The sequence below is a fragment of the Toxotes jaculatrix genome, chromosome 10 (genome assembly GCF_017976425.1).
Source record: "Toxotes jaculatrix isolate fToxJac2 chromosome 10, fToxJac2.pri, whole genome shotgun sequence".
NCBI classification, from domain to species: domain Eukaryota; kingdom Metazoa; phylum Chordata; class Actinopteri; family Toxotidae; genus Toxotes; species Toxotes jaculatrix.
The window spans coordinates 17,622,417-17,762,793 of NC_054403.1; the positions used below are offsets into that span (position 1 = coordinate 17,622,417).

The window sequence follows — 140,377 nt, forward strand, 5'->3', positions numbered from 1 at the left end:
TCTCATAACACCACGTCACAACAGGGTGGCACTGTAATCAAAAATGCCTGTTTGCCTTTCATTATGGTCAAATGAGAGATTAAAACAAAAGAAACAGGGGTGACGGAGGAGAGGGGAGGGGAGCTGCGAACAAACCAGAAGGACATTAGGGACACAGGGACAGCGGCATGGATAAACAGCGACAGGAAGACAATGAGAGGTTTATATGAAAAATAAGACATTTCCTTTAATAACATCTGTAACATCATGGTTGCATCCTGGTATCATTTTCAATATATTTGACGACGCAGTATACACTTTCATGTGGACATTGAATCGATTAATTGGCATTTATATACTAATACAACATAAAACTGCATTGTTTTCTACAAAGACATCATTATAGGGCACAAATGGTGTAGCAGCAAAAAAAAGTGTAGGTTTTTTTCTTTATACATAAGCTACAGTAGTACAATGTATTTGCAGAGAAGAGATTCATTGCAAAGTACAGCTAAAACGAAGTTACAAATACATTTCTAATGTATGCTGTACGTCATACACATGGTCATGGCTGAATATTAGAGATTATAAAATGTTATATAGTTAGTAAGTGGTCTCTATAGGCTTCTAAGACACTGGAGGCAAGAACAGGGCTACCTTTACACTGGACTGTGCGGACACAAAGCACACTGATGTTTGATACTGACACAAGATCAGGACATTTGAGTAGTATATTAAGCTGTATATCTTAAAGAGTTGTGATGCAGAATTAGTACTTTAAAATGAGAAAATCTGGTCACAATAAGTAACAGTCGGAGCCCCAGAGGCCCCCAAAAAGTCATCTCAGCACCACAACTCTTTTGGTGGAATGTCTTTGATATGTCATGCATGTCTGCATGAGTGGAGCTTTTCAGTCCAAGTCCTTCAGTTCTGCCCTCAACAGACATTTTTTTTTCCCACCCAGTGGACTAATGTTCAGTATGTGCTTTGCAGTCTCAAACACAAGTGCAATCTGTACTGAGGTTCATGGCTTCCCAAAACATTTGTTTGCTTGTTCATGAAATGCAGTATTAATAAGAAATGAAGCTTGGAAAATATTTACACATCTCATTTTACACAAATAGGTGCATGTGCAGAAATGGCTACAACTGAGTAAGAAAAACCTAAAAGAACAGTTGAAATTTTGGGAAATACATTTATTCACATCCTCGCAGAGTTAGATGAGAAGACTGATACCATTGTCATGACTCCATGGTAAATATGTAGCTTGACCAGCTATCGGTTAGCTTAGCTTTGCATAAAGACTGGAGACTGGGGGAAAATGCTAGCCTTGCTCTGCCCAAAGGTAGAGAATAGAAGGTAGAGAGCAGAAATTCTGCATACCGGTAACTCTAAAGATCACAAATGAATGTGTTACATCTCGCTTGTAAAATCTGTGAAAAAAACTGAAGTGTAAAAATTACAATAAACTGTTTTACAGGGGACTATGAGCCAGACTATTTCTTGGCTGAGAGCAGTGACTTCTTGGAGCTTTTGTTGGTTGCAGGTTTCAATTAATAATTTGGCATACAACCTCTGCAAAACCACAACTTGTCATTTTTTCCACTTTGGTCTTAATACAGATTAAGCAGAAGAGACATAACATGTTAACTAGAGGTGAGTTTTAGAGGTGCTGCTACATAGATTTTGTTTCATTCTGACCGAGCCACACTAGCTGTTATTCTCTGTTTCCAATCTTCATTCAAAGCTTAGCCAACTGACTGCTGGCTTCAGATTCATATTTACAGTACAGGCATGGCATTTATATCAATCTTCTCATCAACTCTCAGCAAAAAAAGCAAATAAGTGTATTTCCCAAAACCTGTAACCATTTCTTCAAAGCCCAGGTTGGTCACCAATAGTCTGGGGCAACATAGGCTTTGGGAAACCATCTCCTGTTCCACATTATCACACAGTGTCTGGTCTATACTCAGAGGACCAGGTCAGCTCTCCTCTTGTGAAAAATGCTTCCCTTCAGATTGATAAGAAGCGCTCAGAAATCTCCTATAGGTTCCTCCAAACCGGTGATCATCAATACATATCTGCCGCAGCTCCAAGTCTCCACACTGGAGACTGCGCTTATTGCTAATCTCAATCATCACTATCTTAAAAGAGGTCTGGGATAACGCAGAGAAAGTAACAACAGTGCTCTAATACTTGGTCATTATTATGTTATGATATAGAGGTAGTGATTGAAGCATTGATTGACAGTAATAACAAACACTGAACAATGAACTTCAGCATGGACAAAACTAATCTCATCAAGGTTGACACACACATAATTGAGACTCTGGACTGCACGCAGTCTCTGAGTGACTATTCTTCAATCAGCAGGATGGCACAAGTCCCAGGGGAGAGTATGGATGTGAATCATGGAGTTTAAAAGCTACAGTTTCTCATGCAGCTAAAATTTAACACAGGCTCTGAATGAGCATGTCTAAAATGGGTTTCAACTCCCTGACCTGCCATAATGGGTCCTCTTCACGACAGTCATGCTGACTGACAAGCTGCTCTAGACCTCATCCTTTCTGAACCAGTCACAGTTCAAATCCCAGTTCCCGCCCCAGCAGCTGAGCAGCTGCGAACCAATGTGGAGTTAAACCGCGAGATTCAGTCAGAATATAAACAAGTTATGTTCCAGATGAATAACACTCTTTCCATCCCGGCTCGAACATGCAACAACAACAGCCATGTTTTCCTTTCACTGCACTGGGAACTGCTATTTGCTTGGATTCTGAGTGCTGTGCACAACACTGGCCCACTGATTGTTTGAATTACACATTATAATGTATATAGTCTCCCATTTGTGGCCTGTGTGAGCCGTCTCTGTTTAAATTCAACACATTTGGGTGTCGGTTTAGATGCTGAGTGTGTACATAGCTGGCCACCCAGCGTGACTCTTTATGCAGATGGATTAAGGATGAACAAAAACAAAACAAAGACACATTCTGCAATATAGAATATCTGTTCAATCAACTTGACAGAATTATAATAAAATATAAAACACAGGCATTTAACACAATACTTAATGACAACTTTGCAAATATAAACAACTGACATTTAGTTGCACACTTGGTGTGGCATGAACAAAAGCTTATGGCTACCTGCATTTATTTCACATTGCATGTGTGTGCGCATATACATGTATGTAAGTGTGTGCCTGCTGTAGCACAGAGTGAGTGAGGTTGTGTGTGTCTGAATGTGCAGTGTCGTCTGTGTTCCTGGTATTATAAGTGTGAATGCTTGTGTGTGAAGTAGTGGACAGCCGCCAGGCCCTCATTATTGTCATTCTCCTCACTGCCTAAAAGAGAGGCAAAGAGAGGCAAAGCGACTGCTTTCAATCGAGGTGCCGAGAAAAGATGGAGACAAAAGGCCCAAATTAAACAAATGCCGAAAAGCGGCTTGGAGAGCCAGCCCGTGGACATATGCTTTGAATGAGAGAGAACGGCTGCAGGGATAACCCATCTGGGTCTTTCAGAGGGGAGACCACACAGATACACTCCATCCCAGCATTCAGCTCAACTAAAGGTCCGCACACACTGGGGTGCCAGTTCATGTGCATGTCCTATGTCCTTCTGGTATGTCTGGGTGTGTTTGTGTCTACCAATAATCTGTTTCCCATGTTTTCCAAATCCTCTGCACAAACATTGGCCTTGACTTAACATCTCCGTGTGCAGTTTCCTTGCAAGCAACAAGTCACAACTTCCACTGAAGCATCAACACAGAAGACACCTGATTAAGACCGGTCCACTTCATCTCTGCTGTTCTTGTACAGTATGATCATTCCTGTTTCCATTGTTCTCTTGTATTTAAACTGCAGGAGAAAGAACTTCTTGGGTCCAAACTCTTTCCCACAGCAGGACAGGAGTATGTTCACGGTGGGTCTGTGTCCACTGACAAATTTTTTTTCTGGTTATTTCCACGTCTCTCAGTTGCCATTTTTATGCCACTTTCATCCCTCCACTCGTGGGATGAGCTTTGTGACTCTACACATCTGTACATGCACGTACATGTGGACTGATGGAAGCTTTTCCACAGAAGCACGGAGGTGGTTAGATGTTTGGCTGCAGACACGTACACACACCTACACACAAACACACGTAGATCTACAGTATATTGAGGCCGTAATGCAGCATGTGTTGCTTTAATAGAGCACTACTACAGGTTCTTGGGTGTGCTTCTGCTAATATTTCCTTCACTCTGAGATACTGGATGTCCAAGCGTTTGTATGCTCCATGGCAGTGAAGCTGAGAGTCGACAATGAATCAGCAGGGGCAGGTGGAGAGAAGGAGGTGAAGAGAAAATGGGTGGACACATCAAGTCCTCATGGCATCACACCTGGAACAAAAAGCAATAAAGAGAAGATGGTTTGGGCGTAAAATGTTTTATCTTTTTTATTTTTGAATTCTCTCATGTGTGATGGATTGTGCAGCTCTGCACAATAGGAGTCTGGTTATAACTTGAGCATGTACATGTATTTTTCTTGGCAGAAGCGCTTGACTGAAATAGCTTTTTTTTTTTCCATCAAATACATCCACACAGAAGAAGAAGAAGAAGAAAACTGGGGACACTCTAGTTGTAGAGTCAAAGTGCTGACCCTACAACTAATAGCCAGCTCTACCACATTAGTAACGACTGCTTCTAGAAAAGCTTTCTCAGTGCAACAAATGTTCAAGCAACTGATCAACCGACCAGAATCTGTAGTTATATATTTTTAAATGTGCATATAAAATTATTTTTGGATAAAAACAAAAGAGCAATTAGAAACACACTGCTTCAGTTTGTACAAGACACAGCCTGATACAGTACAAGTAGCTTCACTGATTGCATTTTTCTAAAGTTGAACTCTGTGTATTGTGCTTCAGTTATATACCTATATGTCAAATTTCCCCAAGGGACCTCCCAAAGGGATTAATAAAGTATATTCTATTCTATTCTATTCTATGTTCAAAAACCAATAAACAGAAGTTCAAGCAACAAGTTTTCATTTTTTGGTTGCATGTGGACTGACCTGCAGCGGTGAGGGTTGAGCCTCCTGCCTTTCCTGCTGCAGTTCTCAGCTGTGATGGTGCAGCGGCACTGACATGACGTTGAGTCCAATGCCCACTTCCTGCCTTTGCAGGGGCGGCAACACGGCCTCGCAGAGGAAGACGGAGAGGGAGAGGAGGAGAAGATAGTGGGAGGAGGTGATGGAGGAGGAGGAGGAGAAGATGGGGGCGGAAGAGTTCGGGGAGCAAGGGTCCTGGATGAGAGAGGGGTTTAACCAGTGATGATTGTTGTTTAACAAGAGTCTTCAGCTGCACTTTAAAGTATAGCAGAGGCTTTTGGGAATGTTATTAGTTTTTCAGGTATTTGGTCATAAAAGAAAAGTATTGGACAAATGAAAATTTTGACCAGATGGTGCGAGATAGAAAATTAAGGAAGTTTTTAAGTTATTCTACATGAATGTCTGAACCAAATTTTGTGACAATCTACCCAATGATTGTTAAGATGATTGTTAAGTCTCATTTAAAAACCAACAATATCCACTTTTTGGTTGGGCTACAAGAAAGGTCAGGGGATCATCAAAGTCTGTAGGCTTCATCATCTGGGAACAATGAATGTCTGAACCAAATTTCATGACAATTCACCCAATAGTTGTTGAGATGTTTCAGTCTGGACTAGAGCGATGGACCATACAACGCTGCTGAATGAGCCATTCTCAGGGATTAATACAGGTTCTAAAAGATTTTGCTGTTTTGCTGTTGATCCCACACCACGTCACTAGCGTGGCTAAAAATGAAATGCAAGGCTTGTTTAAACATGCACAGTGCCAGTCTGGATAAAGCCCACACAACGCAGTGCGTGGGAGATGTGTGACTAATGTGGGATACTGTTTCCTTAACTACTGACAAACTCTCTGTCCGTCTGTCTCTCTGTCCATGGCTGTGGCTCTAGTCTCTTAGCTTCCTGGGAGACCCTCTGTTTCTCTTCCAGACGCTATGCACTTCACTCTACTGAGTCTGAGAAAGTTGCCTGCATCAGTTGGTCCATTAACTGGAGCTGGTTCTGTCTCTGTATTCCCTGGAGGCTGGCGGCCTTAATGAAGTTACTTAATGAGGCAGAGAGGGGCCATCTTTGTTCAGATCCCGATGACCACGCCTGCCACTGGCATGGACAGAGGAGATGGCATTCGGAAGCAAATTACACAGATTTCACCCCTGCCAAAGTCTGAATAAAGCCTCTTCTGAGTGATGGATGGGTGCCGGGGGATATCACACCCGAACCAAGCCACCTCTGGCCTCCAGGGGGGATGGAAATGACTGACAGCAAAGTGAAGGGGAAGCAGATGAAGGAAAAAAGTTGCAGGGAAAAGAGTGCTAACCCCTTTGTCCTTCATTGGTCTGCATTGAAACATGGGAAATTGTGGCACATGTAGCTGCACGTCTTCCTCTCAGATCCCAGAGTAACAGGTTAACAGTTGTGTGTGTGTGTGTGTGTGTGTGTGTGTGTGTGTGTGTGTGTGTGTGTGTGTGTGTGTGTGTGTGTGTGTGTGTGTGAGGTAGACCTTGACTGGTGTCACTGTAAAACAAATTGTCCTTCAGTAATAATGTAGACCAGATAACCTTTTTTTTTCTAATCCAAACATTCACACTGAGGCTGACAGTATCTGAAAAATACTAACACAAATAAATACTTAAACTTGAGGCTCGTAACTGAGCTAAAGAAAAAAAAAATTAAAAAAATCAAATGTGTATACTGAATATTAAACATACGCAGCTCTGATGGCTCCACTTGTCTTCTGTCTGGACTTCCCCCTCTCCTTTTTCTTGCCTTTTCTTGTTGGCTTCAAATATGGCCTGAGAACATCAGAGACACAAAATGTAGACAGAAAGAAAGAAAGTGGTCACAAGTAAAATTTTTAATGTAACACACCGAATTAAGATGAGTCTCCCTGTATCTATTCAGTGAATATGTCAACTCGATCCTTAAATGAATCCATTGTACTGAATGTCTTCACTGACCATTAACATTTGTATTATTTACTCATTCTTTGATCAGAAAATGTCTCATTTAAATCATAATTCTGCCAGTTAAGTCTGTATTTTATTTTATTTTAGGCAAAGTTATAGTCTTATACAGCTGATAGATAACAATATTTGATACGTTTGTCTTCATTTGTTAAATGAGAGTTTTGTGGAAAAACGTTTATATTTTTCTTCTTCTTTATATAAATATTCTTCCACCACTGTGTGGGACAGATTGCTGAACAGGAAGTACCAAAAAGCGTTGATTACTATCATCTGCTCTGGTTTTAGTTTTTCCAGCTTTAACTTCTCTATCTTGCTGCTCAAATCCCATTTGAAGTAAACTGTATTAAACTACTTTCAATTATGGAAACAGTGTTTACAAGCTTAGCCCTGACATTATTAACAGAGTCTGCTGTTGTTGTCTTTGTAGCTCAAAGTAATTTACTATCGTGGATGCGTGACTCTGCTTCGTCAGTCTGTGCGAGAGCACATGGCAGGGGAGATAAAATTATCACTATGGTGACAACAGGATGAGGGCCATCCCAGGGGATGCTGGGAGAGAGTCACACAGATGCAAACTAGCTGAGGGACAAACACTCATGTTTGCACATACCACACAGAAACAAATATTCACACCCATGAAAACTCTAACAAACATTTTTACTAATACACAAAGTATGTACACATGCACAGATACATGAAAAGATTCATCAGAACCACACCCACACACAAACCCTGGCTGAGTTTTAAGAAACAGAAATGTACACACACATACATTGGAATCCTTTTATTTATGTCCACATCCTAACAGGAAGCAGGGGGACATAAACATTAAAGATGCGATCATATGATTGTGTGGTTGGACCTGCCAGTATGAGGCACACAAACAAACATCAGAGACCCAGCAGCAGAGTGTGTTTCACAGTGCACAGCTGTCAGTCCCTGCTGACACTCAACAAAACCTGAACAACACTGTGGCTACCCCCTGAACAGAAAGATTTCTTTACTTGCTTTAGATTTTTTAATGTAGCATGTTTTAATGCTTCTATGATGTTTTAGTCCACCACTCAAATATCTTGAGACAAATCACTCATCACTACATCACATTATTATTTTGCATCATGGTTTGCCAGCTCTCTAAGACCCATGGATCCACAATTTGCCTGGTTTGATTCCATATTTGTTATAGGCTAATGCAGCTGCAACTGTTTTGTAGACTCTGTTGAACACTGACATGTTTCATGGACTGACATGACACTGAGGATGTGAATTCACTAAGTTCTTGCATTTAAAAGGTGAACTACCAGCCTGTGATTTTGGACTTTTGAAGCAAAGAAGAGTTTCAGAAGTGGTCAAATCAACCCATACAACAAAATGTCTGAAAGCAATTAACACATGCTGGCGTTGGATAATGAATACTAGAACAAGTAGCTGAAAAGTGTAACCTCTTTTCAGCATTATTAAACCACCTGTGGTTACTTGGGTTCATCCGGAAACGCTGTTTTTGGCTGAAACACTCCTCTGAACACCTCCTCCTCATTATCAGTAGAATTATAACAGCATCAGTAGAACATGGACATGAGTTTATAGACAGGGTTTGATAACGTTCTTCGATAAGATAATGAAAATAAGATCTCACTAAAACAACTCACTAAAATTTAATTAAAGACAAACAACAAGAGAAGAGACAGAGAGACAGAGAGAAATAAGATGAGGGAGAGAAACTACATGCGTTACCTTGTTGTAGGTGTTGGCTGGAACTGTTCTTTTAATCTGCACACGGGTAAAACAAACGGCGTCAGTATGAATGTGCAGTGAGGTCAATGAACAGCAGGTACCTTTGTGCACAGACACTGAAAGTGCTTTTATTACCTGCACTCACACTGGCTGTGCTCCACAAAGGGCAACTCAATGAGCTCATGCTTCATGAAGGAGGTCCTCATCAGCTGCACACAGATTGGGAAACATCATGTTAAACCATAGACATCCTCTCACTGTTTCATTTAGTGTGTGCATGTCTGCACGGATACCTCCATGGTGAGTGTGTGTGTGAGCAAGGGCACACACTCCAGGGCCTCGTCAGCACAGCAGCCGCCACATCGCCTCACTGACACGCAGGACGGGACAAAGAGGTGGTGGGTCTCCCCCGGCAACTCCCGCCAGACCTCCACCAGAGTGTCCCGAGGCTCGCATCCACTCCTCGAGTACACCTCCAACCACCGCCGCACTGTTGGACCCACACAGACAAATAATGTGTTTTAGATATTTTACTCCTTCAGCTCTATGAAGTATGATTCTCTGTAGGAACAGGGAGCTTACCTTCTCGACCCTCTCTGGATTTGGGGGAGTCTGCAGGCCGCCAGTGAGCAAGCTGTATGGAGAAATAAAAACAATGAAAACATTCACGTGAAAAGCATGTTTTTAAGTAAGTTTATGATTTTGTGATCAAGTTGACCTGTTAAATAGCATTCAGCATTTCACTTTGGAGTCATGACAAGTGGTTTCGTTTCAGTTTAGCAAATACCTGACAAAAAATGCTGGAAAGTAAAATAAGATGTATGGCAGTCATTAAAAAAACTGATAAATTTGTACTGTGGTAACTATTCAAAAGATCCAAACAATATTTTCTATACCTTAAATATCCTCAGTGTTTTTGATGCTGACTCACCTAACCCTAAGAATTTGTTCAATAAATAATCATGTTGACCTAAAAACTTAAATTTTCATGTCAAAACCAAACGTTTGGCAGTCTGAATTGATCTGACTTTAAGTTTCACCAAATGTTTTACAATTAAACCAGAATATAACAGTGTTTTGCCAATTAAGAGCACAGAAAACTGTAAAAACTTTTAGGAAACTTAAAGGAAAACAGTTTTTTCCGTTTTTACCTATTGAGTGTTGTAAAATTCTTCTTACAATGTGTTTAAATGTGTAATAGAACATGGTCGGGGGTTGTTTTTTTTTATCTGAATTAAACCACTGTATCCCAGTTTATCTGACTTTTGAGTTGATGCCTGCAACCTCTAGTTTAACATTGTTGTGAAAGGGCTACTGATACAACAGATTTCCTGTTAATGAACACCACAATATTTCACACCTGGCATATGTTTATGAAAAGCTGAATAATGTTTGGTGGTAAGTGACAGGAAGAAAGTGAAAACACTGAACTTTGATACACACATACACATGCAAGAGAGTAAGAGCAGGCTTCCTTTAGTGTAACACCTAAATTAAACCTGCTTCATTTTAGGTTCTATTATGAAATATTTACTACACACGAAGGGAAAATTGGTCCATTTGAGCATATGACTGAAAATGTCATTTTCACATCCAAAATTCACCCGTATTTTCAAACTCCATGATTGTCTGAGGGAGGGAGCTGTAGTTGTACCTGCTACCTTTGCCCTCGAGTCTATCACATGATTATGGCGTCTGAAACACTTTCAGTAGCCCCGCAGAGGTAGATAGTAGAGACAGCCTGCCACTGGATTTCTCAACAATTAACTGTCACAGTCAGTGTGTAGGTGGGAGTCGGCCAGCAGGACAAATAGTACTATTGAAGTACTATGAAGACAACATACTAGCTCATTTTAATACAGGTTTTGTTCTAACAGCAACCTATCAGTCCAACATTTTTCAAGTCATTTTTATTTCACCTCATGTTTCCCAGATGCAGTTAACTCTCACATCCCGTTTCCTAAAATCACCTTTGGGAGGGAAAAATACAAGTTTTTACTTAATTACTTAGTTACTAAAGTACAACTCTGAGGTACTTGTACTCTACTTCGATATTTCCATGTTATGCTACTTTATACTTCCACTCCACTGCATTTCAGAGGTCAATATTGAACTGCATTTGTTATTATTCATCTCATTATGCCTCAGATTTATCTTGTGACCCTTTGGAGGGGCTAGGCCCCTAGGTTGGAAATCTCTGGAAAAATTTGCCAAACTGTATGTGAAGTAGTTAAAACTTGCTTCACTTTGTACTGCCACAATAGTAAAATGCTACTCACACATTGATGCTTCAGCATTAACAATCTAATATTGTCACATATAATAATAAATCAGATTTTTTTGATAGAGAACAAGAAATTTAACTTTTAGTAGTTAAAGTACATTTAGCTTATGATACTTCTGTACTTTTAGTTAAGTAGGATTCTGGATGTGTGACTTTTACATGAAATGGAGCATTTTTACATGGTTGTATTTGTACTTTTACTTAAATAAAGGATTACTTCTTCCACCAATGAAAAACAGAGAAAAAGAGAAACTGGATTTTACAGCCGTCTGTTTTATTTTCTGTAACACACACAGCTTTTATTGGACTTATGTGTGTGTGAAGACCAAGGCCACTAGTAAGGGAATGTAGACTTTGTCCAGTTGCCCCCCTTTAACCGCTCCACCCCCTTCAACACACATGCATACACTCACACACACACAGACACACTGGTTTGGCCCACATTGATTCTGACTTAAGCTGGACTGAAGCCATTTTGTGAATGGTAGGATGTGAGCTGAAGTAAGTGTGTCGTTTCTGTATAGGTCTCTGAGACTGGGCTAAGATTACCTCCTTTTGGCAGCAACATCTGTGAGGAGCTGACACACACACACACACACACACACACACACACACTCCTGAGTGCCAGCCCAGTGCCATCTGCACTGGTATTGCTGTCTGTCTACTGTCTAACAAGTCGAACTCCCAGCCACTCCCAGAGCACACTATGCAGATGGGCCAAGTGTGTGTGTGTAAGAAACCCTGCCCTACAGCTATACAACGCTTCTCGCACACCCACACCGAGCTTTATCACTACAGGAGGAAAAGGATGACCCCTTTTTCAAACAGGCAATCAGAGAAGCAGACAGCATGAGAGCACAGAGTCTCGGGTGTGAGACAGCAGCTGTGAGCAGGTGAAGAGGCTTTTCTGTGCAGGTTGCTGTGTGCCATGTAGTGTCTAGGATGACGAATCACTAAAACATACAGTATAAGCCTCACAGAATCAGGGCTGGATCCCACACAGCCTCTGAGTACTGCTTGTTCCTGATAGAAGTCTCCAGACATAAATAAAAAACCAGCACATGCAGGACTCTCCATGTACGTGTGCCCGCCGCTGTGTGTGTGTGCAGAAAAATGAGCCCATGTGTCACATAGGAGACCACATCAGTACAATCAATCAACATTTCTTATTAATTATAACTCTAACAAGCCTTTACTTAACTTACAAAAATTTGATAAAGATTTATGGGTACCATTTTCTAATAGCACCCTTCATGAAGTATTATAAAAGGTGGCAATTAGAGGCCTTAGAGCTGAGATGATTAGACAATCAGTCAGGTGACAAAGAATTAATTGCCAACAATTTTGACACTTGAATAGTTGCTCAAGTCATTTATCTTCACTGTGAGAATGTTTCTGATTTTCTTCTGTTCCATATCACTGCTAACTGAACATCTTTGGGTTTAAGAGGGTGAGTCAGACATAAGCAATCTAAAGACTTTACCATCAGCTTTGAAAAACCGCAATGGGCTTTGTTATACTATCTGTCATTTCACAGACCAATGAACTAATCCCTTAGGCTATATAATAATCCAGAAAAATCGATAATGAAAATATTGGCTGGTTGCAGTCGTAAATGGCTCTGTTACTGGTTAACAAATCCTTCACTAATACTTTGTAGATCACAAAGTCATTAATCAAGACAGCAGGACATTTCCTTTGTCTTTTTAGCTAACTAGCTCTTTGAGTCATCAGGAATACCTCAAATGGACTTATGGCATATGTTAATACATAAATAGTTATATATATATGTATTAATATAGTTTGATTAATTAATAGTTTTACATTTTGGGAAATAAACATATTCACATTTTGCCAAGAGTTAGATGAGAACACCGCTTTCGTGCCTGTTCAGTGAATATGAAGTAAAAGGTAGCAGCAGTTAGCAGTTAGCTTAGCCCAAAATCTTGAAACAAGAGAAAAGAGCTAGCCTGGCTCTGCCTAACTAAAAAAAAACAAAACAAAAACTCCTGCCAGTATCTCTAAAGCTCACGGACTAACATGCTATATTTAGTCTGAACAAAAAGTATGTGTAAAAACAATATTTCACTGTTTTTACAACTGGTTTTGTGCCACATTATTTCTTGGGCGGGAACAGTTACCAAGCAACCAATGGAGCTACTGGTCCCAGCCAAAAAAAAAAAAATTATTTAAAACCATACAACAAATGTTAGAAGCGCTAGCAGGGAGATTTTGTTAACTCTGGACAGAGCCAGACTAGTAGTTTCCCTGTTTCCAGTCTTTATGCTAAGTTAAGCTAACCAGCGTGTTATGTTCACTTCCACCTCCTATGAATAATGTGAAAATATATGCCTATATGTGCATATTGTCTAAAATGTCAAACTATTATTGCATTAATGATGTTATTGATTGGAGTTCAGGTCCAAATACCCTTGCAGATTTATTTTTTCTGTGCCTCAAAGAGTTGGCTAAGGAGACAAGTGCCATGCTGGTGGACAACCTGGCAATCCAAAAGACAGCCTTACCAAGCTTGTAACTGATCTACAAAGCTTCAGTAAATTATTTATTACAGCATATAAACTCTTTATAAAAGGTACCTCATTAGAAAGTAGCACTGAATTAGTCTATGATGGAGACGGGGCTCCATAAACAATGTAATAAACACCATAATGTGACTATAAAGCAATTACTGAGCAACAAAGACAAACAACACAACATCCAACATGGGGCCTAAAGTGACAGGTGTCACTGACCTGGGGGATAACTTCCACAAAGCCCCACATGATCTCCACCAGACCAAATTCATTCAAATTCAAAAAAGGGATGTTAAATAGCCTAATGCCAATGAAGTGACTATGAATATAAACTAGAGATAAATCTCACAAGCTGTCACCATGTCTGGTGGAAGGCTGACCACCTCAGACATGCAGTCTTTTTGGGTCAAACGTTCAATACATTCATACCTTGGCATGGGAGGTCGGTATTCTGGTGAGCAGCAGGAACTGAAACATTCCTAGAATAACTTGAAGCATAATCCCCATTGTGCAGGAGTCCAAAGGGGCACGCAAAAAATATTTTTTGGACCAATCCAAAAAAAAAAGAAAAAGAAAAGAAAAGAAAAGGTGACTGTCTCCTTGGTTCGCCTCAATGTCCGGTTAAAGGCACAGATATCCCGCTTTCATTCTCCAGTCTCCGTTCCCTGAAAGGACTCCCACGGTGGCATCCTCAGTGCTGGAATAATAACTTTATTTTGCTCCATTTAACCAAAATTATCTAAACTGGCCTGTATAAGGAAACAGTTCTCAACCTCAAACTCTATTTATAGTTTGTAATATTCTCTTAATTAGCGATCCAGTAATTTTAACATGTAGACAGACAAAATACGCCTTTCCTAAGTCATTATTTAATATCTAATCGCGGTACAATAACCACAAAATCCTACTATTTTGGTGACAGTTGAATAAACTTTGAGTGATGCCGCCTTTTATTTATTCTAGGGCACCGTCAGCCTTTTGGTCCTCATCCCATGAAACTGGTCTGGGGGGTCCGGGGTGGCGTGACTGGAGGATCATCCAGGTTCCCGCTGAAACGTGGTGCGATCATAAATCCTCCGTGTGGCCGAAAAAAAAAGAAAAAGAAAAATCACATCATCCAGCTACAGGACGTTTATCCGGTAATGATCCAACGCTTTGGTCCGACGTGCGGAGGGAGAGTGCCGCATATTCCGCTCCCCGGCTCGGTCACAGTCTCTCCACACTGTCGCTCCCACTGAAAATGTGACGTTTCCCCTCTAGGCGCATCTTCCCGTTTTTTTTTTACCCTCTTATAAATAAACCTAGAATAACATCCTCCACTGACATGGCAGAACAGCTACAGCAGAGCCGGTACAGCAGCGGGTTAGTCCGCAGACAGAGGGAGGTCTGGAAAGGTGGGAGTCTTCATTTGTTGTGATCGGTTTCCTCATTTCCTTTGCCCTTGAGACGCACACAGCGTAACCATTGCGCTGCCAACTTTTTCCAAATGGGACAGGCGCACTGGATACAGGTGCAGCGTCTCTATTGGTCCCAAAGTGGGGAGCCGGGGGGCCTCCAGGGGCCCTTCACATGTGAGGAAGAGGGCTGTAGCTACCACAAAGGACACTGAGGTCATGTCCCCGGTATTTTTTTCTGGAAATCTGGGTGTTTTAGCAGCTTAATTCTACAATTAAAACATGTGTTGCTGAGCATTTTATACGATGATTCTTGCTTTTAAATAAGAATCTAAAGCTGAAATAAGTCAACTAATCTATTAGTAAATTGACAGAAAATTAATATGAAACTCCTTTGATAATAGATTCTTAATGACATATTCTCTTGACATATTCACTCAGTGCTCACCTGTGGGGAACTGACTATATTTGTTTTTAGATTCCAAAACAGGCAATGTGGAGATGTCACCTTGGAAAGTGCGATGGGAATCATTCCATATTTCTGACATTTCATAGAGAAATTGATTATTTAAGAAAGAAATCGACCATGAAAATAATTGTTAGTTTGCAACTTGTTATGAATATATTTAAATTTGACTACTTTTGTCAACTCCTGTATTGGCAGTATCAGAAAGAACGAACCAAGCAAACTCTAACTAAAATAACAGATCCCTGTCTCTATAGGTTTTTTTCACAGCAGACAACACAGCAGTAAAAGCACAGGTGTTACTGATAACACTAACAAAGACTGCTCTGTTATATTCAAGTGTCCCACTAAGTCCTGACAGTGTGACACAGAACCAGCACGTACAACACCAGCTAAATGGAATACAAATATCATTAAGTTTATTACTTAGACCTGTGCTTCTCCTGCTGTGACATTTTAAAGTGTCTCATGTAGAAAAAGCCTGTTTGCCCTTTGATTGGTACTAAAATTACATCTGGATACCTCCAGATATTTTTCAGAAGACAGAGAAGAGACAGAACCACATCAAATAAGGCAGCGTGGCGTAAAAGTCTGAGGGTCAATTTGTTTTCGACCGAGTCAATGATTTATTTTTCCACTGTGTACCGCTATCTTATTGTTTTCCAAATAATAAATCACAGGGCACACATCAGACACACAGAATGTTATGTCAGTGCGTGATCTAACACACTTTTCCTCTGAAGCTCATTAAGCTAAAGATAAAAATCAATTAAATTTGTCTCTATAGCTGGTTTTCCTGTGCAGTAGCCCCCTCTCCCATGAGTCTTGTCTTCCACCAGTGTGTGTGTGTGTGTGTAGTGGAGGCATGCTGACACCAGAATCTCAGTCATTATGGTGTGTTTGGGTTATGACAGGGCACTCACACGCCACATGAGGGTGAGGGTGTCTGTATGCTATGCGGGGATAAGTTATCTCCTGCTGCCGTCTCAGGACAGGGGGCCGCTGGTGACAAGAGGACAAGATTCACAGTGAGAAAGAAAAAGACAACATCTTTTACTCAACAACAATTTACAGATATTCCTAGTATTGCATAAGTTCAGTCAATACTTGCGCAAGTATTCCTTAAAAAAAAAAAAAAAAAACTAGAAACTAAGCCTGTTTCCCATGATTTCATTTGCAAATGCTGTGTACGCAGGGAAAATGTATGAATTGTTTCACAACCAACATGAAACACATTTCATGTTAATGTAAATCTGTAAATAAACATAATACCTATCTGCGGAGTCTGTTTTGTTTTTCCCCACAAAATAATCTTAAATTGAGAAAAGATATAAGCGAGTAATAAGTAAAGTCTGAAATGCAGCGTCACAAGTCTGTTCTGTATCACAGAGAGCGTGTGAGACTGAGAGATGAACAGAAAAACAAACAGGAAGTAATGATTGATGAGAAAAAGTTGATCTTTTAATCACTTCTCAGTGACATCCCTCCAGGGAACAGATAAGGCAGTCACAAACAGAAAAACAACAACCTCTAATATCTAAAAACTGAAAGGCAAAATAATGGTTAAACATTGGCTCTGGAGGTTGAAATAACCAGTGAACTTTCATTCATAATTACGAACCATCTTTTCATTCAATTTACACATTTTCATAGTCTCAATGTCTTCAAAATATTATTAATATTCTTATTTGACCATAAATAAAAGACAAAGTGTCCCTTTTTTCAAGTCGTAATATTGATCATAAATAGTTTCCGTCTCAAACAAATGTATAATTTTGTTATAGGTTGGCTGTAAATAGAGAAGAGGAGCTGGGCTACTATGTCCCAAAATACAAGAACTGGGAATTTTAGACAAGCCCAGTAAAATGTCATGTTTCCACCACACAACCTGGAAAAAGATTCATGCTGAAAATACTTTGCATGTGTCATACAGCGTCCTTCATGACTGTGTCCACCTCAGCAGAGTGAGGCTCAGAAAACCCAGGAGGACGTTAAATCACTGTCCTCTTGTTTGCAACCCAAGACATGATCTCAATTACTGCCAGTTTCTTATAGCACCAAGAAATGTACTGGCATCACAATCATGACTGAATGAACACGCCTGCCATCACGTGCCATTAACTCACAGACATCTGTGAGCCCTGCACACTGTGTACCACTTACACATAGAGGAGGCTGAGGACAATAACTAACATGTCCCTGTGAGTTCATTAGAGGCAGTTTGACAGTGTTCATTATGGCTCCTTTGGGCAAACAGTGGAAAAGGTCTGAGAACATTCTTCTGACTGTCCAGCCGACGCAAAGCTGCTACCAATTACAAATGGTTTAGTCCAAGCTCATGTACAGCTCAGCTTGGTCAGGACTTTACACCTTTGCAACCAAAAGAAACCCTCCCACATCACACCCAAGCTCCTGTGCGTCTTCAGCTCCTCGATATCACATCTGAAGACAAACACAGATTCTTTAACATCTTTAAATAGGCAAGAAAAACTTTAAAATCCTAAAACTAGCACCACATTCAGTCTGACACCTTCCACTTGCTGACGGTTCAAACTCCATCATCAGAGAGAAATAGCTGGAGACTCTCCTACTTGCTGTCTCCACCTTTGTGGTTTTTGTATTTCTCCAGGAACTCAGCATGTTTGTGTCGGAGGATTTCTGTCTGTTTCTTAAACCCGTTGATCCTGAGAAACAGCACAGAAGACACTTTCAGACTCAGCTTCATATTTGGGCATCAGAAAACCAATTTACGATTACCAGCCAAATGTACCACCAAAGGGAAGAGACAAAAGAAACTGATGTGAAGGACTCACCTTGCCTTCTCTTTGGATTCATTATAAATCTCTGTGATGATTCGATCTTTCTCATCCATGAAGTTATTGTGAATGTCTTCCAATTTACTGAAAGAGCCAGACAAACACTCGAGTTAAGAAAATCTTAACAGAATAACTTTGTTTAACCTAAAAACTCACGAGCTCAGCAGGTGTGCCGTATGCTCAGTTGTATTTATGAGTTTGTACAGCTGTTATAACAGCTCTTCAGGCCATGAGGAAGTGAATCTCCACAAACAGAAGTGGCATCGCGTCAGTGTGTGAAAACAAATACAGCGACAAAAGCCCTGAGCTTGTGTGCAAACAGAAGAAGAATTTGTGCTCACACCATTTTAGAGAAATTAAATGTCAAACTTTTAAGCATAACCCTGTTCTGCCAGCACACCATTAACACCAGAATGACTCTCAGTGGTCAAACAACCTCTCTACTGTTATCATTATTTATTTATCTGATGTTTAATGCTCATAACTTGAGAATTAATGAAGTAGAAACATTTGTTTGTCTTGCACAAATGGGCACAAATGATGCACAATCAAATGAAAATGGTTTCATTAATACCGTGATCATATAAGATGCCAGCTTCAAAGAGGTACAAACTTAGCCTGAACTGGTGCAACTTCCTGTCCTGTACACTTATCTTATTAGTAAAATTATGTTTGGAGTCTGACAGCCTATTTTTATTTACAATCAATAAAAATAATGTTAGTGATTTTCTGTGTTGAGGGATTTCATTCTATGGTCATTTAAAGCTAATCCTCCACCAACGGGCGTAAATACGGGCCCTGTGTTGTGTGTTAGTGGGAAAAAAAAATCCTGGGAGAGCATTTGACAAACCATCAGTACAGCAACAGTTCAAGAACAATTACTACAAACTTTATTGTTGCATTATTTCAGACTAATGTTGTATTTTCTGAGATTTATCTTTGAAATGGACTCTAGCTTTTGTTTCAAAAAAAATTATGAAAATATGGTGAGCACCACAGTATGTAGGGTTTTTTTTACCTGAAGAAGATCAAGTGGGCTCCTACGCTCAGCACCATGGTTAAGATACAGTAGCCCACCAGGCGAAAGTTCTTCCTCCTCCTCTTCTGCTTCTCATCTGGAGTCATGTGATCTGTGCGAGACTGATGAAACTGCTCCCAGTAACTGTTGTCATGGGTGTCCATATTGGGGCTGAAGGAGAGGATCATGAGTGGTGATGTTAAACACAAGTCAATGTGTTACCATTAAATACATTTATGCATTTTATAACTCAATCATTTGCACATATTTGCACTTCCCTACTTGCTGTGCAAACAGGGAGTTTATTTATCTGTATCTCTGTGTATATTTTTGTTTTGGACTATTTGTGCATGTTATTATTAGATGTGAACTGTGTGTTTTTCAAAAAAACTTTTCAGATTCTTCTACCTGTATGTTGAAAGAGACGGAGATGAGACGGTTCCTCTAAAATTATTATACAACCTGCTAAAAAGCGGTTCATACAAAGTGTCGGGAGCAGAGTTTCTGGATTTGTGCTCTTTTTTCTTTAGGAAGGTACAGAGATGTATTCGTTCATTCAGCGTTACTGCAGAGGTAGAGGTTTCAGGTGTGCAGTCTTCAAAGTGCAGTGTGTTACAGCAAGCAAACACACGCCACATGCTCAAAGTCTTGAAATTAATTACACGCCTTCTCCTGCATTTATTGCTGCAGAACAGGTTTTTACTCTGCCCACACTAACAGTGTTGGATTGTGGAGGAGGGTAAGAATACTAACCAAGCACAAACTGACATGTTATGTATATTCACCTGGCTCTGTAGACAGTGTTACTAGAGGAATATCTGAAGACCTGGTCGCCACTGAATTGGTGTCTCATTTTGAAGTCATACTCCTTCCTGCTCAGCTCTTTGCTCAGCACTCGGTATGCTTCGTTCAGCTCCACAAACTGGCTGTGCAGCCCTGGGTTCGATGGGTCGCTGTCTGGGTGCAGCTACAATGACATGGGAGGATCAGTGATGATCAGGAAGACAAAGAAAACCATTCAACCGTGAGCTGATCTGGACACAAATACTTGCATTAACACACAAAAAAATGTCTTACTTTCTCTGTCAAACAAATGCATGCATATGCACGCTTTGCATTCTCAAAAGGGTGAGCTGGCTCACCCTTCAATTACGCCAAAACCACAAGGTAAATACACATGTCGAATCTTATTTACACTGGAAGCCACAACATGAAAACAAACAGTCAGGAAGCCCAGTGTGGGAACAGTTTACAAGCAGAAAACAGGCTGTGAAAGGCCGCCCTCAAGTGGCCAGACAATTTGTTTAAATGCACAGCTGGTTAACAAACAAAGCCCATTTTCACAAACGTGGTGAAAAGAATGAGATCACAAAAATCAGTAAAATGAAAAAGTACAGTTTCTCATTGTTTTGGGATGATAAGTCAGTTTAATTATAATGACTTACAGGATCTTTTTTTTCCAACATTGCTATAAACAGGCTTCCATACCTTACCTTCTTAGATTTGTCAAAAAATGCCTTTTTAATTTCCTCCAAGTTGGCATCAGATTTGATTCCCAGGAGATCGTAGTAGTTTGCAGCTTTTCTGTGGCGAGAAAACAAATAACTCAAAACCAAACAGGCATTCAAACCTGTGTAAAGCAGAGTAAATAAACACAGTCACTCAGTTGTTTTCAGTAATTGTAATTCTGATTAAATTCAACACACAAACATGCACAAAGTCTACCTGTGTACGTAGCTCTGAGAGAACAGACGCAGTCCACTCTTACAGCACCAAAGACAACTTTGACACAGTCGCAGCTGAGCCTCCAACTGCATGATGGAAAATGTCTGAGGTTCCACAGAAGGGACCTATGCAGAGATTTTGAAATCAGCAATGACAGAAGCAGAAAGAAATGTGAAAAGAAAATATTAACTTCTAAGTGGGCAGACTGCAAACCCAAGTCTTAAGCCAGATTTATTGTGATATTGCACTCAGACTATACAAATCTTACATATCTACTTCTGCTGGAAGGATATAATCTGGCATCTTATGACTCTTAAGTTGAAATTTATACACGGGAGCTCTGACTCTGGAGACAGTGCACTTCAAAAAACAGCTCATCATTTTCACATTTTCTGGACTTGCTTGTTAATATGATCATATTGGCAACAGATCTGAAAATATTTTTTCTCTTCATTTTACTTGGAAAATGACAAATGATTAATCAATTATCAAAATAGTTGCCCGTTATTTTTCTGTTGATTCACTGACTGATTATTGAACATATTATTTCTGGTCTAATTTTTACCATAATTGTATATATAGATATAAGTGATAGCAGATATCATTGAAAGATCCTGATCTTTCATAATTGTTCTGTTAGCCATGTCAACCCAACTGTTTTAACTGTTGAGCTTTAAAAGAAAAGATGTGCCATTGTGCTTGTTTTTCTGTCTTTACCTTTCACTGTGTTTCCATTGAAAATACTGGAATCAGCAGCTCATCTGTGGCCATGTGACCTGTCTGAGGCCCACAACAGAGAAGGAGGTGAGTGAAATATTTTTTGAAGAATTCCTTTAACACTAACCAATCAAAAATACCTCTCTTATTTTCCGCTGAGAGGCAAAGCACAACCTGAGATTCACTTTAACACCATGTAGTTTTGCTTTGGGGGCTGTGTTGACCCTGTAAAGTTTTACACAGTCTGGATTAAAACTCACTTTCATTAACTACATTGAATTTCATTAACTACACCGACATCTGCAGACTGTAAGCTTTGCACAGGTGTTATTATTTGATCTGTCAAGTTAAAAGCAGACGGATCATATGAGTTTCCAGGAGGAACACATTGTTCTGCTAACTGAGCAAACAGGCCAGTGCTAGCCGGGCTTAGCTAGTAGTCATTCTGTGCTACTGTTAGCGCGCTGATGATTATCCAATGAAGCTAGAAGTGTTCTGGTGGACATAAAAAAGCCAAATGTGCAACAACTATTAAAAACTATAGCGAGTATAAATCCAGAACCACCACTTAAAGGAAGAAATGTGACATACCACCAAGGCTCAGTTTCATAACAGTGTAGCTGTGCTGAGAAGCCGTTGCATAAACTCAGCGGCTTCAAGCTAGCCGAAGCTAAACCGGAAGACGTGAGGCTAACCTTCAAAACAAAGTCACCGACTTTTAGTCACAATTCTAAAATATAATAGGTAAAAAAAAATGCACTGTGCCCAGGGGCTCCCAAACCTTTACATACAACTACATAGAGCCTAAGTTATTTTGAAAACAAGACATGCTTAATTGAGAGGTGAAATGTTTTATTCCCCTTGCATTTGCTTCGTTAGTGTGTAGTACTAACAAACTGTTGTGGCACAGCAATAAAGTTTTTAAGTTTTTATTCAGACCGGAAATTGTTGTTGTTTCCAGAAAACTTGACAACACACAAACACGCCCCTTCACGTGTTTGTTTTTCCAGGATTTTAACCCTGTGGTTGCCGTGTTCACCTACAGAGGTGAAATAAAGGATTTAAGCAATGTCCTAAAATCTGCCTATGTGTCTTGTCTCTCGCTTTGACAGTAGAGCATCAGTAATAATAATCTAATTATATAACAATGTATAACACTCACAGGGGACATTTCAACGTATAATGTATTTATAATGTAATTATTTAATTACATTTTCTTGATGGCTTTTGTTTAAGTAACATTTTAATACAGGACTCTGGTAACGGCGTCTGTTTACAGTGTTTTATTTGTACTTCCTCCACCACTGCAGTTCGTGCTCCTTGTCACTGGGTGGTGATAATTAACACCTTGTGCAATGAGTCATAAAGCAAGAGGAAGAAAGTATTGTTTCTGTTTTGCGGACTCTTCCTCCTGGTAAGGTAAGATAAACTAAGACATTTCACCTTTTGTGTCCAAATTTGACAGATTGTGACCTTTGTCCAAGCTGCTGTAGAAACGCTGCACGTCACAGAAGACTGGAGGCATTTGAGGCTTTTACATGAGAATCTGTGGTTTGAACTCAGTCTGTGGTCCCGCGGTCAGAGCTCAGCTCCAGGATGAATTAAAGTTAGTGATCAGTTAACAAGTTCAGCAGTTTACAACATTTAGACTGAGTAGCCTCTGGCAGGTAGCACCAGCACTGTCACAGTGAGGTGTCTCTCATTTCACTTTTGTCTGTTGACTCTTTTCTCAAACCTGAACAACTCTAGTCCTGAATAGCTGGATGATCTATTCACTATTTTTTAAACCTGAAAATAAACAGTAAACCACATTCTGCTGCTCTGTGGGCTGAAAATTTCAACATGTCAGCACTTCTGGTTTCACCCCAGTTGGTGGGTGCTGTTGTCACTGCTGTCACTTCCTGACATGAAACATCATGTACAAACAAGACAATTTATACCAGGAATACAGACAGAAAATGTAAGCAAATACATATAAAAGGACTGTCAATCAGTTAAAAGTAGAGAAAAAATATATATATAAACACATTAAAACGCTATGCGTTCATACCATATTTATCAAAAGTACTACAGCTCTTCACTCGCCTCATTAAAGCCTATAGACCTGTAGACTGACTGTGTGTGCTCTTGGTGTGTCTGTGTTTGAGGAGGAGAAGGAGAGGTCAGGAGAAGTATACACCTACAGTACACAGCAAATTTCTGCATTCAAATGTCAACAGATTTGTATGTTTTGTGATAAATATTCCCTGTGTTGTGTCTTTTATATAATTTCCTATGTGAATTAGTTACACTTTGCCTTTTACTGTTTGTCCAGTGGTTCCTTTTTTATCATTGGTTATTCTTTTTTCCCTTTTTGACATAAAGTATATTCTTAGTTTTATCATCTACTCGTTTTCCCAGCATTGTTTGTACTTGTGTTTGTCTGTTTGTTGCTGCCTGTTATGAATATGTCTGTTAGTATATGCATTCTTGGTGATGTTTAATCGACTAATAAGCTGCTAATCATTAAAAAAGTTTATAGATTCAAATTTTTGCATGCGTTCTTGGTTTGTTTATATTTTTATGTGTGTAATTTTAATAAGGGAACATGCAGAAGTGACATTACAGAAGTGCAGTGCTGGGAGAGAAGAGATAAGCGAAGACTTTGATAATAATCCAAAGAGATGATGGACCCTGAGGTGTCTGTGCTGCTGCACTGTTCTGACTGGAGGGGGCTGCTGCAGTCTCAAGTACAAGTGGAGCTTTCTGAAAGGTAGAAACGTAAATCAAGGCCTGTGAACCACAGAGTTACAGATCTAAAATCATTTGTTAGATGTAAAAATGTTACAGTTCAAACCTGTTATGAACATTTGGGGGGGAAAGAAGTGTAACCTTTTGATCATTAATGACATTCAGTGTATAGCAGGGGTGTCCAAACTGTTCCACAAAAGGCCGTGTGGCTTCAGGTTTTTGTTCCAACCAAGCAGCAGCACACCAGACTTGACTCATTTAATCAACTGATCTCAGTCTTCAGACAGCTGATTGGTCAAACTGTGTGCTCTTCATTGGTTGGAACAAAAACCTGCAACCACACCGGCCCTTTGTGGAACAGTTTGGACACCCCTGGTGTATAGGAACATACACTATGGCTGTATCAGGGTAGGAAAGTGCGAAACAGCATATAAATACGATACACCACACATTATATTAGGGCTGCAACCAACAGATATTTCTATTATCAGTTAATCTGCATATTATTTTCTACATTAATCGGTAGTTGTAGTGACTTGATGAATTTGTTTTACTTCCTTTTTCCTCTCCTAAGATTTAACAGGCAGACTGATCTGGCTCTAGAGCGCCACATAGAGGAGGTGTGGACAGAGCGGGTGTCCAAGGAGCCGTGGCTTTTCAACGGGGCCAAATTCAGACTACACTCTTTCTGCTTGGCCTCCACTGAGCGCCCCTCATCATCCTGTGCTTCTCCTAGATATCAGTCCTGTGCTCATTCCTCCTTAGACTGTGTGGAGGATCAGGAAGGCAAATTGCCTAACAGAGAAAGACAGGAGGATTTGTGTGACACTGATCCTCTGCATAGTGCTGCTCAGAACGGTTTGGACCAAAGAAACAGGTGTAGAAATCAGACAGAAAATGTAGATGGTGTCATCCAGCAGACAGCTAGTGCACCGGAACAAGTTTCATCTGCTTGTAGAGCAGCTGAACTTTCTTCTATTTCTGATAAAGACACAGATGATCAACACACCGGGCCGCTGCTCACTCTGAGACTCGGCCTTACATGCTACAAGGACTATCTGGGAACCAACTGGTCGTGTCAAGTGGTGGAGATCCGTCAGCGTGGAGAAGTGGAGTTTGGTGACCCTCTGGCGCTGCTGGCTCAACCTCTGGGTGTGGGGGCTGTCCTGTGTACAGATGATGGTCAGGTGGTGTTGATCAGGAGGAGCCAGAGGGTGGCAGAGGCAGGGGGGCTTCTGGACATCCCTGGAGGACACCCAGAACCAAAGGTGAGGTGAAATAAAATCAGTGAATTAATGGCACTAATGTCCTCAATGTGTCGTTTACACCATCACTGCTCTCCTCAGGCGGTGTGTGAGGAGGTCAGTATGGCCATGATGCAGCAGAGGCCGGAGGCTGTCATCTCGGAGCTGTTCTCGTCTGTGTGCGCTGAGATCAGAGACGAGGTGCGTTTGTCTGCATACACCTCAAGAGTCAACTGCAAACTTGTTAATCAATGTCTAGTTAATATGTAGTTCAACAGCAAGGCGTGGCCTTTTGGCCCTGACAAAAGGGATGCGCGCTGCCCCTTGGTGATAGAGTGATATCACTTGTTTTGTCTGAGCATCAGTCAAAAATCCAAAAGATTCAATTTACAGTGATATAAAATAGAGAAAAGCAACAAATTCTCACATTTGAAACCTGAACATATTTGGAGATTCACTATTAGATTAGATTATTTATTAGATATTTATTAATAAGTCCATCTGCCTGCAGGTGAATGTTCCTCTGAGCTGCCTTGGAGAGCCAGTCCTGATGGGAGTGGCTCTGAATCACACCAGCGCTGGAAGACCGAGTGCTGAGTTCTACGTCAGGTTCTCTTTCCTCCCATTTTAAACCTGATAACAAACTGTAGCACTGTAGGTTTGTTTGTTCATTTATTCGTTTTAACCTGAATTTAAAAGCCTGATCAGGAACAATTGGAAAAATGTTTTTCTTGCTCTCTGGATTTTCAAAACAAAACCCCTGGGTAACCTCGCTGTCAGGCCTGTGAATACAGACTGGTTTGAGTTAAGAATGTCAAAAATGCAAACATACCTATTTTTAAATGACATGACATGGCAATATCAGAAATCTTTGCCTGTTGTCCTGATATCTCTTGATAGGAAAAGTGTGTTTGTGTGCCCTCAGTTGCTCACTGACACGTGATGAAGTCAGAAAGATGTACTGGAAAGGAGGAGCAGAGGCCCACGAGTCCACAGACATCGTCTTCCTCAGCAGAACGGTACATAAACTGTAGTTACAGATGTATAATTGTCTGCATAGCAACTTCAGAAAGGAAAATACAGTTCATGACAAGATGTAGGCACACAAGTTGTGTTTGAAGTGATGGGATTTAAGATAAATATCTAATCACACTGGAGTGATATCTGGCATTTTATGTTCTTTATGTTTTTTACAGGAAGTTTTGCAGCTGGACAGGAGCAGCCCTCTGTGGTCAGAGCTGTGTCCTTCAGCTAAAGGTGCTGTGCTGCTTTATCAGACAGTGAAACCTGACGGAGACTGAGACCAGAGCAGGCGACCTGGCATTCAGTTGATCGCACCAAGACAAGGATCCAATATGCAAACACAAACCTTTTGATTAAAGTTCAGGGATTTATTCACACTTTGACTTTAAGCACTCTCTGACCAATACAGGTGTCAAAACTGTGCAAAAATACTGTTGTTGTTTTTTTTTTAATTTCTCCACTGTACAGTAAAAACTAATTATAAAGTTTTTAAAATGTTTTGAATAAAAATCCTAAAAAATGTTTTTTAGTGTTAAAATGATTAAATACTACAAACACTGATTGGTCGAAGCAGGGAGTTCAACATACATTCAGTAGTACTCTTGATCATTTAGCCAGCTTCTTTTTTTTTTTTTTTTTTTTTTAAATCAGCTGACTGATCAATAGACCTTTTGTCCTTGTAAACACAGGTAATGTAGCAGCACTGGTTTCTTCACCAGTAACCCTCATAACCGCTGTAACCAAAGTCTCTGTTGTAGCTGTAGCTCTGGTCCTGATAAGCCACGTTCCACTGCAATGTAAATGACACAAAAGGACAAAGTGATTTTGTTTAGTCTGTGAAATCAACTTGAACAGGCTGTTTTACTAGCTGAGCTGAGGCTTTGAACGGGATCAATTAAACCAGAACTTTCAGCAGTTTTAAAATGTAATGTAACATTAGTTTGACACTTGTGATAGTTTTTCTTTCATAATGAAAATTTTGAACATAAAGTAACTGCCCCAAGGAGAAATATTGTTTCAGTGAGGTTTGGTTTGTTTTCTATGTTTTGTAGGATTTCACAGCTGCATGTTACTCACGTATCTTGGGTGCTGGTTCCATGACTGCATGTTGAGTCTTGGGTCGTTCCACCCTGCAAACACAGAGATGGAAATCATATCAACAATCATCTTCAAATATCAAGTTTCCCAAAATCCTGTCCATCATTTTTCATGCTGACCCTTTATCCCAGTCCACTGGATCCTATGTGAAGATGGAAGGCCGTGAGGGTGGGGTCTTTTCTTGTGAAGTCGGGGTTTCTTCTTCTCCTGTTTGGGGATGGGGGGCAGCAGTCTGCGAGCACAGTCTTTGTATTCCTGCAGGAGCGTCTGTGCCTGGTCCTGAGGCAGCTCAATGTACTGCAGATCCTCCAGCAGGTCAGTCTGTGGCTCTGGAAGACTGCAGCTCACTGGGGTCAAAATTCAAGTGGCATTACATAGATTATGTCCATGTAATGTTCAACTGACCATGTTTTAACACAATTTTATACATAAATATAGATAATTCCAAAGGGTTCATTTTCCACTGTTATTATGTTAATATGACCTGGATCCAGATAAGAGGCTGAAAATGGATGGACAGAATAACTATTTACAATACATAATTTAACCCATTACCCACAGAGAGAAAAGAACAGAGAAATGTTTTCATTCCTAATAGAAATGCCTTTCAGATCAACTGCCAACAGCAGATTAACCCACTTCATTGTGTTGGTCTAAATTGGCACTGACCGCTCCTCTTTTTAATCACTGGGACGTTATACATCCTATAAAAAAATGCAGTCAGAGTCAGACCTTGGAGCTTGAGTAGGGCGATTTCTGGGATCTCCTCTCTGTTGTTCGTCTGGTGCTGTGCCAGTCGTCTTTTCCATTCGTCTGCAGATGGAAAAACCACCACCACCACCCGCCTGAAGCCTGTGAACAGCTGCAGCTTGTGACGGCGTGCCGAGAAGAGGATGTTACACTGGAGACAGATGACAAAGAGAAAAGAGAAAATGGTGAATGTAAACAAGTCAGTTTCACAAGTCAACAATGTTACAACTGAATTTTCAGAGTTAAAGTGACACGTGAAAAATTACCTGGTCAAGGATATAGTTGCCAGGAGTCTGAGCAGCTATCTTGATTAAATCAGTTAGACACTGAGAGGCCTGCCGCAGCCTGCTGTCCCTCTGTCCACCACTCTACACACACAAACACATACAGGTCAAATGTATTTGGATCAGTTGGTCAGAAGCTGAATATCATCCCTTGACATGCAAGTGAAGGCTGGAGGTTTGACTGACAATCATACACGCGAGCAGCTCCTCTGTGCCCAGCAGATTGTAACGTTTCTCTGAATGCTGCTTCATGTGAGTCCTGGCCCAGTGGCTCTTCCCAGAACCAGGAAGACCCACCATCAACAACACCTACAGGGAGGAAGAGCAAAATTAAAATAATAATTGTGCCATTCAGCCCTTATATAATACACATACAATATACGTTGGCATGACCTTCATAGTAACCACATTTCCATCCTTCACATTTTTTTTTTTGTTTTAATTTATTTTGTTTATGTTGATGTTTTGTGTTCAATAAGTTGAAGTGGGTGGATGGGTTTATATGTATGTTTTTAAGAAGTATTAACATTTTAAATTCATTGGTGGAAAAATACATTAGATGGAAACCCAGCTATTAACCATGTTTCTCACCTCACACTGTGCTCTAGAAGAAGGGCCCAGTGTAGAGCGCACCCTCTGCCCAGCAGGGAGAGCTGCCAGAGGTGTAAAACCTGGAGGGCTGGGGTACCAGGGAGGAGTTGTGGGGTCCAGGAGGAGTCTGACTGAGCAGCTCTTACAGAGCACGTGAGGAAACAGGGGACGACCCAGCAGCACAGAGGCACTCAGGGAAAAGGCTACACCCATGAAACGACCGTTCTTATGGAAAGACAGTTGAACGGCACCATCTGTAGAGAAAGACTGTGGGTGTGCAGGTGTAAACATAACACACATGCATACACAGTTGAGATGAAAGAAAACACTCTAAAACTAGATCCCAGAGAATCTAAAGAGATTCTCTGAGAAAAACTTAGGCGAAAACTACAACTCACAGCGTAACAGCCAATGATATCCCCCTCTGAGAAAGGTTCTCCAAACTCCTCCTCCTTGCCACCTGTCACTTTTTTACTGCACCCATCATAAGCAAAAGAGAGTTCATCCTCACCTGGTGTGAGACACAATGAAAACCAGAGGAGAATACAGGAGCACATTGCCATTAAAGGCACTTTACCAAGAACAAAAACATCTCTAGAAAAGGTGACTGTTCATTTAATTTATACTGGAAAACAGGATGAAATGATGATAAACCTTACCCAGCAGCAGAGAGGTGTCGGCCAGTGACCAGCCCACTCTCAGACCAGAAGGCTCCATGACCTCTTGTTCTTCTAGCTGTGCAGTCAACAACTTCCTCTCCAGCCTGACTTCAAAGCCCACCCTGCCCTGCAGAACCCCGTGGGTGAGTCTTGAGCCTGACCACAGTGAGGGGAACTGATCCCAGAACCGCGGCTGCCCACAGGATCCATCAGGACCCACCTCAAAATGGAGGTGACTGTCATCTGTGGAAATAACAAAGAAAGGTTGAATGTGCCTGTGTGCTGCTGTTATGACTTTAGATTTTATTTCATGACACTGCATCTTCTGGGATCACTTTCTCGACAAAATCAACTTATCATAGTTCAAAATACTGTAGCTAAAGGAGGGTTGTTTCAGGTTTCTCCACCAGAAAGTATTGTCCAAAGACTCACATGGATCTAGTCTGACTTTATCCTCATCCTTCTCCTCTGCCTCCTCTGTGTCCGGTGGAAGTTGTGGTGATTTGGCTCTGGTTGTGAAGATAGACAGACAGACAGACAGATAACCCTATGAAAATGTTGTTTCCCGCTGTGTCTGATTGAAGAATCCTCACTTTACTTTTACTTCTTGAAAGTTTTGCACAGAATCTGCTTTAAGTGTTTTTTTCAACTGAACCTGAAGCCAATCAACGACTTCATCTCCTCTGTGGGTGTTTATTCACAACGCTTCTAACTACTGTTTAGCTTGCATTACCTTTTGTATCGTATCTCCTCTTTGAACTCGTAGAAAGCTCTCCCCCTTCCCGTCTCCTCTGATGACAGAGCTCTCCTGTCCTCCCCAGGACCATCCCCTTCTCCTCTCTCAGCCTGACACCCCGTCACGGACTCCGCAACAGACTCAAAGCCGTGTTGGAGTGTAGTTACACCGGTATCAGTCTCAGTCTGTGTACCGATGTCCGTATACTCTCTGGTGCGGCCTGGGAGATGTGGTGCAGTAACACACGCTTCGGTCGGTGGTGATGAGGGCGGAGTGCGGACCTCCACTGTCTCCGTCAGTGCTGAAGGTGTCGGTGAGCTGTCATGTTGTAGTTTGACCCGCGTTTCATCGTCTTTCCCACTCTGTCCTCTCTCTAAAGCAGTCCACAGCCTGTCCACCAGCTCAGCCTTCAGTCCTTTACTGTCCAACCCAACTTCTTTAAGTCTGGACCGCAGCTCCGCCACTTTTAACTTTTTGATATCCGTTAGCTTCATTGTTACCGTCTGAGGATGGATTCGGTCTTCTTATTCAAGCTGTGGCTTCTTTAATCAGAAAAACAAACTAGTAAAAGAACAAATGTTTGGCTCAAAACAATGGTTCAATATGGTGCCCTGGTTTCTGATTGGCTCGTTTTCTTCTTCGTTTGTCTAATTACTGGCAGAATAACCACTCGGGGAACTCTTTACTGCCACAAACGGCGAAAAAAAGGCACTACATCTTATGTTGATTCGGGGTCCACGTTTTTTGGGCTTTCTCTTTGTCTTTTTTTTCCGGAGCTGCAAGAAAAAAAATCAACAATAATTAATTAATTATTTTATTGGCATTTGATTGAAATGATTAAACAGAAAAAAAAGAAAAAATCAACAACTTAACCAATAATAAAGGAAAACTGTCAATGTGTGATGGGCATTTTTCACTGTTTTTTTTTTTTTTTTGGTTTGGTTTGGTTTGGTTTGTTTTTTTTTGACATTTTAGACCAAATCATTAATCAATCATTAAATTAATTGATGATGGAAATAATCTCCAGTTGCAGATATATTTTAAAAGTCATCCAGTCAATATTGATGTATATGGATCCACTTTGTTGAGTATGTATGAGTCAAGACAACATTCTTTCATAATGGAAAGATTTTTATTCAATGAACAAGACAAATGCAAAAGCATGAATATGAATAAGCACAAACAGATATAAGAGGTAAAAAGCAAGATCACGATCGGGTATAATACAAAAACATTTCATATGTTAGAGTTTGTTTCCAGTGACAATGCTGACTCATCTCTGTTTTCTTCAGATTTCTTGCTCCACTGTTTGTGTGTCATTACAACCACTTGGGTCAAAGAGAAAGAAGTTTAAACACAACTTAAAATCATTTGTTTACAGAAACTCAGCAAAGTTAGTAGCTTCTTTCCTCTACACTGACCCTTTTGGGCTCCGCACAAATCTCTCTCATTAGGAAACTATCAGAGTTTGTTGAACATTTACCTCCTAATTGTTATAATTATCCTCTACAGACTTTAAATGGATCATTAGAGGAGATTTGACTGCTTCATTAACGCCCTGAGAGCGACTGTGTCCACACAAACAGCATCATAATAAAAATCGTCACAAGAAGGGAAACGGTCAGTAGCCATTCTTCTGTTACACAACAGAACATTCAGGTCATGCTCACACAGTGAGCCTGTTTCACATACACGGTGGCTCAGTCACACTCTCACCACATGCTTCACAATAAAAGCGCCTCAGTGCTACATCTGAATATTAGACTCAGAACATGTAAACAAAAATGTATTCTCCCTGATGAGGACATCTCACAACTGTGCAAAATGTTAGACTCCAGCAGAACTGTAAACAACCATGCATTTTAAATATATTGAAATCAGACTGTAGGATAAACACCATCTGAATAAACTGTATTAATTCACAAGGGTCAAATGACAAAGATAAGCTATAGCTTGAAAATAACACTGTGGCTATTAGATCACTGTATACATCTGGTTAATTATCCAGTGTATCTTTCTTTGCATTTTTTTTCTTCTGTAAAATCCCTTTTGTACCAAGAAAAAGTTGAGAATAGTCCCAGTTTGTGCCTCATATGTGTTACCATTACAACCGAGTCACAGAAGTAAGCCACAGATTTTTTGAAAAATATGCTCCAGCAGGGTTTTAAAAACCAAGCAGCTTGTTCGACAACACATACTGCTGTTCTGAAATCCTTTAATTTTCTTTGAACTCTAAAGATAAAAAAAAAATCATGCATCTATCGATTTTCTATCAGCTCTCTCTATCTAATTATGCTCTAAATGATATGACACAAACGCGACATATCACGACTTTCCAGTGATCTGGACGGGAAATCCAGGAGTTACAATTTGCAGGGCATAGAATATCTTTAAGGATTTTAGAAATGGGTTTTTGAGTTTTGAGTTAAGATAAACTAGTGTTTATCAGAAAAAAGGATGCTTAATTCTGTGACTCACAAACTGATGCTAAGTTGTGGTGTCATTGAGGTAATGGGTGCTTGACTGAGGCAGTGCAATATAATGAAAGTGATGCTGGCCTTTCTTAAACATCATTTCATTATGTAAAAAAGCCTGTTTGATAGTGGATTTTTTTAAGCTGGGCCTGAAAAAATCATCCGGCCACAGATTCACAGTTTGCCATAAACAACCACCATAAAAAAAACATAAGGATCCCTTAAATTTGGTTATCAAAGTATTTTAACCTGCTTTACAATTGAAATATAAACTTGCAAGTACTCTCTGAAGGACAAACCGCCTCAAAGATATCTTTGGCATTTGCCTGCTCCACAATTTCTTGTTACTTATCATCTGATATATATATATGCTCCTATGTGACCTACTGGTCAAAATCTATTATGTAAGATGCTGAATTATATCAAAATATAAAGATAGCTTTAATAGTATGTCTTAAACCATACTTAAAACATTCATATTCTACATGCATTAGTAATAATTGTAGAATGGAGATTATCTGTAGTTATAAGGGGGAAAAAGGTTTAAACTTCATTAACATAGTGGAGTTATGTGTAACACCTTATACCACAACTTCATTCACTCTCAGACTAAGATGGTGGGTGTTGCTGGAGGATGTGGAGGTGAGGGGGAGATGCTGTCTGATGGGCTGTGTCCCAGCAGTAGCTCCTTCTCTCGGGGAAGACAAGGCCCGCTGATGTGCTGGCTGTGGGAGTGGTAGAGCCGCAGGAAAGCCAGGATAGACTGAGCCAACCACAGAGCTGTCACACACCACAGAGACACCTGAGGACACAAGGTGTGAGTCAATCTTACAGTTAACTGACAGAAAAAAAACTTCAGAATAAACTTAACAGCTGCTGTATGAGCACAGTAAGTAAAGGCCAGGGGTGCTGTTATGCTTACTGACCGCAGTTTCACAGGTTTGGATAATGTTAAGAACAAATCAGAGTTTTATTGGATGGATTAAGAATGAGGATGTCATATTTTTTTGTTAGAAGAAGTTTCATCCATGGAATGGATGCTATATTAAGTTCTCCTGGCAACAGCTACCACAGGCTCTGCATCAAGTGAAAATGATGTCAGTGGGAAGGACACGTCATTTGCTCCTGACTGACCGTGGTGAGATAAATAAATAAATAAAAACAAACAAAATCACTCTCCTCCCACACCAAAATGAACACAATGTAAGACTGAATGATGCAGCAAAACAAAATGGGAATTCAGTCTGATTATCAGGCTAGTTTATGTACGGAGTAGAATTTAAAAAAATAAAACACAAAGCAGCACTAAAATTAAGTTTTTCTGTTTTCTGGTTCATGTGCAGTGAGTGTCTGTGTACAGCCAAAGATTTTGACTGAACAGACATCTCACTCTGTAACACCACTGTACAACGGTGAGTGGCACAAACAGTGGCGACTCTTCACTAGAACCTTGATCAGTTGATCCCCTGTGTATTTAACATACATAGCATTAGCTGTATATCTATACACATAGTGAAGGCAGGAGAGCTAATGGCCTACTGAATACAAACAAGGCCTGAAATATAGTCAGAAAAGCCCAGCACTGTGTCTCAAAAGTGGGTGTGACCTTGGCTATCTATGGTTCACAATGTGAGTGTTTGCGTGCAACTGTAAGCACTCCTACCTGTGCCAGATTGAGGTCTGTGTAGAAGGAGGACGTGTCCACATCCAGGTAAAGTGGGACAGACTGGGACTCTGCACAGCTAAACACAAACAAAGGAGGGGATGAGAAAGGATTCCCAGCCACACTAGAGTACAATGACCCATGAGCGCAGCACCAAAGAGACTTGGTAGTACCAGACTACTAACCTGTATGGCCGTGTGTTATCATCAGTCACGGTATCACACCACGAGACCAGACCCAGAGACAAGATAACACTGGCCCCTCCAGACAGGAAGAGCACACACACGCTCAGCAGCACCGTCAGGAAGGACGAAAACAGGGTGCTGGGCACAAACATACAATACACAAATTAGACATACTGCACATACTTTTCGGTTATAAAGCCAATAATGATTATTTTCATTATCGATTATTTTGTTAATTATTGTCTAGATTAATCAACTTCTTTTTCCAGTCTATAACATGTTAGAAAACAATTAAAAGTGCCCATCACAAAAAAGCCAAATCCCATGGTGACATCTTTAAATGAAAATATGAATAGCATTTTCTGCATCACAGTTTTTGACATAATTAAAGCTCCAATGACTCATCATACGCAAATGAATTGTGAAAAAGTTCACATGAATATTTCTCAGAGTCCAAGGTAATTCCTTCTGATTGTACTCTGAGAGTATTTCTATGCTGATTTTCTTTGTTATGTATCATTGTTTTTGTGCAGTTAGTTGGGTGAAACAGAGCATCTGAAGATACCATCTCGGGCTGTGAGAAACATTAATATGCACTTTAACACAGTTCATTTTCATTTCTTAAACAAAAGATGTAATCCCGTAACTAAATGCATTAATGTTCAATTACTTGATTGCGCGTAAAGGTTCTGCATTCAAAGTCCAACTAGTTAAAAGTACAGTAGAATTTTTTAGCAAAATGTACTTAAATTAAGTAAAAGTACTGGCTCTACAGAAAAAAAAGAAAATGTGAGAAATGTTTTGTTATGTATAACATTATTACTGTGTTAGTCCTGATATCTCCATGCAAAAGGTGCGTTTTACAGATGTAGCTGGTCGAGCTGGAATTTTACTTTCTTTACATATAGTTTGGTAGTTTAAGCTGGATTTTCTGGTCAGTCCCGTCGAGAGGGCTACAAGATAAATCTGAGGGGTTGTGATGCTTAATAAAAGGGGAAACCAAAAAATAAAGCTGGGCTACTCAATTTTTTTTTAATGTTTATGGAGTTTTCTGTTACCTCTTTGGGCCTCAAACAGTTATTTAAATGAAATCAAACCACCTGAGGGGATTTCACTTTTTGGTGGAGCTGTTTGTCTTTAAAGTTGTGAGAAACACTGCTTTAATCTTCAATAACATGTTTTATTTTACACACTTATCCTGTGTTTACCCGTAAAATATTAAATTGAAAAGTAAGAGGTTAATAAATGTTATGTTGTGTAGTAAAATTATAAATATAAAAAATACTCAAGTACAAGTATCTCAGACTGTTCTTACAGTATTTGAGTACATGTACTGTGTTGTTGTCCTGTAGTTTTCCACCTCTGTTTATTTGCTGTTTAGATTGTGTCAGTGGACTCACTCGTCATGTCGTCCGTGCAGATAAAAGAGGCTCCTCCATCCCTGCGCTGCACCGTACAGCACCGTGAAAATACCGACAAATGTGGCGAACTGACAGGCTGCCGGTGGGCCCCACTGCTGCACCACCAGGTGAGGCACGTCTCCAGCCTGTCCTGTCAGCTCGGCCCGGTTCTCGGTCCTCCAGTAGCCGGTGGAGAAGAGTGCGCAGCGGCCTTTGAAAGCGGAGCCGTTGAGAGCCATCGGCACGACAACGAGCAAGCCAGCCACGATCGACAGGGCGTGAGCCGCACAGTGGGCCAGCAACAGCCGCCGGTCCAGCTCCATGTTAGAAGTCAGATGAAACTAAACAGTAAACGTATTCACGCTGTAAAAAAATATTTAGATACCATGTAATATCAGCACATCCCCACATTAATGTCCCATTAAACTGTTCATCGGGATGGTGGGTATTTAAAGAAGTCAGGGCGGGGACCGACCGACCTACTCTCTCTGAATTCCGACCGTTACACAACGGAGGAGGAGCTTCCGCTGAGGTCTCACTCTACCACTATCCCCAGGAACCAGAACCAAAGAAGAGTCACCATCGCCATCATTAGAGATAAGATAATATTTCACAAGAAACTATAATATAAAATAATAAATATAATATAAAAATATAAAATATAAAGTAAGTAACAAATAAGCTAAAATTAAATATAGAATATACAGAATAACCATAAAATGAAATGCCCAGCGGTGTAATTATGTCCTACTTTATGGACGATGTTAGGCCCATTTTAGAGGGGCTTGACCCCCCCCTAAAATATCCTTAAGCCCCCCCAAACAATCTGGGTGGAGTCAACAATAGTTAACCATATTTCTGGTTGTTTCTATCAATTAAGTGTAAATTCCAAGCGACACACCAATCCAATCCGCTTTTTCGCTGAGAGAAAGCCGATATCAACGAAAATCCAGTCCATGTTTTGCTGCTCCCTTGAACAGGAAATCAAGGCGATGCGCTGCTTCAGCGAATCTGATACAGTCTGTCTGCTCGCCGAGAAGATGCCCGTGTTAATAAAAAAAAAAAATCCACTCCACAGTTTCACTGCTACGCTGCATAGGTGTAGGGTAGTGACGGTACTGACCAACGTTTGTTATGGTTAAAATGAGCGCCACCGCAACGAAATGGATATTCGGAGGTTTCTAAAGAAGGAAGTTAGTCATCGTTGCTGGAGGTAATAATTAGTTAACTCCAACAGCACAGAGTCCCTTGTCAGTAATAAACCAAAGTATCCTCCCTATTCTGACAAATAAAACCTGGCCATCAGCCATCATGTTACCAGGTGCTTGCCTAGGCAAATGGCCAGTGGTGTTTGCTCTAAAAAAAAAGAGCTAAGCTCCTTCACTGGCTGTTATCATTATCATCAATGGAAAAGAATAGCACAATAAATAATAATAAGCCCACCACCCACTCCCGCTCTTCTCCACATCTAGGCACTAGATGTGAGAAGTAGATGAGAACATGTGGCCAGTTTGAAAGGACAGAGTAATGTTGTATATCTATATGTATAGCTATCCCACACTAATTTGTATAGTGAATATGTATTGTTTTGTATTTCATTATTAGAATTAATAAACTATACACTTTGCTGTAATAGAACCTGGGTTCATGAGACATAAATAAGACATTACTGCATAATAACAATATATTGTAATGCAACAAGTAAAAACAACAGCCGCTGACCAGATACCCGGTACTGCTGTGTTTTTAATTTACGAGATACAGTATTCTATTCTTGCTTTAACGCCGCCTCCAGGACTGGGGGGTACAACGGGAAACTACAGAGTTTGTTCGCGGTATCAAAATGCCGAAACCCGGGATCGAACCAGGGACCTTTAGATCTTCAGTCTAACGCTCTCCCAACTGAGCTATTTCGGCGGTGAGAGTTCGACGTTGTACACGCCCAATTTACATAAACATTATAGCAAGCACTGTGCATTTTATGTGTGTTTACTTTGTTTATCGTTAGTTAACAGGTACATAAATGGTAGCAAATCTCCCGTCGGTCGGTAAGTTGACTTTGTTTCCCCGTGGCTCTGGGCGGGCAGCAGGACTCTACACGGTGACGTAACTTCGCTCCCACATTCAGCGCAGAGGCTGCTGGGAAGAAAGGTCAAGAATCGCTGGCTCTTGAAGGCACGGATTTACTGCTACAACAAAGACTATGTAACTAATACCACTGGTAAAACAAATCTGTTATTTCAAAAGAGACCGTGAGTACTAAAATGAGTACGTTTTGCTGCTCATAATACAGCAAAATTAGCCAAATTAAATACGCTATCGTCCGTTTTTGTGTGACTCAGTCGCCGACACAGTACTCTGGCTAGCTAACGTTAGGCGGCTAGCAGCTTCATTTATTATTGTTTTCGCGTTATTTAGCGGCTATAGAAATACGATTTGCCGAGGTGCCCCAGCCGAGGCAGGGGTCTGGACTGCCTGAGTGATGTTTTTCTGTCCATCCCGGGAAGATGGATGAGAAATCCAGCAGCAGCAGCCACCACCGGCTCCTGATCGTCCTGCTCATGGTGTTGCTCTTTGGCGTCATTATGGTCCAGTACATGTGCCCGAGCAGGTCCGAGTGCCAGATGCTGCACCAGGTGGGATCCTGGTTGAAGGTCGGCAGCGCAACTGGTTCCCGGAGTAGTGGCAACGAAGTCCAAGACGGGCTCCCAAAGGATCCATACATTGCTGAAGACGGCGCTCTGGTCCGCTTTGTCCCTCGCTTCAACTTCACCAAAGCCGATTTAAATCGTGTTGTAGATTTCAACATAAAAGGGGATGATGTTATAGTTTTTCTGCACATTCAAAAAACGGGTGGCACGACGTTTGGTCGACACCTGGTGCGGAACATTCAGCTGGAGAGGCCGTGCGAGTGCCACGCAGGTCAAAAGAAATGTACCTGTTACCGGCCAGGTAAAAAGGAAACCTGGCTCTTTTCCCGTTTCTCCACCGGCTGGAGCTGCGGGCTTCATGCGGACTGGACTGAGCTGACCAGCTGTGTGCCGTCACGCATGGACTCACGAGAGGTTCCCAAGAACATGCCCAGGTTGGTGAAAGCGGACGGATACCATATAATCATTTTACATTTCTCATAATAATGGTTATATAACTGCAGGCGATTCAGCAGTACATTAAACGGCAATATTAGTCTGTGTCCTCAGTTTTGCATAAATGTATACACTGCAGGTATGCAACAAAGTGAACTAAAGTGTAATACAGGTCAGACGTTTTGACATTATATGTATACTACAGCTGTTAACATATCTATTTAACGAAACAGAAAAGACCTGTTCGATGTTTTATCTGTTTATTTGTTAATTTGATGTAGCTGTTTACCCTCATCTTCAGCGTGAATTTGTTTTAACACTACAAGGAAGAGGTGGTCAAAATCTGGTTTTAACGTGATCTCTGAGTATGTACTGTGAGATTTTGAAAAAGAAAATCAGCATCAAACGTCGTGCACAAGTGCTTCTAGTCCACACGGCAAATAAACAGACCACATAATTGCAGGACTTCTGTTTCCCCTTGTAAATCAGAACCACTTAACTATGATACAGCTAAATTAAAATGAGTTTCTTTTATTTAACACCCCCTGTTCTCCCTAGTGTACATACTGCTTATAGTCAGCTGCATCTATTTATCCAAATGCTATTTTGAATATTTTGTAATTTTTTACATTAAGCAGTAACTGCCACACTGCCATCTTGAGATTTTTTTGAGTTAGCTTGTTGCAGACCTAATGTTCTCTTTTTCTCTCCAGTAGGAACTATTATTATATAACCATCCTAAGGGACCCAGTGTCACGCTACCTGAGCGAGTGGCGTCATGTGCAGCGTGGTGCCACATGGAAAGCCTCCTTACATGTGTGTGATGGACGTTCACCAACACTGTCTGAGCTGCCAAGCTGCTACTCAGGAGACGACTGGTCAGGTTGCTCACTGCAGGAGTTCATGGACTGCCCCTACAACCTGGCCAACAACCGGCAGACCCGCATGCTGGCTGACCTAAGCCTAGTGGGTTGCTACAATGTCTCTGCCATGAGTGAGGAAGAGCGCTGGGCAGTGCTTTTGGAGAGCGCTAAACGTAACCTACGGGGCATGGCCTTCTTTGGGCTGACCGAGTACCAGCGTAAGACCCAGTACCTGTTTGAACGAACCTTCAACTTGGAGTTCATTGCACCCTTCACACAGCTCAACGGCACCCGCGCCTCCAGTGTTGACGTACCTCCTGAAACACAACACAGAATCCGCCAACTAAACCGATGGGATGTAGAGCTGTATGAGTACGCCCGTGATCTTTTCCTGCAGCGTTTCCAGGTGGCGAGGCAGCAGGAGCGCAGGCAGGCCAGAGAGAGGCGGCAGCAGGAGAGGAGGCGGCTCCGTGGAAGGCTCACAACAAAGCAAGGGAGGCAGCTGAAACCCACAGAAGCACCCCTTCAGCCGGACCGCCACTTTGTTGTAACTGAAGAGCAGCAGAGGGAGAAGGTTGGTGGAGACAATGTGGAGTCAGAAGTGCTATTCCCAGAATGGTGGGATCTGGATGAGAATAGTACCATGGAGGACTACATGGACAATGTGGAACAATGGTAGTGATGGGAACAAGCATTAGAGTCTTAACACTAAGTGTGCCATGTTCGGCCTTGTCTGTTGTTAATGAATCCAAGCTATTTTTAGTATATGCCTTCCACTATTTTTTTTCTCACATGAACTGTTTGAAATGCTAAATTTATTTATTGATACTGATTGTATCCCTTTTCCACAACTGACATTCATAATGGATAATGGATGGAATTCTTAACAGAAAGAAAGGCTGCTGTAGCTACCTGCAATCCTGTACCTTTCAATGTTCACACAAGCCTTCTAGACTGTTCTCCTGGTTTTTAAACACATCTGAACTCTTTTTTATTTTCAATCTAATACTTGTTTATCTTAAAAAAAAATATGCTACTGTTTGTGATAAACTAGCTATATGTTGGTCTTGTACGAAATGTGTACATTTTACAATGTACCTGTGTTTTTAAGTGTCTCTTAAGTGATATGAAAGGAGAATCAAATTTTCATAGATACCTCAATGTGTTGCATTAACTAATATTGTAAAATTACTGAATGTGTCACATGTCTCAGTTTTTATATAAAAATCCTTTTACATTTACTGAACTGTTTTTTTTATTTGTGCCATACCCCAATATCTTCTCTCTGCCCGTTCTTTTGTCTGATCATGTGCACAAAAGACTGCATGCTTTTGTGTTGTACTTGCAAACCTCTGGAACACCAGCAGGGGGCGCTGAAGTACTTTCAATGAAATCAAAGCTTCCTGAGAGGTAGTCTCAGATAGTGAGGTGATAGTTGACATCACAGCTTATTTTTAAATTTGGTTGGATAGGATTTGAACCATTTTTCAGTCTGATCCTCGGATGATTAAATAGAGGGATCAGCTTTGACAGCTGCTCCTAAATTTTGAAGAATTATTCTGAAATGTACTGAAAATGCTCAGAATTTTAAGGAGGTTTTTGGATTTTTAAAAGGAGGGATTACTTTTTTTATTAGTACAGTTGCATTGCAAAAAATGCTTGAGGGATGATATGCTTATATGCCATCATTTGTCTACATCATATTTGCTAAAATATGAAAACTAAGTTTTAGTGTTTGTTTAAATTTAGACTAGAAGTATGAAAACCCTGAATCCTGAGGTCAGATTTGTTGTTTATTGTTTTGTTTCTGTCAAATTTAGAATATAAAAAACGGAAAACCCAACAAGAAGGCACATACAGTATAAAACCATTACTGCAACCACGTAGCCTAACTCTGGTCCTTGATTAGAAAGCATGTTGCTTGGCTAACTTCATTTCATGTTTTAGATTAACCTATAACAGAACCCAGGATTACAGTTTAGAAACCCCTAATAAATGGTGCCTTATCAGAGTGGTACTTATTGTCTATCCAGATAAATATGAAAGAAGTGTGCTAGCTGGTTTTATTGTGAAAAATCATACGGTGACCGGATGTACGATGTTGGTATAAAAGCAACTTACTAGCATCAGGTGGTACAACTGAAGAGCGCTCCTCTACCTGCATATTTTGGCTGTCATCTGCATGTAAGAAGCGAAAACAAATACTAACTTTATGTGTCATTTTTATGTTTTAAACCGCTAAAATGATGAGAAACATGCACACATCACCGCCGTGGTTTACATGTGTACGGTTCTGAACGGGTTTTGAATTTTTCGTTTAGGCGGACGTTAAGTTTAAAAATTTGACCGTTAGTTAACGTTAGCTATTTTAACTCTTAACGGGTCACTTTAGCCCAGTCGCTATCCAGATATTTCAAATACAGTTAAACTGAGTTAGCCTTTAAATTATATCCTTAAAATGACAGCACGCACTTTGATCTAACCTTATGGCTGGATTTTTTGGCTATCGTTAATCTGACCCGGTTGACAGAGGGTGAAATATCTTGGCGGCACTGAGCGTCAGTAATAGTGAAAGGGACGTCTTTGATCCGCCTTGCATGTGTGTAAAATAATGCACACATGCCTATCATGTAAGGTGTACCTACCTGAGACGTCTTCACGGCAGCCTACCTTCATGTCGTGACCTGGTCGTGACTTTGATTTCCCCCCCAAATGTTATCTAATAAACGTAGGCAAACACACACGCTCCCTCTCTCCCAACTCCTCCCTCACCATTTTGCCCTGCCTCTGATTTTTTTTTTTTATCTGTTATTCTGCTGTGTGTTGCAGCCGAGCAAATTTAGTTGCAGCTAACATTTCAGCTGCCAGGCAGACCCCCTCGCTTGTTCTTTCTTTCGCTCCTCGGCGGTAACACGTTTTGTTTATTTGCTTGCTTCGATTTTATTATTTCTATTCAGCGATAACGCGCTTTTTTCTCACTCTTCTTTCACTTCCAGGTAGTGTCGAGTGTATATCAGACCAACAACGCGTCTTTGTGGAAAATAACCACCAAATAAACATTTTACCCGACGTTATTTTTGGGGAAGACATTTGAGTCTGAATCCGATTGGACTACAAACGGGTAAGAGGCTGAGCACAGTCTGGCGCAGTTTACTTTGCACCAATATTAATACCTGACGCATTTAAATAACTAAGGTTAGCTGTGGATTTTACATTTAATCCATGTTACAGTCTTTAAAATGCCTTTTCCAGTCTGCCTGTTGCGTGGAAGCTCAATGCTGCCTTTGTTATTGTTAAATACGGGCGTAATTGTGGTGTTACACATAGGCAAAACATCAATAACATTTACATTTAACATGCCCTGGGAAGGTCTGCTGAGAGCTGAAGCTCTCAGTATAGATACAAATAATATTGCAAGCAGCTGTAATATTTTAGTCATGGATCTGTATACAAGATTTCGCTTGAATATGATATTTTGGCTTTTCTTGTCCTCACAGTGCCAGTATTTTAAATCCAAGTTAATTTTTGTTACCATGCCAGACAGGAAAAGAAGAGAAAAAAATCAATGTAAAATTACTTTCTGAGTCACTTTGATCACTGTAATTTTGAGTTCAGATCTAATAAGTGAAGAGCCCTTGCAGGTTGCCTCTGGGTTATCAAGATGTATGTGTGCAAGATTTTGCAGCCAAAATCCATGCATGTGAGCAGTCAGTGCAGGAGGTTGGGTCTCGTCCTTGTTTACCTTAAGGGGGCAGACACTCAAGCCACCATGGCATACTGTGTTGTCAATACTTGCCTACACTGTATGCATTTCCAGTGGACGTATTGCCATCATCTTGTCCTAGTTAACAATACAGCCAGTCAAGACAAGTTCACTCTTCCTTCAGGCTGTGGACTCTGCACCAGTCTAGCTAGTTTTTCTTTACTTAATATAAACACAGATAAACTGACACACTCACACACACACACAAGCAAGCACACAGCTGTATTTCCCACATAACCTGTTTTCATTTTCCTTCTCACACAGACACACATTAACTTCACAGGATGCCCCATCTTTTATGGTACAAATAAAACGCTTTACCAACAATGTTGCATCAATAACAAATCAAAAATGTCACACTGACAATACATTATCGGTTCAGCTTTAATATCTAATTTTTCCACACAGTTAACTTTCATTATCTCACTACAGGGACGTGAAACTAACATCTCAAACCAGTTTTATACTGCAGTAAGATTAAACCCACACTTCATTCAGTCCTCTCTGAAGTAAAAAATGTAAGTGCAATGGCAAGTTATACTGTATCATTCCAGGTGTTCATGCTCTGTGTAGGTTATATTGTCCTGTATAATGGAATAGGGTTGTTGTATGTTTGCTTGAATGGGAGCTGTGGTGCTTTAATGAGCTGAAAGGATTATTGATACTTAACCTAATTACTTCACTCCCTCCCTCCAGGCTGCTGGCTTTCACTCTCATTGTGATTTAGGGTTCTTTCACCTTGTGCTTTTTAATCAATCACCTGGTCAGTGATGTTTTCCTGTTTTGCACTCGACCTTGTCACTGCTCTCAAAAGGGTTGTCTGTTTAGGGAACGGTAACACAGATATAATTTAGATGGCGATCAGAGTTGGGTTTTCACAACTTTATTGCTTGTTCTAAAACTACCTGTGCATGAAAAATGGAATTCACCAAACTTATGGGAATGGGGAAACTCCAGGTTAAAAAAAAAGTCCCACAGGAAACACCACAGATTCTCTTGTGAAACCAAACTGACACACAGGTCTGAGCTTAAGTGTTTTTTTCCAGTGTATAAATACTAAAATCCCTCACTGGCTTTCCCCACACTGAACTCAACAGTTTTAGGATCCTTTTGTTCTCATTTTAGACCCCCTGTATTACCCTATAACACTTCACATTTGCATTTTACACATTTCCGCAATAATCTAAAGCAGTTCACTAAAAGTACAACAGTAAATCAAGCTTAAATTTCTACATGCAGGCATTTCAACTCGTTTTAGTGCTTGAAGTTTGACTGAATTTTCAACTCGTTTGGCACTTTCACTTCAGCTACTTCACCTTAAATCAGTGCTCACACTTAAAGTGACACTTTCAGCTCCTCCATTTTAACTGTTATTTAAATAATACTTTAAGGATTTGCATTCAGTCAACTTCAGTCAGTACTTAGTGTTAAACTGAAATTTTAACTTATTTCAGTACTGTTACTCAACTTTTTCAAGTACAGTAACTGTATTTCAGTTACCACTTCAACATCTTCCCCTATTTCACCTTTTTCAAATGTTTCAAGTGTATTTTTTTTTGTAGTGAGCACACATTAGTATAGCTTTGTAATTGTTTTGTTCTCTTTGCTGTATTAGCCTTTAAGACTTTACATTCCCATTTTATGTTTTACCTCTTCACTTTCTTTTTATTGTAATTCTTTTATTCTCTCTCAGCCTCCTCTATTACTCTGTAACACTTTTACAGTTTCCCACATTCCCATTTACTGCATTTGCCCAGTGCTCTTAATCTGGTGGAATCCAAAATAAATGCATCAGCAGAGCAATCTAAAACTTCTAAACCACCAAAATTGCCATCAACCACTGGCAAGTAATTAATGCACAGACAGGGCACTTCAACTATTCCCCTGCCCATACAATAATCATGCAAAGGAAAGGAGCAAAAATATGCTAATAGGAGAAACAAAAGGGGTTTAATTTTCCTTTCATTGAATGCATGTCCGATACTACAGTTTTGTTGGTATAAAGCTATCTAAACACTAGCTAAAGTGTGAGCAGACAAGGTGCAGGGCAGTGTGTCAAGGTGGCACTCAGCCTACACACCAGCCATAATGCAGACGTCATAGCTCCAGTGAAGGTTACAGTGTCAGTTACCCTTTGGTGCACTGTGTTTGATGAGGGACGCAGTGCGCTGGAGTCAACAGCAGCCACCCCTATCTGTCCTCCTTATAAACGCCCCCCCCCCACACACACACACATACATCCTATTCCACCTACATGTTGACCCACACCTACTGACTACTGACTGTTGGAGCCCCTCTTCTCCCTGACAGACAGGCAACAGCATGAGGCTGTTATAACCGGGGCACTCTATATTTATTCACCATTCTGCATCCCTGCATATGACTGTTCATGCTGGATTGTAAACGTCGGACAAGTTCAGTTGGCCAAAATTATTTCTGTACATGTACACTCTTTAATACAGCTGGCTTCATAATTAAGCAGGAATATGGTTGAGACATTTCTAAGTAGATCTGTGTATTAGAGCTGAAACGATTTGTTGATTAATTGATTAGTTGACTGACAGAAAATTAATCAGTGGCCATTTCATTAATCATTTTAGTCTTTTTTTTTCATGCAAGAAGCAGAATAAAATCAGAATTTGCTGCTTTTGAATATCTTGGTTTTAAGATGTTGGTCAGACAAAAGAAACTGGTTCTTAGAAATTGTGAGTGGCATTTTCTCATGTTTGACATTTCATAGAAATAATGAGTAACCGATTAATCAAAGAAAAAATATAATGAGCAGATTAATAATGAAAAAAAATCAATAATTCCACCCCTGCTGTGTATATTGGAGCTGTAAGGATTAGTTGATAATGGATTAATCATTCCAGTCATTTTTTAAAGTGGAAATGCCACATTCACGGCTTCTCCATTGTGAGGATTTCCTGCTCTTCTTTGTCATATATCATATATCTTTGATTTTTGTGATGCTGGTCAAATAAAACAAGCAATTTAAATAAATCTCCTTGTGCTGTGGGAAATCATCACAGGCATTTTTCTCTATTTTCTGACATTTACATTTTTGTCTGACACTTTATACAGTAAAGAATTATCTGATTAATCTAGAAAATAATCAGTCTGTTGATTGCCAAATGAAAGCCTTAGTGTCCACCATGAGGTTTAATGACACTTTTTTTAATTTAATGTCCTAGCAGCATGGTTAAAGCTTATTTGCATGCTTTCTTATTTATATTTTGTTTCTGAAGTGCTGTAATCCATTCATCAGTCTTGCAAAGGCCAACAGTGAGATGGCTGTGGTGTGTGGGCTGCAACTGCACAATAATGTGGCCTCAAGTTCGTAGCATCGAGCTTTTGTCTCTTGAACAGAGTTCTTGATCAATATTTTGCTATAAGAGCACTTCAAGCCAAACGTCTCCCTTTCTCTTTTTATCCCTCCTATCGTTTCTTCATCTGCACCTTAAATAGTTGCTTCTCAGCTGTTTGTGAGGCTCATGTGTCTTCTGGCCTCCTTATGTTTTAGGTCTGCTATGGTAGGTAGGTAGTGTTGTGCAATTTTTCCTCTTGGCAGTAAATGTTTCATTACAGCATGAAGGATCTGTATTTCTAAAGAGTACTGTCTTTAAAAAAAAGTGGTTATGAAGATGTAAAACATCAAATAAATGAGAGTAGGCATATTTTGCTTAATGCAGACAATTCATGTGACCATTTTGGTGCATTTTGGGGGACTGTGGCTACGCTTGTTGGGTTTCTTACAATTTCCTGACATCTTTGAAGACAGTCATCTGTATGTTTTTTTGTCCTTAACCCTGAATGTTGGGTTACGTTAGGTGAATTTGTTGCACTTTAGAATGAAGTTTTCTATTTTTGTAAAGATGCCATGCACTGTTGGATTCACTCCTGGTGCTTATATTTACCTCTGCCAGGGAGATTATGTTTTCACTTGTCTGTTTGCTGGTTTATTTATTTGTCACCAGGATTACGCAAAAAGTACTGAGCAGATTTACACCCAACTTGGGATGGGACATGGACCAGAGAAGAAGCCATTAAATTTGGGGAAGATCTGGATCATTCACATTGAATTTGAGTCTAATGTATGGTGTTTGACATTGGCCTTGGCAGAGGTCTGTGCTCTCTGAGTGCCCTTCTAGATGCCTACTGCTGTTACTGAATTATTAATTGACTAATGTGCAGATTAGTGACAAGGTCTACTTGCACAGCAGAGTCCATCAAAGCTCTTGGTGGTGCTTCTTAAACACAGTAGAGGCATGGGTCTTTGGATGGCAATGTCAGGGTGCTGGTCTATCAGTCTGCTTTGGTTCAGATTAAAATGTCTCAGCAACTTTCATATGGATTGCCATGACATTTTGTAGAGACATTCATGGTCCTCAGACGTTTCATCCTAATCACATTCATGACCCTCTGACTTTTCATATGGTGCCACCAGTAAGTCAGAGTTTTTACTCATCCTGTGTAATATTTACTTGATAGATTGGAAAAAAATTGGTACATTTATGACATTCATGGTTTCCAGATGTTACTTACAATATTGGTAAATATTGGTTAGATTTCTGTTGTGATGAAAAACTTGTGAACTGGTTAACTTATGATGGAAGAAGTTTCAGGTGACCTGTCTAAAGCAGATACATTTATTAAAGCTCAATCGAGGAGACTAGAGATGAGCAATACAGGTTAATACCAGGTAATGTCATCCAATTCTGAGGGTTATCTTCATTGCAGGGTGTATTTAAACCCATACAAAACTTATTACATGTCCAAATAAGGACATAAGAATGAAATGAGATTATGTGATAGTTGATACTGAGGACAAATTTTGTACAGTGAGTCATCTTTCCATGGTCATCTCCCTACATCTCTGCATTTGGAGATAAAGTGGCTGCACCCACTTATTAGTAACTAATTAATAAAAACTTGCTTACTTACTTACTAATAGCTCTCATAGGTTTCTCTGTCTCTTAATGAATGTGTTGTAACAAACACAACCCCCAAGATAGGCATGTCACATTTAACCCACTTACACATTATGCCATGGTATGATTTCTCTATTTTTAACTGTCCCCATTGTCTTCCATTAGCCGTAAAGGCCCTGACAGAGGCCAAAGGCATAGCTAACACGGGATTCTTGGTTAAACAGTTGGTGAAATTTTTGGTGGACGTGGGGGTGAAACTCCTGGAAAGCATTTATCAGTGATGGGTCATGACTGTGCATATTCAAAGGTACAGGGTGCAATAAAAACTGGAATGGCTTTGGCACCGAGCCAGCACTGCTGCGTAGCTTTCCAAGAATGGTGGTAATGGCAACTGTACGCCATTTGGCGTCTGGTGTGGCGAGATCAAGGAGAGGAAGCGAGGAGCGTTGCTGAGGAGCATTTTGATGATGTGGTTTGCATATTGCTGAGCTGCGTCGTCAGGGCGTGCGTAAGCAAGAGCGCTTGACACTGATGTGGACGTGAATGCAGGGCAGGCAAAGCTGCAGAAGGCGTGCTTGTCTTGTCCCCCTGAGAAAAGTTTCTATCGATCTGTAGGTAGGCTGGCAGGAGGAGGAGGCACAGACAAGCATAATGGTTAAGCAAGCAAAGCAATTGCTGTACCTGCTCATCTCTCATTCCTGCCTTTTTTTTTTGGGTTGGGACGTGTCTTTGTTCTTGTGTTTGAAGGTGGGTGTATCAATTCAGTTACCACCTCCCTTTATCCCTCCTTCTCTCACTCCACTGCAGTGTGCTCCTACAGAGCTGTCTAGCTGCATGCTCTCATATACACACACTCGTTCCCTCACACTACCCCCCCCCCCCCCCCCGCTTCCTCCGTCTGTGTCTGCCACCATCACACACAAGGACTGATAATATCTGCTCCAACCCCCCTCTCCTCCTCCTATTTTTTTGTACTCCTCCTCTCCTGCATCTCGCCTATTGTTTATTCACTTTGTGCATTCATGTACTACCATGTCTCACACAAGGTAGCCCTCCTTTCTCTTTAATTTGTCTCATGTTCGGAATCCAGTTTGGACTTTGCTTTTCCCTGTGAAGCTAAATTGTAGTTTCTTCTGTGTGTGTATGTCTTTATTGAGCCACCTCACTGATTGCTATCTGTATTCAGTTAGTGTCCGGACACGTCACTCTGCCCCCTCACAGCATGCATCTTCCTTGCATCACACTGCAGTATAGTCCAGTGTTTGAATAAGATAACTTGCTCCTCCTTGTCTGTGAAAAGACAAAGCTGTTCAGAGTCATCTCAGAGTTGTTGTACAGTTTGAATATTAACATGTGGCTGAGCCATGACTGTGCTGTGCCAGTGAAAAAAGCCTGGGAGGAACAAGGACGGGCTCTGTGGAGGGAGGAGCTGCTGTGGAAACTGCCCTGTCATTGGTTGGTGATGTGTTCTGCCTGCCTGCAAAAGTTTGCCCGATTGGCCGTTGCTTTGCAATGAGCAGAGCAGCTGCAGTTGTGAAGAACTACCCCTTCTCTTTCTGCCCTGTCTCTCTCTTTGCTGCTTCTTCCCTTCGCATTAATAACTGTCTGGGAATCATCGGTGTCGACCACATGTGCCAGCCAGTGCCACTTCAAGGACACTGCTTTTCACAGTATATTGCAGCATGATTCATGTCAAGTTAGTCAATTACTTTCTGCTCCGTGGAGCTCAGGGGAGTTGAAGTGACGTCTCTGTCCTGCCTGCAATCTCCATCCATCCCTTTATTCCCTCTCCCTTTCTCTCTCGTATCACTTAATCAAGACATAGCTTGCCCTTTGCCGTTCATTGCTGCCTCCCTCCCTCCCGTACACTCTGCTCTCCTATTTGTTTGTCCTCGCTTTTTTCTCTTTGGCTCATTCCCTTCCACCCTCCTGCCTCGTGGTCCTCATCACCCTCCGCTGAAACAGGCTCCACACGAGGTTGTAGCTTTACATTAACAACATTTTCTCTTCAACAGGCTTCTGGTTTGTTAATGCTTTGGATTAATGTTTGCCCTTCTGTTTTTACAGTCAACAGCAAGACAACAAGCAAGGACATGCAGAAGAGAGGTCAGTGAGGAGGATGACAACAGAAGAATAAAGGACGGCAAAGGAGGGATGAGAAAGCGGCCGAAGTAAAAGGAGGAAGTGGAACTCTGAAGTGCCTACTGTGAGGGGTTGTCTGCTGCCTTCTGACTTTGCTGGATGAGAGCAGGACGGGGCTCAGTGTCTGTTTGGCCTTGAATGGAGGCTATGTTTTATCCTGACAGCCACAGAGTCATCCATCCCATGTTCCAGAGACGCAGTCCCCACATACCCTGAGCTGAGCAGCCACCTCGTCTGCAAGGAAAGCATCCCTATAAGGTTCTGCTTTTTTTGTTCTATAGACATCTTCCTTTTCAGGCTGTTCAAACATAACTAGCTCAACAGAGATTGCTACAGCCTTGGCCATGTTGACGTGAATGTTACAGTGACTTACGGTGGGCGTCATTTGATTCAGGTAAAGACGCAGATGCTCAGCGGCATATCCAAGCATTCCAGAGTGATGTCCTCAGAGTAGTTTCTGTTTTTTTCCTTTTTTTTGAGACAGAGCTGGCCTCTGCTCACAGCCAAACCCCTCTATCTCACCCCAGTGAGACCTCAGCTGCCAAATTTCCCAGGAAGAACTAATAAACATCCCCTAAAATACATTGAGCAAAAGGACTCGCTGTCTATTTGTGCTGAGGAAAAACTGAAAATATTCTTTGCCTCTGTTTCCTCTCTGTTTTGTTGGGGACTCTTTTTCTTGCGTCACTATTAGTCACCCTTGCACTCGTCAGGCAGTTTTCCGTCCATCTGCCCCCACCACTGTTCAGTGTTTGTGAGCATCTCTGATGGCTGTCAGCATGACCATGGGACGGGACACCAAATGGCTGACCCTGGAAGTGTGTCGTGAGTTTCAGAGAGGTACTTGCTCAAGGTCTGATGCCGAGTGCAAGTTTGCCCACCCCTCCCGGAGCTGCCATGTGGAGAATGGCCGAGTCATCGCCTGCTTCGACTCACTGAAGGTAACAATGCAACAGACATTTCACTCATCATCAATCCTTGCCATATTACATCATGTTTGTTTAGACACATGTATTATGGTTAACATCAAGTCAGTTGATGCCTTTTGACTCTGCGTAGTATTGTATAAATACTAAAGGTAAAGTGACGCCCACTTATTTTATACACAAACACACCCACACATACACACAAACCAGGGTTTCCTGTAGTGTTATATAGCGGAGCTGATCTTGATTTCAGGTGAAGTGACTCACCTTTAGGGAAACAGCAGAGGTGCTGTTTCACACATCAAATGCCAAATACTTAATGAGTGTGACTGTGGTGCAGGGCGTCATCTGCTAATTAAATTGTTCAAGTTGTTCACAATTGTTCGCAATCAGTTTAACAATTTCCTGGGGGAAACCTTTCGAACTATGTCAGTTGGTCAGCTGATCCACTCTTTTTACAGCTACTGAAAATTTTAAACACGGTTTTTGTCAGAATTTTTCAAACTGCATCTATATTGCCTTGTGATTCTGGGGCTGCGTACTACGAGGATAGTTATCTTTATGTTTTGTCCTAGTGATTGTGTTGTGGCTTTTTAATATTGTGAATTATGATGAACAAGTTTATTATCTATGTTAATCATTAAAAGAGTCGCATTCATCCCAGAATGATTTTTAAATTGTTGAGAACACAAGCTGAAAATTACAGTTTTTACATTTATTTTTAATTTTTTTAAATCAAAGTTTAAACAATTCAATTTCATGGTAGCAGTATATTTTACTGTCATGATGTTGCACATTTAAAACCTGTAGAAGAAATACCTAATTTGAATGTACTTTTCTTTGAAGTATTTCTTTAATGTATTTTTGCCTGTTTACTGCTGAGAGACACGCAACAAATGTGGTTAGAGAGATGGGGGATGACTTACGAAGGCCAGATTATAACCAGTAACGTTGCACCTACATGGTATGTGTCCTACACCACTAGGTTACCCTGACGCCCAATCAAGGTACTTCATTGCACGGATTAAAAATCCTGTAAATCTATAATATTGCCATAAGGCAGTCTTGTTCACTGATTTGTAACATTGCCTGCAATGATAATAACAATAGTAATACAACCACTTGTATTACAGGGGTAGTTACCGTTGTATAAATGTTACTGAAAAGTCTGTAATGGTGGACAAATTTTGTCTCATGGTACAGACTCAAGATAATATCCAACACATTTGGAATTAAATTTTCATCTCTCTCTCTGTGCAGCTATTTAGCTGTCCTTTTTTTTTTGTTTGTTTTTTGATTACTCAATTTACCCTAGCGCTAAGCTCTTCAGCTAAACCTCAGTATTACTATGGCTACTTATAGTTTAATACTGTTTCATTAATTTAGAACTGAAATCAAACATGTACATCATAGCTGTCCACTTAAACTGTTTGGTTACTAAAAGTTACTCCACACCTTTCAACCAATCAGTGGCCACAGTATAAATTGCCATATTCCCCAACTTTAATTTAAACCAGTCAAACTGACATAGGCTTCTCTATACCTAAACACATACAGATGCATAAACAGTGTCACACAAATGTCTTCTGTTATCAAGATATTTATTGTTTCCATTTTTCCAAGTTGCAATCTGCTGCTCTGCTGATGGTCGGTTTCTCCACCACTGATGTGGGCTAGTCGGTCGTGCTGCTTCAGCCTCGCTGCAGCTGCTCTCCTGACTCTCATCCTCCACCACAGAACCACAACACTAGCACTACTCATACGTAGCGGAAAAACTAACAGTCTGACAAGTGATGATGCTTTACTGTATTTTAGAAGAGCTCCGACTATCAATGGCCAATTGTGCTAAAATGGAGAATAGACTGTTGCTGTGTCGGCGTGTGTGTTTGCGTCTGGACGCACGTGTGTTTGCAAGAGGTTTTGCTCGACCAGCTTTCCTGCAGTGAAAAAGTGAGACCCAGACAAGGGGCTTTCTGTCTGAGTGCAGCTGCTGTCTCCTCGTTTATTGAGTTAGAATTTATTATTCAGCCATTTTTCTGTGTTATGTCCTCCAGAGCAGGAGGGAGATGGAGAGGCAGAGAGAGGGAGAGAAAGAGAGGGGGCCTAGCAACAGCACAGGAGTGCGTACCCATTGGATAGTTTGATCTTCCTGAGTGGCACGGCTGTTTTTAGCACAGAGCAACAGCCTGGCTCTGTACTGGTTGCATTGATGGGAAAAGGAGGCGAGCTGCTTTGTACCAAAGGCAGTGAACAAGCATTAAAGGCCACGTTGGGCTGTTTGAAGCCCCGGGGTCAGGTTGTTAGTCTGAGACAGAACTGAAGTTGGTGACAGTTGAAGGTCAAAGCGGCTTTCTTTATCAGGAGCTGCAGCAGGGCTGCCAGTACAGTGTGACAGCAACCACCTCTTTACAACAGTGTTTCTATCCTCGTTGTTCAGGATTATACTCAGCTGACAGTGGTTGTTTTTGGTCAACTGACTAGAAAAAACGAAGCACCACACGCTGTCCGTAACAGCTGCCCTGCAGCATCACTTCTTCCTCCTGCTCCCCGCCCAAAGAAGGGTGTTTGTTAATTTCATGGATTTATCCGCTAATGGCCTCCCTCCTCACCATCCCTCCCATATCTGGCATCTCCCTGTCCGAGCCAACCGCTGTCATTCCCTATTGCTCCTCCATTAGCTCTGTGTGGTTGGTCTGAACCTGCTGGGAGGGGGGGGGGGGGCTCATCGCCTAGTTCTCTTTTACCTTGTTAACTGGAGTGCTGCTGTCATCTCACATGATTGGTGTGGACATCACATCTGTTCAGCATACAGATTTAAGAGCAGAGTCACTTCTGGATGACATCATAGTAAGGCCTCCAACTGCAACAATTATTTTCATTATCTGTTAATCCACAGAAAATAGGTAAAAATGGCCAGCCCAAGTTACCAGACCCAAAGGCAACTAAATTGCTTCCTTTGTCCAAATAACAATTCCAAACCCAAAGATACACAGTTTACTATCATTTAAGACAAGTACAAACTGGAAATCTTTACACTGGAGAAGCTGGAACCACCAGATCAGTAGGATTCACGCTTCAGGGACCGTGAATGTCTGAACAAAATTTAATCTTATTCCATTCAATAATTGTTGAGAAATTCAACTAGCTGATTAAACAAGTATTTTTTTGAGCTCTTCGTCATTGTCATATGAGAATGAACCTATACTTGAGTGTGGTGATCCTCTAACTGCAGAAAAATATACGGCTCCAGAATTGTGTGTAAAGGTTTGGATCTCTGCGGTAATCCTGTTTATCAATGTCCCATCTCTCTCTTCTCACTGAGTGCATCAGCAACACACTACTGTACTTACAGGGACTTTCTCCGTGTTGTGTAGTGCGTTGCTATGGCTACCAAAAGGAGATTCCTGACCCAATATTCTCCTCAACACCATTTTTCATTGGCCTTCTCCTCTTCCCCAGATTTTATAGCCTCTATAAAGCTGTTGTATCTGTATCAATGCTCATGCTACCAGAGCACAAAATTAACATTAATTTGGTCTAACATTTGTGTTTTGGAGCACACAATGCATAAAGTTCATCATTAGGCTCATTAATATGTACTTTTCTTTCCCTCTGAGCCTGAGCAGGCTTCCTGGGCTCATGGGCCTCACTCCTCATTACAGCCTCATCCCTAAACACACAGCTCGCTGACGCAAACTTGCTCTCATCTCCAGTGTAGGCGAGAGTGTTTGTGTAAGCCTGTGTACCATCCTGACCATTTTTCATGCTGCTACATGTTATGTGCTTGTATGCTTTATGTCTAGTGTGTGAGGTCGCGCAAATCCCTCCTGGGTGCTGGTATGGGAGACACTGCGGTTTCTTTCTGTCCTTAATACATAGTTCTCCTGCTGCCAAACCCTTTTTTTTATGTGTCCTCATCTCAGCACGACATCATCCATCATCGTCAGAGTCTCTGCACCATGACGTCAGTTTGTCTTCAGAGTTTTTCATTTACCGTTGCTTTAGTGCTTCTGTCAGTTGTGCGGCATGCTCATGATCACCTAATGCGAGCTGTCTTGCGTGGGTGCGGTTTGATGACGGAGCATGTGGCTGATGCTCAGTGGAGGTAGTGTAGTTGGTTAACAGCTCATCTGCAGGGGCAGACAGCTGCTGTCGGCCCAGGGGCTTAATGGAGACTGCAGTTCTTCCTCTGAGTGTGTGTTGACCTGCAGTGTTCCTGCAGCACCGTCTTCACCTTCACCACAGACTCAGGCAGGGATGAAGGACACTGCTTTAACAACATTGTGGGGCAAAATGAATTGCTTTTAGATGCACGGTTCAAAGTCTGATGTACCATTTGTCAAGAAGCCAAAAATGATGAGTGAAAAGGAGCATGAAGAATTACTTCTGATCAAAATGGTTTGTGGCAGTGACTGGTGATGCCCGAAAAGCTTCAGCTGACTAAAATACAGAAATATATCAACCTAAATTAGTATTAAGTCATTAAAGCATTTGTTTTAGATCCAAAATTTCATTCGGGGTGTAAAACATTTAGAGCTATAACAATTGCTGCATTATTTTATCAACAAATTGGAAATGAATCAGCAATTATTGTGGTTACTGATTAGTTGTTTAAGTTAGCTTTCAAGCAAAATGCCAAACATTCTTTGGCTCAGTGTAATGATTTGCTGCTTTTCTTTGTCTCAAATTTGCTTTTAGAAAATTGTCATTTTAATTTTTGATTGATCAAGAAAATCAGAAGATTATTGTGTAATGGATTAATTGTTAGTTGCATCCCTAAAAACATTGCATTGCTTGCAGTGTTTAAATACAGATTCCCATATCATTGGGGAAAATTTGAGAGTTACAGTCTCACCACCCTGCATTTTATGGTTCTACGTTGTTCAGCTTTATTTCAATAGTCTTTTTAACTTATAAATCAAAATATTTGCTCACTGTGTGTCCTCTGGAAATGTTTTTACAACCATGTTTTGCTGCTTCATCGACATTTATTCTAGAGTTCATCTAGTTTGCTCGTACATGTTTTACTTTGGTTATAGTTATTAGGTTATAGTCTGTCTGCTGTCATTGTTAAAGCTTGCATGTGTTGAATGAAGCTTTGCATACAACTCAAACAGAAGCCTGGACTATGCACATAAGTCCAACAGGAGAATACTGACTGTTCTACTAACATGTCTCATGCTGCGTTTTATATATATATATATGTAGAGAGAGAGAGAGAGAGAGAGAGAGAGAGAGAGAGAGAGAGAGAGAGAGAGAGAGTTATGAGTGGTTCTCTGTGCACATTAGATGAGCATGTATAACAAAATCATATTAGAGCAGGAATTTTGATTATCTAATAGTAGTTACAGGGACACATTGGGCCAATAGAAAGCCATGACAGCTGTTTGTGTGTGTGTTCATTTAGCAGGACATTTCCAGCTTCAGGTGTTTTGTCTAACCTTGTTCTGACTTACAAGAGGTGAGGAGTGATTAAGATGATGAACAGAGTATACAGTATTAAATGCTGATGTAATAATACATTTATTATGAACAAAGTAAGCTTACTGGTCTCTGTTTTCCATTTAATCCCGTTTTAGCTCTTCTAAGAACTAAACAAGTATGTGCTCTGCAATCAGACACAAATACTTTGAAACTTGCATTTTCTCTTTCTAGAAAGTAGGTTATTTGACTACTATCTACCAGGTTGAGATACAGAATCGGTCATACAGGACGGTGAGAGTCGAGCATATGTTTTCACTCTCCAGCTTTATCTCTTGTCAGTGTTGTTTATTTGATTTCTGCTGCACCACTGTGGAAAATCTAAAGCTGGCTTAAGTACTACACCTGTCATTTCACATCACTTTGAAAAAAAAGACTCATTAATAGTTATTTTCAAGTTAAATGTACAAATATGTAGTTACTGTGTATTTGTCCATATAAATAAGAATCTTCAAATGAGTACTGGTTGTTGGTGATTCGAGCATAATAGACTTTTAATGCAATAAACATTTTTAGAAAGTGTTGCATGAATTATGCAACATAAAATCTTCTGGGACTTCATTAGTACTTTATTTCTTTATAACATAATTTACAAGACATAGTTCTTAGACTGTTTGCAAAACACACTTGACTCTTGGTGTTTAGTTTAACAAATTGTACTTGATTATATGGACGAGGCTTCACTACACTTAAAGGATTGATTTAGCTTCTCAGTCACGTTATTTTCACCTCCCTGTTCTGTGACTTCATCTCATTTCACTAAGACTGTAAAGCATCACCCTGTCTGTCTGCTCACACGCTCATCTTTCCTCCTTCCTCTCTCCTCCTCAGGGGCGCTGCACACGTGAGAACTGTAAATACCTGCACCCACCTCCACACCTGAAAACCCAGCTGGAGATTAACGGGAGGAACAACCTGATCCAGCAGAAGGCTGCAGCAGCCATGTTGGCTCAACAGATGCAGTTCATGCTGCCTGGAACACAGCTGCAGCCCATAGTGAGCAGCCCACACTAAAGCTATGACTTTTTTTTTTTTTTACTTTTACTAATTAATGCAAGTGCCCCCGGTCTTGCCTTCTGTTCATTTACAGTGAGAATTACATTTAGAAGTCCCTGCCACATACAGTGAAATAGATAATCAGTTAAGGCCATATTGCATTTTTTGTGTTTTTTGTCATGCTTTGTTTAAACGTTTGTTGATCAAAATCACTTTGGATGGTTATGATTTTATATTTGTTCAGCCATAGTGAAGACTCTTTAAAGAGAATGTGGAATTGCCTGAATATCAAAAGTGACATGTAAAAAAAGTTCTGCCATAACTCCTTGTTTTGTTTTTCTTGTGTCGGCTGTTCTCTTCCTCCCTCAGACAACATTCCCGGTCACGCCCTCCCTCACAACGAGTCCAAGTATGGCGTTCAGTCCATATCTGAACCACATGGGCCCAGGCATGGGCTTGATGCCTGAGCTGCTGCCCAGCACTCCCCTGCTGGTCCCTGGGAGTCCCACCGGTCTGGCAGCCATGGGCAACGGCACCTCTGCACAAAAACATGTGCGCACAGACAAGTTGGAGGTATGCAGCTTGGATGCAGTTGTTGTGGTTCTATGTTTGGCCAAAGTATGATGAAAGGTAAATGTTGATCAGTGCTCCCACTTGGTCCTGCCAGGTTTGTCGAGAATTCCAGCGCGGTAACTGCACACGGGGTGAGAGCGACTGCCGCTACGCTCACCCCCTGGAGGCGGGCATGGTGGACTGCAGCGAGAACTCAGTCATTGTCTGCATGGACTACATCAAGGGCCGCTGCAGCCGAGACAAGTGCAAGTACTTCCATCCGCCTGCTCACCTGCAGGCCAGGATTAAGGCTGCACAGCACCAAGCCAGCCAAAACACAATCACCAACACAGGCTTGGTGAGTCCTTCTCAACAATGTGACAGAGACAAACAATTAGAATGCTATTTGTTTTTTACCAGAAGCTAACATTAGGCAACCAAACATTTTATCAACTGCTTTTCTATGATATGTAGAACCCTACAACAGAAACACACAGGGGTAAATAAATATTTACTTTTATAGAGGTTACATGTCAACTTTCATCATATCTGCTTTACAGAAATGGTTGACTTTCTTGTTCTCCTCTTGGATATTATTTACTGATGCAATGAAGGATCAAGGTGTCACACTATCCCTCAGGCAGCTTGAAATTTGATAATGTAGTCTGTGGATTATGTTTTTCATGAATGTCCGCTACTGTGTGTGTGCCTGTGTCAGTGAAGCAAGCTACAAGGGCTGAAGTTAACAATGTGAGCAGCTGTAACAGAATCATATCTATCTCCAATGCTGATGCAGAAAAACAAGAAACACAGTTTTGGAAAAAGATACGGAAATACAAATGAAAATGAATTAGAAACAAAATGTGCCCAAGGCTGCTGTTACTTTTCACATATTTAATCTGAAACAAAGATGTTTAATTAAAAACATATTTCTGCATCAGTCTGGTATCACATCCTACAATTCTGTACTGTGCGTTAAAGTTTTTTCCCCCCAGATTTAGGGGGTATTTGTATGTTAGTAATATGAGTCAAACGTTGTCTTGGTATTCTTCCTCTACAGTTTGATGTTTCAGCACTGGGCCCATTAGAGGATGAAATCATAGCAATCTCATTTTGCTCTTGGCCTGACCTCTGGGCTGTCCCACATCAACTCAGCTAATCTTAGATGCTGCAGTGTCCTCTTGTGGTGGTAAACAGAAACATGCACATCAACTGGATGTTGAGTCTAAAGAGCACTTAGATATACAACAGTATATTTACTCTTTACGATATAATACCAGATAGGTTTTTTAAATTCATTTATATAGGGAGGTTTTGTAGTCTGCAAGAGCCACTGCTAAAGAAAAAAAATCTGTTTTCCTTCCTCTGGTTCTCCTTCTGGCCAGCCTCTGCCGCCAGGGGTCGTGCAGCAGCTACCAAAGAGGCCGATCTTAGAGAAGAGCAACGGAGCAGCTGCCGCTGTCTTCAACCCCAGCATGTTCCACTACCAGCAAGCCCTGGCTAACATGCAGCTCCAGCAACCAGCCTTTATCCCCACTGGTGAGTCTCTATACATGAGCAACACCGAGACACAGCCCATCCTGTGTTAACATATATATATGGGCTAAATTATCTTGGAACTTGATTAAAAAATGCTACGGACCGACAAACGCAAGGGTTTTTGTGTTAGACGACTAGGTAATATTGTGGTATACAGGGAGTTACACCTGAGGCCTGTACTACAAAGCAAGTTCAGCATACCCAGGATATCTTTTGGTTATCTGGCTTCACTGAGCCTGACATTGGCAGCCCTGGACAGCCTATATTACGAAGCTGGTTATCAACTAGCTCGGCAACTGGCTCGGTTTATCTACCTGGCTACAAGCGTGTTCATGCGAAAGAGTGTTAATTACAACATCATTAGAACCATGAATAAAGTATTCAATATGACATGAAACAAACGGTGATATGTGCAGGCGACATGCAGAGGTGATATTCAACAAGGTGAAATGTAAACAGCATGAATACAATTGATTAAGTCAGGCTAAGGATTTACTGTAAATGAGTACAAGAATTATTAGGTTTCTTATACTGAAATAGTAACAAATTATGAACACGTGAAGCAGGTAAAAAAAAGTTCATAGAATGTCAGACTGTTTCTTTTAATATATAATGATGGGAAATATTTAACAGTGTGTGGATCATTTTTCTAAAACATCAGAGGGTTTAGTTTTAATGAACAATTATCCTCTCAAGGTCTCCTCATGTTTTTCTGAGCTGCAGTGATAAAAGCATCAACACTGTCAGGTGTTCTGTAGGATTAAAGAATCTTTATGCAATTAAAATGAAGGTATACTATTTATTATCTTGTTTTAGTGATAAAGTCTCCCTCCATTTGTTAAAAGCTCTGTTTTAAAACCAGAGTGGACACAAGGAAAGCCCCCAACAGAAAAACAATTTTTGTCCCTGTTGGGATCCTGTTGGAATGATGACTCTGTTTTTGCAGTGATCTGATTGGTCAGTAGTCGGGGTGGTGACAGGTTTTGATCTGATACTAGAGCAGGTTACCCCAAATCTGGGTTCGTAGTACAGGCTTCTGTAGTGGTAACAGTATGCATGCTATGTCTGTGCAAGGCTTGCTTCTCTACGGTGTAACATGCTTTCCTTTTCCTCTTCTATCACACTCTCTTCTTTCTTCTGTCTGTTGTGTTGCTTGCATTCAATTCGCTCTTGCCTGAAATGCGATGAGAGTTGTTGAAACACGTTACAGTAATCAGTACAAACACTATTGGTGCATGCATTGCAGGATCATGGAGATCTTGGTTGTCCTTCTTTTTAAAAAACAAAGTTGCATGTGTTTTGGATGAATGTAGCAGTTAGCTGTGCAAACAAACAAAATAAGACAGAACAAACGACAAAGCCAAAATAAGCCCTAATGTTCCTAACCACATTAAAAGTCCTGTAATTTTGTTTTGTAATTTTAGTTCCTTAATCTTTTTCCATGTTTTTTATGTTTGTGTATGAAACTGTGTGGATGTTACATAACAAATCAGGAAAGACTTTATTTGTACTGTTTGGTTTAGATTTGTAGGAGCACATAATGGCTGGAAATGTATTATCACATTTTATTTGATGAAATTGGTGCTGAAACGATTTGTCAATTAATTCATCAGTAGAGAATTAATTGCCACCAGTTTTAAAAATTACTTAATTGTTTGACTGGTCAGATACGAAATGCAATTTGAAAGTGTCGCCTTAGGGTGTTGAAATTTACAATTCACATATTTTTCGCTATTTTTGACCTTTCATCAGTTTAACAGTTAATTAACTAGATTAACAATTACTGTATTAATTTAAAAGACAATGAAAATAATCAGTTGCAGCCCTAGATGAAACTTTTCTATACTAGAAGATCATTTAAGATTTAAGAGACATAAAACCGTTCACAAAATGCTTGAAAATGAATTTTTTTATCATATACGTGGCACCTAATGTCACAAGGGAAACCAGTGGGTATTAACACTGAAAAGACATTTTTCAGTTCATGGGAACTGCAAAGAAACACTGCTTAGTCAAAGGCCTGAAGGCTGTCAGACATGAATTATTGATATCCCACATGCCTAAATTATACAGCATAGAGGTCTACAGCCAAAACTCCCACATACTTTATGTGTTCTGTTCTGAAGGGAGAATATACTGAAACCTCTCGCACATGTAATATACACAAGTTTTCTGTTTATTTTTTGCTGCTTGGGTAAAACAATACTTCACTGATCAGGGCTTCAGTGTATTGTCTATGCAGCAGCTGAAAGCAGTTGGCTTTTGTGCTCTTATCTTTCACTTATCAACAACTTGTTTTTGTGTCTGTAACTGTAACTAACTTTTCCTGCGCTAACCTTGCCTTTATCTGCTGCAATGCCTGCTTCTTTATCACAACTCTTTGTCCTTGTTTTCCTTTTGTTTTCCTCTTGTTTTCTTTCTCATCTGCTCTCATCACCTTCTAGTTTTTAAACCCATGTCTGTACATAATGTGACAAGCTCTTTTCTGTGCATGTTGCCCTCCGGAGCCTTTGGTAGGTCAGCTATATTACAGCTGGAGATCAGCAACTACAGTGCATGTGTTAGTGGACAGAGGCCTTTATTAAATGATCTTATATGTACTCCAAAGTCATAGTACATTAAAATGTTAGTGCATTTTTCTTGTGATCTAGGTAATAGTTTGTTTTAATTCATACATATAACGTGTAATTAACATGAGGAAATGTGACACTTTCCTGTGATAGGTAACGTATCACAGTGAATCATCACATTACATTATTACATTTTCCCTTTTGTCACTTAACTGGTAGCGTCTGTTTAGGATTGTTTGAAATGATATTCTTTTGTGAGAGACTTGGCAGAATACATGGGGAGAGAGAGACATGGGGGATGAAATGAAATGAACATGCCTGGTCAAACTCATCCTGGGATTGCAGTTACATTGTCTTTGCCTTAAACACTTAGTCCATCGGGCATGAGATTGCGTAGTTAGTAAAACTCTCTCTTAAACATGCAAGGAAGCTCTGACACTCACAGTTTGACTTTTGACTGAAAAAAGTCTGAAGCTCAGAAAATGACATTCAGAACAGATGATACTAAAATACAGATGCGGACACATTGGTGTTTGCTTTCATATCATTGATTTCTCTAAAACAAACCAGCAATGAGGAAGTCCTTGCTCACAACTGCATTATGAGACAATAATGTTACTGTTATGGAGAGTAAAGGTGACTGAATGTTTGCTGTGATGGTTTACCTCAGCTGATTTTTACAGTATTCTGTACTGAAGAGAAACTAGTAGAGACCAATAGTTGGTCTGCAGAAATATGAAGTATATCATATTTTCAGATAATGAACTTGAGCTGCTATGGTCCTTCATGGTTGTTGACATCAACGTACATTTGCTTCTTCGGGAGAACATACAACAGATTATCATGTTAGCTTCTGAAGACCATATGATAGACATTCATTTTTGACATTCCTGTTTGATTTTTTTCATTGCATCATGTCTGCCTGTCTGCAATCACATTAATGTGATTTGTTTAACGAGTCGTGCTCTCTGTAAGCGGTTCATTAATGAATTTCAACTCTGTGCGAGCATGCATGGTGTGTGTACTGTATGTGTATGTGCAGGTTCAGCCAGCTCAGGTAGCTCAGGGAAGCAGGATGAGGGGCCAGCAGTCAGTGTTTGTTGTAAGCCTTCCTCCTGTCTCTTGTAGGGCTTATGAAAACCTTTGAAAAAATGAAACTTTGAGTTCTGCGTCCACAACACGTTTACCATTGCTGCGGCAGGCTGATATTATGAAAATAATATGCAACATTTTGAAAATAATTTCACTGTCAGTAAAACTACAAACTCAGGAGAAAAAATAAAGGAAAAAATGTTTTCATGTGTCTCTTGCAAAAGAAGTTTCCAGGATGGATCATTCTGCTGTTGGAAAAACGGAAGATTTGCAACTGCTGTGATTATTGTCCAGATTTATCTTTCATTTGTCCGGTTGGCTAAAGGGTTTTGTACTCCAGTGACTTTGCATTTCACTTCCATAATGTTGGGCGACTCACAGACACTTATATGGGTCTAGCTTCAAAAACACTAGATCCTACATTTCCCATAATACAGCCAAAGGCATAATTTCATTAGACTCTCGATACCTGGTAAATGCACACATCTAAAGGTTCACCACACACACACAGGTGTTTTCAACCCCTGTGGTTGATTAGACCTCTAGTTTGGAGTAAGTTTGCTGGAGCTGTGCTGGGACTGACAATAATGTGATGTGTCTAAACCCTTTGTCCTAATAAAGGATAATGGTGCATTAGCGCTGTCTTTATCCACAGCACCCTCACCATGGGACTTTTACGAGTTGAATGCAAAGTAAAAGGGAGATGTTGAACTATGTCTTGCAAAGCCGGTCACTAAATCTTATGCAATCACAAAATTATCAGTGAATATAGGTCACATTCAATCTGCAGATTTCAATCGATATTATCAATATATAGTACAATTTCTAAAGAGATAAATTAGTGTCACGTTGTAGCTGTGACGTTATTGATAAAGTTTTTGTTCTCTTATGGATCATTTGCTCCCTCCATACACATGCTTCGTCCATTGAATACAATTATCAGATACTCCAGTCTGATTAGATTGTATGACTGTGTATTGCCTTGTTTGTTTAAGTACCATTTGTTGGTGGACAATGCATTTTTTTTTATTTTGTAACTTGTTGGTTAATTAAATCTGTAATTTTCTTTGTCTCTTATTTCGTTTGCATGTGTCTTGATACTTGTTCAAATTCATCCTGGCAATATCACTTGACTTGTGCCATGACTTTTGATCCTACACATTTTGCCATGGTAACCATATCATTCCTGTTCCCCCTCCTTCCCGCCCACATCCTCGTCCTCTGTCTTTCGTCTGACTCGCCTGAATAAAAGTTCCCATGATGCACGGTGCCACCACCTCCACTGTTTCGTCGGCCTCGACCCCAGTCACCAATGTTCCTTTCGCTGAATCTGCCGCCTCGAATCAGGTTTGCTCTTTCATTTCAGTTCTCTTTTATTTTAGCTCTGTAGTTTCTGAGTCTTTTTTCATCTGGTTAAACACCTGCTTGTAGTGTGACAGGTATTCTGTTCACATTTCATCTGTCTTCATCACTTCTGAGTCTATTGTGATGTGAGCAAATGAAAACAGAATTTATTTTGAGTTGTATCTTGAAATAGGTAACTGTAATTGAACCATATCATTACTCATGATCTGTTCCCATCCTCATTGTTGTTCTGTGGAATCTACAGACATAAAGTGTGTGGTCTGGCAACCCTGCTGTAATTTAAATACAATAATTCTTCTTTTTATTTCAGTGAATTTCCCTCTACATACAGTCTATAACATTTCAGCAGGGGAATTTAGCAGCTGAGTTACAGAAGAAAATACTTGCAGTAATCATTGTGGCATTTTTAAAGACAAAAGGTGACATAAATTACCCATATATAAGCAGCTTTTAAATTCTAAAGCTCTATTTGAAAAGAAACAGCAACAGGTTATTTCTTTTCAATGCATTTGACTGTTTGTTTCATCTTATTCACTCACTCCTGAACTAAATGTAATAATCCAAAATAGACTGTTGACTGTGTTTGTTTGTGAAATGGTCTGGTCTGAGAAGGATTGTGATTGGTTATTTGTCAAGCAGAACGAATGTCTGCTTTTAATATTAGCCATTAAAAACTAAAGCCTGTTAAATTTTATTTTCTATCAAGCAGCAAAATTTCTATATACTGTAAAATACAGTGATTGACCTTAATACATAAAAAACACTTTTATAGTGGGGCTCGTTTTTCCTCCATTTAGAAAGCAACTTTATCTGCTGTTCATTTTTGTATGTTATGACAACTTCCACAGACTTAAACATTGGCCAAGCTCCATGATGTATCACAGTAAACATGCAAACAAGCATCACTTTTGTTTTTGTCAGTATTTCTGTTATCACAGGATTTTACAATGCCCACTCAAGCTCACTTACTGCAAATGACCTGAAAACCACAGGAGATAAATCAGGATTTTTGTGTATTTGCTACAACGACAAATCCAGTTGCAGTGCAAAATGGTTTTGCATTTTTTATTCTGTCTGCCTAGGGTCTGAATGTTTTCTGTCCTAAATGAAGAAACAATTGTTTTTTTTTTTTTTGGGGGGGGGGGGGGGGCACTTGCTTTGGTCATAATTTTAAAAAGTGAATATGGTCATGTTTAAACCGAATTGTTGAAATCTGGAAAAAACTGGCTTTTTACTTTGTGAATATTTTTCACACTAACTTCATCTTATAGAAAAATCTCCTGCTGAAGGTTATTAAAAGATGTTTGTGTCAGGTTGAACTTACCGCTCCTCCTCTCTCCCTGCTCTCTCTCTTTCTCTCTCTGTCTCCTCCAGTAGATCCCTCAGAGCTTCTGACTTCTGATCCAGTGGGGCTCCAGTGCGTTCCAATGGAAACCCATTTCTGTCCCGTCCCCAAACTGCTGATGGCGGCTCCAGTGGCGCTCAACTCAGTAAGCCTTTCCCGAAACCCCAGTTAAAGTCCCTGAAACGTGCGCAGCACCAGGGCGGTCATCTTTCTGAATGCAGCAAACATGTGCCTCACCTACAGTGCACACTGACTGAGTGGCAATGTGAAACTTCTTATGAGATGTTATGTAAGTAGTAAAGCTGCGATGGTTCACGCAATACAAGCCTGGACGTATTACTGTTGCTTTAAAACAGCCATCCTGATGCATATTGACTCGATCAGGCTGAGCAATAGAGCTCCCTCGTTCTTACAGCCATACATGCCCACACCTTAAGAGTGCAGCAGACACATGCACACGAACACACACACAAACAAACACATACACATTTAAGACTAAAAGCCCTTTATGGGTTGGAGCCATCACATGCGGCGACCCAACACATTTGACTGTTCCAAAGTCAGAAACTCTGAAAAGTAAATTCTGGAAATTCAGACCATTCAGGCGGCACCTGTGGACCTGCTGCCTGGTCTACAACCATTACGTGTTGTCAAAATGAAAGCGTGTTTCATATCATGTCTTGTTTACGTTTCAAGATGGCTACAAATGTAACATTCGTGTTGTACCATGTTATACCATTCAATTCGTTCTCATGGTCTCATCTTGCCTGATGAAACGTCAGTGTGTTGTTAATTTGTTTGTGCCTTTGATTTGTCAGCTCAGCTGCAGAGGAGACTTAGTTTCCCAAAATAATTCAATACACTTAACAGCGTACAGCAAAAGATGTTATTTGCAATTAAAGGCAATATCTGTTGTAACAAAAATGCTGTGGAGTAGCCCTTAGTTCCTGTTGTAAGAAAATCTCGTAATTACAGTGATCACCACTTGATATTGTTTCATAAGTGCTGAGTATGATTTAAATCGGTTTTTGTCCCCAGTTTCATAGTCAGTATCTAGTACTTACTGGATAACAGCAGCAAATGAGACATTACTTTTGTCATTACTTACATTTTATGCAATTACCTTAAAAAAACTGACAGGGTGACATAAAATTAGGATACAGTCACACCTATCCTAAAGGAGATGAGTTGAGAGATTTTTCAGAATGTGGCTCTTAATTTGGATTTATAATAACTGGATTTAAGACACAAACTGCCTTAAAGCAGGTGAGTTCTCCATGGGAAGGTCAGGCTCTGTATAACTCCACTAGTAATAGACCAGACAGCTCAAATTATTAAAACTGTTGGATTGAAGTGATGAATTATCTTGACTCATGACGTCTGATCAGTAATTGTTTCCTGCCTGTGATGGGTAATTGTCTGATGACTGAAAGTTTGTTTGTCCTGTTTTAACCATGACTTGATATCCAAACAAAACAAAAACAAAAAACAAAACAAAGAAAGACAGGCACATTAATCTTCACTTTTTTGTCATAACAATGAGTCTTGGCTTCAGCCACAAACCCCAATTTTCTGTGTCCAACTTTCCTGAAATCAAGACAAAAAGATATTTGTGAGGGTCAGAGCTAAGATTACAGACTTTTATAATTGGCACTTCTTAAACTTTCACACCTGATGTCAGAAATGGAAGCTGGATTTGTTTCCTGATGTTGTGCCTGAAGTCTGTGTGTGCCAAGTGGTGGTATATGCAAGGAGCTGCCCCATTCAATGCAATACCTGAATAACTCCTCCTAAGAATTGTCTCCCTTTTAAATGCAGATATGTATTTTAAAAAGGCAGTTTGTTTGTGTAATTGTCTCCTTTCATGCAGCTTTTGGATTGAATGAGTGGCACAAGATTTTTATGTTTTATGGCTCTTCAGGGAGAAAGCTTAGAACTTGAAAATGTCCTGTCTGACTTTAAAATGTGTCGTCTTTTCTACTGATGTCTCCTTTTTGTCAAAAGTCGTCAGACTCTAAAAATTGCAGCGACAGTTGCTATAACCAGAACTGGGTTGTGGCAAAGTCAGGAGATGGAGGAATAAATCATACGTTTGATGTCTGATGGTAAAAAAATTACAAACCAGTTGGACTTCTGGTTTTCAAATGTCCGCAAGGAATTGCTCTGTTGGCGTGTAAAATTGAACGTAACGGCTTTGGAAGCTGGGCTGAAATCACTTTTATCCAAATTCAAATGTGCCTCTTTCAAGTCTCCTCAAACCACAGCTGTGAGTACACTGTAAGAACAGACCAGTGCTCAAAGATAGATGTGTTATTTGGTACATTATTATAATAGTCAGTCACATCTGTACTAGTTTCTTCTCTGAGACAGCTGTGCTGTCTTATTATTAATGTAAAGAAATAAATCAGTGAGTTGTGTGAATAGTTAAGTGTGCTGAAAGAGACAATGAATCACATGTTTGGTTAGTCGGTAAATGTAGGTAAATGCTGCAGATATTACGACATTTCCCACTGAACATTATTCATTTTAAATAATGTCATTGTGTCGTGAATGTATCTAATGCAAAAACTCTATACGTGCCCTCTGAAAGACAGGCATGTGGAAATGTAATGATTCACTATATATAGACTATTTCTGGGGTCACACAGGTACCATGCTGATACTGTGTTAAGACATATTAAAGTATGTGTATTGTTATATAGATTTATATTTAATGTCAGTGGGTGGTGTGACTACTTTTAGAAATATCTTTCACTCTCAGAAAAGGTTGAGCTGAGTTGTACTTTTTAAAGTACAAATGTACATCGTTCAGGTACATTACAGTACCATTTCTTGCTGATCAGCTTTTGTACCCCAACCTTCGAAAGTAGCCAAAGTGCCCAAAATGCACCAATAAACAATGATATAATCATTGGGCAAAACTGAGAAAATCAGCTTGCTACCCTTTTTTTTTTAACACGTTTTACTTTTACGCATGATGTGGGTTGGCCAGTTCTCCCCTGTGCTGCAGTCCTTGTTTTTGCTGACTCCAACTCTTGTTCTTGGGAGACAGTTTGCAAAAGTAACTTCCAACTGTGTTCAGTGAGGGCAAGTTGGAACCGCCACTTCAGCTGAACCATTATCAGTGTGTGTCCCTTAAAGGAACAGTATGCTTATTTGCTTTGTCTTTGTAAGTTAGATGAGAAGATCAATATTGCTCTCATGTGTTAAATATAAAGCCAATTAGCTTAACACAAAAAAATGGAGGCAGGAGAAAACAGCTAGCCTTTAGTCTAAATATGACAAAATACACCTAATAACACCCCTAAAGCTCAGTGGATAAAACACTGTATCCAAGAACAGCAGTTTGTAGTTTTAGGCCAAGTTTTGTGCTGTAGCTGTTTCCTGGGGAACAACAACCAGGCGCAGTGACGTTCTGGCATCTTGTTGTTGCAGTGAGGTTGCCAGGCAACCAGCACTAAAGCTGGAGACGCTCTGCACAGAAGTCCTGGATGGTGGGATAAATTGTTGTTTGTGAAGAAAAAAAGTTACAGGATGTAACTCTCTCTAAAACCATAATCTGTCATTTTGACATTTAAGTTTTTATAAAAAAGTAAACAAGATTTAATGTGTTAATTAATGAGCCAGTAGGCCAGGACTCATTTTGAGACACAAACACATAGCATTATATTTTTATTTTGAATGTTTTGTTTTTCCTTCTGTTTATTTATTTTTCTTTTTAAGAAGAATTGAGACCAGTATTCATTCTATGTGGGACATTTCATAATTAGAAAATCTACTTGTCAATGCTCTCTGGCGGGCAGTTTGGCATCTCTGTAATACAGTTTCTTTTTACTTATTGGCCAACGTGTACAGTGATACAGATTCTATAGTTCAACCAACATACCATACAGACATGAGAGTGATATCAATCTTCTCTTCTAATCCTCAAAAAGAAAGTGAATACACGTATTCTCTAAAAACAAAAGCTGATAGATTTATTTAGAATATAATTTACTTTTTATCTACATGTGTATCAAACAGTATGTAGCCTGTTATACACCTGGTAACATCTGTAAAGCAGTATATGCTGCTTTATGTTACGGACATACACTTCTCCTTTACCTCTGTTTTTGTGAGTGATTAGCAGCTATGTTTTCTCAAGTCTCTGAGGAGTTTGAATGGAAATGTTCCTCTCCTGCTCAATGACATTGATTATTAGAATGTCCAGACAATTTGTCTAAATCTTACAGCTTTGAAAGCCTAGCTTTGTCCAGCCAAGAAAACTCCTCCCTCTAGCCTTCATCTCCTCCCCCCTTCACATCATTATGCCTTCACAAACCACCGTCCAGCTGGAAAAAAAAACAATACTTGATCAATAAACGGTGCCTCTTGAGGGCATTTGAATTTTTAAGTACATTTAGACCTATATGGATAAAATGCACAAGAGCGTGTTAGTTAGGGGATCTGCGGTGTGGCACGAGAAAAATTACGTTTTACCTCTTTCCCTTTCTCATTCTCTTGTACTTGATTTCCTTATATGCAAAATGCTCTGATCACTGTGTCTAGTGACCAGATCCTTTAGCATGTGGACAGTTAATTCAGTCCTGAGCATACTTTTGTTTCCCGGGGCACAAACAAAGGGCCTTATTTCTCGATCACTGTATAAAGATGTGATAGCTGTGTATAAAAATGACATGTATTAATGGTAAGTTAAGCTTTTTTTTTTAAAAAAAATCTGACATAAAAAAAACACAGCATGAAAATAAAAAAAAGACTCATTTATACATAGTTAATAGTTTGTGTAGACCAACAAGGAAAAAAAGATATGAAAATCATTTGTATACAATGATGGAGTCATTGTTAATGGTAATAGTTGCTGTTGCTATGGCAACAAAATGACAACATGGCTACCTTTCTATTATCCTAATTGTGAATTTTTTTCACATTAATTGAAATAACATACAACACTAACTTATTAAAAAGGGAATGTCTAATTAGTTTGTCTTGTTATTGCAACGTGATTAAATATTTTGTATGGAAAACTTAAATCCTTGTAATATCCAAAGGTCCTTAGGGGAGATCAGGTGTTTATTTTGTTTTGTTTATTTGACTTTAATTGTTTTTGTTTGTTTTTTGTTTTGTTTTGTTGTTCTTGTACATGGTGTTTTTGAGAAAAAAAGAATGGACTTTGGCTTTTAAAGCAAACACCTATCTGTCAGGGAGGCAAAGAGGCTTTTGGACTGACTGAAAGATCTTCATCTTTTTCTGTAAAATCAAACTAGTCAGCAATCCTCACAGTTCACCTCCTGCCTGCAGACTGGACAGCCCTCGCTCAGTTGTCCCTGTGTGGAGGTTTGAGTTTTCATCAGTGAGTTTTGTTTCAGTTTTGGCCAGGAGGGCGGTCCAGAAGTCTCTTCCTGCCCAGCTGTGCTGGGTGATGTTGATCCTTACTGAGGTGTAAATGAATGTGTGACGTTCACCTTGTTTGCACTTATGTACATACTGTCAAAATACTCAAAATTTATTTTGAATAAATATAGATAAAAGAGTTGATTAAAAAATCAAATCAATGTATTGTTAATGATATGTCTTATCATTTTATTACAGTACAAATGTTCGCTTTGAGGGGTCTGTTCTTTTGTTTGTTTGTTTGTTTTTGCTAGAGCCCTGTTCTTCCCCAAGCATGACATTGCCTCGCTGTAAACCATGAATGGTTTGCTTTAAAAAAAGCTTTTTGAGTTCATTAGGGGCGTTTTCTGTTCAGTAATATCTGACACTGACATCCAACAACTGAGGTGGGTCAGAAGAAATAATCAATCTGGAATATATGTAATAAACCAGTACTAACCTTATACTTATATACTCATCATAACACAAATGCAGGTGAATTCCTCTCTCCCATAATGCACCAAAATAAAGCACAGGGTAGCTCCACCTGAAGGCTGCAAAACAGCCAGGAAAAAAGAGGAGCAGATAAAAATCAAACTGTAGAGGAACATGGATGTGAGAAGTGTCCACAGCATTTTAAATTCACTTTAATTTCTGTCATTTTGTGAAATGGGTTATTCTTTGCTCCCTTGTTGTCATTATCCAAAACAACAATAAATCTGAATTCTCCTCAGGATTGTCAGAATTGCAAACAACCTGGTTTTCCAATGTTATTCTTGCATCAGCAACAACATCCTTACGCAACTTTGTTCCTGCAGATTTGGACATTTGATGCTCTTCAATTGCTCTCAAAGCCAGCGATTTTGTTGCCATGGCACTTGTCCTAGTGGTGGACTGACTGAGTCATCCTTGGTGAATCGGTTCACAGCCCTCTGACTGTTGAATATTGACTTTCAAGTGTCTGTTCGCAGAGACAGGTCTCTGTACGATGTGTACCCAAAGCTCACCAAAGCTCCTCTACTGTGAGTCACCAGCTTCCATTATCACTGCAGCATCAATGCACAGTATGGGGAAAAGTACATGTGGAGTGGTCTTAACATACTGTGGGTTTCCAGTCATCAATAATGGAAAAAGATTTTGTTTTTGTTTTGAAAATGATTTATTGTTGCCATTGTTTCAAAACAGTTTGGTTGTAATTGTGCCTTTATCATGCAAAATGTAGTTTTCCTTTTATGTTCTACATTTGAATCGACTCATAACATCACGTGTTGAGTGTGTGTAAAACATATCCCTTTATTTAAAATCCTCTGTTGGTGAGTCGTTAATACATTGGGTACAGTCACAGACTGAATGGCAACCTGCGGAAGGTGACGAGGGCCAAAGACTTGTTCAGGACTAAGCCATATGAAAAACTCTCTCTGACACACTAGGACAGACTTGAAAGTGACTGCTGTTTCTTAGTCACCTATTGCTTCACTCTGTTTTCTGCTTGTGGTGCTTGTATGTGCTGCTGTGCTACATGCCAATTTATTTTGCAGTGTATCGCTATTAAGAGTAAGTTACTGTGCCTATGATGAGTTCTGCGATTTCTGTTTGACCTTTAATAAAACACATAATTGTGAATCCTCTTGTAGTGTGATTTGTTTTTTTTTTCTACCTGTATGTTTATGAATGAAGGTTACATTTACAGTGTAAACAAGGGATTTATAATGAACATCTATAATGAACATAAATTGAAACGTCACTTAAAAAAAATCCAATCAGTTAAAGCAAGTGTTTTGATTGTTACTTGTTGAAAAGATGTAGACCACACCTTTCAGAGCCTTCCAGCTTACTGACGTGCTATAAACACCTCACTACTGATGACTAACACCTGCTACACTAGTCTGTGTTTTTTATTTGAATGAGAGACTGAGAGTCTGAGAATGAGAGTGAATGAGTGATAGAGCCCAGATCTATGCTCTTCCAAGAAGACACTGATGAGCAACAGTAACATGAAGCATAAAAAAAGTTTCATAACAAGCAACAGCAGGGGTCGCCACTAAGCACTGACACATTTGCACATACCACTACCATTTAACTAATTTCTTTTTTTCCCTTTTTTTTTTTTACCGGACCAATGTAAAAATTCATTGTACTAGATATGATTAAAACCTCATTTTCATCTGTGGTCCCCCAAGAGAGCTGTGGTGAATTAAAGCCTTACACCTTTAAAAACAGATACGACAAAACAGAAAAACAATAGTAGTTTACAGCTAAGAAACATGCCATCAGTAATCGCAGTATCAATTAAAATTTTATTGAGTTTTAAAATCAATTTTATAAGTTCGTTACATAAAAAGTAACAGTGCTGTAATGTTTGAAGAAACCCTCTTTTTTTAATGTCTGTTTGCTGTGAGGGGCTGTATTTGCTCAGACCCCTGTTCCTAAACATCTCCCTATGTACAGGCTCGCAGAAAGGAAGCTTTTATTCTGAAACAGTCCCACCGGACGTCTCGCTCTCGTTAGCGGAAGCAAAGCTGTTAGCTTCAGGAAACCCGCTGGTGGAAAAAGCTTTTCTTTCTGTAATCAAACCATCACAGCACGGAGTCTACCACACTCTGGAGCCCCAACAAACTGCAGCCAATGGACCCTCGGAGTATAATAGTGAATCTGAGGGTGGTCCGTCGATAGCACGTCTGGCTGCCGAGGCACCGGGCCGGAACCAGAACCAGGCCCGGACCGACGGACAGACATAACCAGCACTGCGTTTCGCGACGCCGGCGGGCTGGTGTGTGTTCGTGTGTCGGAATTGGCATGCTGTCTGTAGGGGAAGTGTAACGTGTATCACCGTGACTTGCTGTCTGTAGATAGGCAGCAAGTCCCCGCTGCCGGTGGTCGATGTAGAGGCTTGAGGCTCGAGCATGGGACAGCAAGCTAGCTTTACTGCTAGCTAACACCGGAGTCAACGGTCATCAACTTCTACCCGCTAAGTATGAGCGGTAGACTTGGGTTTAGTGAGTGAAGAGGGGTTATTTTACATCGTGTAACATTTGTCAGTTGATTGCTCTTTTAGAAGCCTGATAAATGTTTCTGGAGCGAGTACAGCAGTATAGCTAAGTCGTTAGCTGCTAAGTTAGCCTGCCTCCACCGCCCCAATGAAAGAGTACAAAGTTGTCGTGCTGGGCAGCGGCGGCGTCGGCAAGTCCGCGCTGACCGTCCAGTTTGTCACCGGCACCTTCATCGAGAAATACGACCCTACCATCGAGGACTTCTACCGCAAAGAGATCGAGGTGGACTCGTCGCCCTCCGTGCTGGAGATCCTGGACACGGCGGGGACGGAGCAGTTCGCCTCCATGAGGGATCTGTACATAAAGAACGGGCAGGGGTTCATCCTGGTCTACAGCCTGGTCAACCAGCAGTCATTTCAGGTACCTGTGTGTGGCAGGACACTAAACCACGCAGACACGTGGAAACATTTCATAGCTATAGGCATTTGTGATTCACTCAACGCATATAGTCAGTGTTGCTAATCTGAGCCCAGCACCATCCACATCTAACTTTACAACTCAAAACCATAATTTGGCCAAAAACTGCATAAATATAATCTAGCATCTCTCTCTACATTAGGCTGCAACTAACGATTATTTTCTCAATTAATCGATTGGTCATTTAGTCTGAAAAATGGCACAAAATTGAGTTTCCCAGAGCATAAAATGATGTGTTCAAACGTCTTGTTATATCCGATCAGCTGTCCAAAACTCAAAGTAGTTTTATTGACCATCATGTGGCCTGAAAAGGCATCAGATCTTCACACTGGAGAAGCTGAAACCAGCAAATATTGGGAATTTTTGTTTGTTAAATGGCTGAACCGGATAATTGATTGCAATTTTTTTTCCGAATCAGAATGAGTTTTATTGGCCAAGTTTTTGCATGCAAACAAGGAATTTGACTCCGGTTTTTCTTTGCTCTCAGCCAGTACAGAACAATTCAGTGCTTTATTAATCTTATGATAATATGATGCTGTCACTGTAAATTGGCAATTGACATAATTATATAAGCAGTTTTGTTGTACTTGGTATATTGCAAAACAATAAATGATTACATACTTCAATGTATTTATAACTTTAGAACTTTTAAACTAGAAAGTAGTTCTAAAAGGAAGATGTATTATGGGGCTTAACGTCTACATTATTTGTATGTCTGCATTTCCTTTTTTGCATTGTGTTTTTGGAAAGAGAAATCATCAGTCTGTATGTGTATGTAAGCATGTTTCTGACTTTTTTGCTTATACTTGGTTCCACTGTTGTTAGTTTTACCACTGATAAGACTTTCTTTGTAGTGGAACTGGGACACAAATTTAGTGTTATACTACTCCTGTTTTCAGGACATCAGACCGATGCGAGACCAAATAGTGCGAGTGAAGCGCTTTGAGAAGGTGCCGTTGATCCTGGTTGGGAACAAAGTCGACCTGGAGTCTGAACGTGAGGTTGCCGGGTCGGACGGACGAGCTCTGGCTCAAGAGTGGGGCTGCCCTTTTATTGAAACTTCTGCTAAGAGCAAGACCATGGTGGACGAGCTGTTTGCAGAGATCGTCCGACAGATGAATTATTCCACGCTGCCGGAGAAGCAGGAACAGTGCTGCACCGCCTGCGTGGTACAGTGAGGAAGAGGTATGAGGGCTTGCATCCATTCCCATCTTCTTTAGTCAGGCTGCATTCATACTTGGGTTGCTCCAAAGAGCTCACAAGCACAGCACAGTTGGCCACTCACTAATTTTACAAAATGTGATAAAATGTCTCTGCAGTGCCTGTGTAAAAATGGTTCACGAGCTGAGGAGAAATGTGACACATGGATGACTGTGGCGTTTCAGTGCAGTGTGAGGGAGAGGAAAAATTCGGCTGGAAGTGCGAAAGATGAGTGGGCGGTGCTGCACCGCGCAAACTGTTGGTTTAGTTTGTTATCATAAGATCGCAGAAAGTATGCGCCACGAAGAACACAACTGTCTGAGCAGCTCAGGGTCTGGAGAGGAAAAAGACCCCGAAGAGCAAGAGGCTAATGAAGCAGACAGTCCTGTGAGCCCAGCTGTAGACAGAGGAAAATGTAACATCCTGAAAAAGAAATTATGTTCCAAAACAGGAAGTTCACTTTAGATGCTGTCAGAGATGTTGCCTATGTGAACCACTTCCAGCACAGATGCCAGTTTTGGCTGTGTAAACCTGTTGTATTGATCGCTTGTTTTGTATTTTTCTTTCTCTCTCTCTCTCTCTCTCTCTCTCTCTCTTTTTTGTTTAATAGATGTGCCGTTTGTCTGGATCACCACAAGCATTTTGATGGACCTTGAGACAACCTGACTTTGACCCTATTGACAAAAACTTACCACTGCTGGTAAAGTTTCTGTTCACGGTGGTTTCTGACTGTCGATCACAGAGCATCTGACAGGAAAGACGTCAGTCCTATTTTTGATATCATAACTGTTAGAAGACGTTTCTGCTGCAACCTTAACGGCCTTTGCAATGACCCAGAATGGAGTCAGACAGACAGACTTGGCCACCTGTGAAAATTTCTTTTTCTTTTTTTTCCCTTTTTAGTCAGAGGTATACCAGAAATAATAAGCAGGAGTGTTTGTGAGGTTGCAGCTTCTTTCTAAAGCTGCTTTAATCACTATTATATACTTTATTATTACTTGTATTATGTCTGAAGTTTGGAATTTGACAAAGTATTTCATAATATTGAAACATTTTGACTTTTAAGCGTGCATACTTCGACCAGTTTGCTGCCCAGGTGTACTGCTTGCTTTATACTGAAAATCTTGTCAACTGACACAAACCACAGCAGTATGTATTATGAGTTTCTTAACTTCAGGAAACTCAGACAGGATGTACGACTTTGTGTATTAAACGGTCACTTTATCCAGCACTCTGCTCCACTGCCCTGTGGTTCTAAAATTGACCATTTTTCTTATTGCAGTAGCCTGAAGTAGCTAAACTCCTCTGAAAACATGGATGCTCAAAATTGAAAATGTTCCTACTAAATCAACTTGAAGTGATAAGAACGAGCCATTTTACTGTTTTTAGCCTGAATTCTGTCAGTCTCTCTACGAGGCACGAACCGCGTGGACGCAGGTCTTCCATTTTCAGTTTTCCCGAGGAGTCTCTGTAGGAGAATGATTTTGGAACGACCAAAGGAAGCTCACATTGCATATTTGTGTTTGACTACATGATGTGTGTTGCTTTAAATCTGGGAGACGCTGATTTCTTGTCATTAAATAACTCCCGCTGCAATGTGGTTTGATAAAAGTTCTGGCACACTTAATCAGATTTAACTTTGTAATGTTCTTTTTCTTATAGTAACCTATTTATTAAAAACTAATGACATGGGTAGCCAGTTTTAAACTTTTAATTTTATACTAGTTCTTGCTTTTTGTGACTTTTCACAATTCATGGTATATTTGTTTTTTGTTTGTTTTTTTTGCTTTTTCTGAAGCTGAGAATTTAACAGAGCCTTAAATAATTTCTGTTGCACCCTGGTCTCATGTTTCTTTTTTTGTTTCCTCACAGATAAACAGCTTTCATCATTTGGTAATAAACATTCTGGCCTTTCTGCTTTTGTCATGGGACAAAGTTAGAGTATTATCTTTGATTGATGCGCAACCAGTTCTGTGTTACTGATGCAAGTTTTCCTCCTGTCGACCTCGAAACCAGCAACAAAAAGACCCAAGTTCAGTTTTTGCCTTTTTTCATCTCCCCCTCAAAGTTGCCTCATGCTCGGGGGAAACCATGAAAGACATTTTTAATCATTTTCAGGCACTTCGAACAAATCGATTATTTGGGGAAGTAATTGGCAGATAAATCGTTGTTGACGATAATCATTAGTTGCAGCTGTATCTACATGGCCATGCTGCTATGACAGATGTAAATCCTTGTGTTAAATTAAAGGATAGGTTCACATTTTTTCAGTTGTCTGAAAACACTTGCTTCCCCTGCTTATTTTTCCCAAAAAGTCTGTCAGGAGAAAAGGCAGAACTCCAGAATCACGTTTTGATGTTTTGGGCGAATTTTACTTGCAATTAATGAGCCAATATAAAAATCTAGATGTGGCTGTTATCGGAGGCAGAGCATCTAAGTAAAGTTTAGTGCAGGAGAAATGCACCTGTTTCCTCTTAAGAGCTCAATACTCATGTGCCCATTTGTATATTGTATATATGTATATTTTTGGTTGGTGTGAGTGTTAGTCCTGTCTGTACTGTCTGCAAAGAAATCCCTTCTTACCAAGATTCAATTGTAAGTGATGGGATATGAAGTTTTTAGCAGAAAAAAAGAGAATTTTGTCCAAAAAACGCAGTAACTGAAAGATGCTCAGTTCATACGGTGAGCTCTGACTTCTTAAGCCTCAAGTTCATTTCAACAAAACTTAAGGTTGATTTAAAAAAAAAAAAAAAAAAACTGTTGATTTCAACTCCCATTAATATCATGATATGAAGTGATCAATTTTTGTCTGTGACCAATAACTTTTTCCATGTACGTATGAACATGAGTATCATTTTTAGACAGGCTTGAAAAAATGTGAACCTATCCTTTAAACTGTTGTTACCTTATTTTTTTTTTTTGCAATTTTGTAAAATTCCAGCAACTAAAACAGTACATCCACATCTCATTTCACTTCACACTGTTCTGTTTGAAATATAACAAAAATGTATTATTGTTAGTTGGATTACTAGTAAATACCGATATATATTTATAAGTTAAATGTGAATATGATTTTGTTTAACTACCACGCATAGAGTAATATGAGCCCACGTACTGATGTGATGTTTCTGGTTATATCTGGGGAAGAGAAAACAGAACTTTAAAATGTTTTCTCAAGCTTCATTGTCTAAAAATACCACCACCCTTTCCACTTCCTTGTAGCTTTATTTGTGTGTGTGTGTGTGTGTGTGTGTGTGCGCGTGTGTGTGTGTTTTCATGCCCCAGTCTGGCCAAGTGTGGCCACGTTTGTGTGTGCTTTGCAAGTTTTCTTTTCTTGTATTTGTCGCATGTTAAAAAACAACAACAAAAAACGCTGTAGTTTTCACATCCCACAGAGCACGGATCAGGCTCCTCTTCCTCTCGCTCTGCAGTTGTCAGGGCGAGCTGCTGGGTGCTCGCTGAGCCTTTGCAGGGTTAGGTAGTTATAAAGCATTTCATTAACTGATCTCTAATTGGACAGTAAAAAGAGGAATCATACACTTTACAATTGAATTAATTCTAAAATAGACGTGTTACTTAAGTTATATCAGTGATAATGAGAAAACTCTTAAAATACATACAAACACATGAAAGATTAAATCAGTGGCTCCTCTCACATAAAGGCAGTGTGTAGTTGGGCCCTTTGTGATGTGATGTTTCAGATGTTTATGACTAAACTTCTCGGGTCACATCAGAGAAAAGATCAGAAAATTCCACGACCTCTCAGATTTATCATGTTACCCTCTGGAGGGCATTTCATTCCACGATGAGTCCTTTTAGTTTTGGTCTTTTACTGATACTTTAAGTGTACCAAAGACATATGAAGTCAAAGTACTACCAGCAGTGATAATGTGACCCTGGAGCCCAGCTTTCATTGTCAAGCACAAACTTTAATGCCCTGATTCCCCTCTGGAGCTCCATCAGCAGGTTCGCTGCTCTACACCTGCATGTTCCAGGTACAGGAAATAGACTTTCATGCTGTATTTGCAGGCATGCTTGCTTGGCATAAATTGAAAGGACAGTAACTCTTTGAAAGAGACATGACTCTTTTTCACTGTCGCAGTTTGTCTAATCTACAGTGGGCAAGAGTTGTGTCCCAGGTGTCAGAACAATTCACTCTGTACATGATATGAGACGTCTGGAGTGACATATTGACCTAGAAAATTAATTCTGTGAGAAACTGGTTTGTGGTGAACTGAATCCTGGATCTGTACACATCCTCGAGCAACCAACAGTCCAGTCAGAGCTCAAAGATGAGTACAGTTCACGTTCCTCTGCTCACCTGAGTCACCACCAGACATTTGTCTCTTTTCCATGTTGCTATTTGTCATGTCAGACATATTCTTTTTAATGCACTCGAGCAGAAACAGCTCAAAGCTGGACTTGATATAAACAGCATTAGACATGGCATACCTTGTTAACCTTGGAGTTGATGTAATAATTTTTTTTGTTGTTGTTGTCATGGCTTTGTCTTATAGTTGAAACCTCCCTTTACACCGTAGGAGGAGCCTCTTTCTTATCATGTGAATGCTGCTCCTCAAACTGCTCATAACATGGATGAATTTCAGTTTAGTCCTGAGCTTTGGAAACATTCATCTGGTCCTATTAACTTTTTTTTCCCTCTGCTTTTCCCTTCAGCTATGGATAATTGGAGCTTCCACCCCCCATTCCCTCTACACTGTGTTTGTTCTCTGTCACCTTAAACACAGTAAACAGCCGACTACACAAAGCAGCTTAATCATAGTTTGCCAATAGCTGCAGGAACCAGCCGGTACTCCCAGTCTAGTACTTGTCTGTGATCATTTAATTTAACATAAATTAAATTAGAAATATCCAGCACATGAGCAAAATATCAACTGGAATACTAAAGGTCCTCAAAGTCAAGATATGAATAACAATGAAGATCTGAATAAAGATTTTCTGTTTATCAATACAGCCTTTTCACCATGTGCCCAATGTGCTTTCTGTAATTTTAAATGTTTTTTTAAGAAGCCACAATGGTCATGAAAAGGAAGCGACATCCACTGCAGTTATTTTAAACTGTAGATTTCTTCTAAATTATTTACCAGAGATTTCATGAAACCAACTTGTCTATCTTCAGGAGTATTTGATTTTTATTATATGGTAAAGACGTCTTGATTCTTTGCTATTATATTTCATGTATGACTGTGACTCTCAGAAGCATTAAAACTGTAATTATAGGTGTACTGATGCATAACAGCAAGCTGTAAACTGGTATTTTTCCCACGCTGCTTCCTCTAAAACACATCATACTGCGGATGAAATGAAGTTACACCTCCTGACCTGCAGGTGGCAGCATGACAGCGGAGTGAAGCGGAAGCAGCTGTCAGAGCCTTGGCTCCAGGGTGGAGGCGATCTCTGAGAGGAGTATACAAACTGTTTAAAAAATAAACAAAGAGGCTTAAAAGTGACATTTTTCACTGAACAGACATGAAGACAGTGTTTGTCACTGTCGGCACCACGTGTTTTGAGGAGCTCATTGAAAACATCACGTCCTCCGAGGCCGTTCAGGTGAGAGAAGTTAACCGGGAACAGTTTGCTGCAGAGTTACTATTCTTTAAACAGTCCCCGTGTACACCTGTGCTGAGTCAGGTATCAGGTTTTGAAGATGGTTTTAAGGACGTAATTTTAGTGAGTCTGCGCAGGTGACTCAGACCTGCTTTTTCTCACGAGAGGAGACATATTAATGTCTTCACAGTGGTATTTAATTTTTGAATTATCCCAACAACCCCTGGATTTTTCTTCTGTGAAGTATCAGTAACATAGTTTTATTATCTAATGGGTAATTTTTTTTTTTAACTCTAAACTTGTTTTATAACTTGTTTATTTTTGTCTCTCCCCACAGGCTTTAAAGGCTCATGGATATGAGCGTTTGGTCCTTCAGGTTGGAAGAGGATCTCTCCTTCCAGCTGCTGACAGCTGTCCACACATCAGACTGGAGGCTTTTCGATTCAAAGACTCTATAGCAGAGGACTTCAAGCAGGCTGACCTCGTCATCAGCCACGCAGGTGAGCAAAACATCAGAAACCTACAGCATGTACCACCCAGACATTAATGTCTCTTAAGTGTTTAATACAGCAGAGCATCAGCAGCAGACGGGTACAACATGAAGGCGTCAGACGGCATGTAGCTGAGGATTAAAAACAAGATGACATTCAAGCTCATAGAACATGCAGCACACGATCGTGGATTGAAGTTTGGGCCTGTTATTGTTTGACTGAAGGCTATAAGGATCAGTCATTTTCATTATCAGTTTGTATACTTCTTGTATTAATGATTGGTGTAATGTGACACTGCACATGAATGTGTAGTGGGTCTGACTCTGCGTTTTGTTGTGTAGAAGGTAAGGATTGAACTTCCCACTAACTGTACTTGTGAAGAAACAAACAGGGTTCTTGAATTGATCTGAGCCCTGCTACACACGTCTCAACAAACTTCTCCACTAATTAGCAGATTTATACATGAAAATAAATAAAACTGTAGATCTGAAATCTAAAAATGTCAATACACTGACTTAACACCCATTTAAAGTAACTTAACACAGGGGTTAAGTCAGTCTAACAACCTCACACATGCACCAGAGGATAATGTGTACTTTCTTAGAGGAAAGTCCAAAATGATGGGTGACAAGTACAGTTCATAACAGACAATTGGGTTAAATCCTATTATAACAGAATATTTCCATTCACCATATTTACTCCCGTAAAACATGTTCACAGCACATTAACAATATTTTTTAGAAACGTCCTGTTCATAACACAGAGTAACAACTTCACATTAATACAAAGACCTTTTTATAAATCCTTCATTAATTCAACCAACACTAGAAAGTAGTTTCAAATATCTGTATGAATATCAAAGTTTTATATTTTACTCAAATTAATAGAAACCACCTGCTGCAAAAAACGCAGACTAACTTTAATTGTAGTTGTGAATGAGGATCTTGTTTTTCTCCTCAGGGGCAGGAAGTTGTCTGGAGGCGCTCGGTGCAGGGAAACCTCTGCTGGTCGTCATCAATGACAAGCTGATGAACAACCACCAACTGGAGCTGGCCAGACAGCTGCACATGGACTCCCATCTGTTGTACTGCACGTGCAGGTATGTGTTCCTCGCAGACCTGCTACAGTTTACACACGTGAGGTTATTTAGCAAAACAGAGGTTACAAACTTTTTTCTCTTGATAAATCTTTCAGCACGCTGACAGAAACGCTGACGACCATGGATCTTTCTGTTCTGCAGCCCTTCTTGCCGGGACAGCCAAAAAAATTTGCAAACTTTCTAGACAAAGCCCTCGGTGTTAAGTGAAACTTTCCTTTTAAGCACGTGTTTTTTTTTTTTCTGTTACACTTAAGTGAGATGATTTTTGAATAACATGGTAGTTTTTGACACTGCTGAACTTTTGAGTCTTTTCTATTTCTGTATGAGATGATTACATATGTCTTAATTCCAAATCTCAGTGTATGTTGTGAATTATTTGCTTGTGTTTATTCTAGATTTTTTTTTTTTTTTACACAAATGAAAGGAAAAAAAAACCTTTATCAATCTCAGGACTTTGAGTCATAATACATAATGCATAATAATACACAGCAGTTTAGGGAGTTTAAGGCATCACTGCACTTTTAGACGGAACAAAAGCTGCACTGGATCCTTAACTCTTGACATTGATAATCCACAAGCTTCAAGTTTTCCCAGCGATTTTCATCCTCATCAGAGTGCAAGGCTAGTGACTCTGCTGTTGATCCCCTTTTTTATTCGTAATGTCACTTGTAATTTGGGTTTTTATTTGAAGTCTTCCTCCAAACAGCTGATTTGTAAATCTAAAGATGGAAAACTTCTGCTCATTGCCAACTTCTAATTTTAGACAAAACAACTTATGGCATTCGTCTAATGAATATGAAGATGTGTATTTGTGTGAGACATAAAGTGGTGGAGTCTCAACAGCTCTCTTCCCAAGAGGACTGACATCTTGACTCAGACCAAACTTGCTCAGCCTGTAAGTTTGTGATTTTCCATTTCTCTAATTCTTTTGTTTCTCTCTAATTCTATGCAGTCACAGTTCTTTTGACCGTTCTTTTACTGTAGGACAAGGGCTGTGGCTGAGCACAAGCTGGCTGAACGCAAAACTACATAAAAATGTAGATTTATGCAAATAGAGGTCAAGGAAAATCTGAATAATTTGACCTTGGCTTTCTGAACATAAAGTCACATCACTTTTCTCTTATATAAAATGTAAGCAAAAAGCCAGTTTAGTGTAAATAGTGCTGATTTGCAGAAACAACTTTGCTGCGTCGTAGTGAGACAAGTGGTACCAATTCTTGCCACAAGGGTGAGATGATGTTGAAGTCTCTGACCTTGTAGGCTGATTACCATTTGTCCTCCCAGCACACAGTGGAGTGTGCACCCAGCACTCCAGTTTCCATGTGTTACCAGGTCCTGTTGCTCTTATCTCAAGTAAAATCCAATAACACTTTAAGCCTCTGCGTTTATAAGCAGTATATAAAGATTTAATGGTTTATGACACATTATAATTACAGCTGTAAGCAAATATAAGGATATTTTAAATGTCTATTAAACTACAGTATTTGTTAGCAATTATAACCTCTCCTATAAAGACATATATTCAGTTATTATACTGTGTTGTCATTCATTATCTGTTTATACACCAGCATCTACCTATAAGGAGCAGCTGTAGTTGTTAACAAATAGATTAAAACACTTAAACCCGCTTACAGCTACATCATAGTGTGTTGTAAACCACTTATTAAATGTTTATACATTGATTTTAAATGCTAATTAATGGGCTTAAAACGTTCCCTAAAATCGCTCTTTATGTTCCATGACTACCCGTTTTCTGCCAAGTCTGCCTCAGTCTGTCTGTGTATCTCTGCAGACCGGCGGGAGGGAAGATGGATAAGAGACGCCACCATCTGTTTCAGTGATCAGTGTATGAGAGGCTGTCGTAAATCATCTAAGGTGCAGCGTATACTGTGTTTATTTGAACAGCCTGGGAACAGAAATTTTAAATTAAACTCTGCTAGGGTTTGGTTTTTGGTTTTTTTTGGACTTTGTTTTGAAGATACATTTTATTTTCAGTCTTGTTCAGCTACTGTAGAGTCAGTACTTTAAAGTTATTGGTATAAAATCCTTGAAAAGCCACTGTTACGAAAGACACAGCTGTGAAGTGTTGATGTTGTTGTAAAACAACTGATTCATCATTTCTTTAAGTTACAGTGTCTTCCCTGGAAAAGCTTTGTTGCTTTGCTAAGTGAAAGACAGCACGTAGTCTAGTTTTGGCTGTTGAACCTCCAAACAGTGTTTAGAGTCATGACAGGAAACATTTTGATCTACTCTCTGCTACAAAGGCTGGAGAGGTAGAAAGATTCAGCAGCAAATTTACCAACCAGCTGTGGTCACTGACTGGTAAGAACAGGTTTAACAACCCGATTACACCAGTATTTTGTTATGATACTATAGATGTGAATTCCCTGACTTGACTCAGATATAATTGGCCTTTCAGACCATCTGATAAAGAAAATATTTCATGTTTCAAATCTCACATCACTGTTGTACACAAGGAATGAACTAGAAGACAGACAGACAGACTTCCTTCTTTCTTTCTTGGGAAAGTCCCCCACCTTTTGCTTCTATAAGAATTTCTGTGGAAAGGGAGGATTCCCTGTGATAGGGAACTCACTGGGACAGGTTCTTCAGTTCCCTCCTTCAGTCACAAATGTCACAGCTCGCAGACGTAAAATGTCACCCTCTGAGGACTACAATAAATGAAGCATAGTACCTCTTTAGTTTCTGATTCTGTGGTAACACCAGACAGCTGTTGTACCACCTCAGCGGAACTAAGGAAGTGGTTACCTTTAATACACAACACAACAAACGAGAGCAGGGTGTCTAGTCACATAACGATATGCACAACAGATATGGGTGGTAGTGAAGGAGACGCGCCCCCCTTGCATCTGCAACCTCGGCTGTGGTGCCCATGAGCAAGGCACCTATCCGCCCCCATCTCCATGAGCGCCTTACTAGGCAGCCCCCTGCTCCTGCGTCTCTAGTGCATGTGCATGCTTGTGTGTGTGTTTTTCGTTCACTTGGTGTGGGTAAAATGCAGAGAATAAATTTCCCCAGCTTGAGGGATAAATAAAGTAATTAACAACACGTTATGATTTTAGCGGTGATACCTAACTGAAATGCCTTTTTTTTGCTACAATGCTGCTTCCGAAATGGTTGAATTGTGATTTGTTTGGCATCACAACCCTTGTCTGACTTAAACAACGGAGGACACAAAATGACATTATGTAATTTGGTTAATTTCTTAGCAGTTTCCCAGACAAGAATTAACCCTGGTCATGTACTTTTGATCTTGATTTCATTCAGTATCTTCATAAAATATTGTTTAAGTCTATGCTCACTGAAAAATGTCCTTATTGCAGATATTTTACGCAAAGTCTCAGCCTTTTGGTGCCTTTCCTTGATTCAATTCATCAGGAGTTATTTGGTTTGGACTGGTTCTGTCTGCCACTCCAGTACGATTCACATGATGTTTGTGCAAACTGCATGTTAATCTAATAGAGATGGGCGAACTAGTCTGGGGTCACTTGTTAAAGAACCAACTGACAGTAATCTCCATATTTAATTAACCTCTGTCTCTGTGTTTTATTTATTTTTGTGCGTGCTGTCATCTTTGCTTTCACGAAACTGAAATTTCCAAAGAAAAGAGCACAAACATTTTTGGTCTGTGGTTGCTCTTCACAGGAAAGAGTTTTCTACTGAGCAGTTTATGACAGACTGTATATATCTGATTATCTTAACCTAGGTGCTTGTAAGAAAGTACAAAAACAAAGGACTCTTGTTTGCAACTAACTGGAATAAGAGTTGCGACTCCTGCACTCAGACAGACGGAAAACAACCTGATTTGAATTGAAGTGCAATACCAAGATTTCTGATAAAGAACAAACACCCCATTCATTAAGACAAGAATAGACTGAATAAGTCCTTACAAAATGTAACAAAGCAGAGGGTCAATCAAACTAGCCTGAATGCAGTGGTCAGTTGTGGACATCACATGGCAAGAGGGGCTGTGATCAAGATACAAGTGTGAATGATGCATCTTTCCTTTGCCTTTAGGACATTTTAATGATTTGAAGTATGACTTGAATGTAGATATCTCAGAACTGCAGGCAAGGGAATATATATATATATATATATATTCTTTTTCAGTTTTCAGTGGCTATTTAGAATGAAAACCTTTTCATTGAATATAACAAATATTGTTTTTGAGCAAAAATAAGCACAACCAATCCATTAACACAACTTAAAATGACTTTAAGGAAAGAAATATTTAGTACATTTTAGTAGAACCTTTGAATTTGAGATTGTATTTCATCACCAACAGTTCAAAACAAACAGCACAGAAATGTTCCACACATGCAGAAAGGGGAAGAGATGTGTTAACATTCTGAGTTTTACCAGCATCTCTGTTTAAAATCTGTGGAGACATTGTCGGAAGTCTGCTGGTGCAGATTCTCTGTGGGCCTGATAAAACACATTTTATCAATCTTATCAATGAGATCTAGCTATGATTTTATTCCAGTTAACTACCTCCATCTCGACTCCAGCTGTATTACTACTCAGTAGTATAATCCAGTTGGATATTGTGTCCTTACTGGGTTGAGGTCAGAGCTCTATGCAAGCCAGTCGGTTTCTTCCCCACTGAACTGGGAAAAAACATTTGTGTATGGGCCTGGCTTTGTGTACAGAGGCACTGTCATGTTCAAACAGGAAAGCGCCTTCCCAAACTGTTTCCACAAAGTTGAAGGAGCTTCGTCAAGTATCAAGGAAAAAAACCCTGGTTGTGTGATTAGCGTTACCTCAGTTTGGACATGGACCCTATAACTGAAAGTCTATCTTAAATAATGATGATGGACATTTTTCACTATACAATGAACAATCAATGGATTATTAAAGAAAATAATTGTCAGGTGTATTGATAATGAAAATAATTGTTGTTTGTAGCCTTAGAGCACTTCTATGATCATGGATAACAGAGGCCCCTGAGCCTCTGTATGAAATGACTGGTGATATTTCGTATTTGAAAGTCACAGAGCTTACTCAAAAGATAAAGAATGACTACAAAGAAATACAAAACAATGATTAAAAAATGACTACAAGGAGACCACAAAGAGATGAGAAGTGACCAAAATGAAACACAATATGACCATAAAGAGACACAAAATGACTACAAAGGGACAGAAAATGTCTACAGAGATGCAAAAAGATGATAAAGAGATACAAAATGACTACAAAGGGACAATGACCTTAGAAATGCAAAAAGGTGATAAAGACAAAACGATGAAAAATTACCACAATGTGCCACAAATTACCACAAACCCTCAGTCTGTGGGTCCTACTGTATATAAGCAGGGTGGGGGCCCCATTTTCTCATAATCCACCCATGTCTGATGCAATAATACTATATTGCCTCTGAGTTTTCTCTGTTAATGAATTGACAAAAAAATTTTAAACACTTTGATCCAACATTTCATAAACAACCTCAATATAAACTAAAATAGTTACAGTTTTAAAACTAGACTTCTTCTCCATAAAACTGGGCCTATAAGATGGAGGATGGGGGACTTGGTGCAGTTGATATGTACTTCAGAAATAGAAAAGAATAAATCTGGGGCTTTTGGGGGGCCCTGGGGACCTGTGTGGCCCACCTTGGCCGGTTGTTGATCCAGCTTTGGTCCCATGACCTGGTATAAAGTTGGTAGTCTGACTGTGTGCGTCTTGCTCCGCCTCGGCCTGTTTCGTTTTTTTCGCCTTTGCGCTGTTGTTTGCAGATGTTCATTAGCATTTGGATATAACCCTCAGTCAGCCAGCTCCGCCTCCTGTGCTGTGATTGGGCACACTGTTACCGGAGCTGTCAGCTCTACGTCGGGAAGCTTTTCTCTTCTCTCAGTCCAGTCCTCAGCTACGGTCCGACGGGCTGACTGCGGCCAGCGGCAGGCTCCTTGCCTTTGTTAGCTAGCTTGGAAAGCCCCAAGAAAAGACAGAGCCGCATCCATGCAATAGCACACTTTTTTGGAAAATGATCATCTGTACGAATAAAATGGAGTACCCCCTGAGAACCCAGTGCCAGCGAGTCCAGAAACAGGTAGGTTAAAGCTGACATTGAACGAAGGCTTAAAAACAGGTAGTTTTAACACAATTAAAGCTAACGGCTAACTGAGTAGCCCGAGTAACGTTCATTCATTTGTCGAAGTGATTATTTTATATCAAAGAAAGAAGCTAATCTCTTAATTGTCCCTTCGCTTTGCTGTCTCTTTTAGCTTCAGTTGAAATGTTTGGACAGGGAATAGTCGGTGTGTAACATATAAGGTCGAGGTTAATAGTTTTTTCAGTCTCTAAACTTTTTTTTAATCATAGTGTCAGTAACGTTACAGCGGCTGGAGTTAGCTAGCAAACAACCAAACTTCTTATCTAGCTAACTCGGCTAACGGTTTATAGAGCAAATCGTACTGGTGTTAAAATACTATTTAAAATTATACACCTGCTGAAAAAAAACAGGGTTTTCCGATTTAGTTTAAGGGTAGGAGCTGTCACATTTATCTCACCATTAAGAAACAGTCTGTAGTTTCCATGTCCAGCCGTTAAAACGTCACGTAAAGCTCGCAACCTTTCGTCAGTGTTTTAACCGTTAAGCTACATTAATGCTAAGACAACGAAACATTATGCGTTTTCACTGAAATTAACCGTGCGTTTATGAGAGCAACACCACAGTGGCTGCACTGACAGTTTTAACGAAGACCCTGCTTTTGTTGTTCCACCAAGGGTGATTTAAGTGGTTCCTTTTTTTTTCTCGATATGCGGTTATATGTAAGTTTTTCGCCGGTTTTTGCTAAATCTTAACGTTACAGTGCAGTGAGGACTGAGGTCGTTGCAGCGCGAGGAGACGGCTGTAGGTGAGGATGACATCATCTGAGGATTGGGGGAGAAGTGTCCTAAGTAATGCAGTGCCATTTATTTACTTATAGATCACGTATAAGGACGGCTGGTAGGGACACCTTTGTTGCAGTGTATGTGATTTAAATCCATGAGGGCTGACGGGGATTGTTCCGATTTTCCTTGCTTGTGGTGCTGCCAAATGTTGGTGACTTTCATTGTGCTGTTTTTGCTGGCTGAACTGGACTGCCAATCAAAGTTGTTTTTCTCCTCTGTCGCTGTTTTTTCATCGTGCAACAGAAGGGGGGCGCTGTCTCAAGTGAAGTCCAAAAAGACATGTTTGCTGCAGATTAGAGTCCAGAAATGGAGCAAAACAGGGAGGAATGCGAGCAGCAAGGGATTCAAAACCCTCTGCTCTGGTTTCAAGTCTAAATCTGTGTTACATTTTGCCACCACCTCTCACTGTTCAGCTTCATTGTCATTCAGCTGGCATTTACTGTACTCTGATTAGACAGTAGCCTGTAACTGGTGACAAACATGAAGTATCTGTATTGAGGCAAATATTGTTGCAAAGGAAAACAATCTTTTAAGTATACAACAGCTTAGGGCACTTGCATCTTAAAGTTGACGGTTAAAATAACAAGCACGTATTTGGCAGGCATTTGATCACCATCAAATTTGAGCACCTGCATTCTCCTGGCTTGTTTGTGAACAAACTGAGTGATGAATTGTCCTGTTAGCAGAGAAAGTCTTTTGTAACTGCGTCTCCTCCTTGCTCTACCCGCCTGCCATGTTTTTTGGCAGGTTCAGTAATTCATCATCCATATGTGAGCTCTGTTTTTAGTCTTTTTTTTTTCCCGTTCTGCAGTGTGTTTTGTTTGTCTTGGTTGTGTTGTATGTGCTTGTCCCAGCCCACCCCACCACCTCTTTGGGCTGCAGCTGGTTTGTTTTGTGCTACTCCCCAAGTTCAGGTTGCAGAGCCAAAATCGTCCCCGGCTGCTTATGTTTCCGGTGATGAAGTGAAGGGGCGGGTGGGAGGTGGGGGTTAATGCAGCCAGGACGACAGTGCATGATAAGGACGGACCCCCTCCAGGCTCAATCGGAATGCAGATTGAATGTCCTTCTCCTGTATCTGCAGCAGCCCCCCTCCTGCAGCCCACCAATACTACCACACACATATATACAGACACTACATGCGCACATGCACGTCTCATCTCAAGCTGACACATTTACCCTTGGAGGACTAGTGGCATCATTTTTCCACTTCTTTGTGTGTCATCGCAGACCTGCGCTCTCCTTCGTATTTCTGGTTGTACAGTGCTGCTGTTTTGTTTGTCAGCCTGCTATCAAAGCCTGTCTTTGTCTCCATTTACCTTTCCTCCCCTCACTGACGTCACCCCTGTTTTTCATTTCATCCCTGCCTCTTGCTCTTCTCTGATCAATAAACAAATGACCTCTCCTGTGTTGGGAAGGGAGATTTTTTTCTGAATGTCAAATGATCTGCACCTGTGAATTTTTGTTCACAACAAGCCCTCTGTGAGTTGTTGTTTTTTTATGTTTTGCAGCCATGCCACAAGTTTGAATTCATCTTGTGATTTGAATACAGCAGCTCTAATATCAACATTGCTGTCTCGCTTTTGTCACCCTCAAGCTTGTTTTTGACTAGAAAAAAATGGCTCGCTTTCAAAATCAGTTGCTACCGGGAGTACTGTTTGCACAAAGCCTTAATGTCCTTGTGCTTTATGGGACTGTCTGCATCTATGTAAAACCAAAATATGCCTTGTAATACAATACGCAGTCGCCTAAATGACGAAGTGTTCCATTTGCTTTATATATCCACCCACACATCCTTGTTACCAGCTTTTTTTCCTTCATGCGGGTGTTTTTTTTTATGTGGGTGGACAGTAAGGAGTATATCGCCTTATCAAAAGTACTGCTGTGTGCAGTTTTTGTGGCTTGTTTTCAGGCAGTAGAGTGTGGATGAGTGGACAGTTTTGACAAAGGTTCTCTGCCTAAACCTTCTTCCCCTAGTGTATATTAATCACATGTATTGATTGGTTCTGATGAAAATTAAGTAATGTGAGGTGTGTCACCTTTGTGGTAAATCACTGAAGTAAATATTGCTCCTCTCAGTCTGGCAACAGTTAAAAGGGGAAACATGTATTTTTAGATTACTTTTAAAATCAGGCCTTCAGAGGAAATTCAAAATCCTGGGACGTTTTGAGCAAACAAATTTACAGTGAGCATTATCATAAATATAATGCATATCATTTTGAACAGGACATTTTAGCTGAGTTTTAATTTTGCTTTTGTGTTGTCAGCAGACTCGGTTTAAAGTGTAGAATGTGTCATTTCCTGCTGCACTATTGCTCATGTCAGCTGTAGTTCCTGTTTCAATTTGACTTTTGCCGTCATATTTGTCCAGACATGTTCGTGAGATTACACAAAACGCCAATTCACCAATTTCCCCTTTGATTGTGTGATGCCAGGAATGGCAAACCCCATCTCTTCAGTCTGTACACGAGTAAGTGTGGTCACTTATTTTATAAATGACAGAACCAGTCAGTTAAATCACAGGCCTGTAGAGATTTGTGTTTTTCTGTTTGTCTTTATTTTTCTGCTGGTATTACATATATTTTTCTCTATATGAAAACTGCAGTGTGTTTTTTTGCTTGACTGTACTGCCTGGTGTGGGCAGTGGAGTCACAGACAGTGTCCTGTGTGGGCACAGGGTCCCTGTAAGATATACAAGATTATCATTTCAGTTGTTACTGGTCTAGCAACAGCAGTAACCCATTAATGAATTCACACTCATACAGAAATTGTGTTTTCTATCACTCTCTGAACAAGGAGCTACAGCACAGATGCACTGGAAAGTGCAGAAATATGTGCTTTGCTTAGGGACACCAGTAGGGTGAAAGCCAGTGTTGTACCCAGGTTCATTAGGTCACCTTGTTGTCCCTGATGTCTCGAATGAGGTTTTTTCACAACCTCGGTGGTATCACCTGGATGTTCATAAGCGACTGCCATTCTCACATATTTCCTTTAAAGTTTTCACTACATCTCTAGGAAGTCTGGTGCCGAAACTTAAAATACAAATACATTTATTGTTTTGGATTCACATTGTACATTGTCTAAAACTGTTACATTTTGATGCTATTCGGGCTGCAACTAATGATTATTTTCATTGCTCATTAATCTAATGATTATTTTGTCATTTAAGTGGGTAAAAAGTTTGGTATAAAATGTCACACAATAGCAAAAGTTTCCATCACAGTTTCTAAAAGCTGAAACCGATTATTTAAAATATGTCTTGTTGTGTCCAACCAAGTGTCCAAAAATGTTAATATTCTGTATCTGCCTAAAAAAATGCAGTATTTGAATGGCGTTGCTGACACAAACTTAAGAGTGGGCAGTTTTTTAAACAGTTTCACGTGGATCATTCATAATCAGATGAAAGTATAATCAGTTAATATTGAAATCCTAGCCTTTTCTGTAATGACAGATTGGAAAATACAGGCTAAGTGGTGTTGTAAGCCCCTTACTCGAAGCATGTTTTCTGTATGGTGTAGGCCTCTGAAATGCTGGCTAGTTAAACAGCCTTATTCCTTGCTTGATGGAGCAGTAACCTAGATTCTTCAGTGCAGCATACTAATCAGTAGCTCTTGTGTTTGCAGAGAGATACTTGTGTGAGGGTGCTCTTGTCAATAGGTCTTTGATTGGCAGGCACCTGTGTGCTCTACGTTCCCTCTACATCATTTCCCATGAACGTTGACAGACGAGAGTGGGTCAGGGTCTCTGTCCGAGCCTGTTTCATTTAGTGCCAACCCCCATCGCCCACTCACTGCTTTTTTATCTTGCTGTTCCTTTTAGAGCCCTTTCTCTGTTGCTTTATATAAACTATGAGATTAGTGAAATATAAACCAAAGAATGAGACGCGAGATTTGTTTAATGTGTACATGCTAACATGTCTTTTAAGATCAGAGCATGAACCGTATATAGGTTGGGAGGGGGAGCCTGTTGCAGGAGCAGGAGGAAACCCCCATCCACTGCAGGGAGAAGTGAAATATCGCATGGAGCTACCAGCCAGATAAACATGGTGCTGAATGCCAGAGAGCTGTATGGAGCTTAAGGCCCAGTAGTCGCTATTTGCTCCTACTATCCTTGACATAAGTAGTCTGTGATTTGACAGGACAGTAATCGTCCTAGACAGCAGCCCGTGCTGTCAAAAGGAGAAGTCTCAGCCAACATTCGTACAGTTCAAACTGCAGTGAACCATTTGGCTTTGATCAGCGCTGTGCACTCAGGTTTCACATACAGGGGAACTGAGTCCTCACCCACGGCCGAGCTCCCAAACACCTTTTCCTAGAGGCTATTGTATGATGGCGGGAGAGGTAATAAATGACTGTGCCTATGAGGGCAGGCCAGCTTCCCTCTCCACATGGGTCTGTTTCTCTTGGCCTCGGGCTCCTCGGCCCAGTCGCTCCTATATTTGTGTGTTTGGTCTCATCCACTTCTTCGCTGCTGCCGAGCTTCCCTCTTTAAGGCCTCCTAAGCCCAACTTTCACATTAGTTCCTTCATCTGTGGTTCCTCCCAGCATGTAAATCCCCTTTTCAAAGGATAACTCTGGGTGTTTTTCTTTCCTTGTTTCAGCTGTGTCAGGCTGCAGTTTTATTTTTGGTTACTTTAATTTCACCAGAGTGAAAACCTGTTAATGCACGGTGCTTTATTTAAATTTAATAATAATGCAGAGGAGCTGTATGAAGCATCAGACACTGCTGCAGTCAAACATGAGTTAGTGTATGTGTGTCTGTCGAGCTCCCAGCTGAGCACCGTTGTTTGCTTGTTTTATTTGGAGAAAGAATAATGTCAGGAATGCACTCACTTGCCAGTGGCGCCTGTATCACAGCATCGTGGCTGCTGCTCTTCCAAGACTGCCTCTCATCGGCTGATTTAAGGTGTGGAACATGAGTCCAATCCAAAGCACAGTCTGAGCCTGTCATCACATGGTGTGGATGCTGAAGTCCAACCTTATCTTGAGCCAGCTTGCTTTGGCTACCAAATGAGTTCCAATAATTCCCCCAAAGGACAGTCAGCCCTGCATTACTGGTTTTTATATCCTTGTATATTCGATTTTAAGAAGAGCTTTTGTATGTATGCACAATATTTTGAAGAAACCTGAGTACATGTTAATCATTATTCAATTGCAGTGTTAAAGACATTTATCACCTTCACTGTTGAGACTTTGACCATGTCTGGCTGCTAGAGCAGCAGCTAATGTTTCTTTTCTTCTTTAATCTGCTGATTGCTTTCTCAATTAACTGAAAAATATCAGAAAAATTCCCTCAGTTTTTGGTGTGATGTCTTCATACTGCTTGATTTGTCCAGCCTATAGTCCAAAAAATTCAGATATTCAACTTGCAGTGAAAAGCAGCAAAACTTCATCTTCATATTCTAGTAGGTAGAACCAGCACATTTTGATGATTTTTGCACCCGAGAAGCTGGAACCAGCAAATATTTGTCTATTTAGATTAAAAGATAACCGAAGGAGTCATTTTCTGTCACTCAACTAATCGGTTAATTGACTTTTCAGCTGCAGTGGCTGCTGGCTCAGCGTCACAGACCTGAGCTCAATGGAAAAAAAAAAAAAACATCATTGGCTTGTACTTCAGCAACAAACAGCTCAATGTTTTTGCCTCTTCCCATCAGAAACTGACCTTCTCCCCTGTGTCTGTGTCCTGGTTTCTACAGGTGAAGGTGAATGGTGAGAAGGAGCGAGTGTCACTGCTGTTCATGAAGGCTCTGGTCAGCAGGGGGAGCGTGGACGCCATATCCCAGCAGATGGCCTCTCACCCTCAGTACTTGGAGAGCTTCCTGCGCACACAGCACTACATCCTGCACATGGACGGCCCCCTGCCGCTGCCATACCGCCATTACATCGCCATCATGGTCAGTGACCTGGCTGCTCTTGTTTAATGCACACCCTGGATCCCACCAGTTGTCATCCTACTTCACACGTAGCTAAACAAACACATAATAGTTTTTTGAAGCTGTTACAAAGTCTGTTATGGCAGCAAAAAACACCAGGGATCATATTAGTATTGTTCAAAATGAAAGAAAAACAAGCTCTAATGTTTCAGTTGGTCATTTCCCCTCTCAACTCTCTCGACTCTCTCAACTTTCTCTGCCCATGATGTTCAGGCTGCAGCTCGACATCACTGCAACTACCTGGTGTACCTGCACTCAGCTCAGTTTCTGAGGGTAGGCGGGGACCCTCTGTGGTTGCAGGGTTTGGAGGCGGCGCCCCCTCGCCTTCGCCTCCTTGACCACATCAACAAGGTGCTGGCCCACCAACCCTGGCTCACTGCCTGCTCCCACATCCAGGTACAGCAAAGCAAAACAAAGATGAACTACACTAAATAAAATGTACATTGACAGTATTAACTAATTACCTATTATCACAGATGTACAGAATTATTTAATAATAATAATATTAATAATAATAATTTTTAGAGCACTTAGGACTCAGATAAACAAGTACAACAAAGCCTTAAAATTATACTGTGGTGGTTAAGTTTGTAAAATGTCATTTTTCGCTTCTTTGTCGTTTATTTGTAATGAATTTTAACAAAATTATTATTTCCTGAAGCGTTATATTGATCCGACCTGTGTGACCTTGAGCTCTTTTGTCTGTTCTCTCCAGACACTGCTTAAGTCAGGGGAGCAGTGCTGGTCACTGGCTGAGCTGGTGCAGGCTGTGGTGATCCTGGCCCACTGCCACGCCCTCTGCAGCTTTGTGTTTGGATGCGACACAGACTCAGACTTTGTCCCTCTCTCCAAATCTCCTAACGGTACCCCTCCGACCTTCTGCCCCTTTGATGCTGCCAACGGCAACACCAATGTGCCTCAGTCGCTCGCCACTCCCTCCGAACACATAACACGACGACGGGTAAAAAAAAAAAAATATTTTAATAAAATAAGTTCAGTCTGTTTTGCAAGCCGATTCCTCCCATCTTGCCTTTTGTACATTTGTACAAAAGACAACATTCTTAAGTGAAAAACATGCTGTGGAAATGAACATGAAGGTTTAAGTTAAATGTAATTCTATTTCAGTACTGTTTTTTTCCCTTCTTCATTTGAGTTAAACCGGCAAGACATACATAAAGAAATCATTAAGATTTTATAATTACAAAGGTTATACAGAAGGGCTGGAGCTAACTGTTCATTTTATTAGCACTTAATGTGGAGAATTATTTTTACAGATAACGTAAAATAATGTAATAATATTCTTTTAATAACTAAATCAGAAATGGTGAAGAATAATCAAAGGTGAATTCTTTAAATCGCATTTGTCCGACCAAAAGTCCAAAACACACCAATATTTAATGTACAATGACATGAAACGCTGGGAGAAGCTGGGAATCAACACATTGGAGCGGCTCAACCCAGAGGATGTTTGGCCGGATGATTTTAACCACTCGTCCATAAAATTGTTGTCTGATTGTCTGTCCATTGACTAATCAATTAATTGACAAATTACACTTGTAATTACATAAAAGACTAAGACCATAATTTATATGTGGCATGAAACAGAGGGTTAATGTAGACCATGAATATGCTATGTCTCTGTATTAAATCTGAACTAACTTAGCATCACTTTGATTTTAAAGAGCTCATTCGTGTAAATATGAACTGGTAACCATAGATAATATAAGTATGATTAGATTATTTTTTGTCACGGTGGTATTAGCTTCTGTCTGTTCCTTATAAGATACACAAATGTTCATTGAACTTTAGTCCTCTGATATTTATGTCGACAGTCTCTGGACTCCAGTTGTGACATGGTTTGTCTGAAAGAGAGGATTCAGAGGTCCCAGGACGAGCGAGAGAAGAGAGAAGAGCGTCTTCTGCAGACCCAGACACTCCAACAAGCAGGTTACCTCCTCAGCCAATGAACGCAGAAACACTGAAACAAACAAACAAACATACTTCTTAGATGTTCCCACTCACAGCTGATGGTTATCCTGAGCGTTAAATTTAGGTCACATGTTGTGAAACTTGAGCAATTGCCACGCATCAGCCACACCTACTGACGCACTCTCTCCATCTCCTTTGCTTTCATCATCTTTTTTTAGATATGGAAGAAGAGGAGGAGATGATATGCTTCGCAGACCCGTCGCGTTTTATCACAGACCCTGACTTTTGCTATGAAGAGTTTGCTCGTAGGGAGGAGGACCACTTCCAAGTATTTAGAGTTCAGGTGAGGACGTCGAATTTGTGCACGTATCATCAGACGTGGTGTTGTCAGTAAACTTGTACGTATGTAATGGCTCTTTAGGCTAAGGTAGGCTGGAGGGTGCCTTTTAAATCTGTATATTAGGACATTTCAAACATCCAGCAGATAAGCGCAGTTTTCAATGTGTGTATTAGACTCCAACCTATCACCCGAGCAACCAAATAAACTCTTTACAACCTGCTTTATGATTTTAAATTTACTATCAGATGTCGGCTGTAAACTGATATGCATGATATAACCCTCTATCACATGTCTGGCACTCACACAAGTTTGGTATGTGAATGGCCCACTTCCAAACTGCATCAGCGCCACGATCAGACACACTGTGAGTGGACTTCAGAGTGGTCAGTAGCCAAATTAAGATGTAAATTAGGTGTCTGCTGTCAGGCAGCCCCAGGCATAGCAGGGCTAATCAATATTGATTTTGACATTTTAACACATTTGTTTGGCTCTCAAACCCAAATGAGTTCCTCGAGAGAAAATTACAAATAGTCATGGGGGTCAGAGTTTTTTAATAGGGCCCATGGCTGGTTATTAAATTAGCTTCACTAGGTAATTGTTTCATGTTACAACTATATATACCTACTGACAATGGAGCTTTTTTTTTTTTTTTTTAAATGAATTTGTTTTACTGTTACCTTGCTAACATGTCAGTGTTCTGGTGGCCAGTTGTTAAGTGCCATTAAAGTGATCGCTTGCTGTGGTAAAAAATAAAATTATAAACAGTAGACATGTCGCTGTTGTATTGACTCTGTAGGACTATTCGTGGGAGGACCACGGCTTCTCCTTAGTCAACAGATTGTATTCGGACATTGGTCACCTCTTGGACGACCGATTCAGGAGTGTGACCACCCTCCCGTCCTTGCACAGCCCCGATCTGAAGAGGGCAATCTGGAATTACATCCATTGTGTGTTAGGAATACGGTGAGACTGCCACCTCATTTTCTGCATGTACTAACAATAACAGCCCCCCCCCCCCCTTTTTTTTTAACTCATACAAAACCCATACTTTTCATTGTAAGTTTCAGTAAACAAATATGTTTGTTTGTGGCTGCAGCTATGATGATTATGATTACGGTGAAGTGAACCAGTTGCTGGAGCGGGATTTGAAGCTGTACATCAAGGCTCTGGCCTGTTTTCCAGATGCCACTAAAACTCCAGTGTGTCCACTGAGTTGGGCTCTACTTAAAACTTCAGAAAGGGTAAAGAGGGTTTTTTTTACTGCCTCTTTCTTTGTAAGAAAAATATAACTTTTTGGGCAAATAAGAGATATAAAATGTTAATTTAACCCTCAGGACCCATTTCTGATTTTCTCTCCCGCAGATACATGTGAATTTACTAATCATGGAGGCGCGGCTGCAGGCGGAGCTGCTATATGCTCTGAGAGCCATCACTCAGTACATGATTGCCTAAGTGCTTGGAAAGGCACAAAGTCGAAGCTCTTCGCCGGTACAGAGAGACCCAGAGACACGAGGATAAAGAAGCAGTGAAGTGGGACGAGAGCGGCACTTTTAAGGACACAGAGCTCCATTGTTTTGTAGCTGTGCCTCATGAATGTGCTTCTCTTTTTTCAGAGTTAATGTATTTATACCATAGTGTGCCACAGCCCCCTCCTCACGCCCTTCTGCAGATTTCTCTTGTTGTGAAGTCCTCTTATCAAACATCTCGGCTCTCAAAGGTTATGTGCAATTATTACTAGCGTTGTTTTAATTTTTACCTGTTGTTACGTGTTCCAGCTCAGTCTGTGAGAAACTGCTTGGTTGTAGCAGAATGTTACAGTGGCCAATACTCTCCTTTTTAGTTTGACCAGTCTCCTTTTGTATCAACTATGCTTTCCCAAAAGATATCTTTTTTGTATAAGTTCAATGAATGTTAATGGGAGACCTGGGCCTTTGTTGTTGTTGTTGTTTTTTTTTGACAATCCTAGTCAGTGTTGGAGGAGGACATCAAGTGGACTGTGAAGGACGGCCGTTTTGCTCTCCCTAACATTTCGTATTAATGCTGGTCAAGAACAAAGACAACAGTGGCACTGCTGGAAGTTATCACATCACTATAGTTTCTTTTAATAAGCACTTTTTAAAACTTTATATATTTATATTGCAAGGTAGCTCGTTAGTAGACATTGAGACACACAGTGTGTGGGTCTGACGCCTTTCTTGTCACTGTATGATGTGTAACAAACATTTTTAGACTGTTTGTCCTCAAACCTTCAGACTTTGCGTTTGTGCTCGACCCCAGATCTCTGAGTGACATTTCTTCTAAATCCAAGATATTTCAGTGAATTATTGGAGAGGTTTTGAAGGTAATGATGTTTGCAAAACACATAATTTGCACCACATAAGAACATTTGTAACTAAACTGGTCAGTGAGCTGTTTCCTATTTTGAAGATTAAGCTGAGCCATTTGGAGAGTGATTGTTTTGGTGGGTTTTTTTGTACTGACCTGCTTCAGAAATGATCAAATCAGAGGTTGAATTTCAGATCTGGGGTCGTTTAAAAAAAGAAAACTGCAAATTGATGAATTGAGCAGATGATAAGGGCACAGAAGTAGATCTGCACTGGTCGTGAGTTGAGGTCAAGTTCAGATTTTTGCTCAAAGCTTTGTGCAAAAGCTTTTTTTTTGTGAGCTGTATCAAAGCTGATTATCAAGTCAAAATCCACGGTACAGTTTGCGGAGCAGAACAATTTGCAGATTAGTTGTTAAAACACTTGTATCTTTTTCTGTCTTTTTTTATTTTATTTTTACAGTTTTTGTAAAGTATAGAAAACTTCTTTTTGTTTTGTTTCTGGGTGTGACGGTAGGACCTGCTTGTTGTGCTGCAGCCTGGGTAGATGTAGAGGTGTGACAGACTGTTTAGAGTTAGGTAGTAGATTTAGAAAAGAAACAGAAGTGCATATCGACAAAAGCAAAAGCGCTGTTAACACAGGTGCCTTCAGGCTAAAACTGGAGTGCTGCTGAAGTGGAGGGATGTGACTACTGGAGGCTGAATGTGGGCTCTGGTTGCAGCTGTGGAAACGCCTCTACCTGACAAGTGTAAAACTTGTGGTGTTTCCTGCATGAAGGAGCTGGTTGTTCTCATGCTGGTCAGTGACATTTTCTGATGAATATTATGGCCGTGAACGCTGCTGTGTTTTCTATCAGACACCTTCTACAAGCCCCAGCAACTCAGCAAAAGCCTTTGACACAGATGGATGTTAAACATGTTCAACTTTAGCAGATTTAAAAAATGGACAATTATCTAAAAATAAAACAACCTGAAAAAAGAGAACAAGTGAAAATACAAAAAAAAATCTTTTTTTGGAAAATGTGAAGAAATGTTTTATAAAGATGCTCTATGAAAATAACTGCTGCCTGATGTTTTTCTTTCAAGAGCAACATTTTCTTTTAAGTCTGTCTCAAACCGGTATTCATGTTGATATGTACTAGTGAGATTAATATTGAGATTAATGAATTGCTCCTCCTGTCCTAACTGGCTGTGAAGATGACCCTTCTGATGTGATTTCAGCACATCAGAAGGCAAAATTTCCTCTTTCCGTTTCCTCAGACAGTGTTTCTTAGCTGAGCTGCAGTGGAGAGATAGCAAACAACAAAGAGAACACTTCAGTGAAAACTCAGTAACTTTAGAAGGTTCCTATTCAATCTGACTAAATCAAACTCCTGAAGCTTTGCAGCAGGTTTGGTAGAACTTTAAAATTCACACAGAACAAGGTCGTTGTCGTTTGTCTTCATGTCTATTACACTGAAATGACATTAGGAAGAGATCCCTTCACAGCCAGTATAAAGAGGATGAAAGATCACAGGGACCAAAGACTGTACACACAGGAGTGTCAGTATTATTTAAATACAGACTGAGAAAAATGTGAACTCTGTGACTGGTGATAAATAAAATGCATGTGATTTGTTGTAAATAAGCAAAAAAAAAAAAAAGCATAGTTGGTGTAGTCGTCACAGCTGGAAGAAACTTAAGTCCACTTACTAGAATTTTCTAAAGCTTTCATCCACATCTCAAAGTCTTTACACAAGGAGTTTGAGACAACTGAAACTTAATGCACATCAAAAAAAAAGCTAGTAAGTGGACACTGAGTTAAAATCAACAATCAACTTGAATGCTCCAGTTTCATTTCCAATATGTTTTAATAACATACAGTACAAAGTACATTTATGTTCTACTGTATATACTGTAGATATACTGTGGTTACTGTATCTGTGTGGTTGGTTGAATACTTAGCAGCAGTAATCCTGGGCAGCAGTGCCCCCTAGTGGCAGACCTGCAGACCTGAACACAGTGACAAAAAAAAAAAAACACGTCTTTGCACCAACAACTCAGACAAAGTGGGTTAAACAGTTTATTGAATTTATTTCTGCTGTTCAGAACTGTTTGTCATCTCTGGCTGACTTTACAATGTGTAAAGAAAGAAAAAGACTGAAGGGGGGGAGAAGTAAAGAAAGAAAAACTATCGACATTAATCAAAAATCATTAACATAGTTGGCTTATGCACAACTTATCGTTCTCTGTCCACCCCACCCTCCACTATGGGAAAGAGAAAAATAAACAAAACAACCCTTGCCAAATACTAAAATACTGTATCAAATGGGGCAATTTTAAATTTCAAAGCAAACATACTGGGACTAACTGCTACTTTAAAAAAAAAAAAATGAAGAAAAAATATGTAGATAGTTGTAATTACATAGAGGGGGAGATACGAGGGGAGTAATACCACCACACCTGCCCTTTTTAAGGCGGCAACAGTAAACTAGAGACATCAAAGCCTGGTGCAGCCGATTCTAACAAGCCAATCACCTTTACATGCTGCGGTCTGTCTGAAGAAAAACAGGGGGTTCGTTGCACATACAACTTCTTAAAATAATTACATGTTATGATTAAAAATAAGAAGAAAATCATGCAGTTTTAACAAGATGGTCTTGTGTTTCCAGATCTTTTTAAGTGACCAGGCTATGAGGGATTATATTTAAAAAAAAAAAAACAACAACATAAAAACAAAAGAGGGGAAAGGCTGTTGATTGTGTGCTAACTTCTGCCATAACACCAAATCAAGATCCTTGTGCTGGACACAGAAAATTCAAAGATTCAAAGGCCCTGATATGCACCTACTGCATCATGGCGTACTCCAGGATACGTAACAAATGACATCTAGCACCATTCAAAAAATAAAAATAAAAAAAAAACATTTGTGGGGGGGGGTGCTTTATATAAATCAGAGGCTAACATATCCACATAGCTACAGTGAAATGATGAATATTAAGAGTTTAAACTGCTGGGGTGTTACTTCTGATCACAAAAAAAAAGTTGACGGTTATGAACAAAGTAATTACAAACATACACAAAACACAAAATTTGAAGGGGGGAACGTGACAAAATAGAGTCCATTCTGCTAAAGAGTAACATCATGCTATAGTGTTTTAAATATTGGCAGTCAAAGGGATAGGCTAGTACTGATAAACATGGCTGGAGAGCTAGAATACGTGTCTCTAGAAAGGGAAGTCAAAATCGAGATCAACTCTTTTTAAGACAGAAACGTCTTCAGGAAAACTAAACAAAGAGTTGGGTTTCCAGTCTGTCGAAACAGAGAAAACGTGTAAAATAAACATTTCATGCTATAGTCACGTTTTCTGATTACATCTGTGCAGAGTTGTTTTCCTGCTGTTGACCCTGAGAGGTAACGGTTGCATTAGTCTCGTTTTGAGATGAGAAAGAGGCACGACAGAGGTTTGCGTTCTGTCCTGCCGCATTTTAGCGCAGATTTTTTGTTTCTTCTTAACTTGGATTCACAATTAATGCAGAAAATTATGAGGCAGATCATTGGGAATTTTTTTTACTTAAAACGGTCAAGTATTGATGCACTTTGCCTCTTTCAAAGTCTTATTTCATGTTACAGGCGTCTCTTGCAAAGCTTATGTACACGGAGATACTGTGTCAGGCCAAAGCGCTCCCTAAATGCCATGCGAATGCAAATATTAGTGTTCCTTTGGTTATGTAAAAAATCTACATGCATCTCATCCTTTACAAAAATAAAAGTATAGAAAATTACCGTTAAAAATTATCTGAAAATGCTTCCTCCATTGTAAAAAAAAACATCACTGGTCATTAGTAATATATTCATATGTATTAATATCTCATTTATTACCTCCATCTAAATTGTATATTAAAACTATAATCAAATATATTCTTTTTTTGTTGTACTTCTCACACAGTGAATTAATTTCTTGAATGTTAGTACTGAATAATTAAGATGTGAGAAGATATTCTGACATGAAGCATCCACACCCGTGTCAACCCCCTCCCCCTCCCCAACCCCGACAAACTATCAGGTAAATGTTAAATAGCAAAACCCTTCAAGAAGCGATTTTTCAAATTTCCTTCAAGATTTCATTTTGTTCTCCTGATAAATCTGCATAGCGTGTCATCATGTACATGTGCAACGTGTACATTACATGTTTTTTTTTTTGTCTTTTTTGTCTGTTTTTTTTAACAGGATTTAAACTCTTTTATAATGAAATGGTATAACCCTAATGTGGATGTATTCTCTTTGTTTGGGGTCCCTGTGTCGCAGGAGACCGAAGTGCTTTGAAAATGCACAGGCTCGAGAGGAAAAAAGAAAACTGAATCAAAAGAAGGAAGAAAAAAAATCAGGTAGACCATTTAACAGTGGAGGCATGTTGCTGTTTAAGACAATATAATACTTGGCCAACCAATCACTTGTTGGCAAATAAATTTACCCTTGAATGCCCCATGTATGTCACAAATCACATTTCTTCATTTGTGTTAGTTTAACTGCACATCAGGGTTTAAAAAAAAAAAAAAAACACCATCTAACTGACATCTACCTTAACACACTGGATTGAAGTCAAAAATGCCAAACTGCAAAAACATACCCTCTTCTTAACTGAATCACCAAATATAACTGAAAAAAAAACTTTTAACTTTTTTTCTCTAAAGTGAGAAATTGAATCGTACATATAATCGTAGTCCAAGTACACAACAGGGCGAGATGTGTAGCCAATGCTCAATCAAACGTTTTATGCCTCCAATTGTCCACTCTTTATCAGTCACAGTCCTCAAAGTTTTTACCGCCTTCCTACGAAGAAACATGTCCTTGTGAGACGAGGTGCTGCTGCAGCACAGTAGGTGCACCTCATTCACACGATCAAACAGCATTTGGTCTGGCAAGTCACGCAAAGCGAGTGTCGATGGAAAACTGGCCATTTCTCCAAACGCACAGTCCGTCGAGTCTACAACACCAAAGCCAAGATCAAGATCAGGGGTACCGCATCGACCCTAAAGCTATTCTGGTGAAAGGTAACTGTAATATAAACTCCCAGCAGAGGGGGCGCTCCTGATTTGTCTTTTCACTCTAAAAACATTATTTCACACGTCTTTAAAAAATCGGATTAAAGGATAAAAATGGCTAGCAGCCAAATCGTTGAAAGTGTTATTTAAAAAAAAAAAAACGGGAGAAAAACTGTGCATAGTAGCCTGAATCCCCTCCCTGTCCTCTGCATGTCTTGGCACATGACATGAATGAGGTCTGGTTTTCTCTTTAAAGTCTGAGAGAAGCGTCGTGTTGAAAATCAGCAGGGAGGAGGAATGCACCGGTTGTTTTGTCGTATTGTGAGGTCATCTTGATTGGAGATCAGTTCCTGCAAGACCAGGCGATGAAAAGGTCAGTGATGGTAGTCTCACAAATTCAAATTATGTATGTAGTGTATTAAAATCATCTCGCTGAATTGAGGTCATTTGTTAGCATTTTAAATCAACATCTAAAGTCAGGCTCTGGCAGATAGGATGAACATTTTTCACCATTTTCTCGATGTTTATTGACTAAACAATCGATGAACAGTAGATTAATTGATAGTGATAGCTGCACCCTGATGGTTTTAGTGTCTGAAGTGTATGAGAAGCTGAGAAGTGGTCAGTGTACCTGGCTAACTTTGTGTGGTCAGCTGAGGAATTAGCTGGGGACCCAGTTGTGAGCGGAGCCCTGTGTGGTGGCCGGGCCTGCGTAGCCTTGGCCTCCAGGCAGTATGGGGTCAAAGTTGAAATCAATGCTGTCTCCATCCATGAGGTCACTGTTGATGATGTAGTCCACGTCACAATCCAGGTTTTCCGTGAACATGTCTATGTCCAAGTCTGTGGGCAGTCGGTCCTGACCGGTGGGGAAGCAGGACGGAGCTCCGAACTGACCCATCGCCTGCAGACTTGTGCCAAGAGTGGCTGAGGCCACGGGCCCTCCGTGATGGGAGCCCACAGCTGGCACCGTGGCATGCTGGGCTTTGAGAGCGGAGAGCTGGGACAGGTCCTGAGACATACCTGAGAGGATCATCCCCAACCCCATCTGAGAGTGATGCTGGTGTTGTTGTTGTGGCTGTGACTGCTGCTGCTGCTGGTGCGGCTGCTGCTGGTGAAGGTGGTGCTGCTGCTGAGGCTGCATCTGACCCTGCAGCGCCATGGGGGCCACTGTGTTTGGCTCCAGCCCTTTACCCAAAAGGAGCTGACTGGGTTTGGCCCTCAGGCCCACCACGGATGTGCCCAAACCCATCAGGCCCACCCCACCAGGATTGGGCATGAGGGGGTCCACCTGGGTCATCATGACATCACTGGGAGGAGGGGAGTCAGAGGTGAGCAGTGCTTCCAGACTGGAGGGCACATGGGTGCTGTAGTGGCCACTCCCACGAGACCCGGAGCTGGACATGGGGTTGAAGAGGGAGTTGCTGAAAGTCGACGGCTCTTTGCTGCTGGGTCCGCACTGAGAGATGGACGCCTGGGTCCCAGTGTGGGTGGAGGCCTGTGGGAGGCTGGATGGTTGCAGCTGAGGGAAGGAGGAGAAGCTGGATCCTCGAGGCAGCAGGGTGGAGGCAGAGGGCAGCGGAGTGGGAGGCGCCGGTGGGGCTGTGCTGGGACTGGCCCCACCCTGCTGCCCAGTCATCAGTGTGAGGCCGTCGATCAGATCCAGCTCCTCCATGAGGGTCTCGGTGAGGGTAGGGGTCAAACTGCTGGCAGCGTATCTTCCCAGCAGTCCGTCCTCAGGCAGGTTGTCGTCATCCTCTTGTCCAGGAGCGATGGGGGACAGACGTCCGCTCAGGGTGCTGGCGTTAGAGCTTGTGCGTGGACGGAAGGTGGTCCACATGTCAGTGTCGTCCAGGCTGCCGCGGGATGAGGGGCTACTGCTGTTGACCCCCCATTTGGGAAACTGCTGAGATGAATTAGGACTGTCAGTACCTGCTGACCCCGTGCTGCCGTCACCCTGCAGTGCCCCTCCGGCGCCCCCGAGGCCAGCCGCTCCCGCCTGCTTCTTTGTCTGCTTGGCCCTCATGCGACTCTTCAGCAGTTTGCTGCTGTTGTCCATGGAGGCGGCTCGGCGGCGAGGAGCTTTCCCGGTCTTCCCTCCCTCCGGGTTGAGCATCCACCAGGAGCTCTTTCCTGTTGATTCATTGTGTACCCTCAAAAACTTGTTGTGGAGTGATAAATTGTGGCGGATGGAATTCTGAAAACACAGGGTCAGAAAAAAAGGAAAATGAAATGAAAAATGTAGATTATACAAAGTGGGTCGCAAAGTAGTTTGTTTCAAAGGGTTACAAACTACAGAAGGTTGCAATGATTAGTCAATTCATCGATAAGGTGACAAAGAAAATGTAACACTAATTGAATTATGATACTTGAATATTTTGAACTTGTCTGGGTCTGTGGGACAAAATGATGCTTAATGAAGTCACCTGGTTCTGTGGGACAGTGAGATTGGCATTTTTCACTGTTTTACGATGTTTTATAGGCCAACCAATTAGTCAATAAACAGCAGATTCCTCAATAGCGAAAATAATCATTGGTTGCAGGCCTTAACAGTCTTTCAATGAATATCTGCTGAAAATTCTCACCTTCCAGCCCGCTGAGCTGTTGCTGTCTCCCTTGTCTCTGAAGTAAGGCACTGTTTTCACCATCCACTCGTAGATCTGCGCCAGGGTCAGCCTCTTCTCAGGTGAGTTCTCGATGGCCTGGCTGATCAGGTCTGCGTAGCTCTGGTTCCCCCACGCGTTGCGCCTGGATGATCCTTTGCGGGGAGTCGCGCCGGCTCCGCCCACGCCGGCCACCACCCCGCCCTCGGCCGCCGCCGCAGCCTTCTCGGGCTCGGACGTGATTTGCTGCGGCTCGGGCTTGTCCTCGTCGGCGGGCGGGGTACCGGCGGCGGACTCGGTGCCATCCGCCCCCTCCGGTTTGACAGCCGAGATGTCGGGTCTCGGCAGCGGCCACGTGCAGGAGCGGGGTCTGCTCTGCGGCTCAAAATCTGGGTCAATCGGAGGCACCGATGACTCCTCCATGGCTGTCCGCTGAACTTCCACTCAACCACAAAGAGGTGAACCACTTAAAACATTTACTTTTAAAGTTTAAAGGTAACTTTGAGCGGATGATGCGCTAAAAAAGAAACAAAACAAAACAAACAAAAAAAAACTTCCAGACACAAAAACAAGATGCTTCACCCACTGAGGGGCCTAGAAAAGAGACGTAATAATCTGGACACACCAACAGCCTCGGTTAATCCTCAGATTGGAGATTAGGGAACCCAAATAATCTCCTTAATAGTAACTATCATAAACCTTCCGATTTATATAGAATGAAGGAGGGCTGGGATGAGAGTCCCTTTGTTTGAATGAAATAAAAACAAAAGTGGCAGAGTGGCAATGAGCACCAAAACATCTGGATCTACACAGGTTTTGGCTCGTTTGAAAATGAACTAAAAAAAATCATGAACATAAATGGGTATAAAATAATGCCATTCCTGTTAATAAACACTCAATTTAAATATGTGTCAGTGGGCTTAATGCTGCAAAAGTATACTTTCAACTGCTTCTCAAAGTGTAACCAGGCAATATCTCAAGATAGAAATCAAAACAGATTTGTTTCGTACCAGATTTATCAGATTAATTATAAGTTTTCTGATTCAAACCCAGATTTTTTTTAATTTATTTTTTGCTATAAAGGTACTATGAAGGGTACAAACAGGGATTAGCTGGCTACTGTTACAAAGGAGCTCCTCAGGAGAGCCCCTGTCTGTCTCCACTTGTAAACAACGTGATGTCTGAGGTCTCAAGACAAAATACCTCCACCCAAGCTTTAGAAAAAAAATCCACAAATGACCCCCAAAGAGTCGGAAACCAGTCCAGTAGACCAAAGTGTAAAAACCGGCAGATTATCCGAGCAGCAGTTTTGTTGATCGACTGTCTAAAAGTGTAAAAACCAGCACTGAGACTCTGGCTGCCGTCTGTGTGGCCCGTATGTTAAAGCAACTGAACAACCCAAAGAAATGTCGAGCGAGGACAAGAGGGGCAGCGGTAGACAGGTCTTAGGTGACGGTTTAATAGTGTTTGAGTTCAGAAAAGTGCGAGAACGAAAGCACTGTAGGAGGAAAAGTCGGTGCTTCAGGTCTGCACGGTCCGCCACATTGCGGCCAGGCGCATGTCACCATCTGCCATGTTTCTCCACACTCCTGCCGCGGCACACGATGCCCGAAGAAGCGGTTATAAACCCCCGCCTTCGACCGCGGCCCGCAGATCTGCCGATCGTCGCCTGCCGAGGTCTCGGTAAACGAGCTACGAAGCGGATCCGCGGTTGAAGCTGGGTCGCCTCGGAGGTCTGTCGGCTCCTTACTCGCCGCACTTTGAAAACAGCACGACAGCCTCCGTAACGCTAGCTGGTTAAGCTCCTGCTACTCCAGAGTTTACAATCCGTGAAAAAGTCCGCGAAAACCCTCACATAAGTCCCTCCAAGTTCCCGTTTTTGACCAGCGGTGAGTTTTGAAGAACTTCCTGTCGTCGTGACTGTCCAAATATTCACTCCTTCAGTGTCTTTTTGACTTGTTTTGTTTTGTTTTGTTTTGACTCGAGGCGAAGACTCCCTTCTGACGTCTGTTTACCACTGTCAGGCAACGCGCTCTGCGCATGCGCCGAGCGGATTTCTGGGAAACCGAGTCATTCGTGTGACAGCGCACAGGCGTAAACAGCCGCTTAGGAAGGCAACATGTACCTGTTGTGCAGCATTATGTAACAGTCAATGAAAGTGTGCTAAGCTCCAGCTACACTTAGGACATGTAGGGTATTACCGGTCAGTGGTGGAAGAAGTACTCAGACCTTCTACTTAATTAAAAGTATCGGTACAACAATGTAAAAATACTCTGCCACAAAAGGAAGTCCTACATTCATAATCTCACAATAGTTCACAATAGTTCTTTCTAACTTAATTTTGTATTACCTTTCATACAATTATCACAGAACAAACGCAAAATCTGGAGCTGGTCGGTGAGCCACATAAACAACTTAAAATATTTCAGTGTATATATAAAGGTTTTAGCAGTGTCTTTGCCATGGGTTTTATAAGCAGATTATTTTTCTGCAGTCATATTTCATTCATTTAACATGTGTGTCATAAAACATGAACTGGATTCTTTTATCTTGAAAATGTTGCCGCTTTACAATGTAGACTTTGAAAGATAAATTGATATAAACCTAATGAAGTAATTAATATAGTTTATAGAGGCAATAGTTTAGTTTCACTACGGGACAAAAAACTCTGGACATTTTGTTTTATTGTTCTTTTATATAAATAACACTGTTCTTGTGTTTTCAAGGTATATTTTAGATGTAAGACATGGAGATTTCACCCCAATTCTATGGATTAGGTGAGTATATGTCATAGTATTTGAGTTAATTTTTGCCTTATCATACCAGTGGATACAAGTGTTTCAGAAGTGGCAGGGTTTCCAATGTTTTTTTGTTGCCTGGGCATTTGGATTACAGGAACTTTATGAAAAGTGCCACTACATTTGCAGCAGAAATGGTAAATTAGAAAAGCTGGAAATGGAAAAACATTTGTTCAGCGTCTGAAACTCGTGCAATCATCTTCCTGAATCTACAGCCAAGTTAGTTGTGACTGTAGTTAGATGTAACTTACATCTGTCTACAATTACATTGCAGTGTGTTATATACCATTAATTGAATACTGCTGTGGTGCTAAATCTCTAAAGTTTGCTTTTAAATCCAGCACTGTTCCTCATTAGCTGAGTCATGACTGAGAAGAGACTGACTTCCTGTTTAAAATGCTACAGTGACTGCAGGTGTCTGATAACCATGTGAAGACCCAGTTTTTCTGTTGCTCTGCTATGACTAATCTGATTGCTTAGGGTGTGGGGCATATGCATGTGCTGTCAGCAGGTAGCCAGGAACCAGACAGGACCTACCACAGTGTTGTGCTGTTTCATTTCAGGGGTCTCCTCCGTGTTGATTAGCATTTTCTGTGCTGGGTTTTGCACCCATGTCCCCAAAGCTGGATCAGTATATGGGTACTGACATGATACTGGTATGTGGGTACAGGTGATCTGAGCCTGGCTGGATGAAAATGAGAGGTTTAAGGTTCAAGTTGAATAACACTGAGATCTGTTTTAATTTGATTTAAACTAAACACATGCTGTTTGTTTATGTTGAGATGCTCTTCAGTGAGATTTCAGCTGATCCTGAACTTATTCCATACCTCCTGTTTTAGTCACTTAGTCCACTGCCACAGTCAGTATTGCACAAGCCTAAAATCTGATAACCTGGTTGAGCAGGAAATTTCAGTCTTGACGCTTAAATGCTCAAGTGTATTAAACCTTTGGGGTGTTTTGTCTAAACACTCTATCTGTTTGCTAAACTGTTAATTGTACTGATGTTATGTAAAAAAATACAAAATAAATTATATATATATATATATATATATATATATATATATATATATATATATATATATATATATATATATATATATATATGCATGCATACATGTTCCATTGGTATAACTTTATTTATTTGAAGTGGGAAGGGGGAGAACCATTTTAGTGGATATGTTTTATTTTTACAGGGAACATAAACCAGCTGTCCCTCATTATATCTGGTGTCCCACCACCCTGTTAACATGCTTCCGTTAACTGCTTGTTTCTTGAGAGCAGCTTTTGTGACTCATGACACAGAAATTTCAGACCTGTGTCTTGGCAAGTTACTGTAAGTGAAGTGTAACAACTAATATGACTGGTACTTTATTCTGCAAATACAAATTGCAAATGAAAGTGAAAAAATTACAAAAAAGAACAGAGTTGCATTATTTTAACTTAACTCTGCAGATTTGGGCTTGTCTTCTTTATTTTTAAGTGGTAAAACTCACACTTGTGATAGAGTGCTGCTGAACAGGACTGAGTGCTTTTGAAAAGGACTCTTCACAGGTACTGTTTTTGATTGAGAGTCACACTTACTTTGACAAAGACCAGGATGACTGAGTTTTGGGGCATTTTGAAACCACAAGAATGTTGTGGGAGGATGATATGATGGCAGGTAGACCTACAGATAACAGAAACCACCTGGATTCTTCCTCAGATATTACATGGAGCTTGTGACTGGACTCCTCTGCAAAAGGCTGCAGAAGTCAAAGCACTTGTGTTCATTATGAGGGGTGACATAAGTTTGTGGCCTAAGGTAGAAGGAGATGAGTTATACAGTTCTCATTTACATGCACGTGCAGTGATTCTGTACAACATTTGAAGTTAATAACTTTTGCAGTATTTAGTTTTGGGTAATTGAAAATTGTAAGTCGGCTCTGTCTGAGAAAATGGAAAACATCAGCCTTTGTGCATTTGTTATTAGCTTCCTTGGTCTCAAGGTCTTATCACCCAAGGTGATCCTTCTGATTTCTGACAGTGATGATGACACCATTGCTGCTGTGGACCACTTTCTGGAGGTCCAAGACACCAACTTCTACAAAGAAGGGGTCCGTGTGCTCCACAACACCTGGATTACAAAATCTCGTTCCACTGTACAACCTGTATTCTGCAATGACAATAAAAATTCTTCTTCTTAAATGTGTAAATGTAGGAGGGGACTATGAAGAAAAATAAATGTGCTCGGTTTTCTAAAATTAGCTCCTTAAGCCACAAACCTATCAATCACCCCTTGTATAGTATGTGTGATTCTTGTATTGGCTTGATTTTTTAGTGTGAGCATAAACTTATGATTTTTGTGTGGTACACTGTTTTTCACGCTCTTATCTCTATTCTATTTGGATTTATCTGTTTTAAATACAAATAGATGACATACTGCTTTTTAATGTGAATGTAAATCTGTTGTATAAAGACCATGTCATCCCATGCTTTGATATAATATATGGTTTGTCTGAATTCACCACCAAGTAAGTCAATATAAAGTAACATTGGCTGTATAGTTATACCAGCAGGCTGTGTGTCCTAACCTATTTCTTATTCTGTCTTTCTTAACTTCTCCATAAAGTTTTCTCATGTTGCTGAAAAAAGCAGCGCTGTCTGTGTAAAAGTTAAAAGGCTTTAATCTGATCATGTGGTTTAAAAGAGGAACTTCCTCTGAACAGTCCCACACATCACACAACATCTGTATCTGTGTGAATCACTTCACAAGTTTCACTCTGAAGATTTATTTTGAAAGCTGCCCTGAATTATTGTTTCAGTAGATTGTAGATTAGTGAGGATTCAGTGAGTTTGTCAAACTGCTTTATTTCTTAAAACAACATATGTTGGCTGTTGATACATTTGCTCTCTATGTGTTGCCTTTGATCATCATTGTTATCAGCAGCTGCAGCTAAGTGAAGTAATGGCACCTCAGGCTGCTACTTGGAGGCCAGCTTGTTAGAAAGACACCAACTTTCTGCTTCTACCATGGGCACAGTTCTGTGAACAGACTGAATTTGTGAGGTCTTGAGATTTTCCCCTTTTTGATCTGTGCCAGACTGAATCCAGTGTTGTCCTCCACTTGCAGTCCTCCAGAAATGGAGGCAAGGCCTCAGAAGACAAGAATATTTAATTTTCACATTGTAACATTCATGAAAATAACTGGTTCCACCTTTCGTGTTTACTCTCAACAAAAACAAAAAACAAAAAATGTCTTGATCCCATAGAAGTGGGGGGGCCTGTCATGTCTGTGCCCAAGGGTCCCACTGTCTCATAATCTGTCCATGATTGTGGGTCCTAAACAGTATTTGAACAATCTCCGTTCCGGGAGCTTGGTCAGTTGCTGTGGCAATGATCTTCATGGCAACTGAGCAAACTCAATCTGTAGATGAAGACTGTGTGATATGTTTGTGGAAAAGGCTAGTAAGTGAACCTTAAGAAGGAACTGTTTTGTCAAAGTATAATTTCCAACGTCAAAAATAAACATTCATGTTTCGTACTGGGACAAATCAGTCCTCTTGCAGTGATGTTACTGGAATGACTGAAGGAAATGTTTTCTCAAGATAAAATAAAAGTCCTGCATTCAAAACTATACAAACTAGTGGTTGGAAACCACCAGTTTAATCTTTAACAACACATTTTTTACAAGTGATTACTACATGTGAAATCTGAATCTGAAAAGTAACTATATGCTTTGCAGTTGGAGTACAAAGTAACTTAGAATGGAAAATACCTCAAAACTGTATTTCAGTACAGCACTTGAGCAAACATACACAGTTACTGTCCTCCAGTGAGCCTCTCAAGCATCTAAACTACATAAATAAATGAGGACTACATCAAAGTAGTAATTAGGTTTCATACTGAAAGCACAATCTCGTGAAACAGGAAGGTTTCTGTTTTTTCAAATCGGCCATGATGTCACAGAGCTGTTTAAGAGCTCTGGACTTCAGCTCCCAGAAGCGTTTGCGGTCGCTGTCTGTGTTTACAACCAGCTGACATCCGGCGTCTTCCCGTCCATTAGCCACCGATACCCACAGTCAACGATATCCGTCTACACTCGATATTTTCCCACGAAAATCGCACCCCGCTGATTCGTCAACTCAACTGAATGCAAAATTCCATCATATTCATCCGATGCAGGTGAGGTCGACAGGACAAAAATCGCCGTTGCACATTTATTTAGCCAGCTAGCTCGTAGCTAGCCAGAGATAGCAGGATTGGCACAGGCTAACACAGCAGCTAATGCTAATGTTAACACAAACCTTCCCTATTAGCACAGCTCAGTTTCGACATCTGTCAGGACGGAACTCGGTGGTAGTCGATGTGTTCGGGGAGAGTTTTTTTTCTGGCTATTTTACACCAATATCAGCTTTATTATTGCAGCCCATCTTAGTACCAGCGGTGGTTGAATCTAGCTAATATAAGCAGCGTTAGCCCGTTAGCGTCAGTAGCTAAACGTTAGCTGTTAACCTGCAAAGACTGAAGCTGCTTCGCTCAGTTTGTTATGGTTAATTTGCTAAACCACGACGAAGTGAGTATGTTTGCTCACTACACGTACAGCTTCAGGTACTTATCAATCATGTGCATGTTTGGCGTTTGATTGATAACGCTGAGTCGCTAGGTGTTGACGTTAGCGACATATCTGTTCACTGGATCAGGGGTGATGTGCGGTGCCAGGCTGTGGGAATCAGCCTCACAGTGTTTGTGTTGTTTTGTGTCAGGGCTCTGGGTCGGTCTCCAGCAGCTGAACCATACCAGTCCTGTCCTCTCTGTTCCGCGTCCACGGCCTTCCTCTTCCCTGAGCCATGACCACCCAGAGGGATCTTGATATGGTGAGTGAGGGTCAGCTACCTTTCTGAGGTTATTTTCTAATGTCAACATAAGTACAAGGAGTCCGCCACACCTATTGCTGCTGCATTCATATACAAACTATTATATTAACATGACATAAATGTTTCTCCAAGTTAAAATTATTTAGTGTTTGGGGGTGGGAGTAGGGAGGGGGATCATGGATCATGGATTAGCCAACGTCCACAAACACTTAGCTGGGACAGGGACTGTTGTTCCTGTGAACACCATCTGTCTAATCTCAGTTAAAACGTTGCCCTACTTTCCTTTCAAGGTTTAGACACCAATTGATTGTACCCTCTTATTAAGCCCACCCCACCCCCCAACTATAGGAATGGACAGCACTCATTTTAGAGACAGATCAGAAATTATAGTAGAAGTTATACAGCAAATAAGCTTTCCTGTTAACTTTGATACGTGGCACCTGATTAACCTGCAGGCATTCACTTTAGAGCAATATTGCACAAAGAAACATTTACAGTGTTTTGCTTCTGAGAAACTGTAACCAGCAGATTTTTGCATGTTTGTGTTTGATTAAGAAATTGAATCCACTATCAGAGATGAGAAATTAGTGTATCAGTTAACTAGTGCTTATGTGTTAAATAGGAAAACAATTAGACAGGAAAAGTTGTCTGCAACAACTCTGATTCTCAATTAATCCTATAAATAATTATTTAGTAAAAATTCTAAATTTGCTGGTTTTAAGTTTTGACTTCCTAATATGAAGAGCTTTTTTCTCTTTTATATAATTGTAAATTGAATATATTTCAGGTTTTAGGCTGTTGGTCAGATTAAAAAAAAACAACTAACATTTAAAGATGTCACCTTGGATTCTTGGAAACTGTGATGGTCTTTTTCTTTTTTTGGCATTTCTGAAGCCAAACATTTGCTGAATTGAGAAAATAATCTCAATTCAGCAATTGAGAATAAGATTATTACGTTTATTACGTTATTTTTTTTACATTAAAAAATGGAAGTTACAGCAGTTTTGTGAGGGTTTTTGTGTGTTAACTCTGTTAACCCTTAAAAATAAATTCATAACAGTGTTAGAAGAATTCAGTGTCTTCTTCTGGACTGGAGAACCTCAAGGACATGCCGGATGTTGCCATGGGTAACCAGGCAGATTTGACTTTGTTTTTATTTTGTAGGGGATGAAAGGAATGGGAATGGGGACAAAGCTTGTTAATGATGACATGGGTATGTAACCCCACATTGAGGTTATTCAGTTCAGAGGGGGGGAGGGGAAAGGAGGAGGACCACCGCGGGAGGATTGTATTTGTAAACAGATCAGAGAGTGGGGTTGTCCCTCCCTGACGTCACACCTCATGGTTAAGTCTCTTTGTTCTCTCCTCTGTGATTTTTGAACCAAAGAAAGTTCATCTTCAACCTTTTTAAGAAGGGCAAATGTCTGAGAAAATTAGTCCCATCTGTCGGTTGTCACTCTTGAGTGGAGATGTCCCACCAGAAAGATTTAGTTGATAGGATGTTTTTTTTTTTTTTCTTTTTCCCCAAAGTAATTTGTTGGAGTAGCAACATGATTGATTAGAGATGATGGATTAATGGATTAATAAGGAACAGCACTTCCTGCAGCATACATTAGACAACTAAGGTCCAGAATTGATCAATAATTCAGTTCAGAGTGATGTTTCAGTCTTGACCATGAGGTGACCATACACAATATAAAAGGAGAGGACAAATTAATGTAATATCATGATTTCCAGTCTTTCACTACTGATGGCTGCCTGACATTCGTCAACTGTTCAACATAATTGTATGTTACATGAAAGGAAATGCACCAAACCATATTTAACCACAAAAATTCCACTCATCTGAATCATATTTTGCTATTAACATTAACAATGATGACATGTATCACCCCAGGCAGATTGGATGGCTAACCACACCTGTTATCATAGAGTCTGCCAGCCTGTTGGCGCAGCACACAGATGGGTGTGGTAGCCATTTTTGAGACATTTTGATCTGGCAAAAATCCAACCAGGACTGAAATACTGTGCAAAAAGTGGTTTGAGTCAATGTGCAGGCGTTATTCTTTTGATCAGTGCCTGAAGTCTGTGACCTGTAGACATCCGTGCTCCACCATCTTTAAGATGAAACTGAGCTTTGCTGATTTCATGTGTCGCGTGTGTGTGGGAAATTTTGTCTTCATTGAGGTCAGGTGATCTCAGTCCTCAGGCCACTCAATATTAAGGAAGTTAAAGGCAGACACTCAGTGGTCTTCTCCTTTTCACTAACAGTCATCCAATAAAGTGATTACAGTGCAAACTCTGCTCACCGCAATCGCAGCTCTGTGTAAATGAATGAAGGTAAACACAGTGACTGGATGGGGGCGGCCTCCTGTTCAGTAATGAGACAGTGAAATAACATTCAGTTCTGTAAATCTTTCTGTGTAGCTCACCGTCGCTCTGTATCACAAAGTAAATTAAATAATGTAAACACAGTCACAGTGGGTAATATAAAGCATGATATGGCCTGATAACGTGTCTAGCATTGTGGAGGTGAAATCACGGGGTAAATCTAGTTTACAGCTGAAAGTCTTTCATTTCGGTGGAAAGACGCTAAGCACATTGTTGCTGTGTTTGCATGTTGCAAATCATTAACGGTTATATGTGTATGATTGTTGACTGTACCACAACATAGGGCCGTATGTAATTTCTTTTGAGTATCAATCCACCTTTTTTTAAATTAATTAATTAATTTTTTCAAGGGAGATATTCACATATCTAACTATCTCTGATGCTTGTGTGTCTCTATTTAAACTCTAACGTGTCAGAAAATGCCCATCACACTTTCCTTAAAGCCAAATTCACATCTCCTTTATGTTACTTTTTTGGTACAGTGTAAAGTCTACACAGCAAAATCAGGGAATCATCACATTTGAGAAGCTTGTGCTAGGTGTAATGTTTGGCATTTTTACTTTATGTTGAATACGAAAATAGTTGCAGATTCATTTTATGTTGATTATTTAATCAGTTTATTGGGTCAGCACTACTAGAATTACCAGTGTTTTGGTAATTTCATCGTTTAAGGATATTGTGTCTTGCATCAACAATAAGGGAGTTTGTGAAATTTTTAAATCTTGTAGTAGGAGTGTCCCACATGGATTTCCTGATGTTAGTGGAATATTTAGACATTCAAGGCATGTTAGACAAACAGCTTCTTTTTATTTTTTCTGTGTGTGTGTTTTTTTTTTTTTTTTTTTTTTAACGGATTGGTTTGTGTAGTTGCCCAGAGGATAGAAATTCAAGGAAGCCCCACTGTTAAAGACCCTCCCACACACATATGCACAGTCCCCCTCAGGGCAACGCACTGGCCATGTAAATTTAATAACATGGCCCAGAGCTGTCTGGGACACCTGGGGTTATCGCATTAGGCCGACAGCCTGGAGAGGAGCTCGCAGCGCCCTGGAACTAAAGGGCCAGTGTTCTCCCCCTCAGCCCCACCCTTATCTGTTGTCGTCTCTGGCAACAGGGGCTCACTTCAGTGTAAGCCCTCAGTGAATGAAGTCGCCCAGTTGAAGGGTGGAGATCTGGTGTGGATAAATCTAATTAGACTGGAATGCCCGTCTCTTCACAGCCTTCTGAAGGTCACCTCATGTCTGAAGAGGTTAAAGGAAGTGGAGGGATTCCACCACCACTAATTAAGAAGCATTTTAATGGAAGTTTGGAAGTGTTTGTGTTATCTGATGCAGCGTCGCTGTGGACTGAGATTAGCTTGTTTTTGTTTGCTGTTTTAGGTGCACCTCCGCCTTATCCTGGTCAGTGGGAAAACGCAAGACTTCACTTTCTCCCCAAATGACTCGGCCACAGACATCGCCAAGCATGTGTTTGAGAACTGGCCTGCAGGTACGTTTTTGCAGGATTCGGTTTGCTGCATTTCTGTTCTGTGTGTTTCAGTTTACAGTTTACTCTAAGACAGTTTGACCAAAAACAGAATATCAAGACCTTCACGAAGGGAGGATTTATTGCAGAACCAGTGATTTTAATACTGTGCACTTAGCTGTCCATATGAGTTGGTCAAAATCTTCGCTGACATAAATTGTCAGTTTCTGCAAATAATTAACCGCTTCTTTTCCCATTTCCTTTGCCATTGTGGCCCACCATTAGTTAATGCATGTAATGAAAACCTTGAAAACACTGTATATATATTAACAGTTTAAATGAACACAGACAAATTCTACCACAAATGAAAAACTTAAAAAGCCACCGGATGGGTAATATCAGTATTATGGTGAAGAATGTGACAGTTAACAGCAGATTAGACTGATAAAATGATAAATAGATCAGGCTAACACAACTTCTGATATTATATCACATATATTGATGTTGGAAGGTCAGTAACAAGAAATTGCAGTACAGAAATGCCAGACAAGGTTTGAGGTATCAGTGTCACCACCATGTCAGAGAACTGAGAAGCTGTAGATTACTAGCTTAGCAAATATCTTGGTCACAGTTTTGAAAACAAACAAATCTAAATGGTCTGTATCAGCAGTGTTGTTTATGATATGTATTTATGGATTATTTCCAGTGTACAAATACTCGCGCTGCTTCCCGCTTACCTCGGCTTGTTCTTCTACTCTCTAGCTTGTGTCTTCACAGTTTTTAGCATGTGAACGTTTTAGAACGTTATCAAACCACTGACTACAGACTGTAAATTTGTCAGCTGTCTGTGCAGGTAAATTTCATTGAATGGAAGCCTAACGTGACCACACCTTAAATGATGCACTTGTTTCTCTGCTCTCTGACAGGATGGGAGGAGGAGAGGGTGAGCAGCCCAAGTATATTGCGCCTCATCTTCCAGGGACGCTTCCTTCATGGCAATGTTACCCTGGGAGGTAAGACTGTCTCTGAACAAAAACATAGACATAGACTACATGTAGAAAATATTGTGGATTAGATTTGTATACCACAAAGACAAATCAAAGAGGAAAAACTAATTCTTGGCCATGTACATCTGAGTGAGTTACTCACTCATTCTCACAAAACTCTGGTCGCAGTTTTTGTTTGCACTTTAAATACACAGAGTCAAGTTATTTTCCTTCACCTCATGGTCTTTCTAAACTTCAGGTGGACACAGTTTAACAAATGAGCAGCTGAGTCAAAACAAAACAAAGCGGAGTAAGCAGCACATCTGATTTGATTATTTTAATCCCATTAACCTTTTGACCTCGTGGACTCTCTGCCCTGTACCTAACTTGCACTTGTGCCATCAACAACTGGGATTTACTGACCACCAATCAGATGGGCTGGTTCAGCGGTTCAGGCCCAATCGTTCGTGGACAAAACACCCTTTTCTCTTTTTCGTTTTTTCTTTTCTTACGCTGCAGTCAATACAAAATTTGCGTGGTGAAAATGAGGTGGGACAGGAAAAGGTGGGGGTTTGGTTGTAAACAGTTTGGTTAGCGGGATAACAACAGCAGTCAGATTGTTGTTAATTGCACAGCTTCTTATCAAACACTTGACTGTTATTTACCTCAGTCGCTGTCCTTACAATCACGTCAGTCAGTTGGCTTCCTTCCTTCTGCTTCTGCTTGGGTTTGTAAAAAAATAAATAAATAAAAATAAACAATATTTCCTGAATGAAGGTTAATCTCACCCCATCTCCCAGACTGGCTGACTTTCCCCGTCAGTCACAGAAATCACTGCACCATAACAGCCCTCATCTTGTGGTGTAATATACAAATAAGAAGTGTTATAAATAGTACTGTAACACAATATCATCACCAAGAAGTTTAAAAAATAATAAATAAAAGAAAAACTAGAGGAGGTAAATGGCTGATGGCAAAGACAAAAACATCAATTATAACATTCAATTTAGAAATAAAACCAAAATAAATTAAAAAAAAAAAAAAAAAACTATAACAGAACCGGTGTTTCAGTGATAGTAAGTGTGTCAACTCTCAGAGTATTTAGTAGTTTTAAACAAATTAGAAGCCAATTTCACTGGACTGTGAAATATTTGGCTGAAGTATTGTCCTTTTAATTGTGTGTGTGAAAACTGCATCGTAGACATGAATCTTTCATCACATAATCATTTTCATAGCCACCATAGCTTCATAAGATGAAATGAAACGCAGCTAAAAATGGCTGAATCATGAGGTGCACTTCTGTGTTTAAAGCTCTAAAACTGCCACCGGGCCGAACGACCGTCATGCACTTGGTTGCCAGAGAGACTCTTCCAGAGCCCAACTCTCATGGTGAGCGGCTTTTCTTTGTCCTGTTTAACTGCTGATAATAATCAGTGTAACACTAACATGATTCTGAGAACTAGATATCGTGTGGTGTCTGCTGTATTTGCCCGAACTGTGCGATGAGCCTTTGTTGCTAATGTCGGCCTCATCCCATACGGTGTCTGTATTCATGCTTTCTTCTAGTTTCATCTGGTTGTTTTTTTTTTTTTTTTATCTTACCTCCCGTCTCTGCTGTCCCATCTTTGTAGGTCAGAGGAACAGAGAAAAAACCACAGAGAGCAACTGCTGTCTTCTCTTGTAAAGCAACAGAAACTGCCCCCTCCCTTCTATCCAGACCTCACACACAATACACACACATACACATGCACATACATACAAACTTGCATTCACCCTGCTCTCTCCTGCCTGTCGTCCCATGAGCTGTGAATTTGGAATATATCACAGGAAGTCTGGTTGGGGGCTGTTACCTGCTTTGGTTGAACTCTTGTCCAATCTGAGGCTTTTTTTGTGCCAATATACTCACTTTTTGCCCCCAAACTTTTACTTTATTGGCAGAATTTGCTTTTGTTACTCCTTTTTATTTGAAGGCCATGACATTAAACAATACCTTCACTGCTGGACAAGTTTTTCAGAGCTGTCATACGTAGTGAAAATGACCCAGGAACTCATCTCTCTTCATGGACACAGAAGTGCTATAAAGGATGTGTGGGCTTTAACCCTTCCCTACTAGTCAAATGGATGTTTCCCCAGGTCTTACTCAATGGTGTTAACCCTCTCATTGCACTTAACCAGTTTGTTAATACAGAAGTGTTTATTGTGTCATCCTCTCCTCCCTCATGATATTTTTCTTTGATGGACAGACCTTAATTCCCCACGTGGTAGAAAACGTGCCATCCTCCTCATAGACTGTTTCTGCCTCTTATTAACTGAACCGTTCGGTCTGTATCAGCACCAGTGGCGCTTGTGCCATTACCTACATCCTGTTTGTTCCTGGCAATGGACCAATGGAGAAAAGACTTTAATCAGGAAGAGCTGGGTAAACACCTGAGGGACGTAAAGGTCCACGAGAAACAGGAACAGACTCCCAGCGAGGCTCGCAAAGACCGAGGGTAGAGGATTTGCTCGTGTGCCATCAAGTGTCATGTTTGCACTTGTGGCAGTGACTTTATTGACTAGACTGTCAACGTTCCCTCGTAGCGGGAGCCGACATGGCGGGCCAGTTAAACGCAGACAGAAGAAGATGGTTGAAGATGGGAGGGAGGCGTGCGGTCGGTGTGAGACCCTCCTCTACTGGACACTGAAAATGAGGCAGGGGGAGAGAAATCTCCCACTCGGATGAAGAGTCAAAAGGAAAATTTTGGCGGTGTTTGACCTCCTTTTCATTTGGATGCTGTCTTTACTTCTTGTTTGCCTTTTATCGTGGAATTCAGTAATATCATTAATATTGAAATTTAAATATATCAATTTTTATCTTGTGTATAGGTATTTGTTGAATTTTAGTGTGGGTGAGTTTGTGTGCGAGTGTGTCTGAGGGTGTGTGATGCACGTGGCATACTGTTTGAAGACTAGTGAGGGCATGTGGTCTTAAAAAAAAAAAAGGTGGCGCACTTGGAGTGTTGATGGGCTGCGGTTTCTTCAGAAACAGTCGGAAACCTTTTGATTCCTTGCATTGAGTGTCCTTTGGTTTGTGTTTTCGTCAATCAATGTCACTGCTATGAAGTTTAGCTCAGTATGAATAAATGTACAAACTAAAATGCAATGTGGTCTACATAAAAGCTTGTATTATAAATTAATAAATCTTTAAATAAGGCAACATCTTTTGATTGCTTTTTACTATTTCTCAAAAGACAAGCTGTGTCATTGAATTATGTGTTTAGGGAACATCTTCAAGTGATTTTATTTTCAAATTGTCTGACAGTCAAAAGACCCAATGATTTAAATTATTATAATAATAACATAATAATCCTCATGTATTATTTCTAGTGATTTCTTACTGATCCATGATGGATCAGTAAGAAATCAATAATACAGGTGCTGAGAACTTTATTTGTCATACTGTTGATCAAACCATGTGTTGTTCTGTGTATTTACCTCTAGGTGGCAGTGTTCCTCTGTAAGCCTGATGAATGTAGGTTGTGATGAGTTGCAGGAATGGATGGGAATATGTAATGTTTATTTTGGCCTAATGCATTGACAGAAGTTAAAGTAGAACCTTAAGTACAAAGTTTTTGAACTACTGTTTCAAAACCAGATTTTGACCCACAGAAAGAACTGAAAACGGTCCAAGCTAAACTGAAAGGAGATATGTTTCTAAACAGTATGGTGAGACCGATATCACTGAGATGAGATGCTCGTTCTGTTGTTATACTTGGGTCATAACTTTGTGCTGATTTGATTCTCAGCAGCTTTCCTCCCGTCCCCTTCAGGGATCTGCTCCTGACGTGTAGCTGCAAGAAGTCCAGGTTTCCAGTTGACACTGGCAGTGTACCTTAGGAAAAGTTCAGTCAACTCACATCTTTCTCAACATACTGTACTTTTTAAAACTTGCTATTGTGTTGAAACTGCTTGTCATTCCATGTCTTTTCACATTTTCCACTTGCTTTCCTCAGAAATGCATTTTGCCACCAGTGGGGTTTGACAGAGTTTGGTGGAAAGTGAATTCGAAACAGAAGCGTCCAGCTGACCGCAGAGTCGATCAGGAGTCTTTAAACGAGAGTCCAGGGAGGGAAGCTGTTGAAATTTCTGGTACTTAAGTGCATCACATTCAGAGCTTCTGCTGCTGCAGGATGAATTGCGGTCTGTGGTCAACATGACTCAAAGCACACATGCAGCCAGTTTTTTTTTGAATGGGCTGTGGTCCAACCAACATACACTTACTGGCCTGTCTGTCCCAGGAGGGCAGTCTGGCCTCCCCTAGTCCTTATGTGAGGGGCTTAACTTCCCCTTTGGCAGCAGTATGTCCTGCTGTTTAGAGCGTAAGAGTATCCAGCTCAAGTAGAAGCACTGTAAGTGGAGTCAAAGTGTACTTAAGTAGGATTGTTTGTGTTGAAAACTGTTAAATTATGGTACAAAAATAGCTCGTACTAAGACATACTTGATTCCACATGGCGAAGGGGCCACTGGCAGCATGTGTGCATCGATTTCAACATGCACACACTTTATTAATACTCTCCATACCTGTCATGCTTTCACATACACATAGACATACACTTGACATCAGGACTAACCAGAGCTGCTATGATGGTTAGTTCATGGACAGAAAATAAACCTGCAACAGTTTTAGAGATTGCTTTACTGTTTAAGTAAAATTGCTGGCACCAGCTTTTTAAGTGTGAATATTTGCTGTTTTTTCTACTCACCTGTGACAGTAAACTGGACCTCTTTGGGTTTGGGAACAAAGCAAACAATTAATCTAGTAACTGAGAAAAAATAATCCCAGGGTTAGGGTTAGGTATGCAAACTGTGCAGTTGTGTGTTTTAAATGTATCATATCTACCATCACAACCATTCAACTGAAGCCCGAGGCTTCAAAAAACTTATAGCACAGACATGGCAGTGGTGTCAGACGTCTCACGTATGTCTCTGCAAGACAGAAAATAAGTGTATTTCCCAGAATGTCAAATAGTTACTTTAATGCAAACCTGATGCTCACTATGGTCGATTACACAACCCAAGCAAGTTTCAAGAGTTCACTCGTTGTTCATGCTAAACAGAGATGAGTGGAAACCAGCTGATGGATAGAGCAGTAGAGAAAAATGCAACTAAAGCAACTCAGAACAAATATGAGGTGTAGATAAGGAGCTAAACCTTAATATAGTGAAGAAGCTGTGGTATCTTCACAGCTCTCTGCTTAAACGCCCACAGAAGCTGGAATAGATTTATCATAGAAAATAACAAAATACCTTTCTCAACAGGGGAGGTGAAATATATGTGTTATTTTCTCTTATGGTATTTAGGTCTCTAAATCCCTTTTTTCCCTTCAGTGCTCCTGAAATTTTCTTATTTGCCAGGTTCTCCTATAATACAACCAGCTGTGGACACACAAAGGAAAACACGCAGAGTCGACTGCAGGCTGCTGATACCACTGACGCTTGTCATTTTAACCCTCTGGAGTCCAGGTTGATTTTGACTTTCTTTGCATTTATTTTGATTTTTTAGTGGCTTTTAAACTGTCCTTGTTCTCCACCTTTAAGTCTGTCTTCTCATTTTGTTAATTTAAAAAAGTATAAAGCTGCCAGTAACCCCCAAAAATACATGAAAACTGACACTGGCACCTCTGAAAATGTACAGCTCTTTAGTGATAATCAATCAAAATGCCATTATAGAACACTTCAACGTCGAAAAATATTTTTCACAACTTGCAAACACAAATAGAGCAGAAAACTATAAGAAATAAAACTATAATACAGTATGTTTTCATGCAAAGTGATTTTATCCTGACTATTTATTTTTCAGTTTTAGCCTGTCTCCCTTTAAATCACTGAAAATATGATTAAATCACAGTTTCAACTTCTGTGATATGTTTATAAAGTCGTGTCACTGTAAATAAAACAGGCTCATTGTGTTCCCCAGTGACTCCAGAGGGTTAAATCACAGGAATCTCAGACTTACAGCTCAACAAAAGCAGTAGATGAACATTTTAATTCATTTTCACAATATGTTCAGTTTTGTTTGAGACGGAGTGAATGTGCGGTCATGGCTCTACATAAGCATCATGTGTTCATTCCTTTGGGTCTATTTGTCCACACCAGAGGTCCTCCGATGGCCTGAAATGAAAGAGTTCAGTAGGCCAGTGTGAAAACATACACACTCATGCAGGGGTTGAATTAACCCAGCAGGGTGTTAGCAAATGAGCAGCTTTCATGCTGACTCCAGAAGCTGCTGCTGTCTCTCTTCATCTCCAGGCGTCTTTTCTTCTCTTAATTGGTAAAACGACACTGGTTTATGTGGCTGTTTGATTCCAGATCAAGGGATCATAAGCAGGAGGGCTGAGGACGTGGTCTTTTGACCACGTGTGTGTGTGGCAGAGAAGGAAGTGTTACAGCTTTAGTGTTTCCATAACCAAACTGTAACAGGACCGAGGGCGGGGTCGGTTAACCTCTTTTTTATTTGACCGTTTATTTTACCAGATGGTCCCATGTTCCCTCTAACGTGCCACTGTAAAAGAGGCCCGGCTTTGACAACAATATCAGCTCTGTGCACAGGAGAGACGGAGAAATGGAAACTTCCAGAGTTCATGCACAAGATCAAATATTTCTCAACATTACTGTGGAGTGGGGGATGGAAAATTGACAGGCTTTGCAACAAAAGCATTTACTGCTATCAGGGTCCACTGTTGCCTTCTGTGACCAAATTTTATGGCTTCTGTGCTTTTACATTAAAAGTTATATCACTTCATCACCTCAGCAACACAGTATCCCAGCTTTCCTCTGTGTTGTGGCTCATACAGACTCAGAAAAGACTTCTTTTTTCAGGCCATCATGAACTCTGACCTTTACCTTTAACCTTGTTTTGTTTTATTTTTTTTAAATATATTGTATATTTGCTCTTATGACGTGCACAACAGGCCTAAAAAATCACTTCACAGGAGCTAGGCCATTAAAAGCTAGTGTTTTGTTTCATATACAAATTTTAAGTGTATTATGATTTTAAAATTAATGATACCCTGACTAATTTCAATGCAGCATTGGCACTATTACTCCATTTTCCTGCCGTGTTGTCCAGTAATAATGTTATTATCCTTTGTAGTAATTAAATAGGCACTGAGTAATTGAAAAAAAGGGTTAATGTGTAATATGAGTAATGTAATTTTCTTCTAATTCAAGTCCCAGTTAAACATAAAGATCCTTCCTATATCTACATATTTGTCAGAGTATATGTACTTTATAAGAATTTTACTGATACATTTAAGTACAAAGAAATGACTCCATAATTTGTGCTGTAATGTAAACTGTCACTAAAAATAATTCAGGTCAGTGCACAACATGAGTTTGAAAGGTTAAAGGTGACAGGCCACCGCTAAAGTAAAAATCAGTGCTTGGGCGTTCTCCATACACATAGCTCACAGATGATGCATCGACATCACAAATCTTTTCTTTCACAGTTATGTTTTTTTCTGTTCAGGAAACTGTGTCCTCATTGTTTAGTTTTAGGACAAGTGGTCACTGGAGGGCACTGGCTTCTGACCAGACTTTCTTCCTCTCCTTTTCCTTTAAATGAAAAGCACAAAATAAACTATGATGGGAAACATACTAAAGTAATTGCACACAGAACTGAGGCCAAAACGTGGTGAATGCAGCCCGGAGTAATTCGGACTGATTCATTACACACTCCAACTGATTACAGATCTGTTTTGTTTGTTTACCTGCGATGATATAACAACTTGGATCTGGTTTGTGCCTATTATAGTGATCATTACACATTACACATTTATGTGGATGACTGTAACTGTACGATCATTTATATATTTACAATCAAGCCATGGTGCAATCATGAAAAGTGATCGTTAACTGACCCCATTTTCTTGCTTGTTTAGGTTCGGGATGAAAGTTGCGATTTATGTTCAGGTGTCTCAGATTTCTTCATTTTCACGCCCCGACACCTGCTCTGATCGCTCTCCAGACATCATTACAGTGAATACATTTCCTGATCTCCGGATCTAGTTGTAGAATTATTTCACGTGTTCACATTGTGTGTGATTATTGCTCAGTGACACCAGATGCTGACCCAGGTCTATGTACTGTACTGTATGTCTGAGAAGAATGTAGATTCTTCAGATTCTTTTGTTTTTCTTCATTTTTGTCATTTGAGATGCACAATTACGGACAAGTAAAGACTGTTTCTGCCGGTTTATAACACTGTGGCATCATTCAACTTCTTTCCAAACAAATGACACATTTTTAAAAATATTTTTGAGTGTTAAAATCCCTCCTCTCTTCACACTGCAACGCCCCAAGTGCTTGGAGTGGTTTCTACGGTATCTGCAAATACTGCTGCTCTTTTCAAATTTATAGGTGTCCTTTATTGGACTTGTTGCTGTGCGTATGTTGTTCATTAAGACATCAAAATGCTTTACAGTTCATTGCTCTTTTACACTGCCTGCTGGAGCCAGAGCTGTAATTCCAGTTAGTGAGGGATCAGATAGAGGTCACTGCTGGCCTGTGGGGGATGCAGCACACCACAGGTCCACCAAGCCTCTCCGGACTACATTACAGCTTTTATCCTCACTAATGGGATCTCTTGGTGGGGAATCCCAAGGGTGATGGGGATTAAGATACCTGGCCTCGCTCCCACGCGCCGTTTACCATGTGGGGCGCAGCAAATATGTTGCACATGCACAGAGCGCTGCAGTAACCTTTACATCTTTAGATACACAGAGAAACCACAAAAATCAGAGTTTGGAAGCTGAGTAATATGCGTTCACCCCCAAATGGTCAGCAATCTGTCTTGTATTCACCCGCTCCTTGCACCATTTCTGCCTCTGCATGCCTTGACCCAGTTGAATCTGACACCCTTTGCAGCTCAGTGAGAGAGTATCAGATGATGGAGAGCAGGGAAGCCGCTCAGGCCTGAGAGACAACACTGAATGTTAATTTTCTGCCCTGCTTGACTTGAGGGACATTGTTGGATATGTTTTGGAGTTTCCCAACATTACAGCCACAGTAGAAGAAAGAGGATGGAGTGAGAATAGTTTAACTTGGAGAGTGAATAAAGAGTTGAGAGGGGAACAAGTTACATGTCTCTTCGTATGGGTCTTTAAAAGGAGAGGAGTGAGAAAAAAAAACTTTGATGGAGCAGATTGTCTGAGAAAATCAGGATATTACAATAGAAAATAAAGTGTAGCGTCTCATATGTGGTCCTCTATGCTCGTCTCCCTGTTTTAAACCTTTTGTCACGCTCGGTCGCTGCAGTGCTAAACCGAGTGTCAGTGTGAGTCATGACTTAATGCTCCATCTGTCTGTCACATGGTGTCTGGGCAACTCTGTAAAAGAAATAACACAGCTCAGTAGCCAGAGGCCACATGAAATCAACTCCACCACGAGCACCACTTGTAATGCTGCTGCTCCCACACACCTTCAGCTTGTTTGTGTCTTGTTTATTTCCATATCATTCATCAGGCTGTGTAATTCTCTGGTGACAAGAGGAAGCTTTTTCTTTTTAATATCCTCTCTGTGTTAAAGACATCTTAAACAGCCAGATGTAATAAACCATACCCTGACAGGTAGTTAGAAGCGACTGCTATTTGTCTCTCTACTTATGTTGTGTTGAAACAGTAGTGACTGCAATCCCACTGGGTCGCACAGATCCTCAGACTCACACCACCAGCAACAAAGAGAGGTCAGGTGGAGTCCGTTGTTAAAGAGCTGTCAGGTCTCTGATTAATGGGCAGCAGGTTCATACTGTTTGTCGTGCATTAACCCACTCACTGTTTCCATATTTTTGTTTTATATACAGGAGGAGACAGATATGATTTAGATGGGAAACAGCCTGCAGTCTCCACTATCTCTGCTTCTGTACCAAATGGAATCCGCAGACGCTGCAACCTTAGAGGAGGGCTGCAACTAATTTTGCAACTGATTTTTTTCTTTATCAACTAATTCGCAGATTATTAAAATGGAATCATTTTATTTCATTGGGAAGAAAATAGTGAAAAAATGCATGTTACAATTTCCTAAAGAAGCTGGGGCTAGGGAATGTTTGGCATTTTTGCTTAAAAAAGGATTTGAAATAATTAAGCGAATACTTATTTCGGCTGTATTCAGAAGTTAGAGAGGCAGTTTTGTGAGTTCAGATTTGCTGGTTTGTATCTCTGCACTCACTGGGACGTCTGAAATAACCCTGAGCAAGGCACTTAGCTCCAGTGAAGCTCCTTATTACACTTGGGAGCTGTAATCGGCAGCTGTCGTATGTGAAAACTGACTATGAAACAGGGTGCTGGAAACGAACATGTGCATTCTTGGTCAAGTTTTTTTTTATGACTGTGCTTTTTTTGTGCGAAGTGAGGAAAAATCTAAATATTAGGGGACCTAATGACAGCAGGTTAAACTCTCTGTGGTTTGCACTTGTCCTCAGCTTGTTTGTTGTGGGTGACTACAGGGCATCTGGGACTTGGCGGCTGAGTGGAGTTCCTTTGGTTCTGCGGTGGAGTTGGTGAACCGGCGCTCTTTAAGCTGACTGTCATTCAACACCCTGCCAAGCAACAGGCTCATAATTCAACAGCACCTTCTGGCTACATGGCCCCTGCACGAGAAGAGAGAGTGACGGCAACGCAAATACTGTACGCAGCAGGAGCTGGTAGGGAAAAATGAAATGTCCTTGATGTGATGGGAAACATAAAAGAGAAAATACACAGAAGAAATCAAAGGTACCCTGGAGAGTTTTTACTTAAAAAAAACACTCAACATTTCTCACTGAAACACCAGACTGACAAGCACTTTTTTTTAAAGGATGAAAGTTCAAGTGTTTTGCAACTGTAAACACACCAAGCAGTGATGTAACAGTGTACTGACACACCCTGTGGTACACTTCTACATCACTGCAGCAAGGTGGAAGTCAGCAAAGACCAAGCCAAGGTTTACTGCTGCTACTTAGTTGATTTTCAAGATCTTGTGGCTATACTGATTTCTCCTTGGAATAGGATCGACTGAAGGTCAATAATTAATAATATTGAATAATTGCTGTCACTTATCAAACTCAAAGAGAAAAAAATAATAAGTGGATTCTTTCATTAAACTTTGCCTTTACAACACCAAGAGTTGTCTAAAACTCTACAGGGTACCTTCAACTGTTTTTTCACTGGGAGCAATTATAATGGATAATGTAATATAATGGGTAACCATGCATTAAAGGAAAGATAAAGGGCTCAGCCTTGTGTGAATGTATATCCAACTTTACATAAGTCCAAGAGTCAGTGGGAGCAGGTCTTGGCTGAGTAATAGTGTTGCTAATCTGGATCTAGATGGGAGTTGAACGTGAGGACACACAGCTGCAGCCCAGCCTCGTCTGTACTGAGATCAGGCTTTGGCCACTCCGGCCGCCTCATGTGCCTCTGTCTCTCTCTTTCTTTCTTTCTTTCTTTCTTTCTTTCTCTCTTTCTCTCTCTCTCTCTCTCTCTCTCTCTCTTTCTGTGTGTGATTACTGACGACTGTTACTCGTCCCACTGCCCGGTCTGAGACGCAGGACTTTTGTGCTGCTTTGCATTCTTCAGGGAAAAACAGGAACAATTGTTGCAAGGTGTCAGATGTCACTGGATCAGTGTGTGTTCAAATGATGGTAATCATTTGTAATTTTGATCAGGATTACACAATCATTATTCTCCTAACAAGTCAATGAGTGAGATCAGAGAGGACTGTGAAAGCAGAAGTGAATTTGTTTTTGTTTTTTAAAGTACATTCCTTCCTTTTCCTCTTTATTTCTTTCTCTTTTCCATCTTCATTTTCTGTCAGGAAAAACAGGATAGGTGGAGAGTCTGCAACATTTATTAACTATTTTTACTGGTTTTGCTGGTACAGAACGTCTCTTTCTATGTGTCCTCCAAGTGCTTTCCTCGTGTCAGACAAGTTTTTCTCCAAGTTTTCCTTGGCTTTGCTTGGGGTGTTTTGGATTCTACCACTTATTATAAACAGACATGCATTTGCAAAGCTTTTGTGATCATCCCAGATTCACAGCCGCTCACGTCCCCTAGCCTTTTTGTCCATCTGGCTGTGGATAGCCTTTAGATAAGTTTACAATTAAACAGTTGTCGCTGGAATGTTTTGTCATAGCACTGATGTCTTTTTGGAGCTGTAAATCTCTGTGCCATCTCCTGTCTGTTGAATTTATAGACCCCAATCAGCCGTGGCTTAAATGCTGGTCAAAAACAATAAGCTCCAGCTGAGCACAGAGCAGAGATGTGTCATGCTGGAATCCAATTATGAGCGTCATTGTTTCATCAGTCTGTCCATAGCTGAAAAGAGAGCCAGTCATGGTAACAAAACCTTGCACCGGAGCTTGTGGCTGATCTGCACAGAGAGCATTTTTCTCAGGAAAATGAGCTCGACAGCTCTCAGGAGTCTGTTTCTGACACCAGGAGTGGGGGCTTGTTTTGTTTCTGTGTGATATGCGGTGTTTAAAGGATTAAACTGTGGGCGTGGAGTTGCCCTGAGCACTTGGACAGCTCTGAAGCACAGTCTGCGGCTTCTCTGTTCAAAGTGCACAGGGACAACAAATGGACGGCCTTGTTATTCCCAGGCGAACAGGAAAAGGCTCCAGTAAAAAGAGCACGGCCAAACCTCAGTCAATTCCTGATGAAGGAAAGAATGCAGCAAGAGAAGCCACATTCCTGTCCTTTTTAGATATTTTTTTCAAAACCATGAAAACCTCCCAGTGCACTATTTTGGCTTGCTCAGCTCCTCATTCAACTTGCACAGCTCTGGCAAAGTAAGAATCATAAAAATCCCTGTAGTAGACATCTTGGGGAAAGAGGTGAGCAGAGGAACCATGCTTTAATTTCACTGTGGGAACGCAGTAACAGCTCGACACATGCACTAATAATTTAGCCCTTGTTCGGAACTTTAATTTGTTTGTTGGACAAAGTGGCAGGGTGTGTCTCGCTGAAAAAGACAGCCCTGTTCCTGTCCTTTTATTCAAGGACAAGTTATTTAGTATATTGCTTAGGAAGTGTCTGTTTAGTGGGCCTGACAGTGATTATGTACATTGATGTTGTTTTCTGTTGGGGAGCAGTGTCACCAAATTAATTCTGCATGTAACTGTGAGGATTAGCAGCTGCAGATAAGAACAGAGAGAAGAGGTCTGGCAGCCTGCAGCCTCAGAGCTCTGTTTGTCAGAGCTGCATCTGGGTCGCCTCCTCTAACTTCATGCAGGGCACTGAGGACTAAAACCACCAATGCCACAAATTTGAGAGTTAATTAAATAAATAAAATGACTGAATTAAAGAAGAAACATACAAAGAAACGCTCTGAAATACCATTTTACTGCCAGGAGCCAGTTGCACCAGCTGTTTGTAAGTTAAAACTTGGACTAGTTTTAACAAAAGTATTTGTCACTTGGAGTTTTATGCATCACTAAATGTACGTGATGTACCACACAAACTAGTTCTTACATAGAGAATAGCTGTTAACTGTAACTTTTGTTTAGCTAACTGACGTAAATGACAAAGCTAACAATAACTAAGCTCACTAATGTATGACCCTTTAGAGTAAAGAGTAAAAGAGGTAATATGGAGCATGGTCAACATGGCTGACTTGAAACGTGATAAATTCTATTTAATATGAGTTACATTTCACAATATCAACACAATGTATGTTGAATTAATGAAACAATATACCAGTAACATTTGACTAGGTGCGTAAATGACGTCAGATGGCTTGGAATAATCTGACATTTCTCAGACTCATTTTAATTTAGGAAGGACTTCACATTCAGACTTTGTAAGGGGTTCATAAATACTTGGTGCAACCAAATCCTGGCTCTTACTGACAAACATGAATGGCTTTATGCCTCAAAGGTGTGTTTTTTTTTTTTTTTTTTGTGTTCGGGGGCTGGGGTAAATGTTCTCGTACACACACACACAGAGTTAACAGACCACACTGTGGCCGCAATTAAGGGTTTCTGTTACCTGGCAACCATGTTGTTCCTGTGGGCGGGGCCTTTGCCATTTCTCTGGAGCAAAGAAATGTGGTGATAACATTCCAGAACATTCCATTCAGCCCCCCTCAGCCTTGATTTAGAGCTATTTACTCTGATAGAAGAGGTAAGAGAGCAAAAATCATTACCGAACTAGCCTGACTCACAGTAAAACATGTATTATTGGAAAGGTATTATTTGGAAGTGAAATCTCTGTTTAAAAAATAAATATTTTTTTTAATATATCTTATAAAAGTTATTATTGAGGCAGGTCAGTACAATATTATCATAACCATCATGCAAACTGGAAAATCTGTATTAACAATGGCTCAAATGACTAAGAGTAATATGAAGAGGATCATTTGCAGTGACATCTTCTAGCTCATTGTTTTGATTTTCTAGCCTGCAAATCTGCTGTCATTGCACTTTTTTTTCTGGCTGCAGGAGTCTATTTCCAGCAAAAAAAAGCTCTAGTAAACCCACCGTACGCTGCCAGCCTAGCGCCAAATGGGAGACAGAGCTAGCTTGTGAACATAGTGAAGCAGAGTTGTGACGAGGAGACAAGATGGGCTGTAGAGGATTACTGTATATTTTTTAAAGAAATCTACAGTCAAAGAAGAGATGAAAAACGTATGGTGGGAGAAAAGTGGGAAAAAGTGGGAGAAAAGTTCTAACAAACCTTTCTGTGCAGGTAGACTGGGAGCTACCAGAGAATCATTTTCACATACTTAAAGGGTCAAATGAGGATATGCAGGTGGGAGGTAAATGTCTTTTTTGCTGCAAACTTATCAATGAATCTCAACTGTCTCTGTGCACGAATGAGAGACTGCCAAACACCAGTGTCAGCGGGAATGTTCGCTCTGGGGCTGTAAATATTTGGGTCTGTTTACCGAGTCCTTTACAACAGATTCGTTCATCCACTCAAATGACCTGAATGCTTTTTGTCTCTGTCTCCTCCACAGAAACAGCTTTAGGAAGTTTGATCCATCTCATGTGGTTTGATGGTTTGCAGTCGCCTGCGTTGTGTTTCTGTCATAGTGTCTTTTGATGATTTCTCGATATCCAAACCACATTCCTGTGATGAAGGCTTTACAGCCATCAGGCCTGTCATTCTACTGGGGGTTCACATGTTTGAGTTTCCACAACGTATAACATCTGCATGGCGGTCTTTTCTCCAGATATTCACACTTCAGTTGTCACTGTTGATCATGGATGAAGAGGTAGTTCTCTGAGAGGCAGTTTTCCCTGGTCTCACCAAACAACTCACATCTCACAAGATTTCTAACATTCCCTAAGTAATTTCTTTTCTCTGGTATCACTTAACCAGCCATTACCCAAATATTAAACCCACGCTTTGGTGCCTGTTGTTCTTGAGTTTCTGTCAAATGCTTTGGCATTGTTCTGTTCATCGTACTGGGAGGCTGTGTGGAAAGCATTTTTTCATGAGGAAGTGAAGACATTAAATTTATTTCTTTTTCTTAATTTCCCTGTTGGACAGCAGTGTTCTCTTGGTTAAGCTTTGTTCAAGGCCATGATTAATGAAACAAGAATAATATTAGTGAAAAAAAAAAGCCTAAAACCTAAAAACAAATATCAGACTCAAGGATCATTGGGTTTGATTCTCTGTTGTATCTGGTTCAAATAAGAAGAAATTTTGTGCCTGTTTACTCCCATTTTTGTCCTGTTTTTCTTCAAAATCACTTTACTGAGAGACATTTTTGCAAATGACTTTGTTATCTTATTAAAGCAACATATTTGTGGCCAACAACCTTCTACAGGCATTTTGATCTGACAGCAATCTGTGAAGTGACTCAATAGTGGTAAATGCATTTATTTTTCACTTTGGGACCAAGTCCCTGTTCACTTTCCCCGTTCCCTGTTCACAGTCACTTGATTAAGCAAACAGATGCCCTTCTCCTTTCCATATATCCAGGAGTTTGGAGCAAGAGAATACCAATTTCTAATCTCAGCAGCAAACTCCTTCCTACACTTAACTCTGCCCAGACTGGTTAAAGATATGAGGACAGGCATTCTCCACCTCTCTCCTGATGGATTTCATCGCAGTCTGTCAGTTTGCATTCCTTAGTTCTGTGTTTGCTAACTGTGTCTTTCCTTTTTTTCTTCTCCTCTTACAGTTCATGCAGCCAAACTGAAATGACATCATGCCGATTGGAAGTCGGGCTGAATATGTACCCACAAGGCCCTGCAGGAGAACCAGGGACCAACGGCAGGAGGGGTTTCTGCTCAACAGGAGGATGAGATACTCATTAGAGGGGAAAATCTAAAGTCGGAAAAGGTAATTCCTGGCACAGTTGATGGTCTTTGTCAAATACTGCAACAACACATGGACTGAAATGTGGAAAATATGTGTTCTGTTTTGACCTGCTGATGAGGAGAGATAGAGGACGGACAGATGGAAAGGGAGGGCTTTGATGAAAAGGGACAGAGTGAAGAAGCAATAAATATATCCAGATAGAAAAAAGGGGACATAAAACACTGAGGCAGAAGCTGGAGCGGAGAAAGGGGACATTCTTTGTGTTCACAGTCCTACTCTTTAAAGAACTTCACTCTAAAAAGGTTCCAGTTTCCGTGGTTCCCAAGTGACAAGAGGGTCCTGCTGACAGAGGGTCAAGAGCTACAGGATTGTTGCGAAAGGTTCATTCTACTGTTTTAAGGCTTAGATGGCTTGTTTGAATCTGAAGCCAATTATCAGATTATAGAGTCCGGAGGAAACCCTGTGATCCTGTTAATAAATCCCTGTTTGCTTAGAGAAACTGGCGTGGGCCCTCACATCTTGTCAGCTGCACAGTCACACAAGTCTTGATCCCCCAGCCCACCATGATGGCATTATAATGGGCAGGAAGAACCACATCTTTATTCACCACCTTAATGTAAAAATTTATTTAACTCAGGCTAATTTGCACATGAGGAAACATACATGAGGACTGAACACTTGTTTGTACAATATGCAGCTATTACAGGCTTTGACTTGTACTCAGTGCCACAGCACCATTTCCATGGAAATTTAAAGTATGCCTGCTCACACATACCCAGCGTGAATTCACTCATCTAGAATCCTCCACACTGCCTTCCTCCAGGCTGAGCAGACCAGACAGCTACCAGTAATGAGATATATTATAGGATCCTGTGCAAACACTGAATAATTATGAGGAAAGGCAAACACAAGTGACACAGATGGCCAATAGCCCCATGGCTTTCATTTTCAGTTCCCCTCATTTGTTTTCTTCTCCTGCCCTTCATCCAGTGACAGACTAATAACTCATTTCCCTGAAAAGTGGTCAGATGTTAATGAACACGACAGCCATTTCTCCAGAGGTGGAAAAAGAGGGTCTCTGTGGCACTTTTTTTGTTTTCTTAAATGAATCATCTTGGAAAGTGTGAGGGTGTGAGTATGGGTCAGAGAAAGTGATGACTGAGATTGTTGAGGACTAGGGGGTCGGGGGTTGAGCACAAAGGTGACTGACCCTCAGGACCCCAGTGTTAAAGACACAGACATGAGGAAGAAGAGTTATTTTGTGAAGAAGTATTATTTACAGTTTTTCCTATCAACATACCTCATCTCTCTACTCTGCTTAAAATTTTTGACAGCCTCCAGAAAACAATGGTGAAGCTGTGGTGTTCAGTTCTGGTTCATGCACCACAGCCTTTACTGAATACTCAGCATATTTTTAGAAAGTCATCCATACACTGGATAAATGTAAATGCCAAACCATGTAATTTATATACAGTTACCTGCAGGAATAAGACTAAAAAAGCAATGTCTACTAGTGACCTCTTATCACAGGTTATGGCCTCAGAGTGCAGGCTTCAACCAAAGAGTAACTTTTCTGTCTCGGATTTCTAAATTTGAATGTTTTCTAGAGGCCTGAAGAGGTGAAAGTATCCAGTGTATCACAAGAAAAAAACAATTACTGAGAGGCAAAAAACATTATAATTTTGTATTTAAAAAATACATATTTTGTGGTAGCATAAAGTTCAAAGCACCACTGTACCAAAATGGCATGGCTATAGACTCTTAAGTGTTGTAGTTTAAATCATAATCTGTCATGTGGACTGCCAGATGTAAAAATTTGTGTCTGCATCATTCGGGAGGAGCAGTTTTTTAAAAGTAGTAGCCATTTAATTATCGCCTTAAAGTACTGGAATTTAAGTCTGTATATTCTCTGGAGTGCTGCTAAATAAATCACTTGTGCAAAATGCTCTACATATGTCCACATCTGGACTGTTCAACAACCAGAAGGCCTGCTCAGTTGACCAGATGCTAAATAGCCAAAGGGTGACCAATTAAAATGACTGACCCATCTGGTGTCCATGTAAAAATGAGCACAATTTGTGACGTGGAGCCCATGGTCTGCAGGGGGAAAAAATTACTCCATCAAACAGAGGCAGCAGCG

General features: G+C 40.5%; 12 protein-coding genes and 1 non-coding gene across 24 annotated transcripts; 7 read left to right on the forward strand and 6 right to left on the reverse strand.

The window, feature by feature from the left end:
- Window positions 1-221: 221 nt before the first annotated feature.
- Window positions 222-14,978, reverse strand: vegfba (vascular endothelial growth factor Ba). Its single transcript, XM_041048282.1, has 8 exons — window positions 14,013-14,978; window positions 9,348-9,399; window positions 9,059-9,255; window positions 8,901-8,974; window positions 8,766-8,801; window positions 6,774-6,857; window positions 5,030-5,260; window positions 222-4,356 (listed from the first exon to the last, which is right to left on the reverse strand). The coding sequence occupies exons 1-8, from the start codon at window positions 14,088-14,090 to the stop codon at window positions 4,335-4,337; spliced, it is 774 nt and encodes a 257-aa protein (XP_040904216.1). The 5' UTR covers window positions 14,091-14,978; the 3' UTR covers window positions 222-4,334.
- Window positions 14,979-16,891: 1,913 nt separating this feature from the next.
- dnajc4 (DnaJ (Hsp40) homolog, subfamily C, member 4) lies at window positions 16,892-22,390 on the reverse strand. 4 transcript variants are annotated; one of them, XM_041049015.1, is made up of 8 exons: window positions 22,311-22,390; window positions 21,720-21,782; window positions 21,003-21,127; window positions 20,771-20,861; window positions 20,063-20,244; window positions 19,278-19,448; window positions 18,257-18,343; window positions 16,892-18,127 (listed from the first exon to the last, which is right to left on the reverse strand). In XM_041049015.1, the coding sequence occupies exons 3-8, from the start codon at window positions 21,092-21,094 to the stop codon at window positions 18,031-18,033; spliced, it is 720 nt and encodes a 239-aa protein (XP_040904949.1). In that variant the 5' UTR covers window positions 21,095-21,127; window positions 21,720-21,782; window positions 22,311-22,390; the 3' UTR covers window positions 16,892-18,030. The 4 variants fall into 4 exon arrangements, with proteins under 4 accessions (XP_040904949.1, XP_040904952.1, XP_040904950.1 ...); XM_041049018.1 differs by having other exon boundaries at window positions 21,003-21,147; window positions 22,311-22,370; XM_041049016.1 differs by having other exon boundaries at window positions 21,720-21,778; window positions 22,311-22,365.
- Window positions 22,391-23,083: 693 nt separating this feature from the next.
- On the forward strand, window positions 23,084-27,271 carry nudt22 (nudix (nucleoside diphosphate linked moiety X)-type motif 22). Of its 2 annotated transcripts, none has more exons than XM_041048670.1 (7): window positions 23,084-23,138; window positions 24,302-24,471; window positions 25,024-25,717; window positions 25,796-25,894; window positions 26,205-26,302; window positions 26,619-26,712; window positions 26,890-27,271. In XM_041048670.1, the coding sequence occupies exons 2-7, from the start codon at window positions 24,383-24,385 to the stop codon at window positions 26,992-26,994; spliced, it is 1,179 nt and encodes a 392-aa protein (XP_040904604.1). In that variant the 5' UTR covers window positions 23,084-23,138; window positions 24,302-24,382; the 3' UTR covers window positions 26,995-27,271. The 2 variants fall into 2 exon arrangements, with proteins under 2 accessions (XP_040904604.1, XP_040904605.1); XM_041048671.1 differs by having other exon boundaries at window positions 23,111-23,133.
- A 90-nt stretch (window positions 27,272-27,361) lies between these two features.
- si:ch211-107m4.1 (heterogeneous nuclear ribonucleoprotein U-like protein 2) lies at window positions 27,362-31,449 on the reverse strand. Its single transcript, XM_041048669.1, has 11 exons — window positions 30,832-31,449; window positions 30,531-30,607; window positions 30,099-30,341; window positions 29,838-29,950; window positions 29,440-29,706; window positions 29,035-29,157; window positions 28,831-28,932; window positions 28,547-28,715; window positions 27,934-28,161; window positions 27,794-27,846; window positions 27,362-27,506 (listed from the first exon to the last, which is right to left on the reverse strand). Exons 1-11 carry the CDS (start codon window positions 31,326-31,328, stop codon window positions 27,429-27,431), a joined length of 1,950 nt encoding a protein of 649 aa, XP_040904603.1. The 5' UTR covers window positions 31,329-31,449; the 3' UTR covers window positions 27,362-27,428.
- Window positions 31,450-31,964: 515 nt separating this feature from the next.
- zgc:153018 (uncharacterized protein LOC767701 homolog) lies at window positions 31,965-37,066 on the reverse strand. Its single transcript, XM_041047386.1, has 4 exons — window positions 36,557-37,066; window positions 35,157-35,294; window positions 34,972-35,050; window positions 31,965-34,110 (listed from the first exon to the last, which is right to left on the reverse strand). Exons 1-4 carry the CDS (start codon window positions 36,877-36,879, stop codon window positions 33,913-33,915), a joined length of 738 nt encoding a protein of 245 aa, XP_040903320.1. The 5' UTR covers window positions 36,880-37,066; the 3' UTR covers window positions 31,965-33,912.
- Window positions 37,067-38,400: 1,334 nt separating this feature from the next.
- On the reverse strand, window positions 38,401-38,473 carry trnaf-gaa. The gene has a single exon. It is a non-coding gene; the product is annotated as a tRNA-Phe (tRNA).
- A 223-nt stretch (window positions 38,474-38,696) lies between these two features.
- hs6st2 (heparan sulfate 6-O-sulfotransferase 2) lies at window positions 38,697-41,740 on the forward strand. Of its 2 annotated transcripts, none has more exons than XM_041048993.1 (2): window positions 38,697-39,641; window positions 40,356-41,740. In XM_041048993.1, exons 1-2 carry the CDS (start codon window positions 39,064-39,066, stop codon window positions 41,182-41,184), a joined length of 1,407 nt encoding a protein of 468 aa, XP_040904927.1. In that variant the 5' UTR covers window positions 38,697-39,063; the 3' UTR covers window positions 41,185-41,740. The 2 variants fall into 2 exon arrangements, with proteins under 2 accessions (XP_040904927.1, XP_040904929.1); XM_041048995.1 differs by having other exon boundaries at window positions 40,359-41,740.
- An 886-nt stretch (window positions 41,741-42,626) lies between these two features.
- Window positions 42,627-71,910, forward strand: mbnl3 (muscleblind-like splicing regulator 3). 7 transcript variants are annotated; one of them, XM_041047466.1, is made up of 10 exons: window positions 42,627-42,689; window positions 43,502-43,626; window positions 44,701-44,786; window positions 51,267-52,282; window positions 58,580-58,744; window positions 59,114-59,317; window positions 59,412-59,654; window positions 60,682-60,835; window positions 65,750-65,844; window positions 67,240-71,910. In XM_041047466.1, the coding sequence occupies exons 4-10, from the start codon at window positions 52,109-52,111 to the stop codon at window positions 67,255-67,257; spliced, it is 1,053 nt and encodes a 350-aa protein (XP_040903400.1). In that variant the 5' UTR covers window positions 42,627-42,689; window positions 43,502-43,626; window positions 44,701-44,786; window positions 51,267-52,108; the 3' UTR covers window positions 67,258-71,910. The 7 variants fall into 7 exon arrangements, with proteins under 7 accessions (XP_040903400.1, XP_040903402.1, XP_040903399.1 ...); XM_041047468.1 differs by lacking the exon at window positions 42,627-42,689 and having other exon boundaries at window positions 43,357-43,626; window positions 51,267-51,599; window positions 52,036-52,282; XM_041047465.1 differs by lacking the exon at window positions 42,627-42,689 and adding an exon at window positions 43,357-43,412.
- Window positions 71,911-75,076: 3,166 nt separating this feature from the next.
- Window positions 75,077-80,038, forward strand: rap2c (RAP2C, member of RAS oncogene family). The gene is made up of 3 exons (XM_041048218.1): window positions 75,077-75,987; window positions 76,944-77,229; window positions 77,855-80,038. Exons 1-2 carry the CDS (start codon window positions 75,715-75,717, stop codon window positions 77,220-77,222), a joined length of 552 nt encoding a protein of 183 aa, XP_040904152.1. The 5' UTR covers window positions 75,077-75,714; the 3' UTR covers window positions 77,223-77,229; window positions 77,855-80,038.
- A 2,596-nt stretch (window positions 80,039-82,634) lies between these two features.
- zgc:92907 (uncharacterized protein LOC436733 homolog) lies at window positions 82,635-87,911 on the forward strand. The gene is made up of 4 exons (XM_041048967.1): window positions 82,635-82,815; window positions 83,150-83,312; window positions 84,264-84,402; window positions 84,498-87,911. The coding sequence occupies exons 1-4, from the start codon at window positions 82,735-82,737 to the stop codon at window positions 84,607-84,609; spliced, it is 495 nt and encodes a 164-aa protein (XP_040904901.1). The 5' UTR covers window positions 82,635-82,734; the 3' UTR covers window positions 84,610-87,911.
- Window positions 87,912-90,285: 2,374 nt separating this feature from the next.
- On the forward strand, window positions 90,286-101,770 carry sesn4 (sestrin 4). The gene is made up of 9 exons (XM_041048529.1): window positions 90,286-90,469; window positions 97,010-97,207; window positions 97,460-97,642; window positions 97,962-98,207; window positions 99,079-99,193; window positions 99,394-99,518; window positions 100,312-100,478; window positions 100,612-100,756; window positions 100,878-101,770. The coding sequence occupies exons 1-9, from the start codon at window positions 90,404-90,406 to the stop codon at window positions 100,965-100,967; spliced, it is 1,335 nt and encodes a 444-aa protein (XP_040904463.1). The 5' UTR covers window positions 90,286-90,403; the 3' UTR covers window positions 100,968-101,770.
- Window positions 101,771-105,981: 4,211 nt separating this feature from the next.
- Window positions 105,982-111,483, reverse strand: foxo4 (forkhead box O4). Its single transcript, XM_041048071.1, has 3 exons — window positions 109,446-111,483; window positions 107,495-109,057; window positions 105,982-107,213 (listed from the first exon to the last, which is right to left on the reverse strand). Exons 1-2 carry the CDS (start codon window positions 109,884-109,886, stop codon window positions 107,525-107,527), a joined length of 1,974 nt encoding a protein of 657 aa, XP_040904005.1. The 5' UTR covers window positions 109,887-111,483; the 3' UTR covers window positions 105,982-107,213; window positions 107,495-107,524.
- A 4,785-nt stretch (window positions 111,484-116,268) lies between these two features.
- Window positions 116,269-124,980, forward strand: ubl3b (ubiquitin-like 3b). Its single transcript, XM_041048749.1, has 6 exons — window positions 116,269-116,422; window positions 117,004-117,114; window positions 120,885-120,993; window positions 121,896-121,982; window positions 123,267-123,344; window positions 123,587-124,980. Exons 2-6 carry the CDS (start codon window positions 117,088-117,090, stop codon window positions 123,637-123,639), a joined length of 354 nt encoding a protein of 117 aa, XP_040904683.1. The 5' UTR covers window positions 116,269-116,422; window positions 117,004-117,087; the 3' UTR covers window positions 123,640-124,980.
- Window positions 124,981-140,377: the final 15,397 nt, after the last annotated feature.

Coding starts and splice junctions, on each gene's coding strand:
- vegfba (XM_041048282.1), bottom strand. CDS start 14,090: ATGGGGATTATGCTTCAAGTTATTCTAGGAATGTTTCAGTTCCTGCTG. Junction 8,975..9,058: donor CACACACACTCACCATGGAG/GTATCCGTGCAG, acceptor ATCTGTGTGCAG/CTGATGAGGACCTCCTTCAT. Junction 4,357..5,029: donor CTCAACCCTCACCGCTGCAG/GTCAGTCCACAT, acceptor TTTTTGTTCCAG/GTGTGATGCCATGAGGACTT.
- foxo4 (XM_041048071.1), bottom strand. CDS start 109,886: ATGGAGGAGTCATCGGTGCCTCCGATTGACCCAGATTTTGAGCCGCAG. Junction 109,058..109,445: donor ACAGCTCAGCGGGCTGGAAG/GTGAGAATTTTC, acceptor CTGTGTTTTCAG/AATTCCATCCGCCACAATTT.
- si:ch211-107m4.1 (XM_041048669.1), bottom strand. CDS start 31,328: ATGAAGCTAACGGATATCAAAAAGTTAAAAGTGGCGGAGCTGCGGTCC. Junction 28,716..28,830: donor GCAACTATATCCTTGACCAG/GTAATTTTTCAC, acceptor ATCTGTCTCCAG/TGTAACATCCTCTTCTCGGC. Junction 28,162..28,546: donor CGCCCTACTCAAGCTCCAAG/GTCTGACTCTGA, acceptor TTTTGACCCCAG/TGAGCTGCAGTCTTCCAGAG.
- hs6st2 (XM_041048993.1), top strand. CDS start 39,064: ATGGATGAGAAATCCAGCAGCAGCAGCCACCACCGGCTCCTGATCGTC. Junction 39,642..40,355: donor GTTCCCAAGAACATGCCCAG/GTTGGTGAAAGC, acceptor TTTTCTCTCCAG/TAGGAACTATTATTATATAA.
- mbnl3 (XM_041047466.1), top strand. CDS start 52,109: ATGGCTGTCAGCATGACCATGGGACGGGACACCAAATGGCTGACCCTG. Junction 58,745..59,113: donor GAACACAGCTGCAGCCCATA/GTGAGCAGCCCA, acceptor TTCCTCCCTCAG/ACAACATTCCCGGTCACGCC. Junction 59,655..60,681: donor CAATCACCAACACAGGCTTG/GTGAGTCCTTCT, acceptor CCTTCTGGCCAG/CCTCTGCCGCCAGGGGTCGT.
- ubl3b (XM_041048749.1), top strand. CDS start 117,088: ATGACCACCCAGAGGGATCTTGATATG. Junction 117,115..120,884: donor CCCAGAGGGATCTTGATATG/GTGAGTGAGGGT, acceptor TTGCTGTTTTAG/GTGCACCTCCGCCTTATCCT. Junction 120,994..121,895: donor GTTTGAGAACTGGCCTGCAG/GTACGTTTTTGC, acceptor GCTCTCTGACAG/GATGGGAGGAGGAGAGGGTG.
- zgc:92907 (XM_041048967.1), top strand. CDS start 82,735: ATGAAGACAGTGTTTGTCACTGTCGGCACCACGTGTTTTGAGGAGCTC. Junction 82,816..83,149: donor CGTCCTCCGAGGCCGTTCAG/GTGAGAGAAGTT, acceptor CTCTCCCCACAG/GCTTTAAAGGCTCATGGATA. Junction 84,403..84,497: donor CTGTTGTACTGCACGTGCAG/GTATGTGTTCCT, acceptor TAAATCTTTCAG/CACGCTGACAGAAACGCTGA.
- sesn4 (XM_041048529.1), top strand. CDS start 90,404: ATGATCATCTGTACGAATAAAATGGAGTACCCCCTGAGAACCCAGTGC. Junction 97,643..97,961: donor CTGCCTGCTCCCACATCCAG/GTACAGCAAAGC, acceptor TGTTCTCTCCAG/ACACTGCTTAAGTCAGGGGA. Junction 98,208..99,078: donor AACACATAACACGACGACGG/GTAAAAAAAAAA, acceptor TTATGTCGACAG/TCTCTGGACTCCAGTTGTGA.
- nudt22 (XM_041048670.1), top strand. CDS start 24,383: ATGATGGACCCTGAGGTGTCTGTGCTGCTGCACTGTTCTGACTGGAGG. Junction 26,303..26,618: donor AGTGCTGAGTTCTACGTCAG/GTTCTCTTTCCT, acceptor GTGTGCCCTCAG/TTGCTCACTGACACGTGATG. Junction 26,713..26,889: donor TCGTCTTCCTCAGCAGAACG/GTACATAAACTG, acceptor TGTTTTTTACAG/GAAGTTTTGCAGCTGGACAG.
- zgc:153018 (XM_041047386.1), bottom strand. CDS start 36,879: ATGGAGCTGGACCGGCGGCTGTTGCTGGCCCACTGTGCGGCTCACGCC. Junction 35,295..36,556: donor CTGCACGGACGACATGACGA/GTGAGTCCACTG, acceptor GTTTGTGCCCAG/CACCCTGTTTTCGTCCTTCC. Junction 35,051..35,156: donor GATAACACACGGCCATACAG/GTTAGTAGTCTG, acceptor GTTTGTGTTTAG/CTGTGCAGAGTCCCAGTCTG.
- rap2c (XM_041048218.1), top strand. CDS start 75,715: ATGAAAGAGTACAAAGTTGTCGTGCTGGGCAGCGGCGGCGTCGGCAAG. Junction 75,988..76,943: donor TCAACCAGCAGTCATTTCAG/GTACCTGTGTGT, acceptor TCCTGTTTTCAG/GACATCAGACCGATGCGAGA.
- dnajc4 (XM_041049015.1), bottom strand. CDS start 21,094: ATGCAGTTGGAGGCTCAGCTGCGACTGTGTCAAAGTTGTCTTTGGTGC. Junction 20,862..21,002: donor TCTCAGAGCTACGTACACAG/GTAGACTTTGTG, acceptor TTCTCGCCACAG/AAAAGCTGCAAACTACTACG. Junction 20,245..20,770: donor TTTTTGACAAATCTAAGAAG/GTAAGGTATGGA, acceptor ATGTCATTGTAG/CTGCACCCAGACAGCGACCC.